At 42.7% G+C, this 144,179-nt stretch overlaps 1 protein-coding gene across 1 annotated transcript; it reads left to right on the forward strand.

The window, feature by feature from the left end:
* The first annotated feature begins 557 nt into the window (after nt 1–557).
* KCNK9 (potassium two pore domain channel subfamily K member 9) lies at nt 558–97,277 on the forward strand. Its single transcript, XM_021532469.3, has 2 exons — nt 558–1,158; nt 86,719–97,277. The coding sequence occupies exons 1-2, from the start codon at nt 576–578 to the stop codon at nt 87,558–87,560; spliced, it is 1,425 nt and encodes a 474-aa protein (XP_021388144.2). The 5' UTR covers nt 558–575; the 3' UTR covers nt 87,561–97,277.
* The last annotated feature ends 46,902 nt before the right edge of the window (nt 97,278–144,179 follow it).

Below are 144,179 nucleotides of genomic sequence, written 5' to 3' on the forward strand. Positions count from 1 at the left end.
GCGGCCCGGCGAGCCCGGGGATGCTGCCCCCGGCCCCGCGCCCGCCGCCTGACACCGCCGCCGCCGCCCTCGCCGCGCCGGACGCCGCTCCGCTGCCCACGCCGCGGCCACCTGCAGCAGCAGCAGCAGCACAGGCAGCAGCAGCACAGGCAGCAGCTGCCCGGCTCCCCGCCGCCCTCCGCGCACCGCGGCGGAAGGAATAGAGCGCCCAGCCCGTCCCGACCCTCCCGGCCGGCGCTCCCGCAGGCAGCCGGGGCCGGGGCGGGTCGGGTCCCCGGCGGCCGGAGCCCGGGAGCCCTCCTCCCCTCGCCCCGCTCCTCCTCCGCGGATGGGCGCGCTGCCGCCGCCCGGCTCCCCCCGGCCCCGCCGCTCCGCCTGAAGAAACTTGGGACGGCGGCGGCCTCCGCCTCCCCGCCGCGCCCCGCCCGGGCTGCGGGCGACCCTTCCCCGCGCCGCCGCGCCAACTTCGCGGGGGGACCCGCCCGCCGCAGGACTCCGTGCCGGGGCCGCCGGCCCCTCGGCGGGGACCCCCTGCCCCTGGCCTCGGTGCTGGGGAGGAGCGGGGGGTGCCCTGGATGGCCCTGCGCACTGGGACGGCTTGGTTTGGGCAGGTCCTGCGCAGAGTTTCCCGCCTTCAGGGCACCTGGTCCCGGCGCTCCAGCAGCCTCCTGTGCCTCTCTTCTTCCCAGGAGCCCGAGCAGGCGGGCGGGGAGCGGCCGCCGCCGCAGCACAAGCTGCCCCGGAGCAGCGGCAGCGGCGGCGGGCGCCGCCGGCCCCCCCGGCAGCTGCTCCCCTGCTGTAGCTGCTGCGGCCTGTCGGAACCCCGGGCGGCCAGGGGGGGACATGGTCCCCTCACTCGCCCCTTGCTGGCGGCCATGAAGAGGCAGAACGTGCGGACCTTGTCCCTCATCATCTGCACGTTCACCTACCTGCTGGTCGGGGCTGCCGTCTTTGATGCCCTGGAGTCCGACAACGAGATGCGGGAGGAGGAGAAACTCAAAGCCGAGGAGATCCGGCTCAAAGGAAAGTACAACATCACCAGCGAGGACTACCGGCAGCTGGAGTTGGTGATCATGCAGTCCGAGCCGCACCGCGCCGGAGTCCAGTGGAAATTCGCCGGCTCCTTCTACTTTGCCATCACGGTCATCACGACCATCGGTGAGTGACTCCCCTCGGGGAGGCCCTGTGAGGCCAGGGCCGGGGCAAAAACTTCCCGGGCTGGAAAAAAGGCAGAGGGGCAGGGAGGCTGTGGCATGCAAAGGTGTCTGTGCTGGACGAGTCTTTTTCTTCCCTCCCGTTTTACGTAATTTAATGCTCTTCTTGGGCACTTGTTGGACTTGATCGTGTCCTGCACCTCTCCTGATGGATCCTCCATCTCTCGTGTGTGACTGGAGAAGAGTGGGGTTGGTTTGGCTAGGGGCATTGGCACTGGCCAGGTGGCTACCATGGTGCTGTGGCTTGCATGGAGAGGAAGAAGGAGGAAGAGGGAAGAGGCAGAGTGACACTCCTGGCGTTCCCCTCAGGAAGAAGGCCCTGTTGTTGCACTCCTTCTTCCACCTTAAGAGACACAAGAAAAGCTTAGGCAAAAAAGCAGCTGGAGGAGAATCAAAATGATGAGGGCATGGGAACTGGATCAGCTGGGAAAGCCCTTAATGTAGCCAGGCATGGATAGACCTGCTTTTGCAAACTTTGTTTTGGAGTTGGCAAGGGCAGTGGTGGTGGTTCCTACAGCTGTGCTCAAACCCTGGGCAGTGACAATGTGTTCCTGGAGTTTTTATTGCAACTGGAGCATCTGATGTGACAACAGGTCACAGTCTGCATTTCCCCTTTGTGGGCACATAGTCTGACAGGCAAAATGATGCCCGCTGTCACATCCATGCTGCCCAGCTTCCCAGATGTGCTGCTTCCCAGGACAGTTAAGGGGCAGTCAGTGGACACAGCCACAGGCTGTCATTTTGTACTTCCCTGCTTCCCGCAGCTAAAGGCGAGAATTTGTCACAAAGTTTGCTTTTCTGCCATAAAAATAAATACCACGGTGAGTAGAGGCTGTGGAGTGCACACAGAACTGTGCTACAACTCTGGCTTTGGCTGGATGAGCAGGTTTACTCATGCTGGTTTTGTGTTCTTTAAGGTGGGTTTACTATGGCAGTTAATAATGTTTTTCTCCCAGAACTTCTAATATCTGTGGTAGTCTGAAAAGACCCCTCTAACTCAGTAGCTGTTTGATAGTGCATTATACATAACAGGACATGAAATTAGCTCTCTTATTAATACAGAAGGACTTGGTCTTTTTGCCATGTAGGGATTGTTACAATAAATTTTCACACTGCCACCAGAAGATACTGAGTTTTCAGCAGAACATGTTGCCCGCTGCCCTTTGAAAAGTGTCTGCTTATGTTTGTATTTGGCTATATTCTATCTGGGGCAGTAAAAAATTTCCTTTGAAAGACCATCTGACAGTATAAAGCCTATTAGCCCTTACAAAGATAAGATGTTTAAGGGTTAATTTCCTCTGCCTTTCTGTTATTAGATATACTAATACAAATGCATATATTAACAGGTTATAGAATATAAAGTAGAATGCAACTTTGGCTGATGATTTATATTTCCCGCTGTTCGTTACAATGTCAGAACTTTCCTCCTTTGACCACTGAGTCTCTCTTCCTCAGCCCGTCTCTTGCCACTTGTGTGTGCTAAGTGAACACTGCTCTGTTGTGCTCCTCTGTGTTACAACAAGTCTTCCACACACATGCCTGTGTACTCATGGTGCCCTGCACTCCTGCCTAGGGGCTGCCTGCAATACTTGCTGCATTCTTAAGCTCTCTTGGTGACAGGTAGAAAGGGCTGTTTGTACAGCAGTTTTGATGGTATTGTACCCATAAACGAGTACAACCTGCATGGGAAGTTGGAGCATTTCTCCTTTAGAGGGCTGGGATTTCTTTAGGAAGCATGCAGAGGATAAAATGCATTTCTGTAGGCAGAGGTGCTTTGGGATGTATGAATTGTTTAAATTTAAAAATGTGTATAGCAACAGGGAACCACTGGGAGGAAGACTGATAATAAAGAATGGTGCAGAAAGTTACAGACATTCTGTAACAATTGTTCACTTGGGAAGCTGTGCTCTGGGAGGATATCTGATCCATCTTTCAAAAGTTTATTAATAGTTGCTCTCTGCATCTTGCCAAATGAAATTCTATTTTTTGTACCATCTCTTCAGTACTAAAGTGGCTTAATGATGTTATCTGATCTACTGCTAGTCTGTAAAAGTCAGCATGGAAGATTTTTCTTTAATTTTGCATTTATCCTAAACTAATTTGTCTCACGAATCGAAAAAAACCCTCAAAAAACGACTTCATTTAAGTTCTTAGAAAAATAAGAGTTCTTATCTATGTTTCTTTTACAGGAAAGTGATCTAAAATGTTCATATTAATATTTTATGCTGGTAATTTATTTTCAAATCTCTGTGTATGTTCTCATATACATCTTTCCCCCTCTAAAACCTTCTGGACTTCCAGAAGCACATACAGTGGGGTGTGCATTGGTGAACCTGCTGTACTCAGTACGTACTCCTGCAAAAGTGTGTCTTAAATATCATTGCAGGCTGACCTTTAAAAGAGAATGAACAAAGACCTTGCCTAATCTGGAAGGGTACCTCTATCTCCACAAAACATCCCTTCAGACAAAACAGTGATAGGAATCGGCGGACCACAAAGTCGAGCAATATGCATATGGTTGCAGACTAATTTATGTCTAACTTAATCGTACTCTGTGATATTGCCAGGCTAGCAACATGTCTGGAGCGATTACCTCTTTGCTGTGCTGATTTCAACTACTGTGGCTTTAATTTAATCAAAGGTGTTTATGGTTGGCTATGGCCCATCAGTAGCCGGGAAGAGGCTGGCGCTTCCCTTCCAGTGCCGGGGACAGGTCCAGCAGTGTCCCCAGACCATGGAACAGGTGTCCCATTGCCCCTGAGACGTGGGGCTGAAGGGACAGCTCTGAACTCCGGCAGTGTCCCCAGTCTGTGGTGCTGAAGGGACAGCTCTGGTGCTGAAGGGACAACACCATCAGTGTCCCCAGTCTGTGGTGCTGAAGGGACAGCTCTGGTGCTGCAGTTACAGCTCCGGCAGTGTCCCCAGTCCGTGGTTCTGGAGGGACAGCTTCGGCAGTGTGCCCAGTCCATCATTCTGGAGGGACAGCCCCAGCAGTGTCCCCAGTCCGTGGTTTTGGAGGGACAGCTCCGGCAGTGTCCCCAGTCCTTGATTCTGGAGGGACAACTCCAGCAGTGTCCCCAGTCCGTGGTTTTGGAGGCACAGCTCCAGCAGTGTCCCCAGTCCGTGGTTCTGGAGGGACAGCCCCAGCAGTGTCCCTAGTACGTGGTTCCAGCACTGTCCCCGGTCCATCATTCTGGAGGGACAGCTCCAGCACTGTCCCCAGTCCATCATTCTGGAGGGACAGCTCCAGCACTGTCCCCGGTCCATCATTCTGGAGGGACAGCTCCGGCAGAGCCCTCGGGCAGTGCTGCTGACAGTTCGGCTCCCATCCGTCGCTGCAGCTCCGGACTCCCCTCCTTGGGCAAGCTCTGCAGCTTGTTGCTTCCCGTGGAAAAAATATCCTGAGTGAGGCAAAGCACTGAGATTTGGTCAAGTCTCTCATTTCTTCTAATCTATGGTATTTAGGTTTTATTGGCGGGTGGTTGGGGGCTGTTGCTCACTTGTTAAGCTGAGTATTAAATAAAAAAGTGAGAGCTAATCAAGTATATGGAAACAGGTGGTTTTGTTTTTTTTTTAACCTGGGGCAAAACATGTGTTTCTATTCCTCAGGTGCAATGTTCTTGTTCTTTCTTTCTTTCCTTTTTTTTTTTTTTTTTTTTCATTTTCTTTTTCTTGTAAACCAACATCACAATGGAAGGGTTGACAACAGCAGATGCTACAACACTTGATGAGTCTGCTCTTATAATCAATTAGCAGAAAATCCTCTCCCCCTCCCCTTCTTCTCCTCCAGCTTCTAGAAAGTTTTGGCTATGCTTGAATTGTGTAAAAGTTTTTAGGTGATTAAAAAAACCCCAGCTAATAAGCTCTTCTTGGCTGTCACCAGGTGCTGCATTCATTTCAGGATTGGTCTTGTTTCAGAGTGAGCTAGTATGAATTCATATCCATTTCCACTCACACAGTCAAAATGATGAAAAAGGGTGGTTTAATGAAGTTCTTCATACAGCTATTTGTCTTTTACAAGATAGGCTGTAGAATATGCCACAGAGTTCATCAAAAGGCTTGATACTATGAATGAAAACACAACCTTCCAAAAATAAAGGTTTATTTCTAGGATTTCTAGCAAGTTTTAATGCCCTTTTCTATAGGTCATTAAACTGCTTCTCTGTAGCAGGTGTCAACACTGTCAAAATGTGTTATTGGTATGATATCCCTTTATCATTTAGGCCTTAAAGGGTGATAGTTGTATTTGATTTAACATCACCAAACTCTAGTAAACACTCAATATTTCTGGAGGCTTGTGCAGAATGCAAAGAACTGAAAGCTGCTTGTGTCACCCTAAAATGAACTGAAACAACAAACAGATTGAAAATTTTTATTAATTTATTTTTTCCTGAGAAGTGACTGTAAGGGGAGCAAAATTAAGACAGTCTGTGCTGTGAATTATGAGTCTCTTTTTCTAGCTTTTAGGCCTCTGTTTTCAGAACCTACTATGAGCAGTGAGTGAACTATTCAGATAAAATACTTTTAAAAAGAATGTCGTGCAATACCTGTAATGGTGAATGGAACATCCACCTACTGACAGCTGGTTGGCTGCTGAGTAGCCAAACACTCAGGAGCTGTCTGCATCCAGATGAGGACATTTCATACTTCTGGCAGATGGTGTCCTGACAGGGAGTTTGAACTGCATTAATGAACTAAGCAAACACAAGCTTAAATCCATTTTGGGATAGCGGTTGAGTCTCTGTGTTCTTTCTCTGCATCATTTTACCCTTCCATAAAATGGGTGTAAAAACACCAACTTGGTAGGACAGTGATGTCTCTAATTTGGGTTAGAAAAAGATTGAAGTGTTCTCACAAGTGAATTATTTTGTACGTTGCTCCTCTTTTAATACTGACCTCTGGTATTTTGAGTCTGCTGTTGTTTTTTGATGGATGGTAATATTTAGAGCCATTCCATTGAAAAGGTTTGAGTAGGGAATCGTGGCAGATGGACAACCTGCAATGGAAAGGAAGAAAATAAAGGAAGAATATAAGGCATGTAAGGGAAGCGATTAAGAGTAAAGACACAAATGTTTTGGTCAATTAACTGTGGCATTCATAACTTGTCAAGACCATGAAGGTCATATCTTGTTAAAAACCCAAACAAGCACAGAGTAGATTAAGCCAATCAATTATTAATGAATTCAGGTGAAAGCAGAGAGCAAGACTTTCTGGTGAGACAAATGCTTGTAGATACATTGAAGTACATTCATACCACCTGAAGCTTTAGTGGAGAATACTGGACCTGAATATCTGCTGGTGGTATCTCCAAAGCAAGAAGGAAGTCTGCTACAGTGAACCCCATGAAGATGGATTGTGTGTAGGATTTTTCTCCCCTGCAAAACTAGAATAGTCTGGAAGATTGTTTCACACTATATTCTTTGTCTGATGAAAATTAGAAAAAATCCAGAATAGTGTTCTGCCAACAAAGGAGACTTCAAAGCTACTTTGCTCATGTTTGTGGATAAAGTTCTTGAGTTCTTGAAAACTGGTTTTGCAATGATACCTCGGATTCCTGCCAGAGGCACTTTGGCAAAAGCTTTTTAAAAATCACTGATAAACTAGTAAACATTACAGCTCAGAATTATGTTGAGCTGTAACTTCCCACAGTACGGCTTATTGGCAGTGTAAACATAATAGTAAGAGTTGGAAAACAGTTTTGGGGAAATGTTGAGAAACCTCTGGCCACTGAGCTAGGTGTAGTTGTCTGAAGATTTCTTTAATGTAAAAACACTGGAGGAATTAGTCTCTTGTAGTTTTTTAGGATTTGGTGCTCTTTCACTTCCTCTTAAATACTCATAACTTCTTACTTTACCTGAAGCAAGTGAGATTTAGAGGAACCATGAAAAAACTCTTCCCTGCCATCAGGATGGTTGTGTGCAGGTAGAGACTGCCTAAGTTTTAAAAAGAGATAACACAAAAATTTCCCAGGAATGAATACGTTGCAGCTCCTTTTGCCTTTGGGAAAGAAAATGGACTGGCTGACCTCTTGAAATCGTTATCAGCCGTATATTCTATGATTTTCTGAATCGTTCTTTTCCCCCCTACTTCTTGAGACCTAGTAGTTCTTGGGTTAACTTTTTTTTCTTGAGAAAAAACCCCAAAGGTATTTGAAATTCTTTGTCCACTTTATGTCCACTTTTTTGCTAATTGATGATTTTTCTAGCCAGTAAACCCATGATTTTTCTAGCCAGTAAACCCACTTGACCCTTGCAAGTGTCAGAATAGAAATATCTGTGTTTGCCCACAGTCAAGGTTAGAAGCTAGACATGTTGGTAAGTGTTTTGGGAAAGAAGCTAGCTGAAGGAGAAGATGATCCTGCTGATAAAAGGACGGCAAGCAGAGGTTCACAGGGCAGAACTGGAAGTGAAAGAGGTATTTTTGACTAAGAATAAGGAAAGAAATTTAGCTGTTGGCAGTGGGCTTATGCCTGCTTCAAATAAAAATAATAAAAACATTTTGCTTTTTCTTGGGACAGCTTCACAGCTATGAGGCTTGACCAAAGGAAAACTGATTAATGGAGAGCTTCCCTGTTGGACACCATGAGTTTTGGGACAGATGGTGCTGGTCTGGCATGAAGGACAGCTGAGAATGCTGTTGTGTTTCCTCAAATGCCATGTGAGCTGAGGTGTTCAGTTCCTTCGGTGTTGGAGCATATAACCCCAAAAATGCTGAAATCCTTTCTCATGGCTTTGAGCTGGAGCTGCACAGAACTTTATATTCAGAATGCTGTACTGACATTAGGTGATTCATCTTCACAACACTTCTGTGTAAAAATTATCCTCAGTTTAGAAACAAGAGGAGAAAATGACTTTCTGAAGATTCAGGTTGGGAGCTATTTCTCATTGCCAAACTGCTCACTTTTCTCTCTTTTGGACAACATGGCATGAGTTTGCAGACAGATTGAACAGTGGAGATGAACCAAAGGCAGAGATCCATAAGGAGTTCAAGGTGATACTGGCAAAATTCTGCAGCCTAGATCTTCTGACATGCAGTAATAGCAGAACCTGGAGCTTTATTTCATGCAGGTTCATGTGCTATTCGGGCTAATTATCTCTGTTATTACTCTATGTCTTCTGTCAAAGGCTCTTTAGGCTATCAGGTATCTACTTGCTATGGATTTTACTGAAGATCCTTGGCTGGATATAGTTAGAGGTCACATGAAAGATCCCCTTCCCCTCTAACAGACATTAGCACATTAGCAAGGACATTTACTGGTGATGCAGAACTAACAAGTCCTTGATGTCTGTAAGTCAAACTAAGAGGTTACTGTGGACTTGCAACAGATATTTGCTGTGTGTAGCAGGCCCGTTCTCCTCTTTTTGGATAATTTGGATGAAGCTGTGGACTCCTTCAGAAATCTCACCCATGGGCATTGCTGCAATGCAAATTAGTTATAATTTGTTATTTTCTCAGGATTATAGTCCTTGGAATCTGCTGATTTTAGGTAGATTACCATGCTACCCATACCCACCAAGTATCTCTGACTTAATTAGCTACTACTAAAATTGATATTGTTGGTGTTGCAGCTAGGGCACTTCCTTTGATTAAAGTGAGAGTGTCTATGGATACCACCTCTATAAAAGAATATTTGGAAAAAAAAAAAAAAAGAAAAAAAAAAACAAACAGATGGAAAACCCCAAACCCAGAAATAAAGGCCTGATCCAAGGTTTATTATAAGTAACAGAGAAAATATTTTGAGTCATCTTGTTTTGGATCAGGCCATTATTTGACAAGAATTCTCCAATGTAAGGAGCTACATTCTATAGCAAACCAACTTATGGAAAATATATTTTAAAACAGTTTAGAGATTTACTTATTTTTAGTAATGAAGTTGAAGTTTGACATTTATGGTGATTTGTGTATTTTTAATTGAAAGTGAAACGCTGAACTTACATGTCTACTGCATACCTCAAACTTGAGCAAAGAGAATTCTTGAGGAAGAATGTTGATGTTTTGATTCTAGTTTTTTTTGGTGGCGTGTGGTTCTTGCTGTTTGTGTGTTTTCCTTACTTTCATGACTCCCAGACAATTAACAACTTCTTCTTATCTATCATCTTCTGATCCACTGAGATGCTTCTTTTTTCCTTAACTATATGTAATATGCAGTTATATTTTTTCTGTTTCAGGGGAAGAATCCCTGAAGTTTCTTAGCAGTATTTTTCTTTTTAAGGAGTTCATTGACTTTTTTTCATTAATACCTGGCCAATTGCCACAGGAGGCTTAGGCAGTTATCAGTTGGTTAAAGGGTTCAATATCCTCTTTAACTGCTTTCATTATGGAGGTGATTAGGGCATGCCAGTGAAAGGAATCTCTCTATTAAGGGCTCATGTATTTGTTACTTATTAGGATGATTAGGAGGGAGCAAACTGCTTTGTCCTTTCAATTCCCTGCACCAGAAAGAAAAAAGAGCTTCAGAGAAAAGCAAGGCAAGTAGTGGGGTTAAAATGTGTCTGATGGGAAGCTGATTGTCTCCTTGCTTTCCCATCATAGAAGAGGACCTTCCTTCTCAGGCAGAAAAATTTCACAGAGGGCTTGAGGGCACAGATTGATGAATGAAATCTGCTGCAGCTCTCTCTAATTGTGTAGTGCAGGAGATTAGCTCTAAGGAAATGCTCATAGACTTCCAATTTAGGGATATTCTTGACATATTGAAGGGAAGGTAGAAATACAGAGATCCACTCCCAAGGCAATTGGCAATGTCAGCAATTTCAGCTACCATTAACTCATTGCAGGGTGTTTTGGGTGGAGATAGAATATTTTATTTCTTCCACCCTCTTTTCTTTTGATGTCCTCTGGAGAGGATGACCTCCTCCTATGTTTAAACTAACACAGGCTATGTCAGAAATTAAATGTTGTAACAAACCTAAACTACTTGAGTGTTGATTTGTCACTGCTGCATTTCACATTCATAAGGAACTTCTCAGGACCAGGCACAGTAGGAAAAGGTGTCAAATATGCCTGTTTCAAAGGTATATATCTCCATTACTTGAACTAATGAACAGTTGCTGTTAGTTGTTAGTAGTTTGAACTGTTATGGTGAAACAAGGCTGACTTCACTCAGTGCAAACAGTGTTTGCAGCAGTAATAATTTCTAAAAAATCTGCAGTTTGGTGCTTAATTTAACTTTGCTCTGGATACATACAAAGTACTGTACTGCAGTAAAATGAATTCCAGCACCAGGAAGGACGTGGAGCCCTGACCATAAGGCTCTGCATGCAGGCTGTGTCATGTAAGATACTGCATCAAGAATATTTAAAAGCAGTTCATGAAATAAAGATGATTGAACTCTCCATTACAATCTTGCATCAGAAAAATATCTCATACTTGTAGAGGTGATTTGAAGTCTCAATGCTTGCTCACATTTTTTTCTGGCCTTTGGGGACTTCTTGGGCTTCCAGAGTAAACCATGAATTTTAGAAGAGTTCCTTACAGAATAAAACATATTGTATTTCCTGCTGAGAACTAGAACAGTAAAATGATGCTCTTTCAGCATTATTCAGGATCATCACATATACTAAGCTTTCAAAAAAAAAAAAAAAAAAAGCCAAAAAAAGACTGCCAAAGAGGAAAAAACCCTGTATTTTGGGATGTGGTAGTCTGGAGACCAATATTTGGGGAGTGAAAGTATTTTCCAACAATTAAAGTTATCCACCCACCATGAGTTTTACATGTTTTCTAAAATAGTTCCTGATCTACTGTTTGTTTGCTTGTGGACACCAAATATGTCTTTTTTCTTTGGTTTGTGTGGGGTCTCTTCTCTCCTCTCCTCTCCTCTCCTCCCCTCCCCTCCCCTCCCCTCCCCTCCCCTCCCCTCCCCTCCCCTCTTCCTCTTCTCTTCCTCTTCTCTTCCTCTTCTTCTCTTCCTTCTATTTTATTTCAGTACTACTTAAAAGTGTTAGAAATGACATAGAGCTGGTTCTGGGCAACTGATAGTTAAAACAGCAACACTGGATCTGTGCCATTGGAAGCACCAGGAAATCCCAGTGATTTGACCTGAACTCTTTAGTGACTTTTCAACTGATATGTTGATAATTCAATGATCTTTCCAACTTCTCTACTTAGGAGTTCCTCCCCTGTTTTGCTGTTCCATGCAGGGATGAAGATCCCAAGAAGAGGAAGGAGGTGCTTGCTGTTCAATCTGTACTGATGCCCTATCAGCTTTTTCATTCATTTCTGGTATTTTTCTCTGACAAACAATAAATTATTATCCAGTCTTTTGGCAACAAAGGCTTAATCTCTTAAAACACATCCTGCCTGGTAGTAAAACGCCTGTTATTTAAAGGGCACTTTTGAAAACAATTAGTACTTCAGCAGCAATGTGTTTGCCTTAATGAGTGCACTCTGGCAGTCAGAGGAAAGAGCACGAGCTGATACCTAGAGATGTAGGCTAACACAGGCAAATTAGCAGTGCTACAAGTCAGTTACTGAATGTACTGCCCATCTGAGAGGTTTACTTTTATGACTGAAAAGCACTAGGTATTATTCAGAATGGTTTACTTTTTCTTTTCTCCCCAGATATCCACCCCCTTTTATATCTTCTTTCAGAAGGTCTTGTACCACTCCTGTACTTGTAATAGTTTATGCTCTGTGGGTTGCATTCAGGTCTGGTTTGACTTGCTGGACTGGCACCAGAAACAATTTTTATAAAGTCTCAGACTTGCTTCATTGCTGTTGCTGTCTGATGTTTGAAATCAGTATCCTTATGATGTTGGTGTGCTGCTGGCATTTTAGTGTAACATAGATTTGTTTTTAATGGTTTGAGGAGGTTTTTCTTTTCCCAAGATGGATCACACACAGTAAGGCCTGGTGGTATTGAAGAGGAGGAGGCATGGGATGCAACCTTGGCTCTGAGTATCCAGCAATAGCTGTCATGGTGAAAGTTGCTGGCTCTTGGGCATGTGTGGTCCTGAACTGGATAACTAGATGGAATCTGACTGCAGGTGGGGTGTTGAGGAATTAAAAATTATTTTCGTGATCTCTTTGACAAGAATCCAGCCTGTGGACCATTTAAAATCTGATCAAAACTCCAAGTCTGTTCCTGAAGACCTTGGATGTGGCACAGTGAATAAGGAGAAATGTTAACAGCGAGGAAGCATTACAGTGGTGACAGAGAAAAAAGACCTTTCTAGCAGTGATACTTGTGAAACAGAAATGTGTTGATGGGGGGTGCCCTGGGCTCCTCTTTGCTAGGTCTTGCAGAACAGGATGGACAAGCATCTGTCAGGAATGACCCTGGCATTCTGTCCTGCCTTGCGGCAAGGTATGGACTGGCCTCCCTGTCCTGCATTTTTAATGGTTCCCTACACACACAGGCTGTTTGAAGTTTGCCTTGGATCTTGCTTGGGATCTATCTACGTTTATCTTGTCCTTTTTTTTTTTTTTTTTTTTTTTGAAGATTTGGGCTTCCCTGAGGGACTATCCGTGCATTCTACAATTCTGTCTTCAGCTGAATATCAGGATAAGAATCAAACCTCTTTTCTAACAGCAACTGCTTGGTGTTAGCAGTGTCACCAGCTTTTTACGGCTGCTGTTTGAACAGCTCTACCAGTAGCAGTTGCAGGGAAAAACAAACATGCTGCCTATCTTTAAAAAAGGGACAGGAGAGAACATAGGCAGTTAATGCTCAGTCAGCCTAAATTTGATCTTCAGAAAGATATTTGACCAAGCTGTTAATCAGCATGAAAGTACCTAGGGGATAACAAGGGACAAGCTGGAACAACCCCAAGTTTTTCTTGAGTAACTCCCGCTGGACTTCTCTGGGTTGTTTTTATTCCAGCCGATAGCTGATGGAGGGGGAACCAGTTGGTTGTGACATTTATTACGTATGTGGCATGATAATAACAATGGGTTCTCATAACTGCAGTAGAAAATCCTAGACTGGGTTGAGCTGCAAGGTGGATTCAAAATCTGGATGGACACACATAGTGGACCAGAGGCTGGACAGTAACTGGGCTTATTACATGTGTGAAAAACACATACACTATGCAGGTGTAAATGGGGCAGAAAATACAAACCCACAGATCTGCTAAATCTGCCACCAGATAATTTCACAGTAGGATAAAAATACAGAAATACTTATCACTGGTTTTCTGTCAGATTGGATGGACATAACATATGCAGTCATACAGGGGTCTGTCCTGTGGCTGGTACTATTCAAGTTTCCCATTAATGGCTTATCTGGTAGAACAGAGAGTACACACATTAATTGTGAGGGGTGGCTAGCACTGCAAGGGCAGGAGCAGAATACAAAATGATTTTTAGATTGAAGAAATGGTCTGGAATCAATATGATGAAATTCAATAAAGTCAAGTGCACAGAATTATACCGAAGAAGAAAATATCAAAGACACATAAAAAATGATATAAACTGACTAGGTGCAAGTACTACAACATCATGCTGATAAAGTGGTAAGGCTTCAGCCTGGAAACTGAGTCCAGTTTTGGGCACACAGTGTTTTAAGGAAGGATGAGAAAAATCAAAATGCTGGAAGAAAAATTAACCTGTATTTAGTGTGAAATGGACAGAGATTGTTTAGCCTATATGAAATACATGAAGGAGGGGAATAATAACAACTTCAAACATGGGAAAGGTTGTTGTAAAGAGGACATTGATAAGTTTTTTCTGCATACATACCCAGATGTATGTTGATCCTCAGCTGTGAAAACAGCTGTAACATGATCTGTAAGGGACCTCCTGAGTGCCAGTAGTGGTATATTTGTCAGAAGTGGTTAAACAATTGTCCAAAACACACAGGTTTGGTATACTTCAGCCTGACTCAGTTTTGAAAGGGCTCAGTTACCTTTTGAGGCCCTTCCAGCCATATGTTCCTAGGAATGGGTGGCTGAGAGCTGCTCTGCAGGAGCTGCCTGCTGAGTTGAGTAACCCCTAAGTGATGGATTGAGGATCTGAGCATCCTGCCACAGGTCAATGATTTATTGAGGTTTTTCCCAACCCTCAGCTTCTGGGATTATGCACTCAATGGATGTTTCTAAATGCTGTGCTGAATGTACAGCGACATTTACGGTCTGATAGTGGACTTTGTGATGGTCAATGCTGAATTTGGCTTTAAGAGAGCTGTTCTGCTAGGACAGGCATCAATATTCATCTTGCAGTCTCTGCTCACTTGGCACTTTGGGTTGAATATTCTGTAATGCTGAAACAAAGAGGTTCCTCCTCTTTCCCTAAATTCCATGCATACAAACTAGAAATTTCCATGGCACAGACAATCATCCAATCTGTTATCTTGGCAGACACCAATGCCTTTCTACTTTGGAGGAAGGAAATCTATCCCATAATACACCTGTGCAATATATGGCAATGGCGATTTTGTTGCTAACCCCCGCAGCAATCAGTTTATGCCCTCAAGCATGAGATTTGATTATCCTTGTCATTATCTAAGCTACAAATGTTATTAGCAGCCATAAAATTGTCCATTAAAGTGAGAGGAATTACTTGCCTGCACCAGGGGGAGAACAGATAATTTACCATACATATTTCAGCCCAAATGCACTTTTTTCCCCAGAAGAACCCTCTAAGCCTTTGTACAGCCTCTATTTTTGCATTTCAAAATCTGTTTCCCCCTCCATGGCCTTCAAGTCTGGGTCTTTTACCATAAGAGTGGCATAGATACCTGCTGTTGAGATAACCTCAGAGATAATGACCATGTATTTCTTCTATCTTCCACAGCTTGGAATGAATGCTTTCCTAGTTCTGGAAGTGCAGATGCCCAAACTTTTGTTGGGTTCCATATTTTCTAGACTTCATCACTGGGCTGAACTTCATTTACACAGAAGCATTCTGGACGCCTTGGGTTGACTTGGCACTCATGGAGTGACTGTGCACCACTGGCTGGTGTAGGATCAGTTGATTTGCTCCTAGCAGGGCCATTTTCATAGGTTTTCTTGATCCTGCAATACTAGGTTTTTGTGAGAGGAAGAAGTGATATATCACAGGGGCCAAGAAAAGATGCTGTGTCTGAGTGGGTGAGATCCAGGGTAGTGTCTGAAAAATTTCTTTGTCTTCCCTGGGACTGGCTGATTCATCCCCTTCCCACCACCCTGTTAATTCCTGTTCATATATCAGTTCACCGTAAAGCTGCTTTTTTATTCCCATGTGGTATTGTGTTCCCACCCCCTTCCAACAACAGAGAGTGGGAGAGAACACCCACAGCTTTCCCAACAGACAAAAAATGGTGGATCCTGACAGACTGGAACAGATTACAATCAGTTTTTCTCTGTAAACTCTGCAAAACTTGGTTGTTTTGGTGTATTTGTTGACTTTAAACGAAGATAAATGTGTGCAGAATATGGTCTGGAGAGCCTGTATTTTGAAGGAAGCATCTCCTCCTACTCACCCAACAAATTTACACACACATGGTGGAGCATCGATATTAGCTCCTGTAGCAAATGGAAAATATGTCAGTAGCCCAAAAGGAATAGAAAATGTTCTCAAACAGGGCTTAAAAAAGTAAACAAAGATCATATAACCAACAAAATCAATACGGTTCCATATTAGCCATTACAGATATTGCTGTCTTTGTCTACATCATACTGTGCACGTTTCAGTTCTGTGGAAAATGTAGAACCCAGGGGATCTAATTTCAGAACTTGGAGAGGGTTGTATTGAAGGAAAGGCCTGGGATAGAAGGCCTGAAAGAAATTTATGTTAAATAACAGAAGAGATTTTCCCCTTGAACCCAAAAGAGCATTAAAAGAGTCAGAGACATGTAAATATACATACAAAATCAATAGATATTAATTGGTTTTACAATGTTAATAGAAAAAAACTCCTTGAGAACTCCTTTTTTGAATAATTTCCACTAACTTAAAGAAATCACTTTGTGAGAACTAATGTTCTCACTAATGTTAGCTTCAGGATGTCCAAGAGGAGGGGACAGCATTTCAGCTTTCTGCATTCTAGAAGCTTTGTCTTCCTTAGCTGCTCTTCTGCTTGGAGGGAGTCAGAGAGAGAGAAATGTCCTAATGCTTTCCAGCCTTTGCCTCACGGCCTTCCTTTGCTCTTCATGTCTTCCAAAACAATCAGTAGTATTCAAGCGATTCTTGTGGTCTTCCCTATTGAATTCCTTCAAGCCAAGCTGCTGTAAAGCTGTAAGCATTCCCTCTTCTGTTCCCTTGAGAACTTGGTACTCTTATTTATCCAGGAAGCAAGAGTTGAGGCTGCAGACTAAGCAGGTGGTTGATGCTCTTCCTAACCAGAAGAGCATATCTCAGTAGAAGCTGAGATTTAACAGGAGGAAATGCTCCTGTGACCCAGTGTCATTCTTTGGTTGCCTGTCTAATATACTTAATATTGAGGGAACATCCTGTGTCTTTTGGATGGTGACTTTTGCTTCCATTCACAGTGCAGAGCTCTTTGGCAAGGAGGGGCTGGCAAGATTTCCTGAACAGGACATTGGTAGAGACTTTGAAGAAGAGGAAGAAGCTGGAAACAACTATTAGGACAAAATGGACCATTGCTTGGAATCCTACACTCAGGTGATTTCCTGAAAGAGAAATGTTTGGTTTTGGTGGTCTTTGGTCTTCTGGAGTTTTAGTGCCGTGCATCATCAAAGATGTGCTGAGTGTGCTGGAGAGCCACAGGAGCTGTGCCTCCCTGTGTTTGCTTTTCCTCTAGAAAGATAACATTACTTGAAATACAGACTGATTGATTGATAGATAATTTATTTTCTTTTAATGTAATGTGCTCCAACCCTTTAACAAGTGTCTGTAGGCCCTCTGGGAGGTCCACAGCCTTTCACCCTGAAGGGGATACAGAGGGTTCTTATCTCTCCTCTGCCTTCTGTTCCACCTCCCTGCAGTGCTTGATGTTGATCTCACTGCTCAGAGTGCCTGCAGCATGCACGAGACTCAGGGGCCTGGGATTCTTGTCTCTTTAATGGCATTCTATGGGCTTGTGTTCAGAGAGGGAGACAGAAAGATCAAAGGCTGTGCAAGTGCACTGTGCTTGATTTTGCTTACACCAATACAAATCGATTGACTTCACCGAGTTATGAGGGATTTACAGCTAGGGGAGAACAGATTCTGACCTAATGGCTCCAAAAGAGGCTTTTCTTGGATGAGCAATGTAATTAGAGCACTGGAACAGACAGATTTTGTGACTCATCTGTGGGTCTGCAGTCTTTTCTTTGCTTCTAGTAGGGTGTTCACTAATGTCACCACACTTTCATTTCACCCGTGGGCTGATCTAATGAAGGACCAACCTTTACTTGAACAGAGGTCTCTGTTCAGCTGCAAAGCATCCTCCAATCTTCATGTTACTGTGGAGACTTCAAGCTCAGAACCAGACACTGGGGTAGTGGAAAATTTCCACTCTCTTCCTTTGTTGTACTGAAGCAAAGGATTAAAATAACTAGAAAAAGCAAAGCAGGGGCCAGGGAGAATGGGCTGGTGACTGAGTTCACTTACCAATCTGAAACATGTGTCCTAGCAAGGGGAAAAATCATGTGCCAAGATCAACCTGCTCTCTATATCCAGCTGGACAACAGTACATGAAATCAGTTGCTGCTTTTCACAGATGCTTTTCAGAGCTGGATGGAGGTCTGGGAATGAAGTATTTTTGTTAGAAGATGGCACTTCACTGAGACTGCAAGATACTCATTTGGGAAAATTGGTTGAGAATGTTTCCTAAGTTTGGGAGTGAGGAGGTAGTCATGGATAGTGTACATGGACTTGGCTTGGATTTGGGAAGACTGGAGCTGAGCACAGTCACAAGGCTCAGGCCTCCAGGTGTCTGGGGGCTGTGTTGGGCACAAGGGCCTGGCAGAGAGCTGACAGCACTTGGGATATGGAGGTGGTGCAGTTTTGGCTGCTGGTTCTCTTTTGGTCTTAGTGCAACAGGAATTGGGGTCAGGGTCCAGCTGTTGCATGGGGGCAACATGGCTGGTGGCCATGACCATGTCAGCAGTAATGGCAGGGTGTGTCAGGGCAGAAGCTGTCACCCTGCTATGTGTGTAGTGCCACCTCTTTCTCACCCACCACTGGTTTCATCTTAGCTCAAGCTGTGAGACCCCTTCAACACAGTAGTTTCAGGAAAGGGTAGGAAAGCAGTGGTGCAATGGACTGGAGTTAAGCATGGGTTGGGAGAGGTGAGACAGTCACACCAAATCTGGCATCACTGATGGTTCCTTCAAAAAGTTTGGGGGCCACTGATACAGGGAACTCAGTGCAGGCACCCACCTTACATGCAACCTTGTTCTTTGTGTCTGTGCGCTCTCTTCTAAAGCCTTCCAGGTGCCAGAGTACATCTGCACTCCAGAATCACAACCTGCTGCAGCCATTGCTCTGCTAGATGTAGCCCTCTGAAGTGGGCTGCTGCTAGTGTGGTTCACATTCAGCACAGACTGTAAGGCCCACCTGAGAAGAAGGTGAACTTCTATGTGCTGAATCATGTGCCTCACCACTTGGCAGTGACAGTAGCACAGCTATATGTGCAATTGGATTTGATGTCAGTTTTCTTCTGATTTGCCACTCATTGGAACTGAGAGCCAGTCATGATGATTGGTCCTGTCCTTGGATTCAAGCCCTGCTGCACTGGGCTCCCTACCAGCATGAAATTCAGAGTAATTTCAAAAAAGTGTTTAGAAGACCACAGAACTAAAGCTCCATTTTCAAAAGTAGCTCTTGCACTTAGGAGGCTGCTTTCCAAGCTGAGGAACCTCATACCTGCCAAATATGGGTTTAGAAAACATGTTGGTTGGAGTGTGAAGTCATTGAAGAACATGAGAAAAATATGTCTTTCAGGACAGTTTATAAAAAAAGGAGTCAGGTACCTGGTAACTCCAAATCCTTTGGTAATCCACTTCTTCAGCTATTTGTCACACAAACATTCCTGGGAAGATTTTTTTCTGTTGCACCTGAGGAAGTAAGTCAGCTTGTGGAGTATTAATGAAAGCTACTGTCTCTTGTACGTAGACATTGAAACTGCTCTTTCTGTCTGCTGACTCATGAGGTACCAATTCACATTGATTTTCACTTGATGAATACCTGTAAAACACAGGAGTAAGTCTATACTTTAGAAAAATTTGTTACTTTGAGACACGTCACAAATGAGTGTAACAAGTAGTAGGATGAAAGGAGAGGAAAGTAATAACAGTTACATTCTGCTAATTGCTCTTAGTTGCCACCATCACTGATCAGATGAAGAATTTATCCCAAGAAAGATACTGGGCTTGTGGGTTAGTTCAGGGACATGTTTTGCATCCAAGATGCTGTGAGGAAAAATGCCTGGAGATGTGTTTTGAAGAAACCAAAAAATTTCAGTCACAGCTGGCACAAATGGTATTGCAGATGGGAAAGTGGGTGATGAGAAAAGAGAACTGGGAAAGATGGGACAGGGTTGTGTGGCCATGAAAAGCTTGGAGATGTAGGAAAAGGAGAAGTTAGTAGAGAGGAAAGGGGCAAGTTCTTGAGGTTTTGTGCTGCTCAGAATAGAAGTCTTGGCCTTGGTTTGCTTTAAAGTTTTTCCAAGATATTCCCCCCTGAACAGAGTAGCCTGCAGGTATAGATCATCCCAGCTTATGCAAGTGCAGTTTAGAACAGTCATGACTTGATTGACCTTCCCTGGTGGTAGTAATTGGACTTGGCTGAGGGTTTTCTTTATGTCATGTATGATTGTAGGGATCTGGATGCAGGATGCACTGTCCTTTCTGAAAGAGTCTGAAGCTATGTATTTTATTTTTTAAGCCTCCAGAGATAAGCACTACCATAAGTCACCAGGCTATTTGCACTGCACAGCTATCTGTATTATGGCCTCATACAACATAAGAGGTTCACACAGCTCACAGAGTTCCAATACAGGCAGGATCAAAGCATCCCAGCAGTGTTTTGCCTACAGGTTTTGTGGGCTCTCTGCACTGGTTTTAGCATCAGCCTCATTAGTAGCACAGCTTTTTTTAATGATTACCGACGCTTTAGCAAACTTTGGGGTTAAAACTCTGGTGAGAGAGTCATAAAACTCTTTGTGCTGTTCTGACCTGTAGAGGTATTTGGCTTTGGGAACAGTTATGCCTCAGCAGGATTAGATAATATGGAAATGCTAAACCTATGTCATTAAAGCCATTGATCAATAATCTGCAGTACTAATTTTCCAGCCTCAGAGGTTTCTTAATGACTTCACCTGAATTTGTGGCCACCTTCCAGCTCTGGGTGTTTCGAAACACATCTCTAAGGAGGGAAGCTGCTGCAATGTGTGGCAGACATGCTGATGCTTCTATCTTCAGCCTGGGCAGGGCCACACAAACCTTTCTGGAGCTGTTGTCTGGGTTAAACCACGCTCGGGGAGCACTGAATTTGTCACTATTTCTTGTGTGACCGGAGGGAGCTGAATTACCCTGGGGTGCAAGGAACCGGCCAAATCCACTCTGGCGGCCGCACCGCCCCGGAGAAGAATTTTGATGGTGAGCACACAACTCCAAAGTGCCTGTGATGTTCAGCTGCCCTCAGTGCAGTGCTGAGGCAGACGTGCTGCCTCCTCCCTGGATTGTGGATTTTGAGCACGTTTCAGTAGTGCTCTAAGTTAACATTTTTTTTTCTCTTCCTCTACAGTGCCAGTCATTGCCTTTTCTTCATTTTAGTGATTAATTGCTCTAAATACTCCTGCTCCTGGACTGCAGGAGTACAATTTCTGTGCTGTATTTCATCTGAACTTGCTATGCAAGTACAGGCGAACTTGGGGGAGTGCTCACACCCACGTCTTGCTAGGTAGAGATGGTTGCCAAAAGGACACCAAGTAAAAGAACAGTTAGTTCTTAAACAAGGGTATAATCTAATAAGAGAAAAAAAAAAAAAACATACTGGAATATTCAGTGCCATTCCCTTCCCCCCAGTTTCAAAATTTACAGCTAGTAAACCCCTGACTAGAGCAGTGATTTAAATATATATAGGCATCTGTGCTTCTAAGAAAAGGAAGTGTGTCTGTTTGGGGAGCTGTGTGGAATGAGTTGGTGGATCTCAGTCCAACTTCTGGCAGACAGGTTTTCACATTGCTCAAAGTCACCCTCTCACCCAGCCCCCCTGCAGGGCTCGTGCCAAGGACTTTTTATCTATTCCTCATATGATCCCACCTGCCTTAGCATCTTCTGCAGAGATGGAGAGTTCCTCATGCTCCACTGAGTGCCTTCTGGGCTGGGCACTGTCAGCCCTGCAGGTGGAGGGTAGGGTTGGCTGTGCTCTTGATTCTCCCCAGCGTAGCTGCTCCTTTGCATCTCACTCCACGTGATCCCCATGTGTTAGACACTTTTAGCCATCCACATGACTGGTTTCGCCTGGCATGTGGCATCATCTTTTCATCGTGCTGAAAAGAGGCCAGCTAGAAGGCACAGCAGTGTCTCCTGACAGGACCATGGCATGGCTGCTGTCTTGGATGTGCTGACACACACCTCTCCTGGGGCTGCCCTGCCAAATGTATCAGGACCCTGGAATTCATCTGGGGTGTTGCAGCACAATGCTTCTTCACCTTTTCTATACCTGGCTCTGTTTTGTTACAGACAAAAAGCTTCAGGGCTTGCAACAAATTTAGCAGCTCAAAAATAGATGGTTCATTTGTACTGCCTGGACTTTACAATTTCCTTTTCAGCTCCTGGGTGGAAAATCCATGGCTTGCTGCTGGCCCCCTTCACCTGCTTTTAGGATGTGCATTGCCAGGATCCTCAATCTGGTCCTGTTTATGTTCTGCCTTCCAAACCTCACTGTGTGAGTTACTTACAAAGCTTTAGCTATGCCTGTGTGTATTCAGCTATTTCAAGGATCCTCTTTGCCCCTTGAAAAGCACAACAGCCTTTTATGATAGCAGCCACACTCTTCAGGCTGAATGCTTTTACCTTGACTCAAAAAGTTAAAGAGGAAATGTTAATTGCTTTGGCAGTGGTATTTTTGCAAAAGGCACACCAGGTTGACTAGCTTGGAAAGATGAGTCCTGTTGCTGGTAAGGGAGACAACAATCTCTGTGAGTCCATGAAAAATCTGCAGTGCCTAAGGCAAACTCAGAAGGGGAATAGAACTACCTCAGTGCTTGGTCCTTGCTGCCTTTGTCTGGAGACGCGGAGCTGACTGGCATCTCAGGGCTGCGTTGCTTCTGCAGTGATTTGTCACAGGCTCTGTGCTGCTGCCTGTGCTGCTTTTCCCTGTTGTGGCAAATGGCCAGCTGCAATGGAAATGTGAAGGGAAAAGGGAAAAGAGACTTTTTAAGGAGCACATTAGTTACAGGGCTCATCGAGAATATGGGCAAGGTGCGTGATTGCTCTTCTCCTAGACTTGGAGATGCTGTGGGTGGACCAGCACAATCAAATTCAATATTCATTCAGCCCTGGGGATGGAGTAGGTCTAGAACAGGTGGCACAACTCTCTGAGAGCCTGGGTCCAGAACTGGGGCATAACACCCCAGGAAAAGGAGGGTGGTCCCAACAAGTTCCCTTTCCCAGCTCCATCTGCCATCAAGACAAACCAACATGTCCTTGCAGTTGCTGGTTTGAGTTGTAGGTGATGTGTCCCCATGTTTGGGGCTGGCTCTCTTTCCTGCTCAAGCAAGCTTACCTACACTCTTCTGGTGCCTCTGCTGTTTAATTTCTTTTTTCTTGAATTTTCATGAATTTTTGAGCTCTTCCAGTCACAACAGCTGCAGTTTGGCATGCGTGCAGAGCCAAGCCAACACTCTTTTTTCAATTCAACACTTAACACACATTAGGCATCCCCAGGATCATATACAGAGGTTACTTGGAGTAGAAGAAGGTGGGAAACGAACACTTAATCTATGTTTGCTGTTAAAAATGAGCCATTCTATCAGCAAGGATCCAGCAAGAGAAAGGAGAAGAGAGGGAGCAGGGATGCTGTAGAATGGTGATCAGATGAGGAGGAAACCTTTCATGGTTTTTGTACCCTGAACTGGTTCTCAGTTTTTAAATTTGAATAAAATACTGTGATAATCATGACAACCACATCTTTCAAGCCCCTGAGAAAAGGTTTTGAGTTTTACTTTGTAAGCTTGACAAAAAAAATATGTACATTTCTGTACCTGGTGCCACAGGACCATTCTGCTTCTACCTTTAATTTGAGTTATCTACAAGTGATATAGTTATTTGTGCCTTCTTCTCCCCCTACATGTGCAGTCTACTCTCAGAATGAATCCTTTCCTTGTCTTTTGCTGCATTTTTGGAACACATAATATATAGATGCTTGGCTGGGGATTTAGAAGCCCAACTCAAATCCAGTGAACTAATGTGTTATTTCAATTTCTGTATGCACCTGTTACTATTCTCCAAATTCCTGGATTTTTTTTCCTTTTACAAATTTGTGCTCATTTTCCCCATAGAGGTTTTAATGGGAAAGAGAATTAAGGTAGACAGCCTGTAAAAATCCAGACACTTAAAAAAGAGCAGCAACCTAAATTATCATCTCAAGCTATTGCTGTGCTGTGTTAGTGCTTACACTACAAAGTGCTTTGAGCTGTGAGGAAGCAGCTGGTCTGGAACAGTGCAGCTGATTTCTGGGGCAGGTAAAGCCAGAAATGCCCCAATATGTGCTAGGCAGTAATGGGGGTCTTCTGCATGAGAGCATGATGGAAGCTCTCTTGCATCAGAGAAATGCCTGGTTTCCCATGTGGCATACAAACAGGTTATAAATGACATTTATTTAATAGTATCTCCAGCTCATACACCAGAATAATCAAAAAGATAGCTTATTATCAGTTATTCTTTATGCTGGCTTGTGGTTCAGGAATAAAACAGCATAGAAATCATCCTACTTAACAAAGCATGAAGGAAAGAATCTGTAGTTTGTGGAGTAGGAGATAGAGTGGTCTGAGCCAGTCTTGGAAAAAATGTAGCCTTGTGGTCTGCAGGCTGTTTTTTCTTGCTTTCTTGCTGCAGCACTCACTAACAGACTCATTCTCCATGCATAACTCTGTGGGTTTTTTTTGGGTTTTTTATTGTTTTGTGTTTTTGTTTTTTTTTTTTTTTTTAATTATATCTCAAGCCAACTGCTCCCCTTCTAACCCTCCAAACCCTCCACCATCCCAATCTGCCTATCTGCCTTTTTGACCCTTAGCCTATGTTGCATGAATTTCATAGAATTTCTACCTGGGCTATGCTGCTGAAGGGTTAATACAGCACATAGTAGGTGAACAGTGGTGGCTATAAATAAGTGCCACTTAATTCTTTCTTGAACTATTCAGTAGCCTCTAAAATTCATAATATTCCCAGAAAATAATATTCCCAGAAAAACGTGGGCTTCAGGTTTCACAGACAACTGAGAGTATTTAATCCTAACATAAGAGAATGCTTTTCCTGCCCTGTGACTTTTTATTCCTGAGTAATGAAGACCTGTTTTCCTAAAGCAGTGCTTTAATAGGACTGTGGCAGAATGTGGCTGCTTGAGTTTAAGAGCACAGTTGTGATGGTGTTTGCATGAGTTTCTCTCGGTTTTCATGTCAGTCTCTTTTTCTGGCATGGTCCTTTGTACCTGTCATCGTTCCAAAGAGAACAGGAGTGGATGGACCAGTCGGGTAGTAAAGACAGACTTGGGTGAGATTCATGTTATCACTCTGCTAATGGCTCAGTAAGATGCAAAGTGAGGAACAAGTTCAAGTGATAGGGAAGGAAATAGTATTTTTGGAACCTTGATGGTGGGATCCCCAAGTCCTTTGTGAATGGAAGACAATCTAAGGATAGTGCTTTTCAGCCTGACATTTCATCCTGGTCCAAAGGAATGCTCTATGACAAAAATGGTGTGTTCCCAAGCAGGGGAGGCAAGGACTGAACTGAGAGTTTAAGCAAAAAATACTGTGAAATGGCTGCATATTTATTATCTGTCCTTGTTGCTGCAAGGGAATCCAGCTGTGTATCCTGTGTGTCTCCCAGCTGAAGCAGCAACGCTTTCTAGAGCTAAAGTTAAGTACAAACCCAGTGCAGTCAATTTTGTTCCCAAAATGAGTGAAGACTCCTTAATATGTGCCTGAAAATGCAATGGGAATTCAGAAGTGCACCCTGAGTTCTTTGTTATTTGGTAAAATCTAAGCAGGCAGAGAGAAAGAGAAAAGAGTGAATGCCTTGTACAGCTCAAGTGATGGAAACAGGTCTGTCCCTACAAATTTGCTGTCAATGTGTGTAGGCAGAACAATGACTGCTCCTGGAAGAGTTGATACTGCTGGGCAGTCCCAGAAGGTAATCTGAATATGTCTCATTATTACATCTGCTCGAGGAAGTTACCTTTTAGGGCCTTTTGTAAGCCAGGGCAATCCTGAAAAGAGCCTAAGAAATTGTTTTAAAAGCTGTGGATCAGTGGCAGGGATCCTGGACACTGGTGGAGGCAGCTGGCAGGTGGGACCTGATGAGCAGATGAGAACTCCCCCAGAACATACCCATGGCTATTGAAGTAGGAACTTCATTACAAAATACTTCAGGGAGCCAAGTACTCTGTTTCAGCCAGTGTGAAGTAATTTAATGCATTTTCCAATATTCTGTGAGCAGGAATAATGTCACTGTAGTGCTTTTTCTTTTATCTCTGATATTCATCACAAAGATGAAATCAATGATGTTGTGACTCAGCCAACTTGAACGAGCCTGACAGTTCGTCTCTCTGATGGGTTTGGACCAGGTTATGATATGGAGTCATTTACTCTTAGTTGGCTTTCAAGCCATAAGGACTCCAGAAATGTCCCTGGTGAGGTAGGGATGAGGGCACTCAGCAAAAGCTGGTGCTTCTCTAACTGACCAAAAAAAAAAAAAAAATCAGCCGTGAGAAGCTCCTTATTCCTGGTAGAAACATAACATCGACACAAAGAAGGTGGAGTGGGAAAAGTGCCTCATTCCAAAATGTGTTTATCCATGATAAAGTGCTTCTCTAAAAGGCATCTTGGGACTCCAAGTTTATTCCCTCTCAATGACTTCTAGAGGCTGGGTTTGCTCTGTTTTCAAGTCAACAGAAGTGATGCTATTTTTCCCTACTGCCAACCACATAAACTTAGCTGGGTTCTGGAAATAAAGCAGTGCTTTCTCCCTCACAACTGTTGCCTCCAGTAATATCCTGCAATCAGCACATGGGAAGCATCTTTATTGGTGATACGTGAGCCAGCTTAGATTCCAGTTCATTCCCCCCACTCCAGTGACCTTAGTCTGCTAAGGATAGTAAAAACCTGTCCCTCTGAACAAAATCAGAATGAATTTACACCTTGAGAAAAGGATTGTTTTTTACTTTGACATGGTGGTAACTGTTGGCTTACCTGCTTTTTCCTGGTTCCTGCACTCATATTTAAAGATCACTGTGGTGGGTTGTCAATGCTGATGTATCTGATGCATCTGTGCCTATTTTGTGGTGAAGAAGAAGGCAAGCTCCTGTTTGAATGTCTGTAGGTATTCTTCTCTTTGGAGGGTTGTCTGGAATTCCCACTCGTATGATATAGAATCTTTAGGCTGGGAAGTGCTGTGTCCTGAACGCCGCAGCTCAGAGAGTGATTCTCAAAGGTGAGCATGCAAAGGTGGCATTAGATTTCCATTTGTGCCTCTGAGATCTTGGGTGGATATTAGGGTCATTAACAGTCTCATTTCTTAGGGTTGTTTCTGATGCAGTTCTAAATCCATTTTGTGCTTCTGAGTCCAATTGCTCCTGATTTTGCTCTGGTTTGGTTAGAGTGAGCTCCTTATGTAGAACCACAGAATAGCTTAAGATGGAAGGTCCCTCTGATGGGCATCAGTGCAAGCCATTCCTGCAGTTAGCCCAAATCCTGAGTTAGGTTTGAGCCTTATCTAGTTGTGTTTTGTTCATCTCCAAGGCAGATTTTTACCCAGCTGAGATGACACAGCTTCTCTGCCCCTGTCAAGTGTTTGTCGTAAAGATTTTGATCCTTAAACTTGAGTTTCTCTGTCTGTAATTTGTCACCAGTGCACCTCTGGGTACACAGCTGTCCTTTCTCCTGACCTGCCCCTTATGCTTTCAGTAATGCAACTGAAATGGTGTGGTTAACCTTAGCTGCTGCAAGAGCACGCTGCTGGCTCCTCTTCAGCTTGCTGTCCACCAGGACCCCAGATCCTTTTCTGCAAAGCTGCCTCCTAACCAGCCATGATAGTTTTCAGACCCCTAATGACTGTCTCCAGCTCTTTCCCTTCCGGAGGATCATAAGGTCAGGAGAAAGGGACTGTGAATCCATCTGGAGGAATATTAAAATAAAGGAATGAAAAGACCCCAGTGAGGGATCTGTCACTGATGCTTTCTTTTGTAGCTGGAGCGATGTTTTTTTTTTTTCCTCCCTTAGTGTAGAGCTGCTGAAAAATTGCACAGTATCAGTTGTAACAGCAGCATTATAATTTGCAAACATGCTATGTTAAGCAGCGAGTGTGAAGCTGCACGCTGGAGTCTGAAGGTTCCTCCGCTGATTCTGGCTGAATCCTCGCAGATGTCAGACTGTTCTTAGAATCTACGTTTTCATTAAATTAAATCTTTGCTTTTGCTGGGAGAGATCGCTTTCCTCGACAGACTGTTCCACTGATGCATAAACCCAGAGTTGGGAGGCAGCTCTTAATTTTTATCTGTCCTTCTGTATTTCATAAATTCCATCAGTTCTTGGGAGTTTTACTGTCTCAAGTAAAGTGTTTGCATGTTTCCAACATTTAGAGGCTGCTGTAAAGTCCTCAGCATAGGTTATATTTAGTTCAAGAATATGTGTAATTGGCTGATTTAATCTCCCCTTGTTAGCCGGTTCTTTCCAATGCTGAAATAATTTCTGATGCCTTTCTTTGGAGTTCCTTATCTCATTCAATTTGTTATCCTCCCTTTTTGGGCCAGGGAGTACTCTGGGTAAACAATCACAAGTGAGAATTTAGCCTCTCATTTTTTTTCACCAGGACATTCACGCTGGTTATATTTCATCAGTGATTTAAGATTTTAATTTTGCCTTTCCTGATGAAAGTGTGCGTGCAAGAGTGGTGCAATTACATCAGAAAATGTCACAATGAATGGAGGACTTTGGGAATCAAAAGCCATGTCTGTAGCTGAGGCTGAAGTGGAGGAAGAACGCACTGGCCTGTAACCCCCTGTTTTCCTCTGCTTTTTTGGAAGCATGGATTTTCCCAAACTCAGTTTAACTAGCATCAAGGACCATCAGAGTTAAATCCCACAGATTTAACTATCCCCAAAGTCCTGGCAAGGACTCTGGGGATAGGAGGGTCACAGGTTCACCTCCTCCCTTCTGTGAGGGGGTGCTTCATGCATATTCCCTGTAGACTTTTCTGAGCAAGAGGTGTTCAAGGAACTTCGTGTCACCGAGGCAAATGAACACACTCCTCTAGTCCTCAGTGACAATACTGATGGAATTAGATGGGATGGGTGCTGAGTGATGAGGGAAGAAGACTTTGAGATCGATTAATTCAGAAGCTGTTCAAAATTCCTGAGGCTCTGAGATTTGACACAGGAGCTGATGCTACCAACTTCAGTATCACTGCTGGTACTCATGGCAGTGCTTGGGGTGTCCTGGGGTGCCCCGGGGTGCCTTGGGGTGCCCCGGGGTGCCTCAGTCCCCTTGTGCACGATCTCAATCACAGGCACAGCTGGTACAACCCAGCTGGTACAACCCTGTTGTTGAGAGCAACACTGTAGGGGCTGAATGGGGTTTGCTTAGCCTTCCTTTTCCTATTTCTTGCACACAAGCTGACAAAACGCTGTCAAGCAGACACCTGCTTGTGCAAACTGAATTTCCAGGGGAAGAGGCCGCTTTCTTTTCTCGAGCGAGAGGGAAAGGGGCAGGGGTTCCCCTCCTCTCCCAGCTCCACGGCGGAGACGGCCCCGGGGCAGCCGCGGTTCCCGAGCTCCCCCCAGAGGCTCGCCGGCACCGCGCCCTGCCCGCGCCGCCCGCCCCGCAGCCTCCCCTTCCCTTTGCCACCTCTTTCCCCTCTCTTTCTCTCCCCACTAAAGCCATAGGTAAGTAAAGATCCTCTGATCTTCAGCACAAATGTGCCCCCTCCTCCGTTTCCCCTCTCTATGGGTGCTTTGTAGAATACTTTTGGTAGATTATTTCGGGTTTTGTTTGCAGAATAAGGCGTCCATTGCCACCTGCAATACAAAAAAAAACCTGCAGCGCCAGGTACTCGCTGTCAAACAGTGGTTGAACCTGTTGTGGACTCTGGGATAACAGGAAAAAACCCCAAACAAACAAAAAGGGGAAAGGAAACAAAACGCCTCAAACTGTATCTTAAACAATTTTATCTGCTTTATTTTTGGTGTCAGTTTTTTTAGGAGACGCTTCAGGTTAAAAGAGATTTGCCAGCGGCTGAGAGTGGCTGAGACACTTGTCATTTAGGCTGCCTGGTTCAGTACAAGCCATGACTGAAGGGAGGGTATAGAAGGCAGGAGGGACACTTGTGCTTAGTCCTTTTGTGCATCCTCCTGTTGGATGTTCCTATTAACTCTGGATTCCTGGCCAAACCAAACTCCCACTTCTTGGGAGTGCATTCTCATGTTTCTAGGTAACGCTTATTTCTGGCTGGGTTGTTAGGATTTCTGCAGGTTTGAGGGATGTGATTGATTAAGCCTGTGTTTTTCTTCTGGATTTTCTGGGGAATTTTGGATCAATTCCTCCTACCATCCCACTCCTCTTCCCTTCTTCCCCAAAAGGGTGGGTTATTTTGATAAAGAAAAACTAGTTGCAGAGAATAGCAACATCACTTACACTGCAGTGTGGGGATTGTGGGGTCAGCCTTGAGGGTTTTTTTGGGCAACCCAGTGGGTGCTGTGGAGGAGAGGGATGACACAGCCACTAAACTGGTGTTTTGTAGGTCTTCAAATTACACGTTTCATGTGAAGGATTATAGGAGGAGGATCTAATCCATTGTCAGAACTCATCTCCCAAGCCTGTGTTGCTATGTTTGGTGAATATTTAGAGCGACATTTAGGTGGTGTCACTGGCCTTGCTGAGATGAAGGAGAAAACAAATCTCTATGTTGTCAGCAAGGCCTTGGCCAAACCCTGGTACGTCAGTGAGCAGACAGCAAAGTGCAGCTGAGGAGCTGTGGGGGTGTCAATTTATTTGTAAAGAGCTCCCATTTCAGAATGGTGGCATTTTCCTTTCTCAGCTTCTATTTGCTTTGCCGTAGACACAGTCTTTCCTCCTTTTTAATGTGCTGTGTATTCAGCTGGGACATGCAGAGACTGATGGATTCTCTATTGGATTTGTTTTTGGCACCTGGGCTAGATTTTTACAATGGACTGCGTACTTACCAAGGTTTATTTTCTTGTATTTCCCTCTCCATTTTATGCAGCCTGACTGTGCCTTTTCTGCTTGAGCAAAGGCTTGAAATCTCTCACCCAGTATGATTTAAGTCACTTAAATGCTTTTAATGGGCAGGGAGTATCATTTGGGGTGGTTTCTTCTTGTCCAGTGAGGAGTTTATTCACTTGATAGTAAATTGATTTAATCTAAATTTGAGGCAGAGTGGAAGCCAGTGTGAGACCATCTGGGGAGTCTGAGTTCAAGCTGTGATGAGCAGCCCTGTCAGTGAAAATGTTCTCAGGACTCTTGCATGCTCCATGTGGCAAACAGATATTTTCTGGTGGAGCTCCATGCTGTGCGTGCCACCCAAGGCAAATCTCCAAGATGCTCTCGGGAGGTTCTCCATCAGCATGAGAGGCACATTATGTTTTCCCAATCAGTGGGAGTTATGTTGGAATTTTGAGTGCTGGAGCCTTTTCTTCTGCCACTACTTTTGATGTCAGTTCAGCCCCCTGAAGGCTGTGCCCTGGGGTCACTGCAGCTACTGGACAGCAGAATAATGCTGGTGGACATCAGAGAGGCTTTGACATCTGTTGCAGAAAAATATCTACTGGAGCAGAACTGATCTGAAATTGGCTGGTCTGGCATTTCTTATCCACCTCCTTCTCTGTAACCATGGAGCTCAGTGGGGATGGAGTTGGAGTGCCTTGCTTTTTCTTCTTTAAAGTATCTTTTCTAAATTTTTGGCAAATGATAAAGAATTAACAGACTTTCAGGCAGTGATGTGTAAACAAGAAATAAATAGGTTGTGGTGACGACATCCACATATCATAATCAGCAACGCTGTGTTAGATTAAAAGGACAATGATACCAAGTAAAACCTTTTCAGTATATATGGATCTCATTCATGATAATATATTACCTTCAAAAAGTGCTTTTTGTTAGCCAGTATCTATTTAAACTTGGCTTGTGTAATGACTATGAAAAAAACTCCCAACTCCTGTACCTCATTGAATGTGTAAGTACAAAGCATATTTTATTCTGGTTAAAAAATGTTTAATAAAACAGAGTAAGAAAATGATGCTTTAGTACTTTTCATCTCAAAGACTGTAGAAAGCATAAAACAGTGTGAAAAATACATGTTTTAGATAGATACACTGCTTATAACTCAAGGAGGTTTTAGTATAAGAATCATGAGAAAATATATGTTGAATTATTTCCTTTAAGTATTTAGTAAAAAAGTGTTCAAAATGACCAAAGAATTCCACAGGAATGATGCAAAATTAATTCTGTATTGATATTTTGTTAAGATAATGATTTTTTTTTTTTTACTTTACAGACAATAAGGTTTCAATAAAAGAAAGCAAAATTGAAGCACAACAGTGACATTCACATTCTGATGGAATTGACTTAAATAATCAATTCCCTTGTCTGAATCATTCCGTTTTTCATCAACAGATTCATTTCTCTTCTTTTTCTCCTTTGATTTGACTATTCAGAAGTGCTGCTACTTTATCATAATCATAAGAGACCATTTTTAGTGTTTTCAGGAAAATGATGTTTGGTGGGAAGAGGAAATTAAATAGTGAATCCTAGCAAAGACAAACAAAGAGTTTTGATATTTTTCTTTTTTTCTTTTCTTTCTAGTAAGGGTGCTACTACAGTGTTAGGAGAAAATTATTATATGTTTGAAATTGAAATCAATCTTGCAGTTTGCTTTTTCAATTAGGAGTATCAGTGAGTCATGTTCTAACTCCCACCCCAAGTTCTCAGTAGGAACCAGTCCCACACATGGGATCAGTAGTCCTAGAAGGACCTGCACGGACACAGAATCTTAGAATAAGATTATTAAGTCTTAGAATAAACTCATGACTCAGTTATGAAAGGACTCATAAAGGCCATTGATTCAAACTCCTTGCTCCTCTCAGGACTATCAAAAACTGAACCATATGAGGAAAGATCATTTTCCAGACACTCCTTGAACTCTGACATGTTGGTGCCATGACCATTTCCCTGGAAAACCTGTTCCATGACTGACCACCCTGTCCATGAAGAGCTCCCAGGACTCAGTGCTGACTCACATTCAATTTGCCACCAGCCCAAATCTCTTTCTGCAGAGCCGCTCCCCAGCTCCCTAATTTATATTTACAATAATAATGACTTCTTACACAAATGGGTGACTAATTCATTGTTACCTTATCATCTTCATTTTTGGCACTTCTTGCCAAGCTCAGGAAGCCTCACAGGCCTTACAACTGCATCCCCTGGAGTCCTCTCTCAGGACTGGAGGATAGGAAAGGAGACTGGGGGCAGCCAGAGCAACTCTGTGCTCCAGTAAATCTGTCCCTCCCTATAAAAAGAGCCTCCTGCACCTGCAGCAAAATTAAAACTTGTTCTCAAAATCTGAAAGAGGAGTTTTCTCCTGGAAGCCATGTGAGAAGTCAGAACTGCCAGAGTAGCTACACTGATGTTATCCTGTCTTTATTTTTCTCTCTATAAACATTTAGAGGGACAGGCAAACCTTTCTGAAAGGTCAGACTCTGACCTCACAGTCTGGTTCAATGGGTAGATTTGGGATGATAATCCTTTTAGTTTAGCTCCTTCTCTCCTTTGTTTTGTTGGGTCATTCCAGACAACTGGCTTAAAACTGCTGCCAGTTTCCTTCTCTAATTGTGTCAGTACCCACTGCCTGCCTTCCTGAATCCTTGCTGAGGATTGTTAATGATTGTTAATGCTGGGAGTGAAGAAATACCTCCAGAAGTGCTAGCTGTTAACTCAAGTAATGAAATGCTGTTGTGTGTACAATAATTCTGCACAATAATTTTGCATATGGATGAATTGGCCAGTGGCAAAATCAGCTGATGTTCAGAACAATTCACTCCAAGGCCCTGCTTAGCTGGGTTTATCAACCATTGAATTATGAGCCTGGGGTATTGTTAAGTGTTGCACAGTGAAGGCATTATATCTGCACCAGCAAAGCCTCTGTTAGCAAGGCAGGCTGGGTGTGATGCTGTGAGCTGCAGCCAAGCCCAATTACCACGCGAGAACGCCTCTCCTCTTCGGAGCCTGCCAACCATTGCCTTTGCATATTAACCATATTTATTTTATTTAAGTGGCTTTGCCATCACGTCTCCAGCTCCCATTCCTCTGGCTGCATGGCTGTAAGCAGTGTCAGGCATGGGCAGAGGTTGTTCCAGCTTGAGGGTGGGATTAATTGTCCTTTGAAGACAGGGCAGGGGTTTGGGATTTGGGGTTTTGACTGTCTTTAGTGTACTCAGCAGCACCAGCCACCTCTGTCATTTGCATGGGGTAAGAGTAGCAAGGTTGGTCTGTCGCCTTTTCCCCCAAACTTTCCTCCTCACTCCCATCTTGCCCCAGCTTTCTGCACGGGGCTCTTTGGAAGAGCTCCAGCTTGGCTGCTGACCAGAGGAGCCTGCAGTCGGGTTTCTCTGTACCAGCCTTTTCCAGCCACTGTGAGGTGGCCCCTGTGATGGGGCTTCTCAGTCTCAGCCCTCTGCCTGCTGCTACAAAAGAGGGATTAGGCCCAGAGCTGATCCCCCCGGTAATCTGGGGAACATGGTCTGTTCTTTCAAGAACAGTTGCTGTAGAGATTTTAAGGATGTTGTCACAGCTACACTCACGGGCAAATGGAGCAGTTCATCTGCTTCAGGCTGTGAAGATTTAATTGAGCTCCAAGGGAAGGCTTGAAGCTGAATTAAATCTTTTGCTGATGGAGAACAAGGTCTGTCATAAAGAAATTCTCCTGATCCTTGTCTTCCCTGAGTGCTGCCATACCGACCCAGGACCAGCTCTGAGACAGTCCAGAGCAGAGCTGGTGCTGAGAAGGGGCTGTTTACCCTCCTGGAGTTACGTCCTGCAACCAAATAAAGTATTTTATTCTCTGTTCAGCATGTGTAAAAGACATCCAGAGAAACTGAATGACATTTTTTAATTGCTGACACTCTGTAACTAGAGATTGTGAGATTTGCAGACTCTCAGTTGAAATGTCATAATAAGATTATTCCCTGTAATCGTGTAAGAAGAAATAGCATGTGTGAGAGGAGACAGACCAGGAAAGAGTAGTTTATCTGCTTTCCTTAATAATGTAAGTATGACACATATATCAATTTTGGAGCAGACTGTGGAGATCTGTAGTGGGACCCTACGTTTTTTACCCCTGTATTTTACTCTTGGATAAATAAATACTCAAGTTATAGCACATTATGAGTCTCAGGCCGTTTTTTCAGTCTCCTTACTGCCAGAGGTACGTGGTTAGTCCATCTCTGTAAGGATTGCACTTGGAGATCTTAAGGCACAAATCTTGTGCCAGTTGCTTGGAGTCAATTCCCCTGGATTTCTGCTCAGTAAACACCTCTTAAAATGACTTCTAAAAAACACTTTCAGCGCTGTGTTTCTGTTGGTAGGTCTGACAAAGACATTCTCAGCAGCCAGGAGTCCCCTGTGGGATCATCTGGAGATAGATTTACTCCTGAGCCTCAGAGACCCCACAATATCTTTAAGACTATGTCAGAAACTGCTTCCATGGAAGGAAATATTTCTGCAGACTGTCATATGCTGCCTTGGGTTTTTCTGTGCTTTTTGGACAGGAGAATTTGGGTTGTTCTGAGAAACAGTGTTTTTGTTTAGGATCTGTAATGTTTTCTCATGAATAAAGAAATACTGAAAATCTCTTAGAACACCAGGAGAGTCAGATGTCTGAGTAAGGAGTAGAACTACAGGATATTGGTGGTCCTCAAACTTCTGGGAATATGAAAAGTGTAACATGTTATTACTTAAGAGAGGTGCTTACTGAGAAGATATTTTTGCAATAACACAATTATTTTCATGGATTTTACAAGAATTCAGTGGGATCTCCTGCTATCAGATCAGTTCATTAACATACCCCCAAACATCATTGTTCTAGACTTCATGTATTTTTTGCAAATCCTCCCTTTTGTAATGTGCCTGAACACATTTTTATTCAGATATAACCAGCCTGGGACCAACACTAAGGTGTCAGACATGTTTAAACTAGAGAAGAGTTATTGCAGAATTCAACCTTGAACTGCCTGGGGTTACAGGAAAGGACAGAGGAAGCCATGAATTATGGGGAAATAGATGTGAGGTGAGTGACAGGTAATATTCTTGGAGGCTTTAGGATTCCAGGAAAAAGGGAAATGTGAAATGCATGGTGAGGCAAAATAAGAGACCCTTCAGAGACACTAATAAATCTGATGGGTGTTGATTAGTGCAATGCTTGTGAGAAGCTTCCCATCTTTTGTGCAATCAAGGGAGAACTCTTTCTGAGTCAGTGCATGGTAACCTGGTTCTCATCTTGTACCATGATTTTCACAGGCAAAAAAAGTGGTATAAGTCACAGAGCTGATTTGTTTTAATAGCATTTTACTAATGTTCTGGACAGGAAAAAGCTAAAGCAGCCACCATGGCAGCTATACTGGTTTTGGTTCCCTGACTGGGATTTCATTGCACAGTCCTAGGTCTTAATTCTTTTGCCTTTCACTCACATAACAAAATGAGAGGAGTCTAAAGCAGACATAGCTTCATCCATACCTAAACTTGAACCAAATCCAGTGCAAAACTGAACAGACTGATATCTGTGACTGAAGCTTGTGGATGCCTCACCCCTTCCTATGCTGAAACAGCTCTGGGAAGGGTTTGCCTCTCCTGTAGGAGGCCTGGTCTCCTCTTGTGCTCTAATTCCTCCTGGTGCTTTAGATACGCCATCAAGTAACTGATGGAGATGATTGCTGGAGCTGAGGCTCTCTGTGACCTTGCTGAGATTAATCCTCATGTGTGCTAACATGGAAACAGCATCCAGTCCATATGTTCAGCCTTGCCTGTGGCTCTGGGCAGTGCCTCGGGTGGGTTCAGTATTAAAGTCATTACTCTGCCTCCTTGGGTGGAGGGAAGCTTGCCAGGACTGGAGGGGGAAATGTTAGCTGATGCTCCTGAAAGCAAGGACAGTCATGGGTTTTCCTCCTCCCACCTAGGTTAGAGACTTGGAGAACCTTAGGACTTTTCTCTTTATCTTTGTTTAACAAGCATAGAGAAAGATTGATTTTGATTTAAATGTCAGATGACAGAATTACAGACTTGCCAGTGTCTTGGGTTTTGCCTTTTATTTAAACGAAGCATCTGTGCAAGAATTGGTACCCGCATCAAAGCCAAGGTCTCAGCCAGCAAAATTAAAGTGAGTCTAAGAAACTGGTAAATGCAAAGCACAAAGACGCCTGAATTTACCTCAGAAACTTCAACTTCTCTTGGAGCTGCAGGATGGGGGCAAGAGAATTTTCTAATCCTCTGACTCACATACCAAATTGTTCTGCAAAGCCTGTGAGCCACAGGATGCAACATTGTCTCTAAGAGATGAAGGGATGGGAAGATTTGGGAATATTTTACAGTGGGAGATGATGCTAGTTTCCTAGGGGTCAGTTGGTTATTTAACTGTGCTTGGTAATCAAACAGGGCTGGTCTTGAGTTGGGGGAAGTTTCAGGAGTCCTGTGTCTGTTTTTAGTTTCCCTGGTACAGAAGAGGCACAGACATACTGGAGAGACTCCAGAGAAGGACCAACCACAATTGTGATTAAGAGACTGGAGCTTCTCTCCTATGAGGAGGCTGAGAAAGCTGGGAGCTCAAGGGGAGTTTAATCAAGGTGTATAAACACAGCAAGGGAGGATACAGGGGGAACAGAGTCAGGCTCTTTTCAGTGGTGCCCAGTGACAGGACCATGGGAGGGTCTATCTGAACATCAGGAAATACCTTTTTTGCTGTGATGCTGACAAAGTGCTGCCTGGGTGGTTGTGGGCTCTCCTTCCTTGGCAATGTTCAAAAGCCATTGGACTTGTCAGCTGGCTCTGGGTAGTCCTGGGAGGGGGGGAGGCAGAATGACCTGCAGAGGTCCTTTCCCACCTCCACCATTCTATGATTCTTTGTAAAACTAAGGGTTCAGTTTACCAAAAGGAATTACATCTATCTAACTACAGGTGTGTACAACCACGCCAATATTTTCCTGTAAAGAAGTCTCTGGTAGAGGATAACTCAGGTTCCAGAGCTCCACATGGAAACATGAAGCTAGTCCAGACTACAAATTGAGGATGTACAGGCTGGAGATGAGCTACAGGTTCTCTGAAGTGATGTTTCACTGTGCTTTTCTCCTGTAAATGGGTTTTGACAGAGGAAGTTTCCTGCAATGAGGGAACCTGGCAGAACCTCAGGTGGGTAGTGGCAATGTCCTCATCCGAGGGACAGACTCTCAACCTCCATCCCATGTGGACTTGCTTGGAGCTTTGCAGTGTACCCAAAATAGCAGCACAACATGTCTGACTCATTTGCTGCACCGCTGAAACACTGTGCAGCGTTGCAGTTGACCCAGCAGTGGCTTAATAATATCTGCAATTCTAGTGATGTCTCCTGGAGAGATCTGAACTGCTGACACCATGTAGTGCAGTGGAATAATGGGAAATGAGTTTTGAAGGGAGGGAGGGTGACAGTAAAGACAAAAGTCCCTTCTAGTCAAGAGGTTAATGCAGGCCAGGCCAGTGAAGTGCTGCTGGTGGAGGTGCTGATAGGTCATGGAAAATTTACAAGCTGACATCCTGGGCCACTGTCAGACTGCAAAACATAGACCTGAGTCCTCTAGGCCTGTCCTGCCATGGCCAGGCAGGGGACACTGAGTCTCTGCAGAAGATGAGGTTGTGTGCTGATGGTCAGTCAGCTTTCCCTGCAGTGTTCTTTTAGGATCTGCTGATCTCTGCACGCACTCGGTGTCATCCCGAACACGGCTGGGTGTTGGATCTGCTTGCTCTGAAAACGCAGAGCTGGGGCCTCACTGGAGGGTTGGCAGGAGGTTGGGGGCTGGCTGGTCTCTGTGCTGAGCTGTGGGCTTCACTGGAAACATGAAGAATGCATCTAATCTTAAAAGGTCCTTAATCTATCCAATTTCACATCAGGTAGGGGTCTCTTTGGCATAGCAGTGACCTTATAAGTGTTCAGCATTTCATTCTCTTCATTGATGCTTTTCCTTCATAAAATTGCTGAGTTTGCTTATTTTGTTTGAAGGAAGAAAATGTTCTAGCTCTTCTCCATTAGGTGAATACTAACCTAAAGAGTTCAGAAATTCCTGTGAGGATACAGGTTTTATACCATGTGTCTTCTCTAAGCCCTGCACAATGTGCCCAGTGGAAAACTGGGAGTCTCCTCAGATCCAAAGAGGAAAGACTGGTTGTAGCACCAGGCTAAAACTTATCTCAGCTGTGTCTTCCTCTCACTTCTGATCTTGACTTATCCTGATGGTTGTAGAGGTGCTTTTCTCACCCTCCAAAGCAGCTCACTGCCTTCCCTGGTGCAAGAAGGTCTGGTTTCCTGGTGTTTATAGAAATTGGAAGTCCTCCAGGGAAAGGTTGAGTGCTGTTTCACTCCTTTAACAACCCACCATTCTATGTGAGCTGTAACCCCCATGACAGCCATATGGCAGTCTTCTTTTAAACCTAATCTGATATAAATTTGCTTGTACAAAAGCAGAGAGAGAGACATGAGGAGAGCTAATCCCCTCACATACCTGCTTAGATTTCCAGTTTGAAGACAGTGTAAGTAAATAAAGACTAAAACCTGAGCAGGGTCTTCAGAGCTTGGCCCCTGGGCAGCCCTTTTCTCCCTGATAAAATGAAAGTAGCAGCAATGGGGGTTCCTTGTCCCACATCTCTGGACCCACCTCTTCCTGTGCCTGGAGACACAGGTTGTTTTCACCTCTCTGGGATCCAGCCCTCTCCACCATGTACTGTCTCACCTGTGCATCACCAAGCTGGGACACAAAAAGCCAAATCCAGACAATGCTTTGGGGCCAAAGCTGGCAACTTAAAGTTGTCAGCTTAACTTAAAGTGCTGAGAATTTGGTGTCCTTCAACTGTATGCAAGGCACTAGCACTGGAGATTTGGGCTGTGCTACCTGACAGAAGGGTAAATGGGTGAAAATGATATAGCCCAAGCCAGCTGGGGTCTGATTAGTGGTCTCCAATCCTCAGAATGGTCAGGCAGCTGTTTGTCTTATGAAAGATGGAGCATCTGCTTGCAGGGTAAATCAGACAGCTAGTAGTGAGATATCCAGCTGAAAATTCTCCTAACACCTGCTGATTGAGTATTGGCTAATAAAAGCTTGGATTGTCTGGCTCCTGTTGAAATGTGCCACCAGAAACCTCAAAGACTTTACTGCTAGAAGTCAGGGGAAAACTCGGGTACATAAAATGGCAATAAATCAGAGCCTGAAAGGTTTTTACATTTAATGGGGCAGTGAACATCATGCAAACAGGATCAAGTATTTCCCCTTCTTCCATATTTCTTTCTCTCCTCTACTCCCTTCAGCTTTTGTGCTTTGTCATAAGGGAGTACTGAGGGAGGCTGCACAACATCACTTTTCCTAAGATGAAGTCCCTAACTGTTGTGTTTTGTTCCATTCTGCAGCCACAAAATTTACGATAACAATAAATCGAAGGTGGTAATGTGCTCCCCAATTTATCGGTGAATTCATGTATAAAAATGCATGTGAAATACAACCCTCCTGCTGCTGACTTGGAGTGTTATTGCAAGGCAGCCAGAAACAACAGATCCCCTTTCCATTGCAGTGGGGACCCCTCCTAGTGGCTTCATTCATGCAGAGGTGATCAGGCTTCTCATAAAAAAGCCTGATCACCTCTCATGTCTCTTCTTCCAAGAGAAGCCTTCAAATTAATTTCCTGCTTGGGTTAATAAACACTTGATTCATCTCCTTCTTCCCAGTCACAGACTGGTTGTGGTGACACTAATACTAGACAGTCAAGGTGAAAGGGAGGCAATCATGGGCAGTACACAGACTGCAGAGGAGCTCAATCACTTGTTTGCATCAATCTTCACTCCAAAGCTGTGTTCATGGTGAGAAGAGATGTGTGGGAGGGAATCCCTTTCCTCTCCTGAGTTTTAATTTCTGAATGTCATTGAACTATTCCCACAAGCAGAGCTCTGTGAGGCAGAGTGTTTCTGACACAGTGTCTCCCCTGTGAGTGCATCACATCAGAGCAACTAAAAGACTTTCCTGACACTGGGGCTGTAGGTAATCCAGGATCCCATTTTGGGGAATTTTTCCTTCTTTGCTCGTGCTTTGCCAATAGGATAATTAGAGGAGGAGGACAACAGAGAGACAGAAAGGGAGCCAAAATCAATATGGCACTGGAACAAATTGGGATTTTAAGGCTCCTGCTCAGTAGGGAGCACATCATGGGCACTTCTCTCTTGTACCCTGGTGAAGTTGGCTGGGTGCAGCTTTGGTTCCTAAGGATCAGGTCCCAGAAAAGAGGCACAGATGAGGGCAGTGGGGAAAATTGAGGTGTTCTGGAAGAGCTGAGCCATTCAATATCACATGGAAAATGCACAACCGTGCATCAAAGGCAGCTGGAGAAACAGAATAATGCTGCAGTTAAAATACTGGGCTTGGGTTTTTGTGACTGAGCTCTGATTTCACTATGCTTTGCTTGGTTCACTTAATGTTGTTTGCAAGTATGCTGAGAGCCCCAAAGGATTTGGGAAGATATCTTCCAGTCTTCAATTTATCAGTTTAAATTATTTTCAATCAATTTATCACTGATCAATGATTTTCCACTGCAGTTAGTTGCTTCTCTGATAAAGCTGTTACAAAAGACTGTGGACACTGGGAAACAACTAGGAACCAACCATTAAAAGTAAAGAGTAAAGGGAAATTATTTGCAAATGTCTCTAAGTCTATTTGCCAAGTGCTTATAAAAAAATCAATACATTTAAAGAAAATCAGGATGATTCCCAAACATTCTGCTAACCAAAATTCGGCTTTATTCATAATAAATACTATTTATGATGAATAATTTGACTAGGAAGAACTGGAGAGAGGCCAATGTATCCATCTATTTAATATGAACAATGGGTGATCCAAAGAATCATAGACTTCTCAGTCTTATTTCAGCTGCTGAAAGAATAACTGTGAAATTAATTAAAGAACAGGAAGTAAAACACCAGGGCAAATATAAACTGAAAGTAGCAAAACTTCATGGATTTTAAGGGTAAAATCACATTTTCTTTCATTCCCATTTCCTGGTCAAGGTAGGGATTACTCCTTTCACTGGCATTTCTGTATCTACTAAGATCATGAACAGAGATGTGGGTTTTCACTCGGTGTAAGCAGAGCTTAGCACATTGCCACCTAATCTTTGGTGATGTCTTAGAAGGCAGCAGCACCTGAATGCAAATAATGTTACATGTCTGATGTTAGTAACCCCTCAATTTCTTTGGGAAGATTAAGAGCAGAGAAGATAATGGATGACTGGCAAATAAAGTTAATTTAGATTTTCAAGATGCTTTTGAAAAAAATGCATTACAAGAAGCTATTAATGGGATTTGGTGAGTACAGAGGATGAAGGAAGGCAGAGGCATAACTTCAGCTGTGGTGAAGAGGAGGGACAGAAAGACAAGGGCCAAGAGTTCAATTCTCAGCATGGGAAGAGGTTAATAACAAGTTCCACCCAGAATCAGGTTCATGAAGATTTGTGAGGAATAAAAGCAACTCCATAAAAGCCTAATAAACCATTAAAATTACCAACGTGAATTTCAGTATAACCAAGCAGAAGGCAGTGCTGCTCAAAAGGACTGATTTAAAGGTTCCATACATGCTGATGATTTTTGCATTCAATTTAACCCTCTAGACATAGGGACATAATTGCTAGCAACTGAAAGAAGGGATTCAGGCAGCACACAGCAGGGCTTGCAACAGTGAAAAGCCTGCTCAGCTGAGTTAAGGAATGGGTGGAGGAAGCTGTGTCCAATAATAATGATGTGTCTAATAATAATCCGATGAACTAATGCTTCATCTGTGCCACCTGCTGTATCGAGTCTGATCACCCTTTTGTTGAGAAAAAGAATGGTAGAATCAAAGAATCATGAAATTGTTAAGGCTGGAAAAGACCTTTGAGAGCACCGAGTCCAACCGTTAACCCAGAAATGCCAAGTCCCAATGCCAAACTATGTCCCCAAGTGCCACATCTACATGTCCAGGAATGGCGACAAAACCACTGCCCTGGGCAGCCTCTTCCAATGCCCGACCACCCTTTCAGTGAAGAAATGTTTCCTAATATCCAACCTAAACCTTCCCTGGCACAGCTTGAGACTGCGTCTCTTGTCCTGACAACTGTTAGGTGGAAGAAGAAAGCAACCTACAGCTACAACCTCCTGTCAGAGAGTTGTAGAGAGTCAAAAGGTCCTTCCTGAGTCTCCAGGTAGAGCAACCCCATTTCCCTCAGCTGCTCCTCACCAGCCTTGTGCTCCAGACCCTTCCCAGCTCTGTTCCCTTCTCTGGATGCACTCCAGCACCTCAATGTCCTTCTTGTTGTGAGGTGCCAAAAACTGAACCAAGAATTTGAGGTGTGGCCTTCCCAGTGACCAGCACAGAGGGACAATCCCTGCCCTGGCCCTGCTGGCCACATTAGTGCTGACACAGAAGCCCAGGATGCCACTCTCCTCCTCCCCAACTTGGGCAAACACCAGCTCACATTTGGCTACTCTCAGCCAGCACCCCAAGGCCTTTCCTGCCGGGCACATTCCCAGCCACTCTGCCCCCAGCCTGGGCCACAGCAGGGGCTTCTTGGGACACAAGGGCAGCACCAAGGCCTTGCTCTGCTTGAACCTCACCCCGCTGGCCTCACACCACCCAGCCAGCCTGTCCCCATGCCCCTGCAGATCCCTCCTGCCCTCCAGCACATTGACACTCCTGTCCAGAGGGGTGCCATCTGCGAGCTTACTGAAAGTGCCCTTGATCCCCTAGTCGAGATCTCCAATAACAACATTAAACAAGACTGGCCCCAGCACTGAGCCCTGGGAGCAGGAAGCAGCAGTGAGTGACTGCCAAATGGGTGTAGCACCATTCACCACCCTTCTCTGGGCTTGACCACCCAGCCAGTTTTTTACCCAGTAAGACCATGTCCATCCAAGCTGTGGGAATTCGGTTTCTGCAGGACTATGCTGTGGGAAATGGTGTCAAAGGCTTTACTGAAGTCCAGGAAGACACATCCACAGCCCTTCCCTCAGCCACCAGGCGGTCACTTGATCATAGAAGGAGATCAGGTTGGTCAAGCTAGACCTGTCTTCCATTAACCCATGCTGGCCTGATCACCTGGTTGTCCTGAAAATGTCACATGGTGCCACTCCAGATGGACTTTTCCATAATCTTCCCTGGCACTGAAGTCAGGTTGACAGGCCTGAGGTTCCCTGGATCCTGCTTCTGCCCCTTGTCATAAATGGGCACAACATTTGCTAACCTCCACCAAACTGGGATCTCTCCAGTTAGCCAGGATTACTGGTAAATGATTAAAAGGGATTGGTAGTACAAACAGGAAAAAAATTACAGTGATCAGCAACATGTAGATTTTCTTTACAGGCTTGAGGGAAAATGTTGCAATTTAATCCATAGGAAAAGAAGATAAGTTAGACCTGACATATTTTCTAGGGTTAATACTCAGAGAAGAACTTGTCTGCCACTTTATAGTTTTGCTTTTTGTATTTTAATCCTTTTTATTAAGTAATGAGTACAGAAAGCTACAAAGACAGTAAAAGGCAGTTTGTTTCATAGAACTGTTCAGAAGCTGCATGACAGAGGCTGTATTTTAAGTTTGTGGACCTCAGTGGGGGAAGTATTTTTTGGTGGCAGCTGTATACTTTCATAATGTATGCCTATGTATAATAATATAATATATATATGTATTTTTTTTTAATTAAGGATTTAGTACTTTCAGGGTCTAGAATTTTAGTACTTGAAAGGAAAGGAAATGTCTTGGGCTGTGAACATTCAAGCTACAAACCAATCTCAAATTGGGAATGGAAAGGGAAGTCATGCCGTGGAAATACCACTCTGCTCACGAGTGCTGCTCTGCACAAAATAATTTTCATTCTGCAGTGATTGTAACATGGGTTGTCTCCTTCCAAACTGCACAGGGTTCAGATTTGCTGACAGTTTGGGGTTCTAGGTCAAGCTTTCTTGAAGTTGCCCAGTGTGGTGTCCCAGACCAATATGAAATGCTTGGGCAGGGCTGTGAGGCTTTGCCTGTCTGTGACTGCAGTTTTCATTCAGTGTGAAGCATTTGAAACTGGCAATGAAACATGGACAGTTCTGTTCATCCCAGCTCTTGGGCAGCAAAACTTCTGATTTTTTTTTTTTTTTTTTTAAGAACTGCGAAGTGAAATCCTGCAAAGCTGAAGAATGCCATGAGAAATTGCCTGTGACCTGGCACTCCTGGGTGTGGTGACAAAGGCTGGGATGTTGCTGTGCACACACAAGGGCTGGTCTGGGAGAGGCAGCAAGCTGTGAGCTGCTGCTGCTGTGAGAGAGATGTCAGGGCCCTGTGCCTTCAGTGAGGATCACTTGCTGGAGAACTGAACATGTGCTCTCTATTTTTCTCCTTTTTGCTGAAGTCACTTGATGTGCATGTTAAGACGTGACCACCTGAGGCACCTGATCTGCCTGTTTTCCCATAATGGTGCTTGCTGGCCTAGTCCTACACTAACTGGAGTCCTCCAGCTGGAGCTAAGTCACCTGCTGTCTTCTTGCCTTACCTCCTTTTTCCACAGCACTCTTAATGGCAGAGGTAGCAAACAGGACAAGAAAGAGCTATCTGGATGCTAAATAAGCACTTAAGACACTGATCAAATGTGACACAGGGATCACATCTCCCCTTTGCTTGAGAAGGCAGGAAAGTGCTCCAGCCTTCAATTGTCACTGGGGATCTCAAGCACAGAAAATTTCCTGGTCACACCATGAAGAAATTCAATGGCAGCAGCTGATTCCAGCTTTCCTGGAGTCCAGCCCCAGCTGTAAAGCAATCACCTGACCCTTCCAAGAGGCTTTTTTATTCCCCTTCCTGCCTGTTTGACACTGTGCCTCATTGTGTCATGCTTAGAATTAACATCCACACATGCTGTGGACAGGTCAGGTGTTTTTGGGGTGCTCTGTAGGGAATAAGCCTTACTTCAGGGCTTTTATGCAAATTCATGCCAGCAATGATGCAAAAATAGTAATCCTTAATCATGGTTAATTTCTAAAATGAATCAAGCACATTCTTTTCCAGTGAACGTTTCTCTTAATAATGATAAGGACTTTCTAATGTCCCTAAATATGTTTTTAAAAGGCATCAGTCTCTCCTTTTAATAAAACCACTTTGGAAATATTGTGTGCAATTTGAAAACATTAGAAAAAAAGGAGAATCTGGCTGAAGGCAGTCCCTGTTCTTCAGCCTTAATCACATCAAGGTGGTTTTTGTCTGCAGATTTCACTGGTGTGTGTGGATGTATGGCTCAGACCTTTCCTTAGGCATGCACTGACTTGATAAGCTGTAATGACCATGTCAGTGACCCACAGATGATGGGCCACTGGGAGATTTTGAGCATTTTGAAACTGCACCTCTCCATCCACTCTGCTGCACCTTTGGGGGGATTCTGGGGCAGCCAGAGTTGTCCAGGATGCCGTGAATTTGTGCCCACCACAGAGCACCCTGAAGACACCTTGGGCAGGGACTTTCAGCCTACCCCTGGCCTTTGAGCTACTCTGAAGGACAACTCTAAACTGCAGGAAATTGTGCAAAACCAGAAAGCCAGGGGAGGTTGTGCAGGACCACATTGCCTTGCAGAGGTATTGCTTTGCCAATTGGGCATAAAGCTTCTGTGGGCCTACTAAATAAGCCTAGCAGAAAAAGGAGGAGCAGAGTCTGTCCTAGAGGCACTTCCTAGAGATCCAGGAAATATCAGGCTGGAGATGTTTGCCTCAAAGTGACTCTGAGAGGGGGCATAAGTGAACCAGACCAGAGAGACAAGATAAGTCTCACCTGTGCCACATGTGCATGTGCCCTCACTGACAGGAATGTAAAACTTTCAACTCATATTGGTCTTTCCTTAGCATCCCCTAGTCTTTCATTCTGCCAATCTAGAGATAAAAAAAAAGCGTTGATTGTTTCCTTAGAGTGCTGACATTGTGAATGCTCAGTTCTATTTCAGGGGAGCACAGTTCCCCTCAGGAGTTCCTGGCACTTTGATTCATACTTCTCCCATAGGATACCCTGACCACCTGTGCAGTCATTATTTTACCAACTTATGCTTGGTAAGTCAGAAGTAGGAAGGTGTGGAATTGCCAAGAGAAAACCTTTATTCCTTCTTGGAATGTGTTTCACCAGGAATTGAGAGCTTGTCCTAATGTGCAGTGCCGTAGACTCAGGGCAAAGGATGCAAAACTTCCTGCTGCTGCAGCATGATTGCACTAAATATCCAGCACGAGCAGCTGATTATGATTTTTCCTTCAGTTTCCAAGGTTGTCCCGTGGACAGAAGCAAGATCCGTCCAAGGCAATGCAGCATTAGGGTCGGAATCTTGCTCTGTGCTATTGTACAGTTCTCTCTTGCATTTACAAGAATATCAGCAGGGGGGACCCATAACTGAGAGTTAGAACTTCCCTTTGTGCCTCTGCTGAAGGGCAAGCAAGTTTCATGGAGATGTGAAGAGAAAGCTCCTTGTCTGAAAAGCTGATCTAGATAGACACCATTCAAAAGCAAGGAGTATGAGGCAAGTGAACATCCAAACCAAGACCTGAATTTGGAAAATTACTGCTCTTCTAGCCTGTCCAGTGTTGGTTGGATGTGGTCTCAGTGTTTGGATCACTGGAACTGGTAGTTTTTAATATACAAAATATAGGAAAGCTTACATAGCTTTAGCTTTTAATATATAGCTTTTTTTATAGCTTTAGCTTTTAGCTTTTAGCTAAAGCTAGCTTAAAAAATGTATATGCCTGTGCTTAAAGGTGAGGGAAAGGTAAGTAGGTTATGGCAAAATCATGTGGTATGATTGACTTGTTTTTATAAACATGTTTGTTTACTTATCCTCTTAAAAGCGTGGGTGCTAGAACAGAGGAACTGTGGTGCATCTTGTAGCAGGAAAAGGGATGGAGGCAGGCAGGCAGAAATATGTGATGGAGGTGTGGAAATGTTTTAAACTGGATTTATCTCTGGTGATGTGACATGAAACTGCCGCCTTCAACATCAGTGTACCAGGATGGTTGTCCTCCTTCCCCATATCCCCTGGGACAACCCAACTGATGTTGCAGTGGTTTGCTGCAGCTAAACAGCAGCAGCTCCTTGGCTTTTGGCTTTCCATGTGCTGCTTCATGCTGCACAGAGCCTCTAGATCATTCCTGTTCTTGCCTCTGTCCTCTTGTGGCTCAGTTCCCTTTGCCTTGCATTGCTGTCCTTGGGGTTCCTGTGGGTTCTCTGCCTGGGTCTTCTCTCTACCTGTTTTCTCCCTGCCTTTGACAAAGAGAACCTTTAACTAGCGGAGTTGGTGGAGTAGTTTGACTGAAAATTATCCTTTGATAATTCTAATATGGATGTCATGCAAAATCCAAGGTGGTTCTACAGAATGAAAGAGACAGCACACTTTGTGGGAGCCATGGGTTTTGTACTGCATGGGGCTTAGAGTTGCAGAAGGTAAATGTCTGCTGAGGAATTCTTTGTATCCCATAATCTAAATTTCATTCTGTACGTGCTTCCTTACAGAGAAATTTTTCTGCAAACACTATAGAGAGCTGTAAGGCATTAAAATTGGATTAAGGTTAGCATCCTCCCACCTGGAAATCCAGGTGCTTTACTTATCATGACTTGAGCTCTCCAGAGTTTGGAGACAACCATAAAGCTTCTGTGAACATCCTTAAATAGCTGTTCTGCATGTATAAATGCTGCTCCTAATTTCCAGAGCAAGTGATACATATTGCTGTGCATAGCTCTTTCTTTCCCTGGATATTAATTACCCTATTCTTCTGCTGAGCACAGCAGTAGTAGTGGCAGGGTTTGTGTTACATACTTCTGTCTGGTCAAATTCTCCTTCTCCATTTAGTAGAAGGTGCAAGTGAGCAAGAGAGAAGAAATGTAGGAAGGAAACAGAGTGTGGAAAATATAAAAAACAATAATCAATGGTAGTAGTCACTGGAGGTGTCCAGATAAGGTGGTGGAGGGGTAACATCACAATGTGTCTATGTTTTTGTAATCCTCAGTGTTATGCTAGCAACTCTCATCACAGGGAAATAATTTCCCTGCTGTGGAGTAGAGCAATTATTTTTAAGGCCACGCTAAAATCGAAGCTCTGTTTTCAGCTGGTGTGGGGTGGTGTAACTGTGTGACCTCAGCCAAGCTCAGAGGATTCTTTGCAGCCAAAGTCCTGGTTTATGATCCTACTGCCATCACATTGGTTCAAGATGGTGAATACAGGGTGCGGCAGCCAAAGAGACATTTCAAGGGGAGTATGGATAGCACAAAACTCACTCACGCTGCTATGGTGCTGGGATTTAGCCAGCAGATGCTTATAAACAGAGTGGATGGCCCCTAGTTGTAGCTTTCTCCTTAATCCACACAGCACTGCTTCTCCCAGGAACCTCCTGAGCCTTGGGGTCAGTGCTGCTTCTGGGGAAGAAAAGCTGACAATTAAGGGGCTTGGCTGCCCAATGTCCTTTTCGGGTTTATGTGTTGGCAGGCTAGTTGCAAAGTTGTCATCTTGGGGGAGAAAAAGGTAGAAAAGACAAATGGGGAAAGGCTGGTTGGATTTTCCTCTCAGCCTGAGGAGGTGCATAGTTGGAGTGTGGAGTTTATTGAGAAACGGAGGCCTAACCCAATGGCTTTGGAAATTATTAAGAAGCCTCCAACTGGCTTCAGTGTCTTTTTGATCTAAGCAAACAGAAGATTGTGGAAATAGGAAAACAAAATTATAGCAAAGCTGCAGAATGCACATTTATCCTGGGCTCTGTGGACAGGCAATTACCTGTCTAGGCTTGTGGAGAGACAAAACAGTGATGTTTCTCTTAAGGGAAATGACTTAAACAAACAGACAAACAAGCCAACCCAAATAACGCATTCAGGGGAATTGCACGGAGGAGTCTGCAAAGGAGGAGTATTAAAGGTTTGGTTCTGCCTGTTGCAGTCCTACCCAAACCTGAGTTTAAAAGCAATGTGGAATAGCACAAGGAGTGGAGGAGGCAGCCCCAGTTCTACAAGGAGATGGTAGATTCATTAGCCAAAAGGTAAAGGAGAATAAATAAAAAAACAACTAAAAACTTACTAGTGTAGAGTCAAAAAACTGAGACTTCTTAGAACTGTATAGAAGGAAGAAGACCCAAGTTGGCAATTAATTAAAACCAAATAGGTTGTCTTGGGAGTCTTCAATCTATCTGGTTCTCTGTGAATGTATCTTATACCTGGTTCATTCTGTAACTACAGTAGAAAATCAGAATGGTCCATGATGTACATGAGGGTGTTGCTTTGCATATGTATTCCTGAACAATGCCTGGTTACTATGGTGATAGGTACTATAGAAAGTGTTCATATAGAATCCTTGACAATTTGCAATCCAGTGGGGAGAGTGATGGTCTGAGAAGGTGTCTCTGCCAGAAGGACAACCTCCAGAAATCACCCCTACAGGGACTAATAGGTCTTCACTGGAAACCTTTGATTCAAAGGCTGAATTGACATATTTTGAGGGAAATAAAATGAGCTCTACACACCCAGCCTCTGCAGCTTTGCTGGCTAGACATTGACGCAGAAATTTATGGACACACCTGCGTAAATACACTGGATTTTGCATTTAGTGAGGCCTACAAGGTATTTGAACTCATATCTGCTTTTAAGCAGCTAATTCCATAATATGTCAATGATATTAAGAATCTTGAAGAACCAATGAACTGGGGTGAGACTTGTGAAATCAGAGTAATGGAGGCTTGAAGGGACCTTGGGAGACCACCTAGTCCCAGCTCAAGCAGGACCAGCTAGAAAGTGGTTCCTGAGTGCCACATCCAGGTGGAAGTTAAATATCTCCAAGGAAGGAGAGTCTCTGAGCAACTTGTACTAGGAGTGACCATTCTCATAGTAGGTAAGTTCTTTGTGTTAAAATGGCATTTCCTGCATACCACTTTGTGCCCATTGCCCTCTGAGTGGGAACCACTGAGAAGAATCTGTCTTTGTCTTCTTTACATTCTCCTGTCAAATACTGATACACATAGATAAGATTCTCCCTGCCCTTCTCTTCTTGAAAGCTGAACAGTCCCAGCTCTCCCAGCCTCTTCTGTGCCTGATACTCCCATCCTTTATGGCCCTTTGCTGGATTCACTCCAGTCTTCCCATGTCTCGCTGGTATTGTGGAGCCCAGCCTTGGAGAGCTTGGCCACGGGCATTGTCCTTTGGACACCATCCACATTGTGCATCAGAAAATGATCAGAGGAGGCAGGATCCAGACCTGTGTGTCCCAGCTCTCGGCTCTGACAGCCAGACCATGCTTTCTAGCCAGGCTCAGAGATGGTTCCCTTCTCTGGCTTCTCTTCCTTGCTGCAGTGAAAGCCTGGTTGGAATGATTATCAGAAGTGGAGAAGTTGATGAGTCACTGTCGTGTAGAGCAGTGCAATTTTGTGTGGAGCACTGCGCTCATCTGCCCACCCATCTCGGGTGAAGATTTATTTATGGTGCTCTCTGAAGTGATACTGTAATATCCTTTCCTAGCCCACATTCCCGCTGGTGCCTGCTCACTATGAGATTTCTTTTTTTTTCTCCCTCCCCCCAATGTATTAAATAAGATTATAGTGTATTGAGGTTGAAGGGAGCAGGATATTATTAGGATTTTTATCATCAAATTACTACTTTAGACAATTTGGAAGTCTCTTATCAGTCATGTAGAGCACAATGTACTGGACCTGGCCTTGACATCCTCTCTCAGCATCAAGGCAAGATTCAGTGATCACCCAGAGGTTACCCAGGGTAAAGGTGAAAAACATTTTGGTGTGAACATCTGTTCCTGATGCTGTCTGCTTTACTCTCAGGGAGGGTTCAGGGACATTGCATTTGTCTCAGTGAAGCATTTCCCCTGCTTGCTAAGTTGTGCTTCACTAATGTACTCATCTGCCAGGAGGCTTTTTTCAGTTTATGCCCATTCCAAAAAGGAGAGTACATCTCCCCACTCCTCCCCACCTCCTTGCTCTGCCCAGGAGGGCTCCAGGGGCATCTGATGCCTGCAGGGAAATGTGACTCCTTTGCCATCTTTGTCTTCCATGCAGTGTGAGATAAGTGATCTGTTGAGGGGGTCTAGGGGAGGTAGAGCTGCTCATCGACCATATTCTCCTCCTCTATTGCAGGCATGGAAGTGGTCAAGCCATATTTAATTCTGGTATGAAATTAGATTGGGTTTAGAGGCAAATTCAGTGTGTTGCCAGGCAGGGAACCTGGATTACTCTCAGCACTGATAAGTTTAAGTTGCTAAGTGCAAGTTATAAAATAGTACCTTCTCTGTTTCAAAAGTTAAATATCTCTATTTCTGATAATTTATAAATTTCATTCTATACTTCTAATCTAAAAAAACAATAATATTTGATAAAATCAACAGTGATAGACATGCAACAATGAGTTTTGGATTCCCAAATGCAGATATGTTTGTGTTCTGAGAACTGCTCGAAGGTGGTAAAAAAAAAAAAGACAAAGACTGTTTCTTTTCCCTGGTCAAAGCCAAGCACAGCTCTCCTTATGCACTGCATAGAGCAGTGCTTAGAGCAGCTGCTTCTGGTTTTTGCTTTGATGACATCCCTGGAAGTGTCCAAGGCCAGGCTGGATGGGGTTCTTAGCAACCTAGTGGAAGATGTCCCTGCCCTTGGCAGGTGTGTTGGAACTAAATCATCTTTAATGACCCTTCCAACCCCAAACCATTCTATAGTTCTGCAGTGGGCTGGTATGAGAATCCTTCCTTCTGCTGAAATACTAAATTTAGACTTTTTATTTGGACTCATGACACCCTTCAACCAGTTTTGAGGGACTGTTTAACTAACACTCAAAAATTAACTCCGAGGGCAGCAGTGAAGTGGTTAACAAGAAGGGCAGGGGAGCACCATGATGGAGAGGAAAGGGGGATGAGACAGGATTATCCAGGACAAGTTTGTGTTTGCCGCAGGGGGATGAGTCAGTGGTGACGATGGCTAATGTAGATTTTGAGATGTGAGGGATTTTTTTCCAAGTGAGATTTTCAATGGAAAATACGGTTTTAAATGTGGACTAATGTGAAATGATACAACAGGGACAGTAAAGTGCATATGTTAAAATGGACAGCTCTGTAGCAGCCACCCAGTGAAAGGATTGATGGGTTATTTATTGTAGATTATATGACAGGGAAAGAAATCTGGCTCATCAGAGGTCAGGGGAATTAAATGTTGTCCTCTTGTCATGGTAGGTGCTGAAATCGATCTGTTACCTCCTGTTATTTCTTTTGATAGGCATGAAGAACAGCTTGTTGCTCAGTGGATGAGGTCAGGTTTGAGAGTTATAGCTGACTAATTTCTAGGCCAGCAATAACATTTCTGGTTATGAATCTATCATAAAATGATAGAATGGTTTGGGTTGGAAAGGACCTTAAAGATCATCTAGTTTCAACCCCCTGCCATGAGCAGGGACACCTTCCACTAGACTAGGAAGGTGTTTTCTCAGAGCCCTATCCAACCTGGCCCTTGAATACTTCAAGGCATGGGGTATCCACAACCCAATTTTGGGGCATAAAATGCTTTCTTCATAGATAAAGAAAAACAGCTTACCAGATAGAATATTGATTACCCATTATGGAAGTGTTTTTACATACAGACAGTTTATCAGTGCTATCAGATAATGGTGCTACTACAAGCACATCAATGAAGCAGACCTGCCTCTTTTTTTCCCCTGTTTTGTGCAAAATTTTGACTTCTATAGGTTTCAGGAGAGGTCACCCAGTCTACAACCTAGTGGAGCTTATCCTCTTTACATGTTATTTACTGTGCCAATGTGTGAATACTGTGTCTCTACTTCCTTTTGAACATGTGACAGCACTAATCAAAGACCAAAAACGTGTGATGGGAATGTGTTAACCCAGACAGGTTAAGTCCTGTGCTTAACATTCAGTCAGCAGTACTGCTCCCCAAACCCTTCTTATGCATTTAATGATGGAGATGTTCAAGGCCAGGCTAATGAGGAGTGGATCACCTTGGTCTAGTGAAAGGTGTCCCTGCCCATGGCATGGGAGCTAGAACAAGATGATCTTTAAGGCCCTTTCCAGCCCAAATCATTCTGTGAATCTGTGATTCTGTAATGAAAGTTCACACACAGCACTGTTGGTGACTGATTTAGCTGGCCCAAGTTTTCTAAAAAAGGAAAACTCTTCTGCAAACAGTAGTCATTTCTTTACTCATCTGCCAACATCTGTCAGTGTGTGCCAGGCACAGTTTATGTGTTTTAATCCAAAGCATGCCATGCTCTAGCACTCACAAAGCCCCAGGCCTAAAAGGTCTTGCTTTATTATGCCTGTGGCTTTTGGAGACCACTGCTAAACAAATGACTAAAAGTGACAGCAATTATGCCATGGCCCTCCGTGGCTGTTGATGCCAATATTTGGCAGATTTTGGCAAGAATGCTGAACATTGAGGGTTTTGTCTTAAGGCTACCCTTGATGTGGTACGTGGCACAGATAGTGCTAACAGGTACCTAAGCAGGTAGAGCTGGAGAGAGGTGACTACAGCTTTTCCTGTGTAGAGGCAGAGTAGAAATCCAAATCTACCTTATGGTAACACGCAGCTAAGTTTTTTGGGGGGACTTTATGTGTAAAGTCGTTGCTTTTCACTGGAGAGACATTACTTCTGTTATAAAGAACCTGGTGGCTGGTACCTGACAACAGGGTTCTTTGCATTGGGCTTAGAAAAATACTGCTTGTATATCAGCAAAGATTAAGGACCTGAATCTGTTCCCACCAAGACAGCTGTGAGGTTACCAAGCAAAGAGCACTCAGCATTACAAAATGATTTGGTAAATCTGAGTGTGATCAGCAATGACTGAGAGCAGCCTAAAGAACAGCACAGAGGAGGCAAGCTGAGTGCAAGCTGGATAGATGCTGTTGCTTTGTGCAAGAGAAAGTCATCTGGAGTCAGGACATGGGCAAAAAGCAAGGCTAACCAGCTTAGTAGACAATTAGGCTGTGGCTGAACCAAAGGAAATGCTTGTGTGATTTAAATGCCAGCAAAATTGTCAGATTGAGTTCTGCTCCTGACTTTGCCAGAGGCTGTCAGACTCCTTCATTCACTGACAGGGCTCCCCCCTACACAGCTTGTTCCTGCTTCAGAGCTGCTGAGATACAGGGGTGGCTGTATGGGCAGAAAAATATTTTACTGTAGACTTTGAGCTAATTGCAACACCAGTCATGTCTTTGTTGAGAGAAGGATGCTGGTGGCAAGGCTGGTTCCTACAGTATCTATAGCTATTTATGGCATATATATGTATATATTTGTGTTTACATGGCTATGATTGTAGGTATGTATATATGTGTAGCTGTAAGGTTGTCATCTTTGGTTACCACAGACTTGGAAGTGCTTTTTTGGAGCTGGTAGAGGAGGCTGGAATAGGAATGTAGCTGTAGCCTGATCTTCTTCACCCTGATCTCTCCTGGTGTCTTTGCCTGGCCATGGAGAGAACATGGGGGAAGCTGCACCAGGGTCTCTAACAGGCTAAATCAAAAGCTGAGTGCCTGCTTTGTAAAAGCAAACTGTTGTAAACAAGGAGTTGGTGATCTTTTGGGTAGAGGAATCAGCCCATCTAGCAGAATGGTGGTCCTTTTGAAGTCATCTGGAATGTGACACACCCCTATTGGGAAAATGGACTGATCTATTAGATCAATAGATCAATCAAGAGATTGATCAATAGATCAATCTGTCAGATCTACTCAATAAGCTGTATTGGCCTCAAGGTTTTATGCGAAATTATCTTAGTGTTCTGCAGGTGAGGAGATTCAGGATTTGCCTGTTGAAGCCTGTCACTATAGGACACGAGAAAGCACAACATGAGCCACTGCAATGGCAAGGTAAAAAAGAAGAAGGTTTATTTTCTGATTACAACTCTCATACTTTTCCAAAGGTGACAGTGGATTGGAGAGTGAATGGGCCACCTCTCCAATGACATTGGACAAACCACCAGTTCATCAACTTCCTCCACCCCCACTAAGGAATGAAAAACAATATATTGTTTATAGAAAATGTGTGGGAAAGTTTTCTAACAGAATGTAAACTCAGAAGGCTTTAGAAAATCTTAAGAATCAGGGCGACAGAAGCCCAGTAGCCGGTACAGTTCAGGGGCCCAGGGACTAGAACTGGTCCTTTGGAAGGGGCCAGTTTTCCTGCCCACCTTGAAGGGGCTGAAACCTTTTGGACAATTACCTCAGGAATCTCAAAGTCACTTGTGCTTGTCTTGTGTGCATGGAAAGCACTCTAGGAGCACACAGCTTGCTGTGAAAAGGGGAAGGGAAAGGGAGGGACAGATGGGAAAGAAAGAGGCGGGAGCAAGAAAATGTATGAGGGCAAATGCAGGCCAGACTTGGAATCAGTGGTGGCCAAACCTGCTAGCCAGAACATGCCAGGAAGAAGCAGAGATCATGCTCAGCCATCAAAACATCCTTGCTATTCCTTGCCAGACATTTCTCTCTGGAAAGACAAATAGGAAATTTGAACTGATTTAATGTCATCCCAGGAGCCTTCAGCACAGCGTCATCATCATGGCATGACAGCGGCTGACCTTCCCACCCTGAGTCAGACTTTGTCCTCGCTTGGTTTGGAGTCCCTCTCTGAGATAGGCCAGAGAAGATCAGACTGCCAGGAGCCAGAGAGTGAAGGGCTTGACAGGCTGTGACAGCCGTGTCCTGCATGGCCAGGAGCAGCAAGGAATGTGACACGGCCCTCCAGATGAAACACAAAAAATGTGAGAGCACTGTCCCTAATTTGTCAGTTGGGAAGAGCTCTGGTGATGTGAGGAATGGGAGGTGACACCCTTTGGCACAGCCACTGTTAGGGGCTCAGCCCTGATCTGCATCAGTGGGTGGTTATTTCCTACTGGTCCCCTTGCCCACAGACACACCTGATCGATCTGCTAAAGATGCTGAATTATCTGTTTGCCTATAACAGCCAGTGAAGTAGTAATTTTGGCAAAGAACAGGTTTTCAGGAAATCAATTACCTAAAATTCAACCTCCAGCTGGGTAAAGTCCTGCAGATTCCAGTACAGTGTTTATGGTGCCTAATGCATTTCTTGTGTTGCAAATTGCTCTCTCCTCATTTTTATTATGACCACTTTCAACAAATGCAGCAAAGAACACTCTTTAAAACCCTGTCAGTCAGCTCTTCCCCATGCACCTTTCAAAAATGGGCAATGAGGCCGCTGATCTCTACCTTGTTACATCCAGAGATCATAAAATGAGACTTGTGCTTAAGTGGATTATGTAGTTTTGCTCAGTGGCTTCATGTGGAGAGCAGAGACTGTGAGCCAGGATTTCTGGATCCCTGCACTGCCTGTTGGCAATGGCTGGGCACTTCCACAGTGTGTGGCATGGCCACCTGTTTCATTATTTGGTAGGAAACTGGGGCTTCCTTTGAATGCACCTTCCTAGGGGACTGTCCTGGATCCCTCCCACAGAGCTGGATTATTTCCTGTTTATTCCTTTCCTTTCATTATATTATTTAGTCTTAAACTCTGCAGAATGCAAATGGGAAGGTGATACATAGATGAATTTAGAGGTTCCAGCATGTATGTGAATCCCCCTGGACTCTTGGCATGACTTTAAGCTATGCTGTGGGTGCTGGGAAAGAAGTAGATGTCTTCAGACCAGGATATAAAATGTGCTACACTCCCTGCAGGCACAAGCAGAATGGGGAGATGAAACCACCAGTACAGCCACTGGGAATAAAAAAGAATGAGACTGAAGGAATTGTATCCTATTAAGAAAGGGAGTTCCTCATTTATAGTTCTAAGTGAAGGCAGATATTTAGACCTTCTTTTGTCATTAGCATAAAAAAAACCCTGGAATTGCAGGAAATACCAGGAAATGCACAAAAAACCCAGCCAGAAGGCACTGTAAAATACTGGCTAGGGATTACTGGAGATGCTGGAGAGCATCTCCAAGGGATGAGCTAAAGGGCTTGTGCTATCTAGCTACAAAAATTTAAATTTGGTGTAAAAACCAAACAAAGGGGAGAATGATTTGGCTTAGCAGTAATGGGGGTGGGGAGGAGAATTATGGAAGATTTCAAACAAAACCAGGCTGAGTACAGGAGAAATCTGCAGTCAGGTGTGTTACTTGGGAGAATAAGCTCCCATGGAGATGTGTGGCACTCGGTTGGCAGTTTGTGACTAGGTAAGTGCACGGAAGGGATGAGGGCAAATGGACATCTGGAGAAAGAAATCTGTGTGAGCAAGTCTGGTGGAATATGAATGCATGTGAAGCTCTGTTTTGAGGACCCCTGGGTATTTTGTCCATAAATAATATGGACAGAGGAGTTGGGAGAATCTAGTGCGATGGCTTTCCAAGCAGCTATCACAAGGAAGAGTCTTACGAGAAAAATCACAAATCACCAGGGTTTAACTGAGCATTTTCATGTCTAGTGCTTGCTGTTCAGAGATCCTACAATTGTTTTCACTAACTGATGGACAGACACTACTCTTATTATATAGAGACAATAAAGGGAAGATTTGGAAAGGCAAGACTCTCTGTAGTCAGTTTGTCAGTGATTGACTTGAAATAAATTATTCTTATAATTTGGCGTTTTTTTGGTCTGAAGTGTACCATCTGTGAAGCTCATATATACATATGCAATTTATATACTTTTCTTTTTTATCCTTTTCCAATGAGTACTGGAACCTGCTGTACCCAAAGTACTGGGAAGTGCTGGGAAGTTGTCTCATGGTTTGGGGTCTCTATCTCCATCTGAATCACAAGAGATATTGTACCTGTCAAATTTACTTCACAGCTTTGGAGATTTTTCGCAATTTTTCAAAAATATTTGACATTGTAATTGTTCTTCAGACCCAAATGAAGAAATGTCTAAGGTCTCTTTAGCAGTCACTTCAGCAACTCCAACCAAACAGCAGATTTCTTGGCTTCTTATGTTGCCTGTTGTTAAAATCAGTATGAAGAAGTTGCTGTATTCTAAATTTACAGAAAGCCACAAGTTCATGTGTTCATTCATTTATTTTTCATTCATGCACTGAGAAGGAGTCAGCCAACAGCTGTTGCACCAGGATACAGGGACTGAGAGAACAGCAGCAAATCAGGGATTACAAATAAGTCCCTTGTGAACAAGAAGCAAAATTTCCAGGTGAACAAGTCAGAGACAGAAATATCTGTAACTGTTAAAAAAAAGTAGTTCCTAACTAAGAAGTTGGTTTCATGAAGAGTTAGCCTGGAGCTCCAGAAAAATTTCCTGAGAAACAAAACCATTTTAAATCTGCAAATCTTGGAGTAGCTGTGAATTTGTCCTGAGATGGATAGGTCCAGTGGTGACAAGAGATATTACATTTTCTTTTCTTAACTCTCTCATTTGATGTGCCTATTTATTCTTAGCCACAGTCATTTTCCCAATCTCTCTAACGCCCCAGGATCCATTTCTGCTCATTCTTCATTCTGTATTTATTTATTATATGCAAGAAGAAGTTGGTTGATGAAACATACTACTGAACTGAATGCGGCCATCAGAGGAACAAATGCATTTATTTTTCTCCATAATGACAATTCAGATAAGTAGGCAATGACTCTTGGAGGATTTTGCATTGAGATCATGGAGTTACAGGCAGTTCTCCTTCTATAGCTGCACTCAAAGCCTCATCCTTGGTCCTAAGCATGGAATTGCAGTGATTGATGTTGAAAGGAACCCCAGCGGTATCATCAGGTCCAAGCTCCCTGCTCAAGTGGGGTATTCTTGCATGGTGAGGGACACTGGTGTGTGACGTTCGTGAGCTTTGTCCTCTTGGTGCTGATGGCACTGAGATGTACTTGGGAATTGGAACCAAGCATGGACCTGATGTTCAGAGGTCCCACGTTGGTTCCCAGACCCACAAGTCGGTAGAAAAGCACCTCCCAAACACCACACCTAAACCTGAACTAAACCACAGAGCCAAGGCCTTCCTCTCCATCTGGGTGGAGCTGATTGATGACGTGAAAGGAGGCAGTACCTGTCTTCCTTAAGGCCCAGGTTTGAGCACAAAAGTCTCCAAATTAGCAGCTGGAGAGCCAGGGCCCCAGGTCCATGAGGATACAAAGGTGCTGGTGTGATGCTGGTGTGAAGATAGGCTTTGTCAGACATCCAGTAGCTGCCTCCATCAGCCACCTGCTGCAGAGGGGGTGTTGGTGGTTGGTGTTGTGGCCACCAGAGCAGAGTTTAGACAGCTACACAAGGTGAAGTTAAAGAAAAGCTACATAATGTTAAGACTCTGTACACCTGGCTGTTGAAGAGTCTCTGTAACACACATCTGTATGTCCCCAGACCTGTATATGGCTGAATCTGCCATCCTTTACTGCTCAGTTTAACCTCCAGACTTTGCAGGAGCAAATATCTTAGGCATGCAAGGAGCAAGATCTCCTTCCTGTCTGAGATGGGATTTTTTTCCTAATTTGGTTAAAGCCAGTTGCCTGTACTTCCTGATAAGCTGAATAACTGCAGTTGGGATCATCTTCATGGAAATTTCCATGTGCCCCTTGCAGAGAAGCCAATAACCAGCTGTCAAGCAATGAACCTCAGCCCAAACAGGATGGCTGTTAGATGGGTGTGGAGGGAATGATGACTCCACATCCCTATCCAACTCCTGCCTCTGTGTGGTGGCAGGGTTGTGGGGATGCATGAGTGCTGGGGATGCATGAGTGCTGGGGCTGCTGTGGAGTGGCTGCCCCACCTATGCAAGAAACTTCCAAGTGGAGAAATGGGAACTGCTGCTGTCAGATTGCCCATTAATTCAGCCCAATTGTGGATAGAGAGGACATCTGCTTCTTTTGGTTCTCATCCCTTTCCGTGCAGAGGTGGAATGAAATGTTGTGATCAGTCCTGGCATATTGTAGCTTTTCTTTTTTTTTTTTTTTTTTTTTTTTTTTTCTGTGTCCAGAGTCTCCAAAGCTGGTCTTTCCTCCTTCAGCCCCTAGAGTACCCTCAGGGTGAACTTTGCTTTTGTTACCAGCTTCTCAGGAGTAAAATGTGTTTTAGAGCTTTGTTCTTTCCTTGAAACACGGGATGGTGTCTCCTCTTTGCTTTCTGCTGCTCAGGGAGTAGTAGAGGTGGTGGACTTGAAATATTTAGAGCAGAAGTTTACAGTTATTTAATCTGTAGCTTGAGCTAAGTAATATATGTCATTCAGGGGTGTAGAGAGTTGTTTTGTTATTATTTTATTAAAAGTGAATTTTTTGGTAAAGGGGATCCTTAGCCAATAATCAAGTAAGAAGCAGCACATCATTAGAAAAACAATAAAGGATCAGACTAATGACTCTTAGGGCCTCATTTGCTCTCCAGTTAATTAAACAGACAACACAGATGCTACTGCTGTTAATAATATCATTCAATTACTGTGCTGCTAAGTATTATGATCCCTAGGAAACCATTACCCAGTGCTGATTGAGAAGAGGAACTGTGAAGGGCTACTTAGGGGACAATAAACCATGTCTCTGTTGAAAAGGGGGCTGGAAGCAGAGTTTTCTGGAGACAAAAGGTGCTTGAGTACGAGTAGGTGCAAGGTTGTTTGAGGTGATGGAGGAGAGGAATCTGAAAAGTTACATTCCTACCCCAGGTGTGCTGATGAAATTTGGAGCAGCCAGCTGGGGGTCACTGGAAGGCATTTTGTGAAGAAATGGCTGGGGAGGAAGGTTTTTTGTTTGCAGAGACTGTGTGCTTATAGCAACCAGGAGATGGATGGGAAATAAAAGAGAATTGGAAATGGAAATGAATGCACCTCAACACCCCAGAGTGTACTAAGCATCTCTCCAAGGGGAACAGGGAATATCATAAAAGCCTCATTGAGCAGTGCAGGTAAGAGATTCACTTCTCCGATATTTCCACTCATCTACTTCAAAGGTAAGTGAAAAATCCAAGGCTGGCAGGAGAAGCCCTCATCTCAGCCACTGGGATTTTATCAAACTCAGCTTTCCCATCCAGGCAGTGCAGTGACAGGGACTATTAAGCTGAAGGAGCACAGCGCAGCGTGGTCCCAGGTGGTTTCCATTCATGGCACATGCCTGCTTCCATCAGCATCCCGGGAGGGAGATGCACAAAGCTGTGAGAGAGCAGAGGATGGATGTTGAAAAAAACCTGAGCCTTCCCCAGAGTCCTGATGTCTCTTTGCACCATTTCCCCAGTGCCAATCCATTGTGTATCCCTCATTTTCCCCACAAGGAATAGAGGGTACTCATTTGTTTTCCTTTTTTTTTTCTTCCTATATTTTTTTCTTCTGTGTTTGCTCATGCAAAAGGAACTTTTGTAGTATTTATATATACTGTGGTAGCACCTGAAGACCCTGACCAAGGATGTAGGGAATCTTGTATGCTGTGATGCTCAAACTGACCATTATCAGTCTGGGATTAATGGTCTGTGTGCTCAGTACATTCAGCTAATCTCTGATCCCCAGGAAAAGCCTTGGGTCGTGGCCATAATAGTTAAAGTAATATGAAGATATGTGCTGGAAAATGCTTGGCAGTAGCTCTGTGTAAGAAAACCTCTCCTGCATGTCTGTCCTGATATTTCAAGCACAAGGAGGAGTTTAGGTCTGTGTCAGGCTTCTTTGTGTGCTCTCAGGGTAGGAGTGTGGGTCTGGGTGTTTGGGGTGCTCCATCTGTAAGGAGGTGTTGCAGTGACAGGGCTGCACTGCCCCTTGGTGACGCCAAGCTGCATTCATTACACCTGGCTTTGCAGAGAGATCCTTCAGTGAACTCTGCTGGAGCACTGTGCCAAGATCAAGGTTTCAATTTGCAAATTAAATGCTAAAAAAAAGAATTTATATTTGTGTGTGGCTTCCCCCATGATACAAAATTATTCAACCCCAAACCAATAAGAAGGGAGTCATACTCGATTTTGAAAGATGCTCAGGGGAATGTGGTTTATTTTCTTTAAATCTCAAAAAACCAAAACCAAAAACAAAAACCAAAACCACTTATGTAATTTTTAACTAAACATGCATTTATTCATTCAGGTTCTCCTTTATCACTAGATTAATAGAATAATAGAATCATTTAAGTTGGAAAAACCTCTACCATCATCCAGTCTGTTAATAACCCAACACTGCCAAGTCCCAATGCCAAACCATGTCCCCAAGTGCCACATCTACATGTCTTTTAAATACCTCCAGGTATGCTGACACAACCACTGCCCTGGGCAGCCTCTTTCAATGCCTGACCACCCTTTCAGTGAAGAAATGTTTCCTAATATCCAACCTAAACCTTCCCTGGCACAGCTTGAGACTGTGTCCTCTTGTCCTGACAACTGTTAGGTGGAAGAAGAAAGCAACCTACAGCTACAACCTCCTGTCAGAGAGTTGTAGAGAGTCAGAAGGTCCTTCCTGAGCCTCTTTTACTCCAGGTGGAGCAACCCCATCTACCTCAGCTGCTCCTCATCAGCCTTGTGCTCCAGACCCTTCCCAGCTCTGTTCCCTTCTCTGGATGCACTCCAGCACCTCAATGTCCTTCTTGTTGTGAGGTGCCAAAAACTGAACCAAGAATTTGAGGTGTGGCCTTCCCAGTGACCAGCACAGAGGGACAATCCCTGCCCTGGCCCTGCTGGCCACACTCGTGCTGACACAGAAGCCCAGGATGCCACCAGCCTCCTGGCCAACCTGGGCAACAGCCTGGGCTCATGTTTGGCCACTGTTGGCCAGCATTCCAGGGCCTTTCCTGCTGGGCAGATTTTCAGCCACTCTGCCCCAGCCTGGGGCACTGCAGAGGCTTCTTGGGACACAAGGGCAGGACCTGGCACTGGCCTTGTTGAACCTTGTCATGGTTCAACTCCATCTGGCAACTAAGGACCACACAGGTGCTCATTAACCCCTGCTCCTGCCACCCCAGTGGGGAGGAGAATCAAGTTAAAAAGGTAAACCTCATGGGTTGAGATAAGAACACTTCAGTAGTTGAAACAAAATAAAGCATAATAATTACACAAATCATAAGAAAAACTACAATAATAATAAAAACTGTAATGAAGTTGCAATTATTACAAATGTAATTGTAATGAAATGAGGAGGAAGAGAGAAATAGCACTCAATATAAATAAGTGATGTGCAACAATATTGCTCACCACCCACTGAGTGATGCCTAGCCTGTGCCTGAGCAGCAACCAGTGCCTCACAGCCAATATCCCCCAATTAATAAACTGGGCATGATGTTCTATGGTGTGGAATATTCCTCTGGCCAGTTCAGGTCACCTGTCCTGATTATGGTACCTCCAGCTTCTTGTGCACCTGCTCCTGGCAGAGCAAGACACACTGAAAAGTCCTTGACGTGGGACAAACACTGTTTAACAACTGAAGTATCAGAGTGTTATAAACATTATTCTTGTACTAAATCCAAAACAGCATTGTCCCAGCTATTAGAAAGAAAATGAACTTTATCCCAGCTGAAACAAGGACAAAACCTCATCCTGTTGGCCTTGACCCATTGATCCAGCCCATCCAGATCCCTCTGCAGATCCTTCCTACGCTCCAGCACATCAACACTCCTGCCCAGTGGGGTTTTATCTGCAAACTTACTGAGGCTACATTCCATCTCCTTGTCCAGATCATTGATAAAGATATTAAACAGGACTGACCCCAGTTCTGAGCCTTGAGGAACCCCACTAGTGACCAGATTCCAACTGGATGTGATTTCATTCACCACTGCTCTCCGGGCCCAGCCATCTGGTCAATTTTTTTACCCAGAAAAGAGCACACCTGTCCAAGCTGTGATATACTATGCCCAAATATATAAAATACATTATCTATGATATATAATTGATATGATATACAGTACATTATATATATATTATATATCTGAAATACTATAATGTAATATCCCCCAAAAATTTCAAATGGCTTTAGTCCCACAGATACCTGCACTCCCCCCTCAAATTCAGAATGCAGAGACTGTTCTGCTTCCAGGAAGTTTCATCATGACAAGGCAATTGGCATCTCTGCACTTCTGCCATGAACAATGTACAAAATTGGTAATGCACCAGGATCTGAGACCTGGGGTATAACAGGACCACAAAGACTGAGGCTGACCCAAGGCTGGTGGTGTTGCCAGGGTGCATGTTCCTTGGGCCAAGGCAGTGGCCAAGGTCAGTGCAGTGTGAGACTGCATCTCTCAGGATGTGTCCTAGCACTGATCAAACTCAAGCAGAGACAAGTTTAGACAGGAGGAGACATTGCAACAGTTTCAAATGACATTTGAACTCAGTTCTGTGCTTAAAACATGGTAAAATGGGACTAATGGCAATCAGGAGGATTAAATGCAAGAACAACCCAGGCCCTTGCAATTGCCAGTGCTCAGAAGGGAGATTTACTGTGAATGAAATCCTCTGGGATGCTTTGATATAAGCAAAGCATCTCCTTGTTTCCACACAATTTGTCATTTTGTGGGAACCTCCTGGAAAGGGGCTAGCAGCCCCCCAAATAAACCTCCTGTATGGGCAGGGGTGTTTGGTGATCAGGTAAACTTCCCCAGTGCTCCAAATTCCCTTTTTGGTGGTATCAGCCACAGACCCTTCCTTTACTGCACAAGTATTCATGGCTTCCTATCTGGCTCATCTCATCCCTGGCATCCTGCTTTTGTCCCAGTAATAGAAATATTAATTAAAATCAGCCCCACTGTGAGTAACTCCACATGTGCTTGCAGGGATGGGACCTCTTTCCTGCAAGGCTTTGGCACTCCTGCCAGTTGCCCAACCATTGTCCCTTGTCTGCAGCCTGCTGAGATCTGAGATTCCTCATTTTCATGGGGGGTTCCCTGTGGAGCATGTTAATTAATCTCACTGAAGTACAATAAGAAACACACCTGCAATTTTCTTTCTTTCCTTCTTTCTCTTTCTTTTCTTTCTCTTTTTCTTTCTTTTCTTTCTTTCTTTCTTTTCTTTCTTTCTTTCTTTTCTTTCTTTCTTTCTTTCTTTCTTTCTTTCTTTCTTTCTTTCTTTCTTTCTTTCGTTCTTTCTTTCTCTCTCTCTCTCTCTTCCTCTCTTTCATTTCTTCTTTGTTTTCTTCTTTCATAGGGATATTTAGGTTATACATTTGAGAACATGGGGAGTTTTTCAGGACTTGTTACCAGTTTCTAGCAATAATAAAATTTCTTTTTGCTGGAAACAAGAACAACTCTTTATTCTAATGTAAAGCTCATACTCATCCTGCCCTTGTCACCCAGATGCTTTCTTTCCTTACATATCTAAAGAGCCCTCTTCCGTTGTTTTAATGTTTCTTGGACCATTGTCATATTATTCCTACATATAAAGACTTGGACATGGATTTGTTGATTTATCCTTTTCCCACTCCTCTTAAATGTCTCTGACAATTCTTCCCTTGCAATAAGTATTACTGTAATCTTGCAATAAGTTGCAAGATGTATTGCAATAAGCATTATTATACTCTAATCTTGGTATTCTTTGTGAATTTGTCATGGAAAAATCTCAAACTCTTTTGTTACCATCTCTGCATTCTTAAACCAAGTGACTCAGTTACTAATCCCTTTAATTCTTCACCCTTGTGCTTCAGAAATTAATGACTCTGATACCTGGTTTTACTTATCCTTCCTGTAATTTCAATAATAGTAGTGAACATCTGATCAAACACTTTTCCATAATGTCCTCTCTGTTGATCTAAACCAAATATAAAATAAAATTGCTTTTTGCTGGTTCTGATGCTATTTTAGGGTGAAAATATGTATTGCCTATTACATCTAGAAAGTGCTGAGCTAAAGTATCACTCATAACAGTAATTCTTTACTTGCCATCTAGAAAAACACAGAATGACACATTTTCCAAATTTATTTTCTGAATGGCTTCCAAGAGATCTCATGTCATGTCTGGATCCAGTAGCAGAGATCTGCAGTGACTTCCTGGAAAAGGAATTATATTCAGATGGATCCTGTTATGTGCATGGTCCCATCTTTTAAACCCATATGAGGTTTATTCACCTGTGTTATTCACTGGCTCTGCAGCTTTGTGGTTACTGCCTTTATTTCCCTCTCAGATCATATCCCTCAGCCCTGTGTACTGACCATATCATGTTCCTGATATTACAAAAATACTCTTTCACATCTGGTACCCAGAATTCTTGTTCTTCCAAGCATCCACAGTGCATATCTGCTATTTTTAGTGGGCAAGGTTCCCTCATTTTATTTATTTCCTTCTTACTTTCCCTTTTCTTCCTCTTTCTTCATATCTCCTTTCTCTTTCTCCCCTCTTTGCTCTGCCCATTTAATCTCCTTTTTATACCTTTCCCATTTTGTTTTTCTCTTTCCCCACCCTTCTTTCCCTTTTTCCTCTCTCACTGTGAAAAAACTTCCATGTTTTTATAACTCAATTTGTGCTTTGCTTGCTACTCCACATTAGCCTGCAAAAGAGTAGCAGGGAATCATGCTTTAAAGGCATTTCACCTCTTAGTCTATACAATATGGAGCACTCTTGAACACAGTGGTTCTGTCTCTGCTCACATCCTGGTGCCTCAGCAAGAGATGATGTGCACAGCCTGGGAAATGGAGGACAATGTCTAAGAGCTGATGAGGAACGGGGCACAAGAAGAGGCTGGAAGATATTGAGGGTGGAAAGGGGTAATAAGCAAAGAAAGTGAAGAACTTTTGGGGAGAACCATGATGGTCAGGATGGGGTAAGAAGAGCCATTTGGGCACCCAAATGGTGCTGGGGATAGTGCCATGGCCAGGACAGTCCTGTGCTCAGTTGCATTCCTGATGGGAATTGGTGGAGTTGGGCTCTTCTCCCACACAACCAGCAATAGGACAAGGTAAAGTTACTTCAAGTTGTACCAGGGGAGGTTCAAGTTGGATATTTGTGTAAATATCTTCACTGAAAGAGGGGTTAAGGAGTGGAACCAGCTGTCCAGGGAAGTGGTGGAGTCACCATTCCTGGAAGTGTTCATAAAACAAATAGATGCGTCACTTGTGATAGGGTTTAGGACTTTATCTTTTCCAAGATTAGTGATCCTGTGATTCTGCATGCAAGGCAAGGGAAGGAAAGTGAGCTGAAAGTGAAGAGGAGCCAGTGTAGGAAGGTAAAGGAATGGGAAAGGACCAAGAGTTGTAATATGCACAGAATGGGCATGAGGTGAAGGAGGAGCCCCCCTGACTCCCCTGCGTGTGTCTCTCACCATGGGAAGCCACTGTTCTCCCCCCAGGTCCCACTTGGTCTCTGGAGATGCTGGCACCTTTCCCTGCCCACTGCATCTCCCTCCAACAGCAGCAAAGTGCCAGAGTCAGCTGCTGGCAAACTGCTTTGGTTAAATAACAAAAAAACAACAACAAAAAATTTATATACATAAGAAAAGGAAAATGAAGCAATGATGGGTTTGGCAATTAAACTAAAAGCATTTTAGAGTGTAATCCAGCTCTCTCTATCAATAATTCAGGAGGCCAAGATCAGTCTAATTGATTGAACACCTTCCACAGTAGTCAGCCACTAATAAGACAAATGAAATGTCTTTTTTATTGTCAAATCTCCATCTCACATTTGCTTAGGCAAAATCCTGCAGGGCATTTCATTTGAGGAGCTTGGGTATTTTTTTCTCTTGATGGAGATAAATTGAAGGCCAGCATCTGTTTTTAAAGAGCAGTAAATTAAGCCTGTCTGCTCCTTTGGCCATGGGTGGGTGGAGAAACAGAGCTGTGCTGAGCAGGATTCACATGTAAACCTTGTGTGGGTTGTCAGAAGTTGAACGTGGTTCCCAGAGGATGTGTTTTCAGTGTGTAATGATTTGAGTGCCTGGGACACTTGGCCTTGACAGACTCCAAAGGACTGCAGATCCTACCCTAAAGCTGGTGTCTCTCACCTCCTTTCCTCTAAAGAACTTCATTAGGATCCCTGTTTCCCTGATGGTGATACTACTGCTTGATTTTTGACATGGCACAAGTGTTTAGAAAGTGATGAGCAATTGTTTAACTTTTTAAATTTACATGAACCAACCCTGTCACAGGTTCTGGGGGAAAAAAATACAGGAGTAAAAACTGGTTTGTGTTTTATAGCTTTCCTCCAAAATCATGCCAAATGCAATGATTAGGGGGACATCCGTGAAGACAAAGTAGGGCATGCCCAGAAAATTTGCTTGATTTTGTTTCCTTTGGACTGTATCACAGCATGAGGGGTGGTTGCCCCAGCAGGATGGAGCTTGTGGACACCAGTTTCAGAGCATTGCCCATCTCTAATCAAAAGCTGATATCAAGAAGGGGTAAAACTTGAGCTACCACTGATGCACATACAAGTACCTGTCTGCAGGATGTAAATCTGTGTGTGAGAAGGCTTCTTTAAGCTCAGATACTTACCAGTTATTCTAAAATATCCTCTTTTGCACAGAAGCTCTAGTACTGGATTTTTAGCCAATATAAATCAAAGTAGCTCCTCAGGGCATTCTGCTGACTTATATGAGCCAAAGATCCTGCCCTGGGGTGAAGAAAGAGCTCTGATTATGGTGTATGTGTGTGTATTTAATTAGGGAGGACTTCAAGCTGTGTCTGTGCTCTGGAGTCCCCACTGAGTTAACCCAGCATGGCACAAGTAACCTTGTGAACAAACCCAAAATCTGGAGGTCTGGTAATGACTTTCCTCATTTGCTATTATGATATATGCTTCCTAACAGCCTAGATTAGTAGGGAGGGAAGGAAGCAAAGTGCCTGAGAGGTTTTGTTTTGCCTGTATTGCCTTTGAAATATTATATAATGTGTTTGAATGCTTGATCTAAGCAAGAAGTAGTTGTTTTACTTCCTAATCTAATAACTTCCTGATGTCTGTCTCCTCTTAGCTTTGCTGTAGCTTGACTGCACAAATACCATTTAATTGCGTTCTTGTGGAAGCTAAAGGCCAGCAGCTTTGCCAAGAAGGGCTAATTTCATAATGCCCCATCCCAGAATTAACTTGATGGCTGAGATAAGGCTGATGGTTTATAGTTGGCAATTATCATCACAGGAGAACTGTTGCATAGGGTGGTCACAGGTTATGGAGTTCTCTTAAATGCTGTGCATTGCCTTTGGAAGCAGGTGTTTGCTGTAGGTAGACAGAGGAGAATGAAAAGGGGCAGATGGGAATGAAAGCAAGTAGGTGAGAGGGAGGAGAAAACAGAACCAAAAAAAGGTGATAACAGCAAATGAAAACAAATAGGGTGAAGGCATGAGAACAGCAATGGAGTGATCTATTGATGGAGCAAGCAAGGAAGAGGAATGGATATGACCAACAAAATGGGTGAAGTGTGGAAATGAAATTGAAAGGAACTGATGGGAGAATCAAGCCAATGAGTACAGAAGTCTTGAGATTCAGTGTAGTCAAAGACTTTTTTGATGTTGTTGTTTTTAAGGAAACGTTCAGCTTCTGTCTTTAGGCCATGTCCTTGTCTGCCTGGTAAGAAAAGCAGCTTGGTTACCCAGTAGCTGTGCTGGTGCTTACTGGAGTCTTCTCCCTGGGACAGGGAAGAAGCTGAGAGCTGGTCCTCTGCAGAGATAAATGAAACCTTGCCAGGTTTATAATAATGCTGCTGCTGCTACACAGCCAGGGAGTCAGAGGTTTTCAGGACTCAGGAATAGCTTCAAACTCAGCGTGAGCACTTGAAGCTGCTGACAACAACTCTATCAAACTGTTTATGGCTTTGCAAGGCAAATTGAAACCCATCAATGAATGAGGTAGCAAGTCTGAAAGTGAAGTTGTTACTTCCAAGAGTTGCAAGCAAGCAACCAAGCAAATATAAAATAGCTATTGATCTGTATTTGGTTTATGTGGAAAGGTTTTGGCTGCAGGGGTGGCTTCTGTGAGAAAACACGGGGAGCTGTCCCCATGTTGGACAGAGTTGCTCCAGTCAGCTCTACAATGGAACCCACCATGGCCAAAGCTGAGCCCATCAGTGATGCTGCTGACATCTCCTTGATATAAGAAAGGGTAAAAAATGCCAGACAGCATCGAGAGAGGAGTGAGAATATGAGAGAGGAGCAACTCTGCAGACACAAAGGTCAGTGCAGAAGTCTGGAGAGGAGGTGCTCCAGGTCCTGGAACTGAGATTCCCCTGGTGCAGACCATGGATGTCCATGGGGGAGCAGAGATCCACCTGCAGCCCTTGGAGAACCACCCCAGAGCAGATAACCCATGCTGAAGGCTTTGGATGACTCTGTGCTGGAGAAGAAGTATTTCCCTGAAGGAAGCTGTAGCCCTTGGCAGGCACACACAGGAGCAGGAATTGCTGGCAGGAATGGCATGGAAAGGAGCCCAGCTGGAGCAGGTTTGCTGGCAGGACCTGTGGCCCATGGGGGATCCACATTGGAGCAGTCTGTTCCTGAAGGACTGTGCCCTGTGGAAAATACCCACATTGTAGCAGTTCTTGAACTGCAGCTCAGAGAAAGGACCACGCTGGAGCAGTTTGGTAAGGACCATATCCCATGGGAGGGACCCTGTGCTAGGGCAAGAGTGTAAACAAGAAGGAGTGGCAGGAACAAAGTGTTATGGACTGAGCCCCAGTCAACAACCCCCCATGACAACCCCCAATCCATCCTGTCAAACAGGGAGAGGAGGAGAGAGAAGAGTTGAGAATGAAGGACTGAAGTTGAGAATGGGAAGAAGGAAGAAGTAAGGATATGGTGGTTTGGGATTTGCCTTTTTTCTCACTGACCTTGCCAGAGTGTAAATGGCAACAAATGAAATTACTCTTCCCCAAGCTGAGCATGTTGTGCCCATGAATGTAACTGTTGATTAATTGAATTGTCCTCACAAGCCACAGATTTTTCAATCCTGCTTTTTCCCCCCGTTCTGTTGAGAAGTGAGAAAGCAACTTAGTGGCCAGCCAAGGTCAACCCACTGCATAATAATATATATTGATTCCCAGAAATGTACAGTTGAGGAAACTTGACTTCCACAAAACAGTTCTAATAAACTTGCAGATAGTCCAAAATTGAGTATGAGTTTGCATCTCAAATCCCAGACTGACAAGAGTGAGATGATAAATCCCACTGTAAATAAAGGCCCCTTGGAAATGCAAGGGGCAAGTGGAGATACATTATGTCTTTTAGATCTCCAGTAGGTTCTCAGCAGTGTTGCTCCTTATTTATATAGCCTTCAAAGCCCACAAATGAGGCTGAAATAGAGACTTAAATCACAACAGGTATAGTTCTGGAGAATGGTTTAGTCAAAGAAGTTTTAAATAGGACAAGAGGGAATGTCTTTAAACTGGAAGAGGGTAGATTAGAATAGATATTAGTTAGAAAGTTTTCACTGTGAGAGTGGTGAGGCACTGAAAGAGGTTGCCCAGACAAGCTGTGGATGCCCACCCCTGGAAGTGTTGAAGGCCAGGTTTGATGGGGTCCTGTGGAACTTGATCTAGTTGATCTGCTTGGTGGAAGGTGTCCCTGACCATGGCAGGGGGTTGGAACAAGATGATCTTTGAGGTCCCTTCCCACCCAAACCATCTGTGATTTTATTAAATAACCCTTCTAAGTGCTTTTTTCTCTCATTTTGCATAGGCTAATAACTTCTCTCATTGCAAAACACTTCTTTGTGGGGATATGAAACTGTTAGACTGATCTGTATTCCTCATGACCAAGCCTTCTCCCTCTCTGGTATCCATGCTTGGAAAGTGCAGATGGTAATTCTGTGTGTCAGAGCAGAATTGTGAATAGTTAGGGAACATCTCATGTGTCATTGATATAGCCCCTGCCACTGCAGGGGCTTGGATCACAATGGAAGTTCTCAGGTATAAAAACTGTGCAAATGATGTTTATGACTGCTCAGAAATCTTCCGTGAAGTACTTTGTCGGTCTGATTTATTGAGCCCCCTTGTATGGAGGAGTTCAGCAATGAAATAAAATAAAAAACACTGGTTATGATATTAAAATAATATAGTAGGTCATTGTTTTCCACCCAGCAGAAGATAAATGGTGAGAGGTTTGAAGAAGTTTTTCTAAGTGACTTCCCATTTCTTCCCACTCAGTTTGACTACTCCCATTGGCTGGGAATAGAAAACTGAAGTGATGGATGGCTCTGATTATGCCTAGTCAGGTGCATTAAGTGGTGTCTCACTCTACTGCCTCCCGTAATCTCACTGCTTGCTGTGCTTATCAGGGCTGGTGGGGAAAATGTAGATGTCTGCAAACAACAAAGAAGTAAAAGGGGAGGTGAAAGAGCTCAGACTGGTCTCAGCAAAAGGATTTTCTGGGCACTGGAAACGTGTTGAGGAGTTTGAACAGATCCACTTTTAGAATAACTAATTGGGATATGTCTGTCAGCTTCAGGACTCAGTATTGCACATGAACCCCGTCCTGCTTTTCATGGGTCATTTCATGGGAGAGATGCTTGCAGTATATGGAAAGTTTCTTTTTAGCATCCATCTGTTTAATGCTACATGGAGCTTAGCTCACTTAGCTCACGCTTGCCTCTGGTTAAATCATGAAGTCATGTGTATTTGAGTTACAGTGCTGTGAGTTCACAGACACCAAAAAAAATTACTCTATTTTCATCACTGTAAGACAAAATAATATCCTATGGATTTCTAGCTACAAACCAAGGACAGGTAGGTTTGAGATGCAGTATTTCATTTCAGGTTTTGTGTCAGTGCTATATACAAGAGCTGTCTAAAGTTGTATGAAATACAATTTGAAGTCTGTACAAATGCAGCATTGAATTTCTGTGGCTCTGTATCTATATTTGGGTTGTTGATGTCCAAGAAAATTGAATTCAAGCTGAAAAGGTGCAAAATGCTACCAAAGTGACCCTGTCTAATACAACAGACTAGCCATGACTGGTTTATTCCTCCTTGGAAAAAACAAATAAACAAACAAGGCTGGTGAGATACGGCTCATCTTTATTAGTCTGTAGGAAAGGCAAATTGGGTGGATTGCTGTTTGAGCTGAAAACTTTCATGAGAAGAATCAGACCTTGAACAAATTTGGATTGAACACAGGAAAGCTTTTAGCTGTAAGAGTAATGAGTTTAGGGACAGCCTTACAGCTTGATTAGTGGAGATGGGAGCCCTAACTGAGGTGTACCTCTGTCTTTTTAGGAAGGAGATTTTCAATGCACAATGAGCTCAAGTTCTAGGTTTAATATCTCTTAGGCTCAGTTTCCTGACTTTAGTTGGGCAGTTTCTGATGCCTGGAACAGCATCCCATGAGACCTGCTTTTGGCTTTGTCTTTTGGGGGAAGATACCAAAGTCTCTATGCCCCTGGTGTGTCCTTGCTTCTGCGAGATCAAAGCTGCTATCAGAAAAATGTATGAGGTTGCTTCATTTCAAAGTGCCAGCCCAGTGAGTTAGGCTGGTGTAATTCCCTGATACAGCAATTCCAGCAAATCTTCCCATAGCCAAAGCCGAACAACGTTGCAAAGCTTTGACCTTCATGTTTTGATCAAAGTTAGTACTGGCTCAGTGGAAAGCTGGACAGGACAGTACCACTGGGCAATATAAACTTTCTTGGTTTCAGCTTCAAAAATGCTTTCTCAATCAGAATTGAACTTCTTCCTTCACAGAAGTTTTGATGAAATTATTTCAGTTTTTCAAAAATAACTGACAGAACAGACTTTAAAATTTGTAGGGGATAATTGAGGCATCTCTCTCTTTGCTTGTATTTTCAAGCTAAGGTTTTTTTGGGGAGAAGAATAGCAAGAGAGAAAAAAAGCCAAACAAAACATGTACCTTGGTAAAAGAAATGGAACCCAAAGCATTTGAGCATTATATTTTTCTTTATTTTTAATGAAATCCATGTAGTGCTTTCAGTGAAATCTATCTATAAATCCAATTGAATCACTGCTCAGCCTATCTGTGATGTAATGGGGGAAATTACAACAGATTCCACTGACTTTTGCTGTTAGACCATTAAAGCCAGGTTTCAATTAATAAAACTGCTGCAAAATAAGAGTGTCTGTAGGGAATATAATATTGGCCAAAACTGTAGCCAGACAGATTCAGTAGATATGTTTGGGGACGCTTTTCTTCAGAGAAGGGGACAATAAATGCTGTAACTGATATAAAGATGTCTATGATTGCAAAGTTCTAGAAGCAGGAAAACTTGTGTCATTGTGGCTAATTTCTTATTATGGTCATTAAGGAACAGAGAATCACAAGCAAAGGAGAGGAAAGAGGAATGTTTGGTTCTTTAAGGCTTGGCTGTTCATCTGCCAACACAGAGACTTCTCTGGAAGAAGCGATTTTATATCTGTATAACTTTGACTAAAATAGAGAAAACTCTGATCTAGACAAAGTTGTATCTCTAAATCGATTTGCTGGCATGTTTTCCTAGCAGGGACTGAACCCAAGCACAGTGGGAATAACTAACCCTCTCTTTAGCTTCCCTTTAGGAAGGGGAAAGTCCTGGTTTCTCAAAAGCAAAAAGGAGAATCTATTTAAAATACCATGGACCTATTAATATTTTTTAAAAAGTTGGAAAAATATTCCTTTTTTATCTTCTGCATGGGAAAAATCTGCTGCAGAAACAGCACAAAATTGAAACAGGTCTATAAGCAAACTCATGGCAAGTTGTCTGTGCTCTTGTGTGTCTCTTAGCTGCACAAAGGGGAAAGTTGTGGAAGGAAAAATGCACTTTTTTACTCAGTGCAAACACATCTGAACCACTTTCCTGAGTGTCACCCCATGTCTCTTGCTGGGTGTGCTGTGTTTCACCAGACCTGGCAGCATTTGATGCCACATGGATTTATGAACATTACTCTGTGAACTGCACTGGACAGTGACATCACAGCTTCAGAGGACGTGGGTGCTACATCATTAATGATCTCAGTCACTGCTCTGTGCTGGCCTTTGGTAATATTTGTTTAATAGAGTTTTTGTTCAGATACAGCTTCTCAAGTCCTGGCAGTGTCAGACTGAGAGCTGAGAGCAGGATCCTAGGATCCTGTTAACCCTGCTGAGACTCAGACCTGGTAGTTTGAAAAGAACTAATTTTTTGAATAAAGTGGAATCAGAAGTTTCTCATGCTTTTATTTTTATTATCACAACATAGAAGAAACCCATTAGATTTTGGTCTTTTGTTAAGATATGATTCCTTATGCTTCTTCCCAATATATTTCCCCTGGATCCCTCAGAGTGCTGTTTGGGTCATCCTCCCAGCTCTGCAGGTGGCGAATCCTTCATCTTCCCCCTCATGGAGAAGACTCAGATCATTGCCAATAAACTGTGAGCAACAAAAATCAGTTACAGAAAACTATTAACATTTCCCAATAAGTCATTTTTTATAGGTGAATAAGGTAAAAATGCTTATTGCAATCACATCCATAGAGTGCAAAAAGCCTTTGTGATATAAAGAAATGACAGCATCAAGTAAAGTTTGCTATACAGTGATGGTCAGTCATATCTACTTATGCAAAAAGGATAATATTTTGCAGTCCAGGGAACTGATAACCCTGATATCACAGTTCTACAGCTAGAAAGGCTATGCACAGCTCTAGCAAAGATTCTGAATGTTTTTGAAGAGCAAGAGTGGTTGCAGACAAGTACAATAAAAGTTATCATATAAGGAGCTGCTTCTAAAGAGGAAAAAATATGAATCATGTATACACTTGTGTTATGTGTTGTAGAATGCCTCTTGTCTTTCTTGCTGCAGGACTCTGCCTCCAAGAGCTCTGTTTATAACTCATATTAACTATGGAATGAAGCTGTGACTACCTCCAAGAAGTATAAAGGAGTGAGCAATGATGGAGAGAAATGGGGCTACAAAAGAACAATATCATAAAAGGCAGCATAGAACAAGAAAAGAACAGGCTGTGCATCAAAAAAAAGAACTTCCTAATAGCTGGATCTACTGGACAGGGCAACAATTTCCTAAGGGAGAGAGCAGAAACCCTGTTATTTCAATCATTTAAACAAAACTGGACAAAGCCCTGGAGAATATATTGTAAGGAATAATCGTATGCCCTGGGAATGGATAACATGACCTGATAAAGTCTCTTCCTAGTGGTTGCAACGATTCTCTGCAGATTGAGAACTTGTTCTGGGCATGATTTGTATTGGGACTAGATATGATGTGAGCCTCAGGTCAGTCCTCTGATTGATTCAGAGAACCAAACAGAGAGGAGGAAGGGGAGAAAAAGAGTGCAGGGACAGTCAAAAATAGAGCTCATGGGAAAATACTGACTCAGAAGTCAACTGTCAACTGCTGCCCAGCTGGAAATCCAGCACAGAGCTGCTGTTGATTTTGGGAGGAGTCAGGAATGGTACAGCAGACACAAATCTGGTATACCAGAATCACTCCTGCTTAAATGGCTGCCTCCTCACAGAACTGCACAGGAACCTCTTCTCTCTTTCCGGCCTCTTTTCTGAAGGAGAGGATATTTTAGGGATGAGCTGAGATACTGTTCTATCTGTTACAAAATGAATTGGAGATTGTTAGCATCTTTGATTTCTTGGGAGGTGGTAAACCAGGTGGAAATTACCTCAACTGCTCTGTTATCTTATTCAAAAGAATTGCTAGGGACTGCAGACATCTATCTAAGCAGTAAAAATAGAGGCTAAGTGCAACAAGAGGAGGTTTGAGATAATCAGATCTTCTGTGTCAAATAGATGAGCAAGAAGATTGTGATTTCATTGGGCCATAAGAAGTTTTCCACTTTATTTTACATACTTTTTTAGTAAACCCCTTTATAGTGTAAATGTTGAACAGAAAAAAAGTGGGAAATATTCATATTCAAAGGTAAAACAATAACACAAGCAAACAGATGTCTCAAATATTTGTGGTTTTTTTAAAGCAACATCTTCCAAATTTTGTCTTTTGTGAGAAACAAGATGTTCCTTGATGGGCAGCAGTGTCAAGTCTGGTTTCCTGTAAACTCAAAAACATCCCCAGTTCTCTTGAGCCCTGACTTGCAGGGTCCATCCTTGCAGGCAGATTTCCATCACAGACTGTTTTATAAGGTGATGGAGACCTCTCATTCCTGCATTCTTTCTCATGCCTCTACATCTGACCCCACCTTGCAGGACCTCCAGCTCCTTTTTCTTTGCAGTAACTGGCCAGAGAAAGAGCTGATCCCAGCTGCAGCTGAGCCTACACTATGTGTGTGTTGATTTTAGGCCCTTTTATGTGTATTCACAGATTGGCCAGATGGCAGGCCCAGCAGAACAGTTCACTATCAAGTTCATATTACAGTTTTCTTCTAAGTGGTGGAAATTGGTGAGCAGCTTCAAAGTTATTGTGGAGGAAAAACAGATGGGCAGAGATATGGATATAGATGGCTCATCCTTACCAAGAAATGAGAAAAACACTGAACTAATTAGAAAAATGAAAGTTTTTTAAGCCTTGGTTTAAACCCATAAACCTGTTCCTTACCACCATAATCCAGTGGGTATTTGAAAGGCCCAAATGTGAGCAAATATATGTTTTTGCATTCTGCAGAAACAATAGGTCTCAAAGGAGGGGAGCTGTGTCCTGCTGGAGTCTAAGTCCAGGAGGAATACAAAATCTTTTCCAGGGGAAGCAAAGAAGTCCCCAGGTCTTTCCACCTGGGGGAATGTTGAAACTACCTGGGCACAAGTCTCTGACAAGAAGGGTGCTGAATAAGCAGCACCTTCAACTGCTCTCCCCCAAGGAACTGAAGAGATTTGTGTCCTCACCTCCCCAGGGAGGCATCCAGCAGGGAAGAGGAGAGGCTATCCCTTGCACATGCTAGTGGTGGAGTCCAGGCAGGGAACAAGGAGGGAAGTGCAGTCTTAGCAGTCTGAGAACCTCTGAAACACAATTTTCCAAAGTGTCTCATGAACATGACCTTACTGAGAGCCTTGCAGGGATTGGGATACATTATTTTCCTTGATCCTTTGAGAATCCAAAGGAAATCTCTTCAAGTGGGTCAACTTCTTACAGAGAACACCTGAATGTATTGCATGTGATCTTCAGCTGAAACCAGCCAAACCAGAAGTCTTAATTCCTACCCTGAATCAGAAATAACATGGCTGTGTTTCACTAAATTTCTGCCTTTGGATCCCTATAGCCAGTCAGTGTGAGAAACATAACTGTCTTCCCAAGTGCCACCCTCCAGAGGACTGCCCAGAATGGTGTTACAGATGATAGCTTCAGTTCCTGCTCCATTGAGGCTGTAAGAATTCAAGGCTGTGTTCTTAAGCAGTTGCCCAAGCACTCTTGGTATTTTTCCTATAGTTAAGTCTTCCAGTGGAACATGGTTTAGCCACATCTGCTAATGGTCAGGGCTGGGAACTGATGCCAACAGACATTTGAGGTGAGGCAGAGCATCCACCATGGCAGTATTTTACTGCAACTTGGTGTGCCTGGAAGAGAAGCTATGGGAAAAAATTGCTACCACTAATGCTCCAGAGCAGGAGGTTCAGGTTCCATAAGGAAGGAGATAATGTGGTGTTGCACTATGACATGAAATATCTCACACACTCATACTAAGATGAAAAGAGCAAAAGGAAGTAACTTTTATTTCCAACCTTGCAATATATAGAATTCTAAAAGTGACAGTGGATTGGAAGATGAAATTGCTACCCCTCCAACCACACTGATCAAACCAACAGTCCATCAATTCTCTCCTCCCACAAAGAAGAATGCAAAACAATCATTATTAACATAAACAGTGAGTGAGAACTCCAGTAAAAATATGTAAACATCAGAAGGCATAGAAAACTTTTGTAGGACCTTTAAAACTTATAAAAGATCAGGGTGACAATGTGGGATGGCTGCAGACCAGAATAGTAGAGGGAATGTGGCAGAAGAACGAGTTGTAGCAGTAGTTATGTCTCATCAGTTTTGGGTGAGTCCTTCAGGTCTGCTGCTGGCTGTGCTGACAGGCAGCAGATTCAGCATCCCTGGTGAGCTCACAGGAATCACTGCTGCAGAAGCAGTCCATGAGGCCAAACTCTTTGTCCCACCTCACAATGTGCATGAGCAGCCTTCCACCTGCAAGACTGGCTTTGGCTGTGTCTTCACCTGCTGCTCAGCAGATCCCAGAGATCACAGAGAGCTGGCATTTCTTCTTTTTCCTCCTCATTTTCTTGCTGCATGTTGCCTGTTCCTGCTTCTCCTATCAGACTGATTTTGAAGCTGTTTTCCCTGAACATCTTGGAAGCTTGATTTCAAGATCAAGAAAAAAAGAAGTCTGTCCTTGTGGTAGGGAGAAAAAAATCAGAGGAAGCCTGTTGTATCCCTGCCACCCAGAACAGGAGATCTTCTGCAGGTTTGATGTAAAATAAAGCAGTGAGTGCAATCTCCAAGGTGGCATGACCTTACTTCTGCAGCCAGGACATGGAAGCAATTGTAACAGGCCAGGGATGAGCCAGGATGAGAGGCCATGCCATGCTTGTTGAAGGATTTAGGATTTAAGGTTGCATCTGGGCATGTCAGATTCTTTTTCCTCTCCTGTGATGTCCCTGTCTTCACAACAGGAGATGATGTTATCACGTATTGCTGTGTGTTCCTGTAGGGAGACATGTGCCATGCTTTATCCTGACATTAGAGACTGTCTTTTGAGCATGGAAGGGGATGATGTCTTTGAGGTTGGAAGAGGATGTGCAAAACTAAGAGAGATTGTTCAGCTGAAGTCTACAGTGAGACCAACTGACAAGGGAATAAAAGAAGAAAGAGGTCCTGGAGAAGTTTGAAGAGAAAGGCAGCAGTATTCAGGGAAAGGCCAGACATGGGAGAGAGAAGAGGGAGAAGTCAGCAGTGCCCATGTGCCAGGAGGGTGGTGTATAGTTACACAGCAGCTCTCATCCAGGTAACAGCAGCTCTTGATTACCTTACAGGAAAAAGTCTTGTCCTGGTGAATGAGTTACTACCAGTTAGCTAGATGAAGTCTCTCTCTGATCCCTCCTGAAAATCTCTTTCATCTGAACCACAAAGGCCACCTTGATTCTCCTCTCTGCTGAAAGCTGGAAGCATGAGCAGCAAATCCAGCAGAGACACAGCCTGATCCTTGTGGCAGTTTCTCTGACGTAGATGAACCTCTGAAGTGAAGTGTGTGACATCAGGAAGATGTTTTAATCTGAATTACACTTGCCCATCTGAAGAACAGGTGCCATTATCCTCTCTTCATTATCTTCTGGCCTGGGCTGCTGCCAGCATGAGTAAGAAGGGTTTGAGTCACAGGGATGGAGAAGTTAATTCCTTTCCTGGCCCAAATGCCCATCCTGGCGATGAATGATGTGTACATGAATGAGGAGAGAAACCTCCTTCTAAGAGAAATAGAGCATCCCTCATGAATAATGTAGAGCATTGCTCTGAGATTCAAGACATCTAAGACTTGTTGCACAGTGAGTGCAAATGTGAATGAGGCTCAGTTGCTCTGCAGATACACTCTGGCCTGAGCACAACCTCTAACAAACTCACCACTGCCACGGGTTTTATTTTTTAAATAAAACTGTGTACTTGGCCTGGTACCAATGCACATCTAGAGACAAACCTCTCTCAATCTCTGACAGAGCCCAGCACAGAAAAATGCTCAGAAGACCCATGCACGTTCTATCTGTGCTACTAAGTGAAGCAGGACCTGTGCTTTGTGGGACACAAAGATGTCACAGTGAATGCCAGAAATAGATAAACACATGTACTGCACCAGAAGGGTGCCTAATTCCAGTGGACCCTGGCCAGCGTTAACCTCCATGTGTGAACCAGGCATGGACTTTGCCTAGGACAGTGCTGGTTATTCCAGGGGAGGCCATAATGGGCTGGGCTGATCATAGAGCGTGGACATCATGGGCTGGTGGTGGAATTCATCCTCAGAATCACAGAATTGTTAAGGTTTTAAAAGATGTTTAAGATCAAGTCCAATGGTCAACCTAGCACCAGTACCATGTTTACCATTAAACCATGCCCTCAAGTGCTAAATTCCCATGTTTTCGGAACACTCAGCTGCTTCCCTGGGCAATCTGTTCCAATGCTTTACATTCCTTTTAATTGATTTTTTTCCCCTAATATCTAAGCTAAAGCTCCCCTGGCAGAACTTGAGCCCAGTTTAGTTTGCTAGAGTAGATACTGCCTTGCAGTGTTGGAGATGGCTACTATGTAGATATAACACACTGAATATATTCAGGATTTTTCCCATAATGTTTTCTTTTTGTTATGGATTTACTTATTCTGAGCAGTCTGTATCATTACAGTAGCAAGAATTTGTTTAAGACTCTTTTTGCCCCAGAAGCAAAGTGTAATTTCAAGGAATTCATGTTGGAGGACATGACAGATGTTACAGACCTGTCTGTACCCTGCAAATGAGTGTGGTGCAGAAGTTACTGATCTAGATCTAAGCAAGCTGCTCTGTTCACATGAGGCTGCAAAGTTTCAGAGGTACTTGCTTGGGGCCTGAATGCAACATGGCATTTTTGTGGTTAAAAGGTCTATAAAGTTATGAGTGACACAAAGAAGGGGAATGGGGAATGGGTTCCTGGTCTCTTCCAAAAAGGAGGAGATACCATTGCCATCAAATGATAGTAATGAAAGGGAAGTAAAGGAGCAATGGCAAATTTTTTAGAGAGTACATTATTGTTCTATGAACCTTCTTGCCACAGGATGTTAAAGACATGGAAGGGACAATGCCCAAGCTCATGCAAGAGAAATCCATTTTTTTGTTACTAAACCCAGCAAAAACTGGTTTAAGAAATCCCTGAGCACCAAATAATGAATCTGGGTACATGAATTCCTGGGAGAAAATTCACATGTAATTGTAGCATTCCTATGCTGCTCTTCCTCAGCCATCTGCCTGTGGGCACTGTTGGATTCCGGGTAGCTGTGCACAGAGTTCCTCTGCATGTTCTGGTTGTGGGCTGGTACACCAGGACAATGTCTTTTTACTGCCCATAGAAAAATAGTGGGGTTGTCCCTAGCTGGACCTCACGGAGATTGTAATGAGTAGTTTCTCTCTGTGTCTCATCTGAAAGGCACCATAGAAAAATTAGTATTGAAGAAGGCTCTAAGTGTTTTTTCTTCAGACTTTTATAGCTACACTCTGGCAAAGAAGAAAATAAAATTTCTTTTTTCTTCTAGAATTCCATGTAGGTACACATGTTCTTTGAGAGTTTTTCATCAGAGAAAGGACAAGGCCTGGCAAAACCAAAGGCAGGGAAGACCCAAACAGAATACTGATTTGGAGCTACCCCTTACAGTGTGATTCTTTTCTTCCCTTGCCTACACCTTCCTGCATTTCTGCTTGGTGTCTGTAGCCCAGCTGTTCCATGACTGGGAGGAGATGGATTTTGTGGTGTATTGGTGCTTCACAGTCCAGAACCGGAGTAACGCTGAAACATGACATTTCTCTGTGCCAAGCTATTCTTGGTGTCAGCCCAGATGAGCTCTGTCTTGAAAGCCTAAGCAGCTGGGAGGGGTTTTGAAAGTGAGGGAGAGTACTAATGACATTGCTTCCAGTCAGTGTGAGAGTTATTTAGGCTTTCCTTGATCATTCAAATGATATCTCATTAAACACCAGACAAAGCTGCCTGCTGTGGTCACTTTGCTGCATTGTGGTACCAGTTACTACACTAGAGTAAGATGGGCAGTGTTTGTTCAGGTGTAGTCCAGTGTAAAGCTCCATCTGTACCTTTCTCACTCTTACCTGAGTTCTGTGGCTTGTTAAGGGATGCATTTCCTGTATCCAGTACTAAGGTCTTCTGTTTGATCTTTCTTCTTCACCACAGAATAGAGAGAATCCCTGATGTCATCATTAACATTTCTGTTTTTCTTTAAGCCTTGTGTTTCTTAATGATGACACCAAGTCATCTCTTTGTACTCTGCTAAAGGGCAGTGACATTCGTGTAGAGGAGATCAGGAAGAATCTTGGTAGCTGGAATCTGCTACCAAGGCAGTTGCTTCTGCTTATGCCATTACTTAATGCAAGTAAAACCCAACTACCTGGAGACTGACTCTGTGACCTGTGTCCTTTCCCAGCATTATTGCTCCTTTGTGCCCCTCTTTTTCTGGCAATTATTCACCTTCCCCTTTTTCCCAGAGGCATTCTCTGATGTTAAGAAGCCAATGGTTTGTTTTAGATTTGAAAAATACTGAATTTCAGAGAACATGCCCTGCTGTTATTTGCTTTCCATGTATTACTCTGTACAGTGCTGGATAGGTTCTGTAATGCTTAAGTAATGGAGAGTTAGGTCTGTCTTTGGTGTATTTTCATACCCCTCATTTCAGAGTGTTTAAGCAATGGCAATTCCTTAAAGCCTTGTTGTATAGGATAAATATGTGACTCTAATCCTCTATACACTAATCTATTCGTAGAGTCTTATTCCAGCTTCATTAATAAAGTCCTTTCTTTACCCCAGATTCATGGTGAAAATATAGTAAGAGACATTTATCTGATATTGGGGAATGTGAGTATGACTTGGGGAGGAATAGAAGTCAGAATTTCTGGATTTTCTATCTTCATATGTGAATTGAAGGGAAACTAAAGTCTGCTGGTGTCTGTGCTTCCCTATCTGTAAAACAGGGATCTGGATATATTTGTATCTTATAGGATAAATAATTACAAAGTCTGTGACAAATCTTAGAAATCAAACTGTGAGATAACATGCAAACACATAATATTAATGTTTTATTATGTCCCTAAACTGTTTCTTGGGGATATATTTAATGAGAAAGATATAGTGAGAGCAAAAGAAACCTTTTTTCACCCCAAATATTTTTTTTAGAACCCAAAGTAAAAGTTGTTTCCACCAACTGCCATCTCTGCAACCATCTGGAAAATCACATTTTTTGAAGCTTTCCTTCTCTTTATCATCTGTAACTAAAACTATAAAATAGGAAGATGTCCCTGGTTTAATTAACACCCCTGTAGTTTAAAAGCTGATCTTAGTAATGAGAGGCAATTATAGCCTTTATTGAAGGACCATCAGGTGGAACTAACCCAGCATCAATCTGGTGAAGACACTTCCCTTTCCAGGTAATTTGAAAACTGCTTTTTATGATGAAGAGAATACCTGGCTCAATACAACAGGTGAATCTCTTTCCTCTATAACCTGTAAAAGAACCTCCTATTTTGAGTTTTGTGCTTCTTTTGTAAAGTAGTTTATACAACCTATCCATCAACAAATACCAACTGACCTAAGAATAAATATTTTGCTTTTTGAAGGGGATTCTTGCTGATTTTCTTGTTTTATTTTCCTTGTCTGCTCTTGCTTTACATTTTGAAGGTTGCCTGGTGTCCATATTTTAGTTCTAGTAAAAGTGCAGACTCTGAGATGCAGCCCCATCCTGAGAGGAAAGGCAGAGTTCTGGGTTCTGCACCTCAGCACTGGTGTGGCAGAGCTACAGAAGGTCCAGAGAAGGACACAGAAATGATCAAGGAAAAGTGACTTCTGCTATGAGTTGAAAGGGCTGTGGCTTCAGTTTAGACAGGGAGAAGCTGAGAGCAGAGATAAAACTGAGTTTAGCTGAAAACGTGAAGGTGGTAGATAAGGAAGATTTAGAACTTCATTTCTGTAACTAAGGTGTTCTAGCTGAAACAAGGAGATATCCTTGAAATTAAAATGTACCTTTTTTACATAACAGATAGTGAACTTCTGGGATTTGTTGCCACAGGAGATTGAGGAGGTGTGCATTGTCAACAGTTTAGAAAAATAATTAGACTAATTCAGAGCAGCAGGTCCATGACCTGAGTCTGAAGGTGATGGGCAGGGCTCCTTGGTGGTCCTGCCTCAGTGGTATCTCATGTCAGGTCTGTCCTCCAGCTTCAGATCTGTATGAGTGTGGGCCTGCTGAATGCCCTGTGTTTTATCTGCCAGCACCTATGGATATCCTGATATCTCAGGGGTCTCGTATAAAGCGAGATGATTGTTTCTGGAAAACTGATTTAAACCCTCAAAATCTCCAGTGCAGGCACCTACTGGAGACAGTCACTCAAGGTGACTATCATGATTAGGATAGCTTCATTTGGCTGTTTACAGGTAGCTGTCTGCCAGTGCTGTGGGTGCCTAAATTCTTCTGAAGTAACAGATGTCTAGTCAGTCTAATGGGGACATAATGAACATGATCAATGAACAGTCAGAACTGTCATTTCATCTTGCCAGACTTGGGATGGTCAGTGAAATAACTCACTACTGCCTGTTTTCATAGAATTTTTATTGGCTATAACAGGAGTTTGGATACATAGAACACATGCAGATACATAAATGTAGGTATATCAATCTTGAACAGAGTTCTGTCCCAAGATTTCTATTATAATGATTGTAGAGAAATAGTTGTGTCCTAAGAATAACTCACTGGCCTGTTTTAGACATCTTTGTCATCTCACGACAGGAACTGCCCTTGTGAAGTACATAGTTCCACTCAGTGGCTGTAAAGGGACTCTAGATAGTGGTACCAACATGGTGAATGGACACAAAGGCTAAGTGGGTCCCAGCCAACTCCTTTTGGAGACTTTGGTACAGTCTCTTAAAATCTCAGCTGTAAGAATTGTAGATTTTTAAAGCAATGTAATCTGAATAGGTATAATTATAAAATCAAAACAGCCCCTCACTTATGGTTTGATTTAGAATAAAGGCTTAGCCATGATTTTACTGCCTGAAAACTATGCTATGAAATGTGGTACATCGTCTATTCTTGGATTAGTTTAACATCCTGATGAAATTGCTTTTTCCATACTAACTGTCAAAGCTGTAAAAGTATGGCACAAGCTGGTAAGTTGTTTATTCTTCCAGTAAGTAAAGGTAGAATGGGCATTAAATCCCTACATCCCTATGGCGTTCCAGCAATGAGTCACTTTCATTAGGTGTCTAGGAGAAAGGCTTATTCAGTATGGGAGAGCTTGAAAGGGAATTTCTTTGGCTGGTGGGACTGGGTTGTTGTTAACTCCGTGCCATCACAATACTCTGGTTTTGGGACAGAGCAACGCCAACTACTCTCAAAAACACTGGGAAAGTCCATTTATGTCCAAAGCTTCCACTTTTGCCTGTGACACTAAACAGACATGAAATTTTTTCAGTTAACCAATGCAATATAACCTTGTTTAGGATACTCAACATTGTTGAGGTAGAACATTGAGGTAGAATGGGTTGCTCATTCTTTCACCTTTCCCACTCCTGCATGAACATTGTTTTTCTGTGCCTTGTTTACTTCAGACATAGGGTGTGGGTGAGGAGATATGGGGAAGTGGTGTGACTGCAGTGTCCCTTCAGCTCGGGACCTGGCTGTGGTGTCAGAGCGATTTGCGTGGCCTGCGTGATGGGGGAACCGTGGCCATCACCTGCCCTGCTGACTGTCGTGTGTTTCCATCCCCCCTTCCAGGTTACGGACACGCTGCCCCAGGGACGGATGCGGGGAAGGCTTTCTGCATGTTCTACGCAGTCCTGGGGATCCCACTGACACTCGTCATGTTCCAGAGCCTGGGCGAGCGCATGAACACCTTTGTCAAGTACCTCTTGAAACGCATCAAAAAGTGCTGTGGCATGAGGAGCACCGAGGTCTCCATGGAAAACATGGTCACTGTGGGTTTCTTCTCCTGCATGGGGACACTCTGCATTGGAGCAGCAGCCTTTTCCCAGTACGAGGAATGGAGCTTTTTCCATGCTTACTATTACTGCTTTATAACATTGACTACCATAGGGTTTGGAGACTATGTGGCCCTGCAGACCAAAGGGGCCCTTCAAAAGAAGCCTCTCTACGTGGCTTTTAGCTTTATGTACATTCTAGTGGGGTTGACAGTCATTGGGGCATTTCTAAATCTGGTTGTTCTCAGGTTCTTGACCATGAACAGTGAGGATGAGAGGAGGGACGCCGAGGAACGGGCGTCCCTGGCAGGGAACCGCAACAGCATGATTATCCACATCCAAGAGGACTCCCAGCATGGTCGGCCACGGTACAAGGCCGAAGTAACAGACCTTCAGTCAGTTTGTTCCTGCATGTGTTACAGGTCCCACGAGTACACCAGCCGGGTGGTGTCCCACCAAAATTCGTTCAGCTCGAAGCTGAACCCCCAGTACTTTCACTCCATCTCTTACAAGATAGAGGAGATCTCGCCAAGCACATTAAAAAACAGCCTTTTCCCATCTCCTGTCAGCTCCATCTCACCTGGGTTGCACAGCTTTACAGATAACCACAGGCTGATGAAACGGCGAAAGTCCATTTAAAGGGATTTGTCTTATTTTACTTTCCTTGTTTTTCCCAGTTCTTTGTTGTTTTGGGTTTTTTGTTCCTTGAGTGAGACGGAGCGAGGCCAAAGGGAGTAGAGCAAGCCAGTCCTCCTCTGAGACTCAGCTCTTGAGCATGAAGCATGGATTATTACTGTTCCAGCAAAGTATGCCTTACATTACCCCCTTGGTGGATGTCAGAGGATTCAAGGTGACGTGAAGTGGGTACCAAATCCAAAGTTGCACACACAGCTGGGAGCCTTCATGTGCCACTGGCACTCCTGACCTAACAAACTTTTTTCCTCACGAGCAGGTTGCAGTGTGTGTGCGTGTGCCTGTGTGAGTGCCGGGTGCGTGTGCGTGTGTGTGCGCGTGCAATTCCACAACCAGTGCCATGTGACAAAAATTAAAGCATCAGGAATTATTTTTTTCTTTTGCCCTTGAAGCAATTGTGTTCCAGCCTGCTTTTTTAGATTTGCTTCCAAAAGGAACGGGGAGGGTGGGAGGGGAGCCAATTTGTTTTGTTTTTTTTTTTTTTTTTGCCAAGAGAAGCATGCGCCATAAGCAGTCAATATACTAGGTGTATCATGGTAAATTTTTTAATGCTAGATTTTAGATTGTATTAACATTAAAAAAAAAAAGGCAGGAGAAGATCAATCATTTTAGCTTGCCAGTTCAAAATTAAAAAAAAAAAATAAAGCATGCACTTTGTAAAACTGGTATGCATAATAAAAACACAAGAAAAACTAGCAATGGAATTAATAATCAAAAGCAAATAATCATATTAATTTAACTATATTTAATTTTATAATTTTCAACTGTTCGAACAATTTGCAAGAAGAATTCCTAGGATAAATTGGAAAAATTGTTGGAACAGTAGAGTGTATTTTGTTATTTAAATTTTATTTATAAATTATTATTATTATTATTATTATTATTATTATTATTATTATTATTATTATTATTATTATTTTGTGCAGCAATTACCTGCATGAATAGGATTTATATTTTTGGAATGCTTGGTTAAGATGGGTATAAATAGGAGGATGTCTATTTTTTTCTTATATAATAGTGACAGGGCATTCCTTGTTTTAAATAAAAAAATACAGATGATTGTCTCTAAATGCTTTTGATTTGTAAATAATGGAAAGCCTTTGTTGGTCTCAGGAAGAATTCAAGGGACAGTATCTTGTGTTTGGCTCACTGGGAACTTGTGAGATTAGATGTGATATTGCTTTTTTTGCTAGGCAAAGGCAAAATGTATTTAGCAGTAACAGGCAAAAATAGCTTTACTCCAGTGTTTGAAGGGTAACAGCGGGAGCAGTTGTGTTGGCAAGTTGTAGTGGAGGATGTTGAGACCATGTCATAAAGTTGTTCCTTGGACATTGTCCATCTCTCAGTTGTTCATCTGGACCAAACAGACTTTACAGAACTTAATTAGAGGCCTAATCCAGCTCCCTTTTAAGAAAATAGGAATTTTCAGTGATTACATGGGATTTAGTGCTTTTGGAGATTTATCTTTGATTTTACAAGGGTAGGACTGGGAGTTTTATGAACCTGCACCTTTGTCTCTGATTTAATTCTGTCTTTTAAATAGCTTTCCGTGTTAATTTGCCATACAAAACCCATTTCTTTTTGGCACTAATCGCCTCCTGCTGATTCTACCATTTTGTGCTCTCAGTGTAAAAGCAATAATCCTTTCTTTACTCTTCAAACTAGATGGTGTGTGCCCAGCTCTGAGCTCTGTGTGCTGATGGATGTTGATACCTTCTCAAAGAGACAGTTATAAAGAGCATTAATAGGGAGAAATAAGGAGTGCCATTCCTCCTCTGTTGTCTACTCCTTGGCTTTAAATGATTAACTATCAAATATGCTCATGTTCTCCACATCTGTCTTTCAATAAGTAAATGACAAGCAAGTTATCCACGACTTTGACTCCGTTATGCAGCTTCCTTTGGGCGTAGAAATTGCTGTGGCATGAAATCCTCCATTAAGATTGGTGAAGAGCTAACAGGATTCTTAATGAGAATGGATGAGGATGGACTTTTTCAGAGTAATGTGTGGGGCAAGCTGGGTGCATCAATGCTGTACTGCCAGTACCATGTCCTAGGGCAAATGCTGATAGCAGAAGGATCAAAGCAAGAATACCTAAAAAAGCAGTTTCGGGATGTGTTCAACCACCTCAATGTTTGACACCTCGAAGCTGCTTCCCCTGACAGCCCATAGGGTTCACAGTGTTCTCCAAATTCACTTTTTTCATCTTTGTTTGTTATCCTAGAAGTGAAAAAAAAAAAAAAATTATGTCTCTTTTCCTGCTATGGAGATAAGAAGTATGCCTGGAATATACACCTCTATATCATGTACAGATGCTGGGTGTATCTGACACTGGAGAGAAGCAGGAAAACTTTGGGGTTTTGCAGGATTCGAGTTGAATTCTGTGCCTGACAAAGGAGAATTTTGGTAACAAGACATTTATAAAAATCCTTAAAACATAAAAAAACAGTTGCATCTTATAAAACATTGCATAGATTTTTTTTTTTCTTTTCCTTTGAGAAAAGAAGAAACTATTATTTCTGTTGCATATAGAAATCATCTTTAAATGTCCTGTAAAACATGTTGAACTGGAAAGGTTGAAATCTTTACATACTGTAGCTGGTTTGTTACTAAATCTTTCATCTGGAACCATAAATGAAAAGTCAATTTTAATACACAGGGTGTTTAACCAGGGGAGAAACTTACCTCAGCATATCATGGCTTATCTGCCACTTAGAGTTTCTGCATTAAAACTTAATGGCTTTATAATAACTCTGCTTTAGCTTAGTTGAAGTTTGTAGATGTAGTTCAAGAAATCTGTGTATGTTGATATGAAGGAGCCAGAGTAGATGTCCATAAAAATACTTTCACATTTAAAAACTATAATGAGTGTGTATGTTTGAAAATGTTTTGTCTGAAAGTATCTGCATTCATTGTGATTTTCAAATAAGCTTATTTGTTTTATTTTCTGGCTGAAGAGCCCACAAATCTGTCCAACCTATTTTTGCCACACAAGGGATTTTGAAATTTCAGGATGTTTCATTTGCAAGGAAACTCTTGCTAAACTTTGCTTTGTGAGCAGCCAGACAGAAGAACCCTCACATGTGCACAATCCGAACAAGAGGCAAAATCTGCCTCTCTCTCTTTAGTTGTTTTTATAGTTCTTGACTGATGTGTGAATAATGGCTTGGGCTGTCTGGAACTGGAACAGACTGTATCATGAAAGGGAAGCTTTTGTCCAAGGTTAATCCCAGCTTTTCACTTAAACATGAAAAACCAGTCAGTGAAAGGTGAGCTGACTTTTGTCTGTTCTGTCTCTGACTTCTTATTGCCCTACGTTTTCTTCTCACAACACTGCTTTTCACAGAATGCTTTGGTTAGTACATTATTGGGTTTATTCCACTTAAGATATTATCTCTTTCAGAACAACTTCCCTTGCTCTCTACTCGCTCTTGAAATTCAGCTATGAGCAGGTAGTAGTGATACTGCTTGTGACTAGACATCCTAATGTCTGCTATCACTTTGTGATGCACTCTCATTCCCCAGAGTCTCATTTCCCCTACCATTCCCTATTATTAAGCATTAGAAATAATAATAATAAATCAGATTAGTCTATTTATGTCACACTAATGTGTTCTTCATCAAAACAACACAAATTTAGCTCCCTGCTGTCGACTTTGATTATATAACAACCCTATTATGCTATAATATTTCATATTATCATCAAAAGGAAAAATCAGTTTGATCAGTGAAGCACCAAAATAGCTTTGACTGCGCGTGCTGTGATATGGAAACAAGAGGAAACTTAATAGAACAATGCAGGCACAAGTCTCCACTTGGTCTTCATTACTGTGTAAGGAATATCCTGACTGATCTAACAGGCACTTCTTTGCCAGAGATTTGTACATTCACCTGCTTCACAGGGATGCCTGTAGTGGGCAGCCCCAGAAGGGGTGTTTGGATGTTCCTAGAAGAGTCCAAAATAGTTTCTTGGTTGTTAGTGAATGGAGAGGATGTGCAGTGACCTCCAGCAATAAACTTCTGTTTGAACTGTCTGTAACAGCTCATTAGGATTAAATAGACATGAAAAAAAAGAAAAAGAAAAAGAAAAAGAAAAAGAAAAAGAAAAAGAAAAAGAAAAAGGAAAAGGAAAAGGAAAAGGAAAAGGAAAAGGAAAAGGAAAAGGAAAAGAAAAGAAAAGAAAAGAAAAGAAAAGAAAAGAAAAGAAAAGAAAAGAAAAGAAAAGAAAAGAAAAAGAAAAGAAAAAGTGAAGTGACCAAGTTAATCTACTGTATTGTACATTTTCTCATTAGCTCCCTAGTGTTTTGAAATGCCAGGGCAGTAATCAAGATTATTGTGAATCTGACCTAAGCAAGGTAATTCCTTGTTTTCTCTGACAGATTTGGAAGTTTTTGTTAAGGAAAAAGTAAAGCTTGATTTGTTGGTAAAAGCTTAAAAAGGAGCAATCAGTAGAACCAAGACAGAGCATGAAAATGTTCCAAAACCTTTTTGTGTGTGCAGACCAGAGGGCAGGGGTTTGGGTAGAATTAGCTTTCAGCTGAAGTTTATGTCCTCATTTAGCTTTATGTAATATTCCCGTTAATATTAAGATCTAATTAAGACAGTAATTTAAAATCTTTATGAGGAAGTTGAATGGGAGAGAGTGTTGGAGTGTGTCCATTACACTAATGTTATGGACTTTTTCATGCATATTTCAACAAGACACTATTACTGACTGGAATATTGCACAAATTACCATGAGAATCACACCACTGCTACTTTCATCAGCCAGAGATGTGTAACGCTCACGGAACTGAAAAAGAAAATAATACCTTTCTGACCAGCCTGCTGTCATCTAACTTTTTATATAAAACTTTATTTTTGGAACTTCAGCAAAATAAATTGTAAAAAAAGGATTGGCTATCAAAACAATTCACCAAAATTGAAGCAAATTGAATAATGACATTGGACACAGAGAAATTTGTTATGGATGAAAGGTGCCCTGGTACTTTTATGCCAGTTAGTGTGAGCTCAGAGGCTGAATTAAAACCATGAAAAACTGATTAAATCCTTTGCCAAAATGCAGTGTTCAGTTATTTAAGATGCATGTTATGAATATGGCAAAGCAACTTTCACCCCCAAAAATGTAGTAGGAAGGCAAAAAGAAAGTTGGGAAAACAAATTGTTTTAACATCCACAAGATGTTGTGAAAAAAAAAAAAAAAGAGGAGTAGCAGGGGAAAGATTAATGCTGCAATTTTATTGGTAATTAATATTCACAGTTCCAAGCTACATTGTCATTTAGTTCACTTTGAGAAATGCAGAACAAACAACAGGATGATAACATTTATCATAGCTGGCAAATTCACAAGTGGAGCTGGCAAATATAATAATTGAAACTATGCTCCATAGTGCATCTTCCTCATGCATGAGTTCTGATACCACCATCCTGGCTTTGATTCATCGTTTATCTGGCCTGTGGAACAGCTTGCAGTAATTGCTGTATCCAGAGCACTACACTTGAGGCTAGAAGAGAGATCCATTTCACAGACAGCCACCCTCTGGCTTTCTCTACACCCTCTCCTCCCTTTCCCACTCAGACATTAATTCATTAGCTTGCCATTTCATAGACGTGTGTTCAGGCCCAAGATGGCCACATTCTGTGCTCTCCCCCCTCATCTATTAATAAAAAGCATTATGCTGCACAACTACACCCTGGAGAAGGAAATGTTCCTCTCTAATTACGACTGACAAAAGAAATCTACAGATTGACTAAAAGCAATATGTAGGGAATTAAGTAGGAAACACAACATGGATAACCTTGAATGGGTGAGATCCATTTCTTCCCTGGCTGGGATGCAATGCATTAGCCTACAAGGAGAACTTTGGAGTGTGTTTGTTTGGGAGAAGGCCATCAGGAGAATGGCCAGCACAAATGATATGAGCAGGTAAAGAGCCACAGTGGTTTGGCTTGTTGTCTGTAGGTCACTGGTGAGTTTCATGGCATAATTTCAGATTAAGAAAGTCATGGCTTTCTGGTTTTAGTTTGTTTTCCAGTCATCTGCAGGCGTCCTCCCGTGCAGGAGTGGCAGGAGGTGTGGGAAGGCACCAGTGCCAAAAGGAAAGTAGGGAAAATTGTGTCTCCTAGAGCACCTTTCCTCTCCTATTTCATGGAAGAGATCAGTTACACCAACCCTTCTGCTGCCTGCAGCAAATTCAAAAGGCCTGAATTTTGGTATCCTTGTCTGTCTTTAATAGCACCTCCCCAAAGGCATAGGAATATGGGGGAAATTCTAATCTTCTCTAGCTGAGTTCAGGAGGTCACAATATAGCAAAGAAACCTCTTTGTATTGACTGTGTTTGGACAGTTTCTACGTGTCAAAATGTCATCTAAACTGACCTTTAGAGAAGTAACATTTATTCATTATTGCTGGCTCTCCCTGAAGACGGGGTATGAAGCTCCTAAATCATAATTATTGTTCCGAGGATAATTAATCTGATAAAAGTATTTAATTAGGTTCTCTGAAGTAGACTGTGTAAGTGATTTTGGCCTCCCAGAGTCTGAAACTGCAAATCTACAAAACAATTTCCAAATGACCTATTTGATAATATCACTTCTGACATGGGGGTCATTCCTCAGCTGCCCTACTGACAGGCATCATCTTGGCATCTTGAGTGGTGTTGGAAGAATCTGGGAAAGGGATTTTAGCTCAGCACCAATGCAGTGAGGCTCTTAATTCCCACTGAATTCAGGGCTGAAATCTCACTTACACACTGGGCAAGAGCTCAGAGCTGGTTTCTTCTTAGAAACCAAGACATGGAACTTGGGTGGCAGTGCCTTCAGATAGATCTACAGCTGTTTCTTTTAATGCTTCCTGTGAAGTATCCACCACCTTAATTCACCTCTCTGATTTGAAGCACTTCTCAGAACCCTTCTGAATGGTGAAGTGGGTGGTTTGAAGTTTCTTGTTCAGCATGCAGAAGTGGGCACATACCATTGTCTTCATTATGCCAGTCATCCAAATGGATCTGGGGGCTAGGTCGCAGCAATTCATTCTGGTTGTGACCACCAAAACTTTGACAAATTCTTCCAATTTCTCTAGCAGCTGCTGTCTTCCCAAAAGGCTGGCCAAGTGGGGCAAAAAGACATGTACGTGAGATCCTTCTAGCAATGCAATTAGTTGGCATTTTATCTTCACTGTACATTCCTTTCAAGTTCTTCAGCACTGAAGCTCCAGCTGCTCTGTGGTGCCTGATATTTCCATTCTACTTATTTTTTCTTTGAAGAATTCATTACTGCCATGTATGTTTACCAGAAAATATCCTTTCTAGCCTATCTTCTCAATACCCAACCTGGAGAGACATTGCAGTCAGAGGCAGCAGTGGGAAATTTCTCTTGATTGTTGATATTGTGCCCTTTTTATTCTCTTGGGAAGAGCAAAATCCTGTGTGGTCACAACTGACCAACACAACTGGTTTGCTCAACACAACTTCTCATGGCAATTTCCCTCTGTTTCAACTGTTCAGCAGCATTTATACTGTGGCAGATAGTTTCTGTATAAATTCTTAGTGCAGGAATATTATTCAGCTGATTGGAGGACAAGTGTAACACCTGAATTACAAGAGAGGGATCCCAGTGTCCAAGTCATAAGAAGTTTAAGACAGTTAATCTAGCAGTTGGGTTTATTAAGTAATTTCTTGGGTACCACTCTGAACACTGCTTTTTAGGGCTTCAGCAAATTTGGTTAATGCACACAAAATTCATTTGGGTGTAAGTACTGTTGGGTTGACCTTGTCTGAAAAAAAAAAAAAAAGCTAATATATGCTTCAGAAATAATCCTATCTACTACAAACCTTTGACAATTAAGAAATAAGCAGAAATTATGAGGCAATGGCTCTTCTTTAGAATGCAAACCTAATCTTTCTTTCTTTTACAGAATGCACATTGCCTATAATACACCAATAATCCATCTGTTCTTTTTTTTCTTTTTTTTTTTTTTTTTGGCAAGGTCAGGAGTGAACTGTGGAAGAAAAAAAATGCTTTTATTTTTCCTCTTCCCTTGACTTGTTAAGATTTGTGTGGTTGTTTATTGCCATTGAGGAGTATCAAGTAAAACTTTTGATCCTAGTGACGTGATGGCAAAGGAAATGAATTGGAGCTGGATAGGTCAATGGCGAAAGGGAGGGGGGGTTAACATTTGTTTCCAGTAGGCCAAAAGAATGTGGATACTGTCTCTTCAAGGTGCAATTTCTTACTTCAACAAACTGTTCATCTATGAGAAACAGGGATAAAAGTGTTCAATTTGGGACCTAAGGAGTTTATATGGAAATTCTTGGATTTCTTCCAAACACACATACATGTTGAAACTAAATTGTGAATCCTACTTTGGAGACTGAGCCTTCCTGCTCAGAGAGAAGCGTGCGTGTATGCGTGTGTTTGTGAGTGTGTGTTGATGCTGTGTCTCTTTTGGATCTCTTGACACTTTTTGGTGCATTTTTGTACTTCTTTGAATGTGCATATGCGGACTTACCGACAGTGTATTGACGGCATTCTAAAGGCCCTCAACAGCCTGAGATAGAGCAAAAATCTAAATTTCTACCCTGGTTGATACATTTTCTGTGCAGCACACAGAGCATTAGGAGCATGGTCATCTAGAAAGAGGAGCTGCTTGGCTGTGGAGACTGCACTTGGAATTTACCTCCTGGAAGCTGTTTTCTCTGCTCTTTTCAGACCTCTAAACTTCACCATCGTTGTTGAGCTGGTCCTAGCAAATGAGAGCGATCAGGTCATAAGGCATCAAGATGTGATTTGTTAAACTAGTGATAACTTGATTACAAAGAACCAAATTAAAGACTCTTTTGTGTTTTCATTTATTTTCCTGGCCTTCTCCGTCATGGGAGAGGATGCCTTCACACATGGCCTTAGAATGCCGTACTGGAGTCAGAATGCAACAACAGTCAAATGAAAATAAGATGTATTGCAGCTTACTTAAGAATGAAAACTGTATCACACAAATGTTTACAAGTCCAAGTAGACAGCGAACCCCTGTACAATATGTAATTTATGCAAGGGATTGCATCTTTTTTTTGTAATGAATGCACTACGCAACCCTGTATATATTTTACAATGTCTTTACAGAGAAAAAAAAAAAAGAATCATTTACTGTAGTGTTGTAAAATAATGCACTTTTCTAATTTTTTCATTAAAAATCCTATGGCACGTTTTCAAATGTATATTGTTTCTTTTATATTGAATGTGGAAATGTTAACTTCCTGTAAAATTGCACTACAGAAGTAAAATCCACTGATGGAACTTATTTTGTTAAAGAAAAGTCCCTTGACAACCAACAGATGTTTATGATTATACAATATGTATGTGTGTGCATATATGTGTATATAGTGTATATGTAATGTATGTATATGTATATGCACACACACACATATATCCAGTGATATGTGTATATATAAAATGATATAGGTCCAGATTTATATATGATTGTATTAATATAATATCTATAGATTGATAGATATATAGATATGTATATATATTCATACATACACACAAGAATCACAATGTACAAACCCAGAAAGGATTACTCATTAAATTTAAGGGGGTTGGGGGGCAGAAAGATGTCATATACAGAAGATATTTTGCATTGCAATAAAAGCTTTTTTGACAAAAGTACGTGCAGAGTGAAGTATGAACCTTCATCAAATACCCAATGATGCTGTTCCCACATGACTGCAGTTCAGAATAAGCAAAAAAAAATGGCTTAGAGGAGGCATAAGGGCAGAGTCAGTGCATCGGGGGCTGCAGTCAGCTGTTGATACTCCCCCCATCTCAACTTTGTGGAGCTAAAGGGCAGGATCTTAGGACATCAAACTGAGAAGTGTGACTTCTCCTGACTTGTGAAGATCAGTGTTCTGCTCACAAAACGATTCATCCTGTGCTGCCTAATAAAGGAGGGGAAGTGGGTCTCTGCTAATTTTAGCTGGCAGATATTGATTGCCTTGATGCACAAGCATGACTCCTTGTTTGGGATGGAGCATTGGGCAGGTCGTTCTGTTGTTGCCATCCAGGTAAGTCACAAGGGAATCCAGGGACAGGCCTTCACTTTGTCCTGATGATGTGATTTTGTTGTGAACAAATGTTTGAAGATCACTTAAAGAATCACCATCAAAGCTATCAGTAAAGACAGGATTGATATAAAATGACAACACCACAAAATTCATTGGCAGGATTCACTCTGCCACTAGACAAAAGACCAGAGTTAATCAATCCAAACCAAAGTAAACCCAAAACTATCCTTGTGGAGGTGGGGTGGGGGTGACACAAAAGGATAGAAGGGGTAAGGGTAAAGAGGAATATGCCTGAAGGTACAACAGCACCTAACAGTATTTAATCATAACAGTACTTAAATGAAACTTAACAGCACCTTAACACCTTAACTTTTAAGTTAAACAACTCAGCAAAGGATTAATTTAGGATTTACTGTGCCACAACAGTAACTTACAGGCCTCACCTACAAATCCAAAGTGTTGAAGAATCCAGGAGAGCAGCATTTCTCCCACATTTGCTATGGGACATGCACACTTGCATGCAGACAGACATGAAGAGCCTGTACAAGGTACCTGTGAAAAGTTCCCCTTGAAGGGAGCGAAATCCTCACTTCAGATGCCTTTGTATGTTCTCAGCAGGTGATGGGTTGAAGAATTGGGATATCAGGCCAGGATCTGTCATTGTTCTGTCATCCCCCAAGTGCAGCAGACTTGAGAGTTTCTGTTTCAGAGAGGTGTCCACTCAGTGGGAGGTGCTGGTTGCAGCCCTCTGTGGGCCAGGAGAGCTCAAAGGGTCTCCCTTTGGGCTGATGTTTTATTGGGCCACAAGAAAGTCTTGGGCTTTGGTCATAACAAGGTTTCATCCTGGCAGCAATTCAGACCGATGGCTTTCTCTGAAAGTCTGAGAACAAAGATGTCATCCCACTTAGGCAAAAACACTTTTCCAAGGCTGTTCATTAAGAAAAAAGCAAAAAGCAGGGGCTCATTAGACAGCACAAGTTCCTGGGAGCACACAGTGTTCCTGATAAACTAAAGAGGGGCTCATCCCAGGTGCTGTTCATGAATACTGAGGCTTAATGAGCTTTTCTCAGATTGTAATGTGGTCTGAGGAGGAGGCACCACCACATCTGCTCCTATACGGTCTTCACTACACCCTGCTACTAATGGAAGGATTTTAAAAGTTGCCAGAGTTAATATTTCACATTTAAAAAACCTCTCACTAATGGGAAGAATCCCTTCTTTTTTTCTTGCTGATGCTGTGGCCAGAACTGATCCCAGCTGCACAGTGACAGAGAGTGAGAGGTTTTATATTTCCTTCCAGCAGCCTTAATGAAAGGAAACATCTACATGAACAATGAGAATAGTTAACCATTAGAATAAAAAGCTAGTTGTAGCAAATTTACCACGACATGCAGTGATAGAACACTGACCAACTACGTGTTATGATATAATCTGGAATTGTTTGAATTGGAAGGGATTTTAAAGATCATCTCATTCCAGTCCCCTGCCATGGGCAGGGACACCTTCCACATGACCAGGATGCTCCAAGACTCATCCAGCCTTTCCTTGAGCACTTCCAGGGATGGGACATCCACACATCCACAGCTTCCCTGGGTAACCTGTGCCAGGGCCTCCCACCAACCACAATGAGACTTTACAGTGACAGTGAGATGAGTTTGTTGTCATAGCTTTCATCTGCTCTTGCTGTTTATGAGTCTCACTTGCAAATGAGTGAAGAGCCAAGAAGTCCTGTGTGTTGGTACACAGTCAGTGTTGTACACATCTTTATTTAGTGCCTGGCCTACATTAAATCAATAAAAAAAGATGCATGTGACATCTTCATTTTTCTAGTGAAGACAGGAGTACTTATGGCATAGAAAGGAGAAAACCAGCAGTAACCACAGAGAGAAGATACCCAAGCAATCTCACATGATTTTTGGGCTGTATCAGGTAACAGTCTTTACTGGGAGAGTAGTGAGTGGCACAGGTTGCCCAGAGAGGCTGTGGATGGCCCATCCCTGGAAATGTTCAAGGCTAGATTGGATGGGGCTCTGAGCAACCTGGTCTAGAGAGTGGCATCCCTGCCCATGGCAGGGGGCTGGAACTAGGTGACCTTTAGGGTCCTTTTCAATCTATGAACATCTCTATTAGCTCTATTATTAGTTAAGATCAACTATTTCTTTTTTTTTGGAGTGGTATTTGCAAGCATATTTTATCACGCACAGAAAAGCCAAAGTGGTGTTGAACCCCATTTGCTCTTTTTCCAAAAAACTTTCAGATTCATCAATTAAACAATCAATAATATAGACTAGAAGACAACATTTTAAAGGGCTCCAGGTAGTGAAAGAGAATTTGAAGAGGACTTTGCATGTTGAGCTTAACAACTACATGAATATCAGACTTCAGGGGATGGGAGTAAAAATGAAGGAAAAAACCTTCAATCTTTAATCTCTAGATATCTTTATAAATTTGAATAAAAGTCTGATTTTTTTTAGGGTTTGGCTGCTGCCATGTGTGCAGGTCATGTCTCAGAGGAGGAAAGGAATTAAGCATCCTGCAGCAAAATGCATGACCCTGCTCAGTACATATTTTGCTTGGCTGACAGCAAACCACACATTTCAGTCACTGAAAACAGGTTTGTGTCTGTAATCGTGCTGTGACCAAATCTCTGCATCTTTCTCACCTAAGGCAATATTGTTATTTCAGCTTGTCCACTGTAAAAACAGTGACTTTTGAGAGGGAACAAATGAGGGAATTGTGCTAGAAGAATACAAAATAATGAATAGTATAGAAGAGATAAATGAGCTCTTCCCTGTTGTGCTCTCTTGCTCTCCCAGGACAAAGCAATATCCAATTGAACAGAAACTAAAACAGTAAGAACTGAGAGAAGAAAATATTTTTATTTCTGTTATTAAAAAAAACAAAACAAACATATTTCTAGGATCCTCAGAGCAAGAGAAAAAGCTGTTATTTGATTAAAAGGCAGAAAACAAAAACTCTGGAAGACTTAGAATCAGTGTGTCAGTCCAAATTCAGCCACTGAAAGAGGTATAAAAGACTATTTTGCTGCTGGGACATGATTCTGCCCCTGTACTCTGCTATCATGGACCCCACCTAGAGAACTGTGTCCAGCTCTGGAGCCCCAGCATAAGAAGGACCTGCTGGAGTAAGTCCAGAGGACACAAAGATGACCAAAGGGCTGGAACACTCTGCTGTGAATTCAGGTTAAGGACTTGGGATGGTTCAGCTGGAGAAGAAAAGGCTCTCAGGTGACTTTAGTGCCTCTTTCAGAACTAAAGGGACTACCAGGAGAGCTGGAGAGGAGCAAGGGGGTGATAGGACAAGGAAGAATGGATTTAAACTGAAAGAGATTTAAACTGATATCAGGAAGAAACTTTTTACCATGAGGGTGGTGAGGCCCTAGAAACGTGTCAGAAACGGAGTGTTTTTACTTGTGGCTTAAACATCTCCATGAGGGACCTTTGCCTATTATAGCAAAAGTGTATTACAAAAGCTGCAGAGAAGACCACCAAACCCTGAACAGGCCTTCTGACTGAGAACTGGTTGATGGAGATAAGATAAAGCAACAGCTCAGGGCTGGGGGAGAAGAATGCATTCCCAGAGCACAACCTCAGCACCTTCAGGTGGAGACCACAGCCCTGGGGCCATCAGCTGCCAGGCTCCCACAGAACCTCCCCCAAAGGGCGGAGGGAAGAGGTTTGGGGTGTGTGGTGCAAAAGCCTCTGGTCAGAGGCCCAGTGGTCCCATCCTGTGCTGTGCAGACCAGCTCTGCTGCAGGGAGCCCTTCCCCCCAGGGAAAAGCTTATCCACAGCAAAGGGGTGCCAAAGGCCCCTCCAAAGGAGTCCCCAGACCCTGCACCAGAGCACTGCAGATGATGAAACAGACCCTCAACGTTGCAAGGGACAGGGTCAAACCCAGCCCCCTTAAGGGAGGCACCTGGGTGTTCCTACCTGCCCAAAATTAATATCAATCCATGGGATTCTATAATTCACAGCTGGTGCAACAGGGGACCTTCACCACCACCAAGACCAGATGGAGAGGGGACACTGTTGAGGCAGGACGGGAATGAGGAGACTCTGAGTCAGAAGGCTGTGAATAGAACTCTGATTTAATTCAAAATACATCACTCTTCTATACAGAGCTTCATCCAGGCCAATTCCATTGGTCCTGAAGTGAAAGCACTTCAGACTATTGGTGTGCAGTGCATGACACACTGGTAGAGCTTAACTATAAACAATGTGAACAACAAGAGAGAAAAAGAACCTTATTTACATTCTTCTCAATACTTCCTCAGGCTTCTGCCTGGTTAGAAATTTTCCCTTTCTCTCTTTGACTGAATCTGAGACCAACAGAGACGAGCAACGAGAGGTTGCTGGGACCTAACCCCTGTCACTCTCTCCTTGTCCCCCCCACCCCCCATGCACAATTCTTTCCCAATTTCTTTCTTTATTTCTTTTTCTTTGCCTCTTTTACTACTAAATATATTCATTTTTTGGCACCAACATCTAACCTCATTTGTTTTTAGTCACATTTTTTAGGTATATTTCAAACCTTTCTGGGTCTGATACATTTTATTCACAGAGGCTTTGCTTTCTTTGCTCTTCTGGGTTTAAACCAATTCATAACAGGTTGTCCAGAGAAGCTCTGGATGTCCCATCCCTGGAAGTGGTCAAGGCCAGGTTGGATGGGGCTTGGAGGAACCTGGGATAGGGGAAGATGTCCCTGCCCATGTTGGGGGGGATGGAATTAGATGATTCTTACGGTGCCTTCAAACCCAACCATTTCATGACTTTATATTCAGACTATCCTGGCCTCCAGCATTTTACTGTTGGGAAATGCTGACTGTTGAAGAAAAAGAAGAAAATGTCCTTGTAGAAGAAGCCAATGCATTGTGCCACTCACAGTGGCTGTTGATGAAAACTCTTGGCTTTAACTCTTGTCATGGATTCAGATGATCTGTCCTGACTTAGGTCTAGGGTTATTTCTCCCAGGTCTGGCTAAGGTAGAAATGTGTCACTTGGTTCCTAAGAAGGTGGCAGTGCTAGAGATAGAAACTACTAACCTATACCACCCCAGTTAATCGTTCTTTTCTACCTTCTAGTCAAGGTTGAGAGGCAGGAGAAAACCCTCTACTTTAATATCAATATTGCTCCTACATACCTCCTACAGTAATGGTCTTGTGTCACAATAGACCCCAGTTTCACTCTGGAAATTCAGGTCATATGAATGAACTTGGTATTTCCAAAGGAAGCAACCAACAGCTGCAATATTCAAATTTAGGTTTGAATAAAAGGAGAACTTATGTTGTGGTCCTTCTCTTCACAAAAGCCAGCAGCTGATTTTTCAAGGAAGAAGGGTTTACTCCATCCTCTGGTGCCCTGTGCTGCCCAGTGGATTGGGAGCAATAGCTTTTATCTGTTTTCACTGCTGAGTGTTACCAGCTGCACTTTGAATAGCTGGATGCAGAGGCAAACTGCAAGATGCTGACATCTCTGGAGTTTTAGGACAGAGGTTTGCTCTGTTATACACAGAAATGAGAGGGGAAAAGTCCAACTCGCAACCCAAGTGACTTTGATCACAGACTATGGGTTTTGTCTCTTGATGGCTCATATTTAGTGAGCACAACTATTACTGTGCTTTTCTTTTGTTATTTCTACTTCATAAAATGTAAGAAATTCCATGTATAAAAAGGGAGCTGCTAAGACAGTTGAAATAATTTTACCAAGAGATAAAAGGAGACAAGGAGCAGAGCTAAAGCAGGAAGAAAATGTCCCTCAGTTCTAGATTCATGTTGCCATTGTGAAACACTGCACAGTAGAAATGATCCCAGTTTGTATTTGTCTGTTAGTCTGTCTCTGTGCTGTGCATGGGCTCTGACTGACATGGTATGGGCTCTGCATTTCACAGTTATTCTGATAGAAACTAATTGAATTTATTTTACCGTAAACAAGAGGAATATTTGGACTGATGGGTTACGACAATCCATATTTTGGTGCAAGAGCCTGTGGGGTGCTATGGGACAAATGGATGGGTGGTAGTGTAAAAGCCAACACCACTGAGATAGGACTCAGCTGAATATATATGTGGTAAAAAAGAAAGGGAACTGTAGAGCAGCAATTAACAGAATCTGTTTCTCTTCTCCTTGGCTCTGATTTCATGCTCACAACACATTCTCTTCATAATGCTAATAGAATTTTCCCTACCCCTATTCTTTTTTCCTTCCAGAAATGTCTTCAGAAAAGTTTTTTCTACTCATGTCGTAAATTGACCTGTCCAGGAGTTGTGGTCACCAAGCAAGAACCCTCCTGCAACTATAAAATATGTAGATAGTGGATGTGGATGCTAATAGCTTCTGGCTCATTAGCACAAGAGCAAGTATCTGTGGGAGATAATTGCTGTAAGGGTAATAATGTAGGAAACAGCCAAAACATTGATCTCTGTGTGAAGGTTAATCCCCAGGTGCTAAATCATTTAAACTAATCACCCAGAGCTGCAGGCAATGATTAGTGTCTGCTCCCCCAAGGGAGAGGGATGGAGAAAGAGAGAGAGGGAGGAATCTAGAACACAAATCACAAAGTGTCTGTTGTCCTTTGGACATTCTCCACCTGCTTGCAGCAGCCTGAAGGCCAAAAGGGCTTTGCCAAGACTTGGTCTTGTCAGGAGTCCTAATGCAAATAAGTCAGTCAAGTCTGGCAGATCTACTAACAAGAAGAGAAAGAAGTGACCAGATGCTGTTTAAGTGAAAGAGGGAGCTCTGGGAGGCCCCTTGGGCAGTGGCACCCCAAACACAGTTGATTGCACTTGGACAATTTCAAGATGATTTTAGCCTGCCTTTGATCATTTAAATCCATCCCATGTTGACAGTGGGAACAAGGGTCTTACCTTTGAGTGACCATGTAGTTTCTTTTAGCAGATGAATTTTCAAATTTGCCATTTCTTCCCTGTGCTTCATTAGATAATCTGACATCATCCAGGGCTGAATGATTTGGGGAGACAGAAGGATTCAGTCATCTTGCTGTAAAAAAATCATCATATTTTGTATATCTTGGCCTCTAGTGGAACAGCTGAAGGAAGTGATAACCTGGAGATGTTCCTGAGCTCCCTCCAGATGTCCCACAGCCAGAGGGACAGCACAAGGGTTCACATCCATCAAGGTCAGGGTCCTGCTGAGCTGCTGTGTAGCAGGTGAGCTGTGAACTGGGACTCAGGTCTCTCCCCAGCCCAGGGCCATGCTGTGTGGAGTTTCCAGTCAGTTCTGATGAAGTGTGTGTCTCTGGCCAAATACACAGAGACATTTATTCTACCTCAGATTTACTGGGGAGCTACATGGCCTGCTCTACTCCAGCTAATCCTCTGTAGGAAACTGGTGTATAAGAAATTATATTTCTTCAAAGTCCTTTTCACAGTGTCTATCCTTACACAGGTTGAAAACCTAAAGGCAGTTTAGCCAACCCAGCAGGTTCCTAACAGGGAGATGTGGAGTGAAGGGTCACTAAAAGGGGCTGTGAAGGACTGACCTCAGCCTCATTCCCATTCCTCTCCTCAGGAGCTGGGAATGAAGAAGTGAAGGCAGGACTGGGAAAAGTATAGGGGGAAGATTATGTTTCAGTTTGTTTCTCATAATCCAAATTTACTTTTAACTTGCAAGAAATTAGTTACCCTGTTTTGAGTCCACTTTGCCTATGACAGTAACAGATAAGTGATCTCCCTGTATTCATTTCAATCCATAAGATTTATAGACCTTGGTTTTGGCTTTTTTTCCCCCCATTGTGTTGTGTTGAGAAGTGGAAGAGCAGCTGAGTGGGAGTTTTTCTCTCAGTCAAGGTTAACCCACCACAGCACCCATGTGGGAACAGCTGTAAACAACTTGGTCTGACTCAAGTGTTGTTCAATTTTAAGCAGGACTCTGGGCTAGAAGCCTGTTGAAGTAACCTCCCAGCCTGAACAAGACTGAAACGCTGTGTTTGAATCAGTGTAACACAAAGCAGACACCTGCAATCAAGACTTACCCCACAGATATAACAGCAGTGACTTAAATACAGTCTCTCAGTATCAACAACACTTCTCCAGACACAATGGATCTGTCTCTCCCAATGGACACAGTGGAAGATTTGACCTGGTGTCTGTGAATGAGGAGGAAGCTTAAACAAAGCATAATCTAAGCACGCTTAAAATAAATCTTGTGCAAACCTTAGTCATTTATGGACATTTTCATAGCACCCTGGACTTACCTAGTCATGATCATTCATAGCCATCTTCCAGTGGGCCTAAAACATTGCAAATGCAGCAGCTCCAGTGGCTGCCAGGGAGAGCTGTGCAAGCTCAGGTAGGGAGGCATTAATCACTGAGGACAGCCAGGTGACGGATGGCTGAGTGAACAGGGCACAGCAGGCTTTCCTTCCCAGACAAGCCTGTGATAAGCAGGAGCCAGGGTTGTAAGGACATGATTATTGGTGTAGCTGTCTGATTACCAGAGAAACAGCAACAGAAGACACAGCCTGGTTGCAGCTGCTTCCTTTTCCCAAAACAGCTCTGGGAGAGCAAAGTCAGACAGGAGATGGATGGCCCTGCAAAGGCTGCAGCCCCCGAGCTGCTTGTGAAGCAGAGCTGGGAGGCTGTGCTGCTTCCTCTGCTTCTAGAGGAAGTGGTGAGCCTGTACCTAAAGAAAAGTTGTAAGTCAGCCTCTCCTGGCCAACCTGAGCCCTTGGAAATTCATAAGGGGATATAAGCTTTATATCTTTAACCACTTATATAACTTTATATCTTTAACCACTGATTGGGGAAAGGGCTGTTGAGATCAGGGGCAAAGAAACAACTGCACTCATCAGCATTGCCACATCTTTTCTCTCCCCTGGAAATCTGTCAGAGGTTCAGTGGTGTGTCTGGACTCTCTCCCCCAGTGACAGGAAGTTTCTTTGTGTAGCAAAACACTGATGGCAGTGCAGAGAGCAAAACCCCACCTCAGAGAGACAGGTTGGTGACAGGCAAGTGTCTGGGTCAAAAAACCCAATATGCAAAATTTTGACAAAAGTTTTCTTCAGCAGAAATCTCAAAACAAGAAGAGAGATCAAGAATGTGAAAATAGATGGTCTTCCTTCTAGCCACCTCCTAACATGGACTTAGGTCTCTGCTGTGGCACTAACATGAAGGGAATCTGAGATCCTGTGCAGGTGTCAGCAGAAAGAAATGGTGCCTTACACAGACCCATCATCTACTCCAGCTAGCTGAATTAAATGTTATAGCTCCTTATCTCTGCTGACTTTATCAAGAACCATACTCTGGTGACCCTTATTAGAAGGCAGTGTGAATAAATCACAGTCACAAGAACTGCTGCAAACAGAGGACTCAGCCCTCCAGGTCAGTGGTGCTTGTCTCAACTGATCCACAAAAAAAAAACAACCACAGAGGGAAAAATGATACTTGTGTGTTTGTGAAGACTCTCCTGCACAGTCCTATCATAGGTAAAAAAATTACCTTTCCCCAAAAATAGCTGGGAGAGCCTAAATTCTGTTCCAGCAGCTGGTTTCACAGTTCTGCTTGTCTCCAGTACATGTTGCTTTCCACTCGGTTTCAGTCTGTTCTTTATCTGTTCCATCCCTGGCTGAAGGACAAGGATGCTTCTTATTACCTTAACTTCTGGACAGGAAGTTACACAAAAACTCATCGCCACCTCTAGGGATACTTCTGAGGGGATGCACTGTGGCAGTGATTTATTGCTCTAGAAGAAAGAAAAGAAATATTTGCATTCAATTTTCAATAAGCAGATGGCACACAGCTTTTTTTACACTGCAGTAAATTTTTAAGTCCCTACTGAAAAATAAGAAAAGTGAGTGTATTCGTTTTTATTTCAAACTTCCCCTGTTTCCATGGCAATATCCCAGTGAGGTACCAAGAGTAGATGCTGGGATATGAGGTATTAAACAGTTCTTTCTCTCTGCATCATGAAAGGCAATGCTGAGATCGATCCATAAAGAAAAGCAAGCTGGGAATGATATGGGGACACTGTAGAATTATTACACAGAGGAGGAGAAAATTTCAACGCCCTGTGAATCCACAGAAGGAAAAGGTAGATTTGTCCCTTTATTTTAGCCAAGGGCAATTCAATTGATTTTCAGTAGAGCTGTACCAGCACTAAAAAGATGGGACCATTCCCACATGGAATGGGTGGTTGGATGGAGCCAGACTCCAGCTGGAGCTGTGCAGAAAAAGGATGAGCAGCAAGAGACATGAACAGCAGAAAGTGAAATCCAGGGGAAGAGTCATCACAAAGGGAATGGCCAAATCCTGGAACAGATTGCCCCAGTGCTAACCTTGAAATAATCAAAGTCTGACTGGAAAAGCTCTTCAGCAGCTTGATCTCATTTTGAAGATGTCTATGCTTTATTCAGAGGTTAGATGATCAAGTTCCATTTCCACTCTAAATTGTTCCATTATTTCATGTTTTCCTGTCATGGGCACTTCAAGAAGCTTCCTTTTTCCTTTCACACTGTATATTGTCTGTAGGAAAGGTAAATTAAATGACCCTACTTTTATTGCATCCTTTTGCAGATCATTCTGTTTCATAGATTTTTTTTTTTTTATAATGAGTAGGAAAGCCAAATTTCTCCACTGCTCCATTCTCCTCACACTTAACATTGCCCTTGGCTGACACATCAGAATGCATCTGACTGAGCTCTGTATTTACTGTTTACTTCAGTAATTAGAGGCCTTTGATACCACAACAACCAGAAATGTGTCACCTCTTCAGATAAAATGTGTCATCCAAGCATCATTACCACTAGAGCAATATAACAGGATCATATGGTAATTCACTTTGGAAGGGACCAGAGGAGAGCATCCAGTCCAGCCTTGGTGAGAGTTGATTTATACAGACTCACTGATTCAGGGAAGGGTGTAAAATAGAATCAATGAATCAGAGGAACAGAGTTATAACAGATTGTTTTCTCCAGTAACAGTGAAAATATATGTAGTGATCTGGTGGTGGTGGTGGTAGTAGTATGCATTGAACTCCTAAGCCTTTAGATAGAAAAATATTTCCTTGTTATAATCTAGGTAGGAAAATAAACAAAATGGACATTAAAATAAGTCTATTGGAATAATAATTTTACAAAATCACAAATTACATGGCATTTCTGAAAGATGCATCCCTATCACACAGCTGGGAAACATTCACACTGCCCTCAATGCCTGGCCAGTTCCTTACAGCTAAGACCACTCTTCTCTCTAATGATACTTTTTGTTCTCTGAGGGGAAGTTTTGCCCCAGCAGCATTCACAGAAGCTTGGGATCCTTCAGTGGGGATGGTGACAAAAAGAGGATTTTGCCTGTGACTTGGGAAAGAAATTAGAGTCTCTTCTTAACTTGTTGCAGGTGGGAAACGTAAAGGTTATTCTTTAAGTGGGTCAAACCCATCAATACAGGGCTTTTTTCCAACTTTCAAGTTGGGCCAAGACTTCAGTAACACTGTCCCTGCTGTTTATGTGGGGGCAAATGAATGAATGAAAATCTCCACAGCACAATGTGAAGCCATCTGTAGCTCTCTCCTCACAGTAAGATCCTTGGATCAGATCTTACTCAGCCCTTACAAGTTCACCTATAGTGATAGGCCACCTTTGTAGTAACTCTGAACTGGCTACCAAGAGGAAAAGTAGCTGATTTTTGAATTCTACGAGTCAAAGTCTGTCCTGCTATGGGTTCCAAGAAGTCTGGTGCATTCCCTTTGTTCTTGTTCTTACTGTACTTAATTTATTACTTTCAGGTTTCCATTGCTGTATTCCCATCAGTCCCTCATGGAACAGCCACTGTTTTGTGCTTTGAACAGTGACTCTGACCACTGAGCTTGGTTCCTTCTTTAGTTACTCCTGGAAGAGGATAGTTGGGATGCTCCCACCTTCCCTGTGCTTCTACCTAAAGGTTGACACAAGCTGGGAATGCTTCCTTTTGTGAGGAGCTCCTGAAACAAATGATGACATTGATTATAGTGAGTAGTTTAAGTAGCATCTGAGCTTACTTTTCCAGAGAGGGAAGCACTAGCTGGGGTTTGAAGTCCTGCTAAGGCTTTTAACCCATCACTAAAGGATCCCCATGTGTCTAAAGCTCAGAGAGGGCAAAAAAAATTGTTGGTCTGCAGAATGACCCATCTGAAAAGTGAGACTGAAACCCACTCAGCACAGCTCCATCTCATGATAAAGCAGCTGTGTCTTCAACTCTAGTGCAAAAGAAAACCACAGCTTTTGAACTGGGCAGCGATCCATGTCACTGGCAATATCTGCAAATGATTTGGTTGAGACCACTTTAGTTGTTGAAAAAAAATTTAGAAAGAGCCCAAGTTTGTTCTGATTTCAGGAAAGACATTTGTAGATTCAGCTGACATTCACTGTGATCCATTGAGGTCCAGAGGCTGGGTGTGTTTTAGAAAAAAGACTGGAAGTATCTGGCTAGACAGGTCGTGTTTGAACACTGACCACCCTCCAGGAGCACCCCCAACACCAGACAGCACCAACTGCTCTGTAACTATTTAGGAAAAGAAATGCTTGCAGCAAACACTTTCTTCTGTAGCAACAGATGGCTTGAAGCTGCCACGAGTAAGAATTCCTAATGAGGTCCTTCCAGAACAGCTCCTGCAAAGGGCAGAGGAGGAAGAGAAATGTGTCCTAGATTCACAAAAGTGCTCATCTGCCCTCATGCTGTCCTCCAGCTGTAAAGGGAAAAGCAGACTCTCACTTCCTCCTTTCAGAGATTAATCTCATTCATTGAGCCAAGAAAATTAGACAATTACAAAACCAAACAGAGTTTGTTTTTTTTTTTTTTTTTTTAAAGACATGAGCTGCAAGGTGGCTTCTTTTCAAAGTTCATTGTTGGTATACTTTTGTGGCATGTGGAGGACTGGGATGGAGCTTTCATATTTGCAGAAGCAATGACGTGTGAGTGGAGGGCTTTGCAGAGAGTGTGAGGCAGAAAGACACCTTTGCCATCTCTGCTGAAATCTCAGAATTTCAATATTAATAATATGAACACACACAGAGGCTGAAATAAAATTTATGCACCAGGGCTTTGATATTTAAATATGGTATTTTCAGTGAGCGGTGGAGGATAATGAGATATGACAGGGAGAGCAGTTCTCAGAACCACAACTAATAAGGAATTTAGACCCCTGAAGTTACATTGTGGGATATCTAATTTTCACTCTTCTGGCTCTAAGAGTAGAACTGAGAAGTCCTGCTTGAGATAGACAGATGTCCTACATTATGTACACAAAAATTTGAGTTAAATTTGAGAGAACAGAGGGTTCTGCTGCCTTTTAGAGTGACTTCAGCAGGCTGAAGAAATGGGCTGACAGAGCTTCATGAATTTCAACAAAGGGAACACCAAGTCCTACCCCTCAGGGAGGAATAACCTCAGGCACCAGGAGAAAGTGTCTGGAAAGCAGCTTTGTGGAAAACCCACAGAGGTCCTGGTGCACAAGTTGTACAGGAGGTGGAAAAGTGCCCTTGCAGAGAAAAGAAAAGGCCAACAGCCTCCAGAGCTGTGTTAGGCAGAGTGCTGCCAGCAGATCAAGGGAGGTGGTTCTTCACCTCCATCCAGCACTGGTGGGAACCCCAGGAATGCTGTGTCCATGCTGGGCTCCTCAGCAGAGCAGAGACGTGGACATGCTGGAGTGAGCTCAGTAAAGGGCCACAATGATGGGTTGTGGCAAGCATATTTCTCTCACTCTCAGGATTTTTCATAGAGGTTCACAGAGAGAAATGTGGAATGTGTTTGGAGAATTGTTTACCTGGGTGAGTGCTTGATTAGATTCTGGTGAGGTTTGTTTGAGCCTGATGGCCAAACCAATCCACCTCTGCCTGGGCTCTGGAGAGAGGGTCACGAGTTGTGGGAGAGTTGGAGATGGAGTCAGAGAAAGTAGTATGTAGTTTTAGTATCCTCCTTTTATGTAGTATATTAATATATTTTAGCATAGTTACAATAAAGAAATAATTCAGCCTTCTGAATTGAGTCAGACATTGTCATTTCTTCCCATTGGTTTCGCCTGCATTTACAATAATGGGTCAGGTGTTGGAGCACCTGACATATAAGCAGAAAGAGAGACATATTCATCCTTGAGCAGAGAAGGTTCAGGCAAATCTTGCCCATGTGTATAAATATTTGATGAAATGAAGTAAAAAGGATGGAGCCATCTTGCAGTGTCCAAGATGTCCTCGGTGGTGTCTAGGGACAGGACAAATGGAAATTACAGAAACTGAAATAGAGGAAAATCCATTTAAATGTAACAGAAGATATTTCTCTTGGAAGGAGGGAAGTTGAGGGAGCACAGACTCTTGAACAGGTCACCCAGTGAGTCTGTGGAGTCTCCACCCTTGGAGGTATTCAAAATCTGAAGGGACATGGCCCTGAGCAAAGTCCTTTAGCATCATGTGCATAATCTTATGGACATAGAGAAATGAGCTTCTGAAAATGCACATGGACAATAATGTCCAAGATTTTAGAGAATAAATACACTTTGAAAGAGGTGAGATATTAGCTGTCCATTTGCAAATTATATGCCAAAGGAAGGAGTAATGCTCACAGAGACAGTAATGGGTTACCTGCACTCAGTGTTCAAAGAACTGAATGTGTGTCCAGTAGAGTCCTGGTCAGAGCTTCTCTTCAGACACAATGATTTCTGCTGTCATTCTCATATTTGCCAAAAAGAATGTCATCAGCTGGGCTGCCATGTGATTGGAGGGTGGGGGGATAGGGTGGGACCAGAAGGGTTCTGCTGATTTCCCTCAAAACTAGAATTCTTGAATCATTTAATCACAAATTCTCTAACAGCTCAGTGCAGTCTTGACCAGAATGCAACCATAAGCCACACACATCAGTAACATTTATTTAGCTGAATAAAATGTGTTTGTCAATTTACGTGGCCCTGTGGGGTCTAGAGGGGAATGATGAGGCTTCACTCTGGCATTTGACTGTAGCTATTGTGGGGGAAGGAGATAATTGTCTTCTACAGTGACTTAATAATTTATCCCTTGACCAGAGGAATATTCATTAAGTAACTGTGTTGTCCATCTGGGCAAACAGAAGTCACACTAGGCTATATCCAGAAGACATTAGTGGGGCCAGGCCAGGCCATGGTGTGGGGATGGGATGCTGCAACACTCCTCTTGATTGAGTAATAAATTGTTGGATCTGAAGAAACTGGAAACTTAAATTATGAAAGAGCAAGGGGATCTATGCATGGGTTGCCTTTTGTGAGGCAGCCAGATGGTGAATGGGTTGTGCAAGTCCTTGAATAAGAAGCCTGAGAAGCATCTTTCAGCTTATTAGCTGAATCACAGAGTGTGAAAGAAACTTTGAAACCTGCTAGACTAGAAAGTAGCATATTTATAGAAACGTCTCTGTGAACTGCATTATCTATTCCTGCACTGCACACTGTCTGGTATTACTACTATTTGTTCTTACCTTAGTGCAGCTTGAAATGGAGAGATTTAGAGATAATGGGCTAATATCAAGACTTTCCATCCTTTTGTCATGCCAGGCCTTAAAATGAAGATACTAAGATGGTCTAACAGTACTCAAATCATGGAAAATCCCAAGAAAATGAGAATGTAGCCCCCCTCACCTGCCACAGGCTGCCTGGCAGCATCGCACACTGGAGAAAGGAGAATCTTCTCATGGCCACCAGTGAGCCAGAAGGTCTTTGATGTGCAGCAGAGCCAGGAGCTTTGTGTTTGGATCACTGAGTCTGTAAGGGCTCTAAGGTCACACTGCAGAGACAGAAAACAGGCTGACACAGCAGGAAGAGACTCACCACTAAAACAGTGTCCTGAGAGTGTGGTCCTCTCCTGGGAAGAGTAGCTTGGTCCAGAGCCCAGGGAGCAGGAGCAGCCCATGAATAGTCTGGGTTTAGGGAGGGGAGGCTGCAGTTCATTTATTTCAATTTGTCTGAGAAAAAATGGCAGAGTGCAGCACCTGCCACAGAGACAGCCTTGCTTTTCCATGAGACAGTTTTGGAGCAGATTCTGTTACCACTAAAACAAAAGTAGTTGGATATATCAGTCCTGATTATGGATGCATTTACTGTGAGACTTTTAGCTCTCTCCCTGAGTGTCTCTGTACATTTCTTGGTGCCAAGGCTAAGAAGGTTGAGGATGGTGTGAGAAGCAGCTAAACCCTTAATCAGTCAAAGCCAATTCAGTGAGAAACAGATCAGTGCAGTGCAGAGGATTAGTCCTAGCAAAGGTCCACAGCACTGCAGAACAGAGAAGCCAGCTCCCATGGTCTTCAGGAGATGTGCAGATAACTGTCCCTGGAGTGAACCAAATGTGCTGGCACAGAGAACAAAAATTCCCTTGAGCAGCATTCCCCAGGGAAATGGAGCACTGGAGAGTTATGAACTGGCTCCATGTCTGTCTCCCCTCACACAGGGCAGGGAGGTGGAACTCAGCACACAGGGTGAGGAGTGGGAATTGGTGGGGGGGACAAGGGAGGGATGTACCAGACCCAGAGCATCCCCTTTCTGGGTGGGGAACAGCTCACTGCCAGTGCAGCTGGGTGGGCTCTGCTCAGGAAGCTCCTTGGTGAACACCCCAGCCCTGCTCTGCACTGCTGGGATGGGAGGAGAAGGAACTTGTGCAAGGGCTGGATCCATCACTGACAAGCCTTTACCTGGAGCCTTTTCTTAGTGTGTGCTATCACTATTAACACTTACCTGCACCCTCTGGCAAAAGGGCTCCTGGCCTTCTCCCCACATCCCACACCCACCAGGTGCTTTCAAAGTCACTGCTGTTACCACCAAATTGCTGCCACGTGGAGGAGGGGAATCAGCATAACACATGTAACCTCTGTAAATGTTTTAAAACAACTCCACCTTGCAGCCACATCTTGTTGGATGGGGAGGATTTGGGAGGATTATTGTGTTTTAGCACAGCAGCACATTATAATGACACATTATCATGGGGTGATGCTCTACTGCTGTCTTCAGCCACCACCCAGGGATGGACAATGAGTTTTATAAAGAATTAAGATCTGCTATGGAAGTAGGAAGTATCTGGCCACTGTAGAGAAATATTACTCTGTGGGGGTTTTTGAGATTTGTTCCTTTAAAAGCAGTTGTGGTGTTTAAAATCAAGACAAAAACTACTCCTTTGAGGAAAAAAAGGCTAGATAAAATAAACTATTTTAAAACTCACAAATGAGGAGATAAATCTCTACCTTACAGGCTTCCCCTGAAACCACGTGGGACCCTGGTCCCTTGGTCCTGAAGACAAAAGGCAGAGCCAGATCTCCTGGGGGCAATCAGTGCTCACATAACCCAACACTGCCGAGTGGGGGTCACCATCTCAATGGACAGAGGCATTCCTTGGTGTCAGGGAACTTCCAGGTCACAAATTCTAGGTCTGACATGATTTTTGTGCATCTCTACAGGAACTAACACCTCCTGATCTGTCCCTGTGTTTCAAGTCACACATACCCATGGAAATGGCAGAGGAGATTCAGCAGCCTGTTCCCTGGAGCTGGGTCTGGCTCTAAACCATTGAATCCCTCCTCAGTTTCCCCACTTCATTACATGGTGCAAAGGGGGTTTAGAGAGGTGTTGTACCTTCAAAGCTTGTCAAATTACTGAAGCAGCTGAGGTTTACCTTCCTGAGAGGAGTAAAATGCAACACTCAAAATCATTAAAGCACTTTAAGTTAATAATTCAAGCAGCACTGTGAGCAGAGGGGAGTTAAAACCAAGACGTCATAGCCAATTTCAAATTTTGGGTGTCTAGACATGTAGAATTCTGGACTATATTGGATTTTTCTCCCTCAGTGATTATTTTATGGGTAGGGCTGAGTTTTCTGCTCAACATTATTTTTCACCCAGACAGGATTTGGTCTAGTTTTTAAGTGTAATACAGGCTGTCCAAGGAGTATCATGTGCCTCATCCAGACTTGTGCATTTTTACCTTGTTTATCTCCCTTCTGCGAGATAAATATTCAGCTTTTGCACTAGTAAGGGGATAAATTTTCCCCAAAGAACCAAACTCATCTCTGGGAAATGGGTTTGCAGCAACATCCCTGCACAGGGCTGACAGGGATGGGGAGGATGGGACCTTTCTGGCTGAGTAGGTGTTTGAGTTATTGAGGAATTTAATTTCCTTCCCCTAAGCACTCCCTTCCTTTCTGTGGAAGTTATTTTTTCACTTGCTATTTAAACTGATGCAAAGTGCCTAACATAGATATCTGTATCCAAGTCTGCTGCAAGTATTAATGGATAATTGAAGCAGTAATGCAAGTGAATGGGAGCATCCTCCAGCATGTAATTGACTGATGTCCTCAATTCTGCAGAAATTCCCAGATCACCAGCTGGTCCAAGGTCTACTGGGGAGGAGGAAAACCCACCTACATATATAAACATAGGTTCCTCCTTGTTTTAGGGCTTCCTGGAGCTTACAGTGATATTTGAATTAAAAATATTATTTCTGAAAATAATAATGTCATTAGTTAAAAAGAAATATAGGAAGGCAATACAATATCCCTGCAGATGCAGATAACCTTCTGGGACTTACACCCGGGACAGAGGAGGTAAAACATAACTCACAGACAATGGAGAAAGGATGAAAAGAAAAATTCTGAAGAGCTTTCATCAAAGAAAATTGAATTTGGGGGATGAATTTTCCCCATAAATCTAGGAGTAAAAATAGCTGAGGCTGACTGATAGTGGTCTGAAAAATGAGTTCAGTTAGAATGGTCACAGCTGTGATGGATAGGGGAGCTGCTTCTTATCAGGTCAGGCCAGTAATGGAAAGGCAATGGGATAATCATCAAATAATTCTTTTTACTACCTATCAGTTACATATAAGTGGTTGCCTTACAGAGCCAGTTAACTGGTGACAGTAAATCTGAGTGGAGCCTGCACGCTTCAAATGAGGGTCTCCTGGTGCTCCTCCCTTACTCGTTGGAGAGAATTTTGGTTTTCCATCTCTGATGTTGCTGGGTTAGCTCTGACTAAGAGCTGTTGCTGTTTGATAGTGTCCTGGCACCTGTGAGAGATGTGCCAGGGATGCCACAGTAGTTTCAAGCAGACATGCATCACCACCAAGCCCCCCTTCCCCAGACTGAACTGGCTTTGCCAGTGCAACTGAACTGAGATCCCTTAAGAGATTTATTTTTCAGACAAGAACTGAAGTCATGGCTCTGCCTACTAAGAATAATGCTCCTTTTACTATTGTTAATGCTCCTTTTGCTATTGTTACTGCTACTGCCAATATTACCACTACTACAGGTGATACAGCATAACCAGTAGTACTAGTGGTAAGAGCAACAAGGAATAATCACAATAAAGACATTTCCCACCTTATTCCTGAGCACTACAACTCCCCTGGCAATAATTTAAAAAATGTCACTGACTGCCCAGCACCATCTTTGATGGCTGTGGTTTCTCCATGCAAGGGTTTCTGTGGGTGTCACTTTGGAGCTTTGGTGTGGGGTTGCCTTTAAAATGAGGTTGAAGAGGGTGGAGTGGGGGGTGTGTGAAGATAAATATCCTGATGGGACAGGTGAGGCTGGGGCTGTAAGCAATTGCATCAAAGCATATGAGTTTGTGATAAAATTGTGATCATAGCCATGTTCACAAAGATTTGAAATACGTCTCTGGAGACCACTTAAAATTTTCAGAGCAGAAATGATGCTCATATAGGCAATTACTTGGTGCTCCTTGTGTTTCCAAGTTGAAATATACTCCTGTTTTGTAAAACATTGCCCTTTACAGTATTCTGAGTCACCTGCTGTGCTGAGGCATGGTGCATACTTAGAACAGCCAGGTCAGGATCTTTTCTGACCCCTGATACTGATTGCTTTCACTTTAAAGGAGATAACCCCAGAACTGGGCAGTGATGTTGGCTACTGGTATGGCACAGTCCCAGTTGTTTCTGTTATTTAGAAAAGTTTTCAGTAAATTTTAGGGTAATGAGGTGCTCTTGGACATGAGAGGGTTTCATCCAACAAGTTACCAGGTATCTGTGAAGCAAATGGAAACCTGTAGCCATGTTCTCTTCAGCTGCAGAGTGAAGGTACTGACTTTCTACTGAAAAGGGGCTGGTGTTTTTTCATTGCTTAGTAAATTCTTCACTGGAATCCTAATTTTATTTAGGGATTTTCATGAAAGGGAAATATTGATTTTTTTGTGTCTTCTCTTTTTGACACACACACACACAAAATTGCTGGAAGAAAAATACTCACCATTTGCTTCCTAGTGATGTTGTCTTTCTACTCCTTATCAGTCAACCCTCACATTCAGAGTTTCAGCTATTCACAAAGCTTTGCACCATCCCTTCCAAAACACCACACTACTCAGTGAGGCTTGAGTTATCTCATGAGTTTAATTAGTTTGTGACTTAAAGGAAAACACAGTTGCAGTTTCCCACATGCCATGTCACACTGTGCATCTGTCAAAGAGGCAGTGGGAGTCTTCCAAGAAATGCTTGCCCTATTATTCAGAAAGCCAAGGCCTTTTGTTCCCTTCAATGGCAGCTTGACTTAATAATTAATGCCTAGCACTATGTAAACATGAGCTAATGAACCCCTCACTCTACCCTAAGGCTAAGGATTAGCATTTCCCTCACACAGAGTGGGAGACTGGGTCCAGCAAACCCCTTTTTGTCTTCTTTTCTGCTTATGATGGCCCAGGAAACTTCAGGACTCTGATGCTCCTGTAGAATAAACTAGCTTTAGGCAATGAACTGAAACAAGAGGTTTTTTTCAATTCAGGAACAATATGAAGAAACTCTGAGTACTGTGCATCTCTGCTTCTGGACTCTGTGCTTGCTGGTGGACCAGAAGGCCAGAAACTGAAACAGGCAGATATTCAAGCTGCTGTAAATGGGGTTGGCTAATATAAATTCAGTTTCCATGTCAAAATCATTCTTAGGGGACCTTGACTCTCTTGGCCTCCTTGACCTTTCTGAAAGTTTGATGTTGCAGGCTGAGATACACAGTGATTAGTCAGGCTTGTCACCCCCTCTCATCTCATAAATCAATAGAGAAATGGAGAATCCTTGAAAAATTCAATAGTCAAGTGCAGGTGCCAAAGTGAAATGGGACTCAGGTCAAAGAAAAGAATCTTGGCTCAAATAATAATAAAAGACCCCACTTTGTCAGATAATAAGCCCTTGAGCATTTCCTCCAGAATACCAGAAGCAGTAGTCTCCTGTTCCACAGAATAACTCCATGTAGTTCAGAAAGATGCAGATGGTGCTAATTATGTTCCTTTTCTCTTCCCCTTTTTGTACCTACAAAAAGCCCCAAACATTCACCAGCCTTCCTGTGCTGTAAGACTTTCAGAAAGATAATTCCATAACCAAACTTCAAACCTACTGATAAAATGAACAAATCTGATTTCAGACATGAGTTCCATAGCCTTGCTTTGGCCTGGCTCTGTGCATGGCTCACCAGCTGAAGCTGATGGACAAATATTGGGTTTTTTTGGACCATGTCTCTTGAGGAAACTTACATTAGGTTAGGTGACACCTGATCAGTGATTTTCAGTATGTTGGTGGTTGAATGGGATTAAAAGTGCTTGCAAGGATACAGGGAAATATCTCCTATCTTCTACAGCTTTGTTTCTATGCCTGATCCCAGAAGTTTTATTTCCCTGGTTCACAGAGCATCACAGCTGCAGTCTTTGCCATCAAATCATTGCTCACATCAACATCTCGGAGTTTAAAGCTCTACCCAGCTCTGGTGTCTCTGCAAACAACATCCAGCCAGGGGGGGTTTTGAATAGAAAGGGTATTGTCACAGCCATAAAACCAGGAGTCTGCTCTATTACAGGGTTTTTGTTCCAGTATTTTCTGCAGGATGGTGTTCTCATCCATTAATGGGAGTCATGCAGACCTCTGTAAACACATTCCATAGCCTGGAGAAAAGGACACTCAGGAGACACCTTACCACTCTCTACAACCACCTGAAAGGAGGTTGTAGCCATGTGGTGTTGGCCTCTTCTGCCATAAAAGTAGTGACAGGACAAGAGGACATGGCCCCAAGCTGCCCCGGGAGAGCTTCATGTTGGATGGACATAAGGAAGAATTCTTTTATGGAAAGAGTTGTCAAACATTGGAATGGGCTGCTCAGGGTGGTGGTGAAGTCACCGACTCTGCAGGAAGTGTTCAAGAAATGACTGAATGTGATACTTAGTGCCATGGTTTAGTTGACAAGGTCTTTTTAAATTTTAATGATTCTGTAATTCCCATTCTAAGAAGAAATGAGTGCTATTGGTTTAACCTAGTCAATCAAAGCTCTGTCAGAGCCAAGAGCTGGATCCAAATCTCCCAATATCTTCCTGTGTTTGCACATCTGGCTGGACATAAAACTGAACCAGGGTTGTGAGTCTGTGCACCTCCATCCTTCTTTTTCAATGACATCAGAGGCTTAAACGCCACATCCAAAACTCTCCTTTCTTATCAGGCTGTGAATGCAAAGCTTGGCAGGGAAGGGCCTACAGGGGAAGGGGAGACCTCTTCTTAAAGCAGCTTAATCCTAGCAGGGAATTGCTTCTGAGCCCAGTGCTGAATGTCATCCTGTCCTGCCCGCCTCAGCACTGGTGAGGAGCAACTCTGTGGCTTAAAGCTTCTCCCTGTGACTGGGGATCCTCCCCAGTGATTACAGTGATGATGCAGCAGCAGCTCATCCCTGACTCATTCATCAACGTCTCGGAGAGAAGCAGGGGCAGGAGGGAGACCTGCATTTCTTTCATTAATATTCCAGAATTTCTGTGAAGCTGACGAGGAATGCCTGAGACAGCCTGCATGTTGTGCGAGAGAAACATTCACCTTTGCTTCCTGTGGGAAGATGCCTGTGGCATCCCCCACCCCTCTGAGTCAGAGATGGCAGATCTTCACTTTATTTCTTCTTCTGGACATAGGCAAATGCTTCATGTGGGAAAATGGGAAATGAAAATATGTTCAAAGGACAGTCACTGGCACAGTGGAGAATGGTGTAGATTTCCACACAGCACAAGGGAAAATAAAACATAAAAATAGCAGCATTAATAATGTATATGTGTGCCAAAGCAGCATGAGCAACCATGAAGAGCTGCATGTTGCACAGCTTTCCCCAGTTCTCTGTGGGAGTTGCCTTGGGAAATCTAATAGCTCACCTTTGTCTCAAGTTGAATTAAAAAGGATCTCTTTTGTCAGTTCATGTGTTACTACAATTCTCCCAGTACCCTGGTTCCTTGTCTGCAAAGCTCCCATGCAGCAGAGCCTCCTGGAGTGCTTATCTGACATGGTTTTGCCCTGAACATGTTGTACCTCTGCAAATTATAATCCGATTTGAAAGTGATGCTTATCTAAAGTGGGCTAAATGACTTACCATTCATAATGCTGGGTACAATAAAAGAGAAGGCATCAGATGCACAATATCTCTCTGTCCATGCTGTTGTGTTACAGTCTGTCAAGGGCCCTTATTTGGAAGAAGGGATTGAATTCCTTGTGTGTAGCCGAGACATCATTGCTTGCATGATCTCCAGGCTTTCAAGTCATTACACTACTGACTGCTCTGCTTCTCAAGCAACTTCTCAGCTTCATTTCTATGCCTGATCCCGGGAGGTTTATTTCCCTGGTTCACAGAGCATCACAGCTGCAGACTTCGTCATCAAACCATTGCTGACGCCGATCGACATCTCAGGGTTCAAAGCTCTGGCCAGCTCTGGTGTCTCTGCAAACAAAATTCAGCCAAGGGTTTTTTGAATAGGAAGGATATTGTCACATTCATAAAAACAGGAGGCTTCTTGACTGCAGGGTTTTTGTTTCAGTATTTTCTGCAAAGTGGTGTTCTCATTCATTAATGGGAATCATTCAGGCATCCATACACACACACTTTGTTTAGTACAGTGGTCAAACATCTGGAAGACAGCCTCAGTGTGCTGGTGGTGACCTGCACTGTCTCTTGCTGTCAGCAGGTGGATGATGCAGTGCCTGGGGGGGAACGTGCTGGTGGAGGGTTTCTGATAACTGAGAAGCAGGACCAGGCTGGATGAGGGTCTAGGCAACCTCATCTAGTGGAAAGTGTTCCTGCCCATAGCAGAGGGGATGGAATGAGATGATCCTTAAGGTGCCTTCCAAACCAAATCATTCTGTGGTTCTGAGTCTATGATCCTTGGTGCTCTAAAAGCTCTTGTGGTAACCCAGTGACCCTGGGAACAATCTGGAAGGGCAGCAGATAAGTTGTGGCTAAGTCTGTCCACACAGACATGCTGTGACACTGCACATATCTTTCAATTCTCAAAGGAGGTTTCTCCAGGGCAAGGAAATGCAAAATCTGTATTGTATATACAGGAAACAATGCTTAGCACTGCAAGGCAGCACCAAATGTATTTGGCTAGAAAGACCTTGTGACTATAAAGCAGGGGGAGACCATAAGGCAGGAGCAGACAGATGAAGAATGACTGAGTCTGCTCTGGAGATTTGGGCTGAATATGAGCTTTGCTGCACCCAGGAATCCTAGGACTGTATGAGACCCTCACATTACTGAGTGCAGTTACTGAGTGCAGTCACTGCAGACACTGCTGAGCTGAGTTCAATGACTGCCTTGGCTTCAGGTTGACACTGGATTAGCTGCTGAAGACATTGCAATATTTTGCATAAACAATCTCCTTCTCCAAAGCTGAACAACCTTGAATAACCTTTCCCAGGCTGCTCTCTGCCCTCTTTTGAGTCTTTTAATTTTGCAATCTGAAAAGAAGACAAGTGTTTCTAGTTCTAGGCTGATGCTGTCCAGATGCATAATGGAAACCACGTGCTTTGTTTCTGCTCCTTTGGTTGTGGCCCATAAGATGTATTGAAGCAGGTCTCAAAAAAGCTGCATTGAGGAGGAGAAGAACAGAATGAATATTTTTTTGCGTCAAGTGCACTCCTGACATGAATTTGTCTTCCTTTGCTTTGGGCACTGCCCTTGTGGCATTCATGGGGTGTTTATACTCCACTGTTTCAGGACATGGGAATGACATATTCTGCTTGTGAGACCAAATTTATTCACATTATCCACAACTGTATGAATCTCTGCAAGGATGACTTTCCCACCTCCTGCAGATCTCACCTCTGCCTTCTAGTGTTAGTGCTGTGCAAGACATCAGACTTCAAACTACCTATTGCAGAAAGTCTTGTCCAATAATAGGTAACAACTGGATGACATCCCAAATTTTATGGGGTTTAATTTTTATAACAAGCAGAATTGATTCCTCCAAAGATATTTGCTTGATAATGATAAAATAGAATTTTGGAAATAAATTACCTGGAGATTAGTTGATTGTTTAAAGGCAGAATGAGGTGAAAATATCAGACCTGAAGTAAGGCTATCTCTGGAGATGGGAGATGTGAAGTCTGTATCTGGAGGAAGATTTGGAGATTCCATTTAACCCAGTAAAGGTTTCATGGAGAATAGCTGTATTAATAATGAATGGCACTTATCCTCCTGGTTGTTTATGTACAGGTTCTTACAGAAATATTATGCGTTAGAGACTTACAAAAGACTTTATGGTCTGCACATCCCACTATAAATCCATGTTGCCTCAGTTACCATCTGGCTAACTGCACAGGTAAGGGGAAAGAGAGATACTGGAAGGGAGAGATTAGTACTAATACATTTTTTAAATCTAGAAAGATCTTGTGAATTCTAATGCTGTGATATGACAGAAAGCTTTCAAGACCTGCATAATACAAGAGGACTAAGAAAGCAAGGATTTGGACTGGCAGCTCTTTGACAAGAACACACTGATGGGTCTTTTTGCTGAGAGCATCATGAATTGCCTACTCAAAAGCTTCAGCAGAGCTAATATGCAGTCACTTCTTGAATATTTTCTGTATTTGGGTTTAGGAGCTGTGTCTTCCTCGGTAATAAAATGTGCTTCAGGCATGGGATAACCAGGTGACCAAATTGTAAAGACTGGATGCAGAATGGCATGATCTGGTCCTTGTCTGCTCTAGTTTAGGGTAAATAGAAGTACAAGAAGAAAACACGTCTTCCCAATGTCTTCAAAAAAGGTCTGCCTACTTGAACAAAGCAGGCTGGAAGGACAGCACTGGTATTCCTGAGAAGTTTTGTCACACAGTTGTGAGTCACATATTAGTTGACTTTTCTTAGAGCAAGTCCCAGCTGACAGAATCAACAGCAAAGACTTGACATCCTTCAATTGAAAAGGCAAAGAAGAGAAGATGAAATCAAATACTCCTATCACATGCTGTTGTGAAGGAAAGTTTACATGAATGGAGGTCCCTTCCTGTGGGAAGAGAGGCCAGCACTTCATAAAAGCTGTTATTAAAAGCCAAGCTCATAATCTTGTGAGAACAGAGTAATTTCTTTGTGAGCAGCACTGCTAGTAGGGTAGATGGCTGAGTCCTAGTGTGCCTTCCTCATTCCACTGCCCTATGCATACAAAGTAAACCTAATTTAATTTGCTGCTGTTTTATTTTCTTTTGGGGGGATTTTTGTTTGTTTGTTTGTTTGGTTTTTTTTTGTTTTTAATTTTGTTTTGCTTTTGTTTTTGTTTTTAATATAAGGCAAAATGCACCTAAACTGGAAGAAGTTTGTAAACAAAACTAGAAGTGTCTGTCCCATGGCTGTTCTTCCCACACAGTTTGGAACAGTATTCATGGCTCATTAGGCCCATGGCTTGCCTTTTTGGTTAACTTATAATGAGTAACATGATCACACAGATTGAGAGCTTGGTATTGACTTTTGTGGGACTCTAAGCCTCCAGGGATGCCAAATACAGATGTTTGCAGTCAGTCTTCTCTAAAAGATACCCTGGGGATCTTGGATATTAGTGATGAGAGCTTCTGTGTCCTGACAAAAATAGTTTCTCTAAATTAGAATGAGGAAAATAGGTAGAAATCATGACACCTTTTTAAAATTTTATTCTGAATTTATACTGAAATGAGTAGGAAAGATGATTGTGTGGGCACGCTAACTGTTAGTATCCTCTAACCCCTATAAATTTTAACCTGATGGCAAAATTCTCTTCTTTCTTCTGCACTGATATGGCTTCACCTGGAGTCCTGTGTGCAGTTTTGGGCACCAAAATATAAAAAAATACATTAATCTGTTAGAGAGTGTCCTAAGGAAAGCAATATGGATGCTGAAGGGTATGGAAGAGAAGCCATATGAGGAGTGGTTGGGATTCCTTGGTCCTTTCAGCCTGGAGGAGACTGAGGGGAGACCTCATTGTGGTCTTCAGCATCCTCACGAGGGGATGTGGAGGGGCAGGGACTGATTACCTCTCTCCCTTGAGCAGTGACAAGACTGGATGGAACAGCATGAAGCTGAGTCAGGAGATTTTAGGTTGGATGGCTGGAAAAGTTTCACCCAGAGGGTTGGGCAAGCTCCCCATAGAAGTGCCAGCCCAGAGCCTGACAGAATTTGAGACGTGTTTGGACAATGCTCACAGGCACATGGTGTGACCCCTGGGCTATCCTGCATAGGGCCAGGAGCTGGACTTGATGATCCTGATGGGTCCCTTCCAGCTCAGAATATTCTGTGATTCCATGGCTCTAAGGCTCTTCTGTCTGCTGCTGCTTGCTGAGCATGAAGCCATATGCTGTGGGCACTCCTTTGGTCAGCTGCTGTCCACTGTCCTGGCTGTGTCCCATCCCAGCCTCCTGTGCACTCGAGCCTACTCAAATGGCAGGACAGCAGGAGAAGCAGAAAAACCCTTGATGTTCTGCAATCACTACTCAGCAATAGCTAAAATATCCCTGTGTTATTGACACCATTTTCATCATAAATATATCACAATTATGAAGAAAATTAACTCTATCCTGGCCTGAATCAATGCAATCATTAAGGAACTTGAATTTTGTGTGTTGACTAAAAAAGGCCCCATATCTGTTTCCACACTGGTAGTCATAGTCATGATCCATAAGAAGTAAGAAAAGCAGGAATGCTAAGTTGATGTGTTTCAAGGAAGGAAGCAGGAACCTCCATTGAGATCACAAAAGAAGGTGAAAGGAAGACTTTGGGCTCTTCCTGCAGTAGCTCTGACTGCTTGGTGATATTAGTTTTCAACATAATGTTCTTTCACAAAACCTGCACTTGGTCAAGCTTGTGCTTCTTGGGATAATAAGAGTAAACCAGTTCTTCTGGCTTATTGAAGTGCATATTGAAGGCAGAGTTATTGAGCTTCACCCACAGGCAAAATACTTGGACATCAATCTTTATTCTCAGTTCTGGAATTGGCAATGTGGTTCCTCAGGGCTTCTTTTTAACCCTTCTCCATGGTGAGTGCAATCATAACTTACCCGTCTCAAGTCTTGAGATTTCCAAGCATAACTAAGAAATCTTTATTCTCACTGGTCACTGAAGTAGGTGGGGTCAAATATTAGCTTGAAATACAGAGTGGAGTACAAAATAGCACTCATTACTTTCTCCATGGTGCTCAGTTTCCTTTTTAGACTGAAATATACTGTCTGAAATATACTGGACAGATAATTTTTCTAGCAGTGCTAACTATAGATGAGTAATTCTGATAGTCTTTAAAAATAGCCCAGGCAAAAAAATCCCCATTTAGACAACTAATGCATTTACAACCACTGCACCATGAAATTATCTGGTTTCTTTTAAGGGGTCCCTATTCCAGAATTTGAAGCTTACTGAAACAATATGGCAACACTGCCATTCCTGATGGGGTAAGGAGCTCAGGACTGGCTAGTTTTAATTTACTTCTTGAGGTGGTTTGAATTTTGACAAAAAAAAATGTGTTTTGCTGTTTCTGTTTCAGTTTGCTGGCTGAGCATTTTTTTAATGCCTACTGCCTCTGCTCAGCAGTATAAAAGCATGATTGCTTTTTATTGCCATTCTCTCCCAGCACAAGATTGTGTCTGTGTCTCTTACAGACTTGTCAATCTGAAAACTTCATTTGTAATTTTCCAGAAGCCCTCAGGGCATATTTCTTGAAGTAGTCTATCCTCTGTCTCGCAGGAGAAGAGAGAGATTCACCTTTGGCTGTGTGGGATGGCAGAGAACCAGACTGCATCCACTTGTGAGGGTTCTGCAGGGGCTGGTGATGATCTGGTAGGTGGGCTGCATGTTTTCCCTTCTGTCCCATTTTCAGTGGGACTATGACAGCAAGCTGCAGCATCCCAGGGCAATCCTATGGCTCAGAGAGTTGTATTTGCTGTTCTGGGGACTGTGACACTGCCTGAAATCAATCCTTTGCTCATCCTAGTGCTTTTTCCTTCTCTTTCCTTACAGTCCTCTGGCACCTCATCACATTTTCACTCCTAGCTGGATTCTGGGTCCTTCTGCTCCTCTTGGCTGCCTGGGTGTCAACCTATTTTCAGTCCCATAATTGTCCCTACCAGCCAAAAGAAGAAACCTCAGGAAAAATTTGGCTCAGTTGATCTCAGGAAATATTTGGGATAGAGTGGCCTTGCTAGACTGAAAGTTCTAGAAAGACCAAAAGACTTTGTGTGATATACTCTGCTGAAACTGCAGCTCACCAGGCACAAGGAGAGTGGACAGGACACTGCTGGTAGAGTGAAGCGTGGAGGTGAGCGTGAGGGTGCTAGAGAATTGCCATGAAAACAGTGAAATAATTCAAGTCTATGGAAGATTTACTTCCCTAGATTAACTTTAAAATACTTAATATCTGCTTCTTCCCTTTGTGTTATTCCTTCAAACAGCAGAAGCAATTTTGCTGAAATTTCCTAAGGACCCAGCTTTTCCACAATCAGAGCACACATTTATGGGAAATGTTTAAACGTTCCAAGCTTGCTGTTTGCAAATAACAGAGTGTGATAAGAGACTTTCTGTTGATTTCAGTGGAAGTTGAGGACAAAGAGAGAAGGCTGAGGCAGAAACACAAGGGACAAAGAGATCAGCCAAAATGTGTAAGATCAGTGAACACGTCCTGTCCTGCCTCGGTGGCTCACTTTTGCTTTCATTCCTCCAGAAAATGCAAGGTGCTTTTTTTCTGCTCTGCAAGTACAGCCTGTGTCTCACTAAAGATGCTGAAATGGGGGAAGGGAAGGTTCATAGACGAGCTGAGAAATGAGGGGAAAATTCTGCTTATGATTCATTTCCATACTTCGAAATTGAAATCCAAGGTTCAAATGTAATTTAAAAGATTGCCATTAAAGCTTGGGGTGTTTCTTAAGGGATTTCTGCATACAGACAATAGTAAGGGTGTCACACAGCACTTGCAAAAGGACCAAAGAAGGATGGGTGCCTAATCCTTTACAATTATTTTTTTAGGTTCTCTTGGAGCTCATACTGAGTACCTATCCCACATTTAATATGCCTTTGTAGACCTTATGCAATCCTGTAACCACCAAATTCCTTTGCTTGGTTACAAAGCAAACAGTTATTTTCAGCAACAAGCAAGGAAGACAGCAGATGCTTTTGATCAATATTTCCCCAGAAGAATTTTCATTCTATAAACTGCTTTATCATCCCACTAATGCCAGCAGGCCTTTAGGGAAAGCAGAGCACCAGGGCATTGCTAATACTGAGCATTCCCTGGGTATGTTCTGTTCTGGGGTCAGTGAGGTATGAGCTGTCTCTCACTTTATCCAGCAAAATTCCAAGCTGGTACCCAGCCATTGAAGCCATCTTCTCATCATGCTACTTCTATTCCTCACTTCCCTTAAAAAATGTGCACTTCAGAACTCAGCTGTTCTCTACTTTTGAGAAATCTGAATCCATAAATCATGTAGGTGCATCCTTTTTTTTTTCCTCTCCCATATGCATTATTTGAAATAACAGATTATTTTCTTTCCTGAAGCTTTAGATGTATTTATGCATCTGTATATCTATATATTTATATTTTTCTCCATTCTGTGGACTATTTTTGGATGCTGCTGCTGAGTACCAAGAGCTACTGCATGTGAACAGGTAGATATATATTGTCTTTCCTTGTTTGTCATCTTCTACTGCAGCTGTAAAGAAGAATGTGGCTAGAAATAAATCTGAGTTACTCATATTATGATTACTTGGTAGAGCCAATCAGTTTTCCAAAAAAGTTTTGATTCATTTTATTCAAGAAAGTAACTCTCTAGATAGAGGACTAAGTGAAGTCAGATTTATTATTGTATTTGTCTGTATCTCTTTATGGAGCTTCCTGAGTCTCAGACACTGAAAAAAACCAAAGCAAACCCAAGAAAAATAATTGAAAACAATGCCAAAAAAAGGTCTTTAGAAGCTACCTAATTACACCTTTGAAGAAAATAAAGGCTAGTAGATGTTGCTTTAGCCTAATCATTCTCAAGCATTAAGTTATAAGCAAAGAACCTGCTCCTCTCGTGCTCTATGAAATGCACAGAGACCTTTGGTGATGAAAGTCTATGTGGGTTTTGCATTTTTACTGTACTTTTTTTTCTGTTTACCTCCCTCAAAGCCTCTTCCTCTTCCACACCTGTGTAACACCTGTGACACTTAATTGGGAAGATCGGCTGAAACCTCATTATTCTGCTCTGTGCTGTTTTGGAGTTAGTTTTCTTCACAGTAGCTGGTTTGGTGTCATGTTTTTGATTTGTGATAACAAGAGTGTAGGTTACACAGTGATGTATTAGATATTGAACTTCCAGGACAGATTAACTCACCTATCACTTTTTACAACCACCTGAAAGGGGCAGGGGTGGGCTCTTTACCAGGCAGCAAGTGAGAGAATGAGGAGATGGCCTCAAACTGCACCAGAATAGGTTCAGGTTGGACAGGAAAAAGATATTTCATTGGAAGAGAGGTCAAACATTGGAATGGGTTGCCCAGGGATGTGGCAGAGTCACTGTCCCTGGAGGTGTGTAAAGAAAGAGTGGTTGTGGCACTCAGTTCTCTGGTCTGGTTGAAGAGGTGGTGTTTGGACTTGATGACCTTGAAGATCTTTTCCAATCTGAATGATTCCATGATTTTAAGATTGTTCAAAGGGATATTCCATAATATATGGCATGATGCTCAGCATATAAAGCTGGAAAGAAGGAGGAAGGAAGCGTCGTTTGGGATTATGACATTTGCCTTCCTCAGTCACCATTATGTGAGATAAAGCTGTGCTCTCCTAGAACTGGCTGAGATGATCTCAGTTGACCAGAGCCTTGGTGCTCATAACACCAAGGCTGTGGGTGTGATCCCTATGTGGGCCATTCACTCAAGAGCTGGACTTGATCATCCTTGTGGATCCTTGTAGGTCCCCTTCCAACTCAGAATATCATGTGATTCAGAAATTCAAAAATCTGCCTGCTGATGGGTCTTAGAGAACAAATTCCTTATTTTGCTCTGGCTATGCACACAGTTTTCATCTGTTTGTCTGTAAAACTCTCTTTATCTCAACCCATGAATTTTCTTACTTTCACCCTTCCAATTCCCTCCCCCATCCCACTGGAAAGGAGTGGCTGAGTGTCTCTGTGGTGCTCAGATGAGATATTGATCTCATTTCTATCTTCTTTTACCCCTGTGCATCTGAGCAAGCTCAGCTTGGCAAAAGTGCTCTGATGGCTTTGAAGGTGGGAAGTGAAGAAAGGTTGGACAGCTCTAAGAGAAGTAAAGGGCCACAGGAATCCTTGCTGGATGTTGCACTGGAACTTGAGTGTGGCTGAGAGGCTGTTTTGTAAGAAGCTGGTCTGAATGTCTTTTTGGGGAGGAAATAAATCACATGGTCAAAGAAGATAAATGGCTGAAGGACAGAAGATCTGGAGCAACCAGAGGGTGCAAGTTACTTGTGTGGAAGAAAGTGGAACTGGATGCTCCCAAGTTACTAGAGAAAGAAAGTGGGAGATGTTGATATCAAGCAGAGGTAAAAGAAGGTAGGATGAGTCTTCATGTAACCTTTACAGAAGCCTCTCCTGACTTCCAAGCCCACCCTAGATGTTCTCTTGTGGTGTTTCTCCATGTCATATCTGTCAGCCCCTGTTCTGGTTATCCTAGAATGCAGATGAGAAAACTGCACTCAGCACTGCAATAATGGTTCCTCCAGGGTTAGTAAAAAATATGCAATTCTTAACATCTACTGCTATTTATGTTTTCATATGAGTATATCTTGTATCTGAGTGGGGGAAAAAATACACCAACCAAACCATTGTAATCTTTCAGCAAAGTTCTTAATGAGTGTTCCTTGCAAAGAAAGAAAAAATGAAACCCACAATGTTTTCTTCGTTTCCTTCTGCAATTTTCCAAGAAGCATTGCTCTACCCATTATCAGTACTATAAATCTAATACTCCTTAGAAACACTTGTTTAAGAGATAAGAGCCAGGGACAAAACTATATAAAAACTTGATGCTGGGTCTGCAACCACTGCTTTACAACAGATCATAGGAGGGATTTGTTTTTCTGTATTTCTCCTCTCAGGGAATTCATAACTTTTGCTATGACAGATAAAAATATTTTTAATAATCTTGCAACAAGGAATTTGGTGTGTTATCCTTAAAACCATGGCAAGACAAAATCTTCTCTGCTTCAGGAGCATTACTGATGAAAGAATGCATCTGAAACTCCTCTGGTGCTGCCGGGTACAATTCCACTCATTGGAGGCTCACTCTATTCATATGAGTGCAGAAAAACAAGCAACATTTAGTGCATTCCCATCCCTTTTTTACAGTTCATTTCCTGTTCTTATTATGAAGCATTGTCAGACAACTGGATCTCTGGGTTTAATGGTTCATTAACCCGCTTGCCAAAGCACTCACAGGATTACCAAGAGCTGAGGCAGATTCACTATTTGCACAAACACACACACACATGTACACAGGCTATTTAGATGGAATTATTATTCATAAATTACTCTTAATTAGACTGTTCATCACTCTGAGTGATTGTGCTCCCCTGTTATAAGTAGCACTAAATTACTTATTGAAATTCACCACCACCACTTGTTTTTCCATGTGTGTTTCCCTCCTCTTATTGCTGGAACAGTTGATAAGATTTTGGCATTGCTCAGCCTGGTGTTAACTCCATAATCCTGACTGCTGCCCCAGACAGGGCTCTTCACCTTTCATAAGAGGGGAACAGACTGGGACAAGATCATACTGAGAAAAAATGGTTCACAGGGAAATAAAATTATTGGGATCCACCTTGGCTTGCATTCCCAGAGGTTTCATACATGGAGCTCCACATCTGCATTCCAGGCTGAACCCTGCAGTCCCAGCAGTCTCTTTGAAAGAGTCTCCTATCTTAAGGAGGGTGGTTATGTCAGTTTTGCACTTAGACACTTAGATCCTGAAGATGAGAGGGATTAATCTGCCTTTGGCATTTCCCCTCTCCTAACACGTGTGCTCTTGGCTTTCATGTGTGACTTTTATTGATCCCTTTTAGAAAAATCCTTTTTCTGTGCTGATACCCTGAGGACTTTCCCAAGTGCAAGGTTTCTACTGAAAAACCACCCACCAAAATGGAATTTGCCATTCTGAATCTCATAGTGGCTGAATGAACCTTTGGGAGGTCATGGCTGGAGACAGAGGGTCAGTGCAGAGGGTGGGAGGAGTAATTTGTTTTTCCTGTGGGCTGCCTCATAGAATTTAATGCCTTCTCTTCACAATGCAGTCTCTGCAAGCAGTTCAGGCTCCTGTGTCTGGAAATGAGTCTTTGGATCTGGCACCTGCAAAGGCAGCTGGATCTTTCCACTTTTTTTCACTAGAAAGTGCCTATCTGTGACGCCTTTACCTGGGCGGTCAGTTTGCCCTCTTCTCCATCTTCCTAACAGACTGCACCATCAAATGTTGTATTGGTTTTTTTTGCTTGTGACATGGTAAGAAAGGAAGCAAGAAATCTCAGTGAAAAAAAAAATAAATACAAGCAGCCAAGAAAAAGAAACAACAAAACAAATCCTCCCACCGAAGCAGAGATCTCAGAGCTCATTTATTTCAACTTTCAACTTACACTGAGATTTTCCAATTTGCTGATGTTAAAAAGTACATTGAATCCTGGCTGAAGTACAAGTTCTAAAACACTTATTATTTTTTTTTAAGCAGAATTTATATTCACAGTTGCATGGGAGACAGATAATATAGCAGGCAGATGAAGCCTGCCCTATCCAGGGCGGGGAATTTGCAAGCACTGTGATAAATTTCAGAGGAGAGTTGTTTTCTTTGAGTTCCAGTCATATTGTGGTATTGAAAACCTTCAAAGCTAATTTCCTTGTTGTCAGAACTGAGGGAGGAAGGAGGCATTGCTGGTCTATTTACTCCATTGCTATGTTTTCCTTCCTTCTGCTTTCAGCATCTGGAATCATTCTTGATGACACCCAGCTTGTCTAACTGTGATATTAAAGTGTTCTGCCAATCCATTACCTCACATCAAATAGGGCTTCCAGTTGCAAGGAGAACCACAGATTGACTGTCAAAAGTGTATTCTTCACTCTGCTGTGTTCTAAACTTGCTTTTTCTCCACTTGAGAACTACTTCAGCCACCCTCCATGCATCCGACTCAGCTGAGACCCAGCAACACAGCAGGAACCAACCACTGGGCAAACCAAATTAAGGCTCTGACTCACAGTTGCTCTGAGGAACCAGCTGAGAGGTTGTGGCCAATCCTTGTGGCTTGGTTCAAGCAGTCTTTGTCCACATAAGGAGAAGGATTTGCTGTGCAGTGGTTGCCTACCTTGCCTCATTGCCATAATCTGACACTGGGCTGGGGTTAGTGAAGGGCAGCAGGCCCATTTCCCAGTTAAGAAGTAAATTTGTACTTATCTGTGTTTGCTTAAAGCTCTCATGGATTTTTCCTGACCTTCACCCACTGAAGATGATCAGAGCTCTGCCACTGCACTTCCTACTCAACAAGGAACCTCTGGAGTTAATCTCTGTGAGACCACAGTTTGAAGAGATGAAGTTGAACTTGCCCTACAGTCCTGTCTTTAAACAAAGAAGTTATGAATATCCTGTAAGACCCACAAAATGTAACTTTTCTTTACTTATATAATTTTCCTTCAATTTGTTCTGCTACTATCATATTCTTATAATTGATTTTTAAACTCAACCAGAGTTCTCCTTAAACTTGAAATGCCTTAGCTCTACTTTAAGATTTTTCTTCTCATGTGTACCAGGTGAACAAGCCCAGGTTCTGTCTCTGGGGCTGGAGGGGGATCTCTGTGAAGAGAGTTCAGGGTGCCCTGTACCAGACACAGATGGTCCCACTGGGCTCCAGTGGTTCCACCTCTGTTGCTATAGGACACGAGAAAGCACAACACGAGCTACTGAGATGGCAAGGTAAAAAAGAAGAAGGTTTATTTTCTGATTCAAACTTTTATGCCTTTCTAAAGGTGACAGTGGATTGGAGAGTGAATGGGCTACCTCTCCAAAGACATTGGACAAACCACCAGTACATCAACTTCCTCCACCCCCACGAAGGAATGCAAAACAATATGTTTATAGAAAATGTGTGGGAAAGTTTTCTAACAGAATGTAAACTCAGAAGGCTTCAGAAAATCTTAAGAATCAGGGTGACACACCTCTGCCAGTCTGGGGGTGCTGAGAGGAAAACAAGTTCTGGAAAGGGCCAAAGGCAGCAGTGTCAGAGCAGGATTTTGCAACAGGGTGGAATTTCAGCCCTTAGCTATGGCTAATCTGACAGATCATGATAAATCTATGGTGTAATTAAAAGCACCTATTAATTTTCTTTGCTTGTTAGGCAATGTCTTTCCTTATGATTGCGTGTGCATAACTCCAGTAGAATTGCTCAGTGTTGGCTCTCCTGTTGGCAGCAAAACCCCATTTCACCAGTGCTGTAAAATGGAATGACTGAAGATTGTTGCTGTACTAAGGTAAAAGCCTCAGGAAAAGTGAAAGTTTGCTGGTAAAGCAGCTTGTGTAGAGAGGCATTCAGACCTCTTGAGAAATGTTTAGAATCACAAATGCTTTTGAAAACATGAGTGACTGACACACCCCTGAGGACCTGACTGGTCTGACTATCTCTGGGAAGTCTTACAAATGCTATGATGTCTTCAGAGTGCCCTTTCATGACAATATTCCCAATAGAAGAGCATATTTAGCATTACTGTGACCCTCTAAGGACTGGAAGATGTTAACTGCTGCAGCTCTCTCTGTTTCATGCTAATGCAATTTCTTTACCTGACTGCTTATGCTTTCAAGATCAAGGGACCATATCATTATACTGGCCATTTATCTTACTAATTTCTCCCTACAAGCCAGAAAACGATCTGTGATGGCCAGAATTTCTCCTGAAAAGCCTAGAAAACATTCTGTCAGAACAGGATTTTCTTGCTCAGATCCCTACACCAGCTGTCTGTAGGGATTAAAGAAGCTGTTTTAAGACATGGAGTTTTTGCTCCTCTTCTGCAGCAGAAGTTAAGGGCAACAGAGGATCTAAAGGGCAGAGGGGTCTCAGTGATGTCACTTTGTTCCCTGCCAGCTTTGCAGGAGATAACAGACTGGGAAATGTGATATGCCAAGCTTGAAATTGTGCCCTGCTACACTCCTGTTTTAGGCTCATCTTGGGAAAGGTGCCACCATGCCTGATAAAAGACATCTAGGACCACTTCAGAGTTCCTAACCCATCCTACCTGTCCTGTAGCTCCTGGGGCATAGCTGTGCAGCAATCCTGGATGTCAATGGCATCTTAAAAGTTGCTACACACTTTTTGGGCAATTGATTCAAACAATTCAAAATGTAATAAAGAAACATATATTTTCCACTCATGCTTTCCCTGGAATTCATGCCTCCACTTCAAAATTTTAGTGTAAAAGAAATAATGGTCTAAGCTTTTGCTACTATTGAGATTTACAGAAGAGGTTAGTATTGCTCAATACACAAATTCTTAGCAATCTCAATAATTGAAATATCTTAATGACATTGCTATGAATAGGATTTGAGAGGAGCCTGACTGGAGTTGCATATTTCATGGAAAGAGGATTGTATCAACAGATGACAAAGTCTAGTGCTGAGGAATATGCTACAGTCCCTCAAAGGAATGATTGGACAATCTACTTGAAATCAAGATAAAGAGAAAATTGGAGCAAATACTGTGGAAAGGCTCATGAATTGACAGTGGAGTGACTGCTATGCTGTTTGTCTGGAATTTTGCCAGTCTCATACTGGTGGTTCGTTCCTTGGTTGTGCTCTGGACAAGAATGGTCAAGAGCAGCTTGAGATACACAAACTCTAAAGAAAATGTGAGGAATTGAAATCCAACGTATTATTTTCACTGGGGGCCAGTAACAGGAAAATACTTCAGTGAAGCAGAGGATAAGGTAGAAGAGCATGCAGTCCAGGAAATTTCTCTAGGAGTGAGAGAAACACCCAGATAAAAAGGGAATAGTATACAAGAGGAATGAATATGGAAGATAGGTGAGGTCACAAGAGGAATGAATATGGAAGACAGGTGAGGTCAGGGAGAAAAAGACCAATTGGCAATATTAGTGGACACGGAGCTAAGTTTTATGTTGGTTACCTAAGATCTGTCGCCAGTTCAGCCATAATTTCCTCTCAAGCAAATGACTTGCCTTCTCTGGCCATCTAATTGTTTTTCTGCTCTTTATTTAAGAGCCTTTAGGTGTGAGATTCACAACAGCAAGGCCCCTCTTGTGTAGAATTCTGAGGACTGGCCCATCAGAATTCTGGTTGGTGACATAAACAGCAAGGACAGGGCACAGCTGAAGGGAAGCCTGTTTCTTGGAATGATCTTGGGGTCCAAAACAGGCAGGAGGAGGGTGGGAGTGAACAAGAACAGCTTATCATAAAGAGTCCCTACCTTATTCAGTGCACAGAGATCCCTTATGACTTCATGGATCAGGAGTTGTCTGGGGTTGGCAAATGCATCTGTGACCCTTGGCAAAAACCCAAGAAGGATTAAGTTCTGCAGAGTGGCTTCAGAAGGTCAGGAGGAAGACATCCTACTCTTCATTTTCTGAGTGTTACTCCAACTGATTACTATCCAAGAATATGCAGTAAAGACATCAGAAAGTCCCTGGATAAGGAGCAGCACCTCTGTCAGGAGTGGTGGAACTCACCCGTGGAGAATTCTGACCAGGTGTGATCACAGACTTCTCTCCCATCTCTGCTTGTTCCATTTTCTGAGTCTTTCATGCTGGAACTTGCTGCCCACCTGTATTCTAGGCATGCTCTGCCTGCCTGGATCATACAGTGTTAGAAACCTCCCAATGTGAAATAATAATAATAATAATCAAATGAAAGAGGTTATTGAAAATATTACAGGCCATAATTTTAATAAATGTTGGCTCCTGTCACTATGTTCTCTAGTATTTATAGTTTTATATACTGCTAACAGATCCAAGTGTTTTGTCTTTTTGACAAACATTTCATGCAATCATAAATTAACTCATTTCTCAGCAAAATCTGACATCAGCAGTTAAGCTGTCAGTATATAGAAGTACTAGGGCTGGCAAATCCTCATCTCATAAAGAAAACAAAGAGCTTAGATGCATCCCAGACAGTGAGCTAAGTGTGCCTGAGCTGAGTCTGCTATCAGGGGCCACATTGGTCACAGAGCTGACAGGTGGTGATTCTGCAGCTCAGGCATCAGCCAAAATGGCTCTGGACACGTTGGCCTTATTAAAAACCCTGCACAGGTATGCAGGAGCAGCTCCTGGGCTTTCAATGGAGCCACAGATCTTAAAACCTCTCCATTTTTTTCTTTCTGGCTTGTGTTGTTTTACTGGTTTAGATCTTAAGAGAAGTTCTGCTCCTGGTGTTTTTTTCAGGTGTTTTTCAGATACAGTGCTTATAAAAAACAAAATATAGACCATTAGAAAATTAATTTATCCTGTTGATGCTGGAATTTACCCCTTTTCTAACTGAATAAAACACTTTGAACAGATAGATCTGCTGCCATGACTTTTGAAGGAACTGCAGAGGAATCAGATCTGTCCTGAGCTCTGCACAAGCTCAGGAAGAGCTCTGTTTATAGCTATAACCTATATGCAACTTTCATTCTGAGCAGAGATGCATGCTTTAAAAACCCTGTAGTCAGTCTCACTAGTTTTTCTATTTCCCACACTTCATTGGGGGGACATCCTTCCTATGGAAACCTGTCTAAACACAGGGCTGTTAAATCATTCCTCAAAAAAAAAGGGGAGCAATTCACCCTTTTGCAATACAGATCTCTGATTTGCATAAAGAGCAGATAAGTTAAATTATAGCAATGAGTGACTCCTTGGAGGAGCGAGGATGGAAGGCAAGAGCAAGGAAAAGAAACCAGGACACTCAGGTACAGTTGTAGTTGACATGGAGACACAAAGACTGCTGAAAGAACACCCAACAAACTTGAGACTTTTTTGTGCTTCCAGATCCAGCTAAATTCTTCTTGATATTAACAGATATCACCCAAGCTCAGAATTGAAGTTCTGAGATTAAAGGTGAGCAGGAATTTATTCTCTGCTCCAGGCAGGCAGCTCTTACAGAAAACATCTGCTGTTAATACCAGGGAGTGATGTACAGGGAGAGTCCAGATGACACTTGCTGGGCATCCAAGTGGGCACATGTGTGTCAGATCCAGGATCTATGAGCATGTTAATGGATTTATTGAGAGACTGATTTTCCTGCTCTAGCACTGAACCAGAACAGCTGCACATCTTTGCCTGGCAACAGATTTGTATCAAGGTAACAGTGAGCAGGACAGAGCAAATTTTGTTTACTGCTATTTGGTGGAAGGAACTGCATTTTTATTTGGAATGGGCAGCAGGAAGGGATTAGGACAAAACTGCTTGTAATTTACTTAATGCCCACTGCTTAAACTTCAGTACTTAGCTCCATTTTAGACTTTTTGGCACATCCCACCTGGCCTCTATTGGGTTGTGAGTCTACCCCAGGACCCACATAATCTCTGAATGTCAAGACATGGTGGTGTATTTCACAATGTTTGCAGAACTGAAAAAAACCCTGAAGTTCTATGGAAACACCACCAAAAAACTTTGCTGTGCTTTGGAGCTGAGTTTCGAATGACTAAGGGATTTGTGACCCAGGAAAATTGTCCAGTGAGGAAAAGGTTTCCATTACCCTCTCTTGACTGCAGATTTCAGCTTGCACGGGGAAGAAGAAAATGTTGATTTCCTATTTCAGGAGCCAGTAGGGAGCAACTCCCTTGTGCATCTCAGGAACCAACCAAAACTAGCCCCTGTATTTTTTGTGGGTTCCAGCCTGTTTGTTTGGGTACTGGTGTGACAGCAGTGGACATTTAATTAAAAATAGTCAGCATCCAGTCTGTACAGAATTAAGTATTAAATCAAATTTAAAAAAAGCTCTTTTAACCAGTAGCAGCCTTCAGATTCTCTAGTGGCAATAACAGTACCATGCCGATGCCTGGCATTTTTTGTTCAGTGTTCCTGCTTCAGCTAATGTCTACACTCATTCATCATATCTTTTCAACATTTTGGCTTTCCTCCCAGGCAGGATATATTTGATTTTTTTTTTCTGAAAGGAATAGAATCTAATAGAAACCATTTTTAGTTACAGGGAAATATACATGGAGATAAATAGCCCCTGAATCAATAAAAGGTGAGACCACAGATCTTGCTGTTTAAAGCTTTAAACATCATTTATTTATCCATTCTTCCAAAATGAAAAAATTGTGACTCTAATCATTTGGCAATGGTTATTGTCAAATGGACAATAGGACATATGTCAAATGGACATATGTTCAGATATGGCCTTTGTTTATCTGCATCTAGCGTGATGTGTTCCTCTTGTCTTCACTTATTTAATACAAAGCCTTTCAAGATATTTTCTCTCAGCTACTTTGTTGAGGAGTGTGTGGACTACTTAATACAGTATAATTCTCAAAGTGCCATGGACATCTTGCTTATATGATTTTAAATGAAGATTTTTTTTTTTTTTTTTTTTTTTTTTTTTTTTTTTTTTTTTTTTTTTTGCTTAGGGAACCAAAGGGAAGCCAGATGGAAAGCAGGGTGTAAGGACAGGTAATAATTTCCTGTAGGAGAGCTAGGCTAAACACAGATTTGGCAGATCTTTGCAACTTTGGCTCCAGGGATTCTGGATCTTTTTGACTTCAGACCCTGCTGAGAAATATTCTTATCACCTGACTTTAACTCTGCTGTTGACCATCCAAGAGGAAATAAAGAGGAGCATGAGAAAGATGCTACCAAGAACAATATTTTGGCAGTAAAGGAGTATAAAAAGGTTAGTCTGGCTGTGCCCTGTCTGCTTCTTAATAATTTCTGTTTTCTGGTAAAGTGAGCTACAGCTCACTCTAATAATGCTGTGGATTCAAACCTCCCACTGGCCACAAGTTACTCAGGTATTAACCTAGTACCTAAAAGAGTTAAAACCAGTGTAAAAATCTTAGCAGAAACCAAGAAAAAATACCTGGTATATTAATTTCCATTTCCCCTCCACAATATATGAAGTGTGGGAGTATTTAGAAACAAAGGTGACTTTTACTCTTGCAAACTGCTTTGTTTTTACCTCAGCTTGGTGGTGGTGGTGGGTAGAGTTTTGTGATATTTCATAGTGTAGAAAAATAGAACTGAAAGAAACTAAGAGACTTGCCATGGTATCACACAGTGAGGAAAAATAAGACCATCCTCCAAGCCACTGGATCTTTAACATTATGGAACCCATAGAAATGAAAAGGTCGTCTTTCAGAATGAGTCTGCAAAACCCAAATAGAGCTGGAAGGTACCATGGGGTGGGGCCAGATCCATCTGTGCTGTAAATTCATCAAATCAGATGGTCAGCTAGAGTTACACCACAGCCAGGAGTGAAGGTAGTGTTTTCCTTTTCCACATAGTAAATCTATGCCTGGTTGCTTAATGAGTTCCCTACGTTCTGATGTATCTGAGAGGAGTTTTGGTCATGCAGATCCTTGGTGCTCCATTAACTGTAAACATGGGAGGCCTTGACTGAATTATCCCAGTGTCCTGTTTGTCTCGGAAATCCTTGCAAATCCATCATAATCCCGGTCATCTCAAGCAACTATTCTGTATGTTTAAAATCTCCCTGAAATGGAATTGTTTCCACAGCTGGACTCAAGTAGCTTAGCTAAGTGCAGACTATACTGCAAGTTCAGCACTTCAGCAAGTGGTTACTACTTGGACTTTTCCAGATTGTTGTATTTGCTCACAAATCAATTGCAGGAGAGTTGAAAAATCCATTGGAAGTGTTTGACTGATTAAAGACTGGTCACACCAAAGTGAACATGCAAACGCTGGTCTGGATTAGTTGGTTCAACAAGTTCATTTCCTTACAATTATTAACAAGTGTATAATAAATGTGTAGTACAGAAAAGTCTATAAAAATTTATTCCACATGCCTTCACCAGCCAATAAAGAGTTTATAACATTCTGTGATAAGACTTATAATAAAAAAATCAATTGCCAGTGCTGTAATGTGGCATGCAAAGAAGACCAAAGGCTTATAGGGGCACCTTGAGTGCTGTGTCCAGTTCTGGGCCCATCAATTCAAGAAGGACATTGAGGTGCTGGAGCACCAGTCTGATGAGGAGCAGCTTAGGGAGCTGGGGGGCTCAGCCTGGAGAAAAGGAGGCTCAGGGGAGACCTTATTGCTCTCTACTACTCCCTGGCAGGAGCTGAGTTGGGGTCGGTCTCTTGTCCCAGGCAACCAGTGACAGGAACAGAGGAAATGGCCTCAAGCTGTGCCTGGGGAGGTTCAGGCTGGACATCAGGGGGAATCTCTTCACAGAAAGGACTGTCAAACATTTGGATGGGCTGCTCAGAGAGGTGGAATTTCCATCACTGGATGTGGCACTCAGTACTATGGTGTAGTGATACAGTGGTGTTCAGTCAAAATTTGGACTTGTAGATCTTAGAGATCTTTTCCAACCTAATTGATGCTATGATTCTGTGATTCTGAGATCACTTATCACATTTGTCTGTCTGTAGCAATCTGGAGTGATTCAGAGAGAAGCAAAATCTTCCCCTGAACATCCCAAGGGACAAATTATACCTAAGAAGGAAGGAGTTCTTTCACCACCTCTCTAGGCAACTGGCAGAAACCCTGAAGAATGATAATGATATATTTAACAATTCAGTCTTCGTACTCTAAAATGCTCTAAACCAATGACATCACCTCAAAGCATCAGGTATTTCAGAGGAAGTTGAAAGGAATGAAGCTGACATTCAAACAGAAATGAGAGCATAAGAGGAGTGGGGAAAGCTACATTTGACATGTAGGTCCACATCTTGCCAGTCCTCCTATAATATGAAAATACTATGTCAGATGAACCATGAAATAGGGAGGAAATAAAAGAAAGGAAAAGACAATATACTGTCTCTTTTATGAGGCAACAAAATCACTCCATGGTTCTGCAGAGGTAGGAGTATGGCATGGACATTTGAAATGTTTATATATATATCTGTGTATGTTTGCAATTGCAAATTTGCACAAAAGACATTTAATCAGAGCAGAGGCGGTCTCAGAAAGTTCCCATTAGTGAAGTATTTTCTGATTGCAGAGGCTTATAATAAAGTTAATGAGACTAACACTTTAATCATGGATAGCCGCTGCTGTGGAGAGAATAATAGACACATTATTTAGGCTGAATTTTTCCTCCGAAAAACACAAATTTAGATCATAATGGTCAGAGGTTTGAATCCCAATTCTCAACTGAGTCAATTAAAAGTAGAGAGAGTAGGAGAGTTCTTGCTGAGAGATGAATGGACACAAACGCCTTTGAAAGACAAATCTTTTTTGTTCACATATCTATGTATTGGTTTAGAAACTTAACATTGGCTACTGAATTTAAATTAGGAGCCAAAAGATACTGTTCTGCTTTCTGAACACAGTTAATGAATTAATCTTCCCAGTATGCCCTCAAGGTAAATAACAATCATCATTTAAATTTAGAAATGCAGACAAGTAATTTCTGAAGTATCTATCAATGTACCTACTTCAGTGTACCTGCCTTTTGGTTTTCCAGAGGCTTGTTCAGCATTCTTTTGACAGAAGGTGCACAAATAAGGCCAAAGAAAGAGATCTAGAAAAACGCAATAAGCAGTTCCAATTTGGGTGTCAGGGGAGGAAAAAATGGATATCTGTGCCCCCTGCCCTGCCACTTTGCTTCCTGAGTGCAAGGAAGCAGGTGGCATCATTCTGAGCTGTTTGGAAGACCAAAATGTGTTGAGTGGAAGGTTCTCTAGTCAGGAGGCCAGCCAATGTGGAAGAATTGTTTTATCTCCAGCTCTGAGGCTGGTGTTGGTCCTACTCATGTTTATGAATCGAACGTGAAGCTGCAACCTTCCACCAGAAATCTTCTCCAAAAAGAAATGCAATGAAGATGTTGAATTGGTAGAAGAGGGTCACCTTGCAACAGCAAACTTATTGTCTGAAAACTATAAATATATATTCTGACTTTTATGCATGGTATTCAGATTTCTAGGAGTATGACAGCAATGTAAATTGAAGCTGTAAGAGGAAAATTTGAGAAGAAATTGAAAGAAGTTGGATGGTCCATGCTTACTGTCTTCCTCTTAGACAAGTCAGCAGCTGCTGTCAACACAGCCCAGAACTCACTTGAATGATGTCCATGGAAATTTTAGTTAAAACTCTAACAAAGAAACTGGAAGGAAACATTTTCTTGCTATTCACGAGGTAAATGGAAGACATGAAAATGCTCATTCCTCAGCTTGTTTCAATAGCAGCATCTGGTGGTTTTCTCTTGCCTGATTGATGAGGATACTGGACTGGAAAGAGATATCTTTTCAGAGCCCCTAATTCCCTGCTAAGGTTAATTGCACTCCTTTGGTACCACAGACCATTCTAAGGACAGCAAATTTAATCCCTGTCAGATTTCATTACTTACATTTTCAAAATTATCTTTTAATAGTGCACATTACAGCTGCCCATCTTCTCCACACAATACTGCAGTAAAAAACACTGACAAATTTTCAAAATCTTCTTCCAAAAATAAGCCACTACTTGGCTGAGAGAGGTGAGTGGTATGAAGGACTCAGTGGTCCTCCACATGTGTCTGGTTTCTGGCTTTAATTTTTGAACTGACATCCAAATGTAAAGACCCTTGTCTTGAAATTCAAGGTGAAAGTAAAACAGACACAAATTATTTCATCAGTAACTGATTTAGAAATGAAGCTCAAAATTAGCCTAGTTTAAAAAAAATATATTTTCTCTACATTTCAAACGAAAGTCAAAGAAGAAACAAACTTTCATAAGATGATGCACTCAGAGTATTTGGAAAATGTTAAGGAGCATTTTAAGATGTCACTTTATATCTTCAGCTACAACACACCTCTTTCCTGGTTTCGGGACTGCTAGACTTACATGCCGAATTTCTAATCAGATTGCAAGTGTCTTGAAAATAAATGTCAGTGAACTGGAATGGAAATCATAACCTTGCAAACAGATGTGCAATTAAATGCACAGCCACTACAGCCATATTTTTAGCCATTACTAGAAAAACCTCAGCTTTCTCTCTCTGAGCAGAGATCCCTTTTGATTAAGTGCCTCTTTCAGGTCAATGCATCTGAGTTGAAGCTTAAATTTCCATGATGAAAATATTGAAGTCCAAGTTCAGGTCTGTCTTGTCAGATGACCTCCTTAATGACTGCACACAAGTAGCAGTGACACATTACAAACCCTGAAAGCTGGCTGAGAATAT

This window comes from Lonchura striata, chromosome 1 (genome assembly GCF_046129695.1).
Source record: "Lonchura striata isolate bLonStr1 chromosome 1, bLonStr1.mat, whole genome shotgun sequence".
Lineage (NCBI taxonomy): Eukaryota > Metazoa > Chordata > Aves > Passeriformes > Estrildidae > Lonchura > Lonchura striata.

Bases quoted from the DNA above. Each gene is read 5' to 3' on its own strand.
- KCNK9 (XM_021532469.3), top strand. From the start codon at position 576: ATGGCCCTGCGCACTGGGACGGCTTGGTTTGGGCAGGTCCTGCGCAGA. The intron at 1,159-86,718 runs GTGAGTGACTCC...CCCCCCTTCCAG, and splicing joins CACGGTCATCACGACCATCG to GTTACGGACACGCTGCCCCA.